This window comes from Emys orbicularis, chromosome 8, assembly GCF_028017835.1.
Source record: "Emys orbicularis isolate rEmyOrb1 chromosome 8, rEmyOrb1.hap1, whole genome shotgun sequence".
NCBI lineage: Eukaryota > Metazoa > Chordata > Testudines > Emydidae > Emys > Emys orbicularis.
The window spans coordinates 68747027-68890463 of record NC_088690.1 but is presented as its reverse complement, the minus strand read 5'-3'; the positions used below and the strand labels follow the sequence as shown (position 1 = coordinate 68890463).

General features: G+C 51.6%; 1 protein-coding gene across 1 annotated transcript; it reads right to left on the bottom strand.

Moving 5' to 3' along the window:
- Positions 1-59453: 59453 nt before the first annotated feature.
- Positions 59454-128640, bottom strand: CRIP2 (cysteine rich protein 2). The gene is made up of 8 exons (XM_065409516.1): positions 128256-128640; positions 86621-86715; positions 68727-68784; positions 67849-67986; positions 64461-64529; positions 62555-62649; positions 60627-60684; positions 59454-59743 (listed from the first exon to the last, which is right to left on the bottom strand). Exons 1-8 carry the CDS (start codon positions 128638-128640, stop codon positions 59676-59678), a joined length of 966 nt encoding a protein of 321 aa, XP_065265588.1. The 3' UTR covers positions 59454-59675.
- Positions 128641-143437: the final 14797 nt, after the last annotated feature.

The window sequence follows — 143437 nt, the reverse complement described above, 5'->3', positions numbered from 1 at the left end:
AGATGCCTGCAAGTCGCCAGGGCCTGATGAAATGCATCTTAGAATACTCAAGGAGCTAATAGAGGAGGTATCTGAGCCTCTAGCTATTATCTTTGGAAAATCATGGGAGACGGGAGAGATTCCAGAAGACTGGAAAAGGGCAAATATAGTGCCCATCTATAAAAAGGGAAATAAAAACAACCCAGGAAACTACAGACCAGTTAGTTTAACTTCTGTGCCAGGGAAGATAATGGAGCAAGTAATTAAGGAAATCATCTGCAAACACTTGGAAGGTGGTAAGGTGATAGGGAACAGCCAGCATGGATTTGTAAAGAACAAATCATGTCAAACCAATCTGATAGCTTTCTTCGATAGGATAAGGACTCTTGTGGATAAGGGAGAAGCTGTGGATGTGGTATACCTAGACTTTAGTAAGGCATTTGATACGGTCTCGCATGATATTCTTATCGATAAACTAGGCAAATACAATTTAGATGGGGCTACTATAAGGTGGGTGCATAACTGGCTGGATAACCGTACTCAGAGAGTTGTTATTAATGGTTCCCAATCCTGCTGGAAAGACATAATGAGTGGGGTTCCGCAGGGGTCTGTTTTGGGACCGGCTCTGTTCAATATCTTCATTAACGACTTAGATATTGGCATAGAAAGTACGCTTATTAAGTTTGCGGATGATACCAAACTGGGAGGGATTGCAACTGCTTTGGAGGACAGGGTCATAATTCAAAATGATCTGGACAAATTGGAGAAATGGTCTGAGTTAAACAGGATGAAGTTTAACAAATGCAAAGTGCTCCACTTAGGAAGAAAAAATCAGTTTCACACATACAGAATGTGAAGAGACTGTCTAGGAAGGAGTACGGCAGAAAGGGATCTAGGGGTTATAGTGGACCACAAGCTAAATATGAGTCAACAGTGTGATGCTGTTGCAAAAAAAGCAAACATGATTCTGGGATGTATTAACAGGTGTGTTGTGAGCAAGACACGAGAAGTCATTCTTCTGCTCTACTCTGCGCTGGTTAGGCCTCAGCTGGAGTATTGCGTCCAGTTCTGGGCACCACATTTTAAGAAAGATGTGGAGAAATTGGAAAGGGTCCAGAGAAGAGCAACAAGAATGATTAAAGGTCTTGAGAACATGACCTATGAAGGAAGGCTGAAAGAATTGGGTTTGTTTAGTTTGGAAAAGAGAAGACTGAGAGGGGACATGATAGCAGTATTCAGGTATCTAAAAGGGTGTCATAAGGAGGAGGGAGAAAACTTGTTCACCTTAGCCTCTAAGGATAGAACAAGAAGCAATGGGCTTAAACTGCAGCAAGGGAGGTCTAGGTTGGACATTAGGAAAAAGTTCCTAACTGTCAGGGTGGTTAAACACTGGAATAAATTGCCTAGGGAGGTTGTGGAATCTCCATCTCTGGAGATATTTAAGAGTAGGTTAGATAAATGTCTATCAGGGATGGTCTAGACAGTATTTGGTCCTGCCATGCGGGCAGGGGACTGGACTCGATGACCTCTCGAGGTCCCTTCCAGTCCTAGAATCTATGAATCTATGAATCTAAACTCAGGGGCTCCCCCCGTTCCTGCCACCAGCCTGCTGCTCCTTCAGGACATTTGGCCCTTGGGAGCCAAGAAGCAGCACACTTGGTGTCAGGCCCCCAGACTGGCCCAGATTCGTCGCCAGGGGCTCCAGAGCTGCGCTGGTGGAGCAGAGACGGGGGCATTGCGGCCACAGTGGGAGTTAATCACCCACTGCCCTCACCCTGTGGGGCAGCAGGTGGGGGCACCAGCTGAGATCAGGCTTAGGGCTAGTCAGGAATTGTTCAACAAAACATTTGTTGTCAGAAAACACTGAATGGTGACACCAGAACCTGCCAGGGGACCGTGTCAGTTTTGATTATTTCTGTTCTCAGCAGGGGCGGCTCCAGGCACCAGCACAGCAAGCGCATGCCCAGGGCGGCAAGCTGTGGTGGGCAGCCTGCCGGTCACCGTGAGGGCGGCAGTCAGGCTGCCTTTGGTGGCATGCCTGCGGGAGGTCTGGTGGTCCCGCAGCTTCGGTGGCAATTCAGCAGCGGGTACGCCGAAGGCGCGAGACCGGCGGACCTCCCGCAGGTATGCCGCCGAATACGCGTTACCAGTGGACCGCCCGCAGGCGTGCCACCGAAGGCTGCCTCACTGCCGTGCTTGGGGCGGCAAAATACATAGAGCCGCCCCTGGTTCTCAGAAAGGTTTGTCAGGTCCCAGATGGAATTGGGGGGAGGGATAGCTCAGTGGTTTGAGCATTGGCCCGCTAAACCCAGGGTTGTGAGTTCAATCCTTGAGGGGGCCATTTAGGGATCTGGGGCAAAAAAAATTGGTCTTGCTAGTGAAGGCAGGGGACTGGACCTGATGACCTTTCAAGGTCCCTTCCAGTTCTATGAGATAGGTATATCTCCAGCGTTAGGTGTACAGCAGCTAACGATGTCAATCTGTCAGTCAGAATTTCTGGTCAAAACCAAAGCCAGAGAGACTGGCCACCAACCCGGGGAAGGGGAACCCAGGTTCAAGTCCCTGATTCAGGACAGGGATTTGAACCTGGTCTCCTACATCCCTGGGGAGCACCATGTGCATGGGGCTATTGACTAGGCAGGTTGGTGGTTTCTCTCTCTGGAAGGTCTCTGTTTTACCCCAATGCAGAATGGGAACATTTTTGAAATCTTGACAGTTTTCTTGGGAGAACTGTTTTCTACAGAACTGTATGCATAGACCAGGGGTGAAAGCCAATCCCTGCCCTGAAGAAGTTACAATCTAAACAGAGAAATGAGAGGAGGGAGGATTACTGTCCCCAAGTTACACCTGGGGGGATGTGGGGCTCAGAGTGGATGCAATGACTTGGCTGAGGTCATGCTGTAGCCCTGGCTGACCCCTGCATTTTTGAACCATTGAATGAAAGAGCTCCTGTGTCACACCCAGTGCCTTAACCACACAGCCATCCTTCCACTCGATATACAGTCCCACTTCCTTGGGTGCTGGGGTCAGCTGGCACACCCAGAGCGCTGAGTCTGACAGGAAAGCATATTTTAAAAGGCCAAAGGAAGCACCAGGCTTGGATCTATTCAGGATCATCCTGGTCCTGGAGCAGTTTGTGCCAAGATAGGAAGCAGGCCCCACACCCCTGGGCTGTGCATTCTTAGGGGTGTGGTGGGGACCACATGTGCTTATTGGGAACATTTGATCATGTTTTTTTATTATTACTATTATTTGCTATGGGGAGTTGCTTTTCTTTTGGAATAAACCCCTCCGATGAGTCCCAGATGCATTCCTGGGGGAAATCCTTTCTGTCTGGCTAGGAAGGAACTAAGAAGAATAGCTAAAGGCCTGTTTTGCATTAAATTATCCTCCTCCTGTACAGAGCACCAAAGCCAAAAATGTCAGAAATGAAATCAGGTGCCTAGCTGCAGCCAGCGGGGGGCTGTTGTGTGCGGGTAGTGAGCACCCACAATTCCAGGTGAAATCGACAGGAGCTGCAGCTGCTCAGCACTTCCATTAAATCAGGGCCCCTCGGTGTCTCAGGTTGGTTTTCTTCCTAGGGTTTACCTCAACTAGCTAGATGAAGGTAAAGAGCATTTCCCCTGTTGCAGGTTCAGGTTAAATTCATGGTTAAATCAGGATTAGCTAATAACTCTAATCTAATCTCAGCCTTTCTTCCTCAACTAGACAGACCCCATCAGAGGCACATAAACCTGTATGTTATAGCACAGTTCTCTTGCTGTCCTCCTCAAACCAGGATAAAAGCCAAAGCTCTGTGCTGATTTATAATCACCAAACCCCAGGAAAGGGGCTGTGGGTGGCATCTGGTCCTTAGAGGATGGCAGCTTTCCTGCAGAGTCTAGATTAGGAATGACTGAATAATGTCCTCCTAGCCAGCAGCACTGCATCTCACCCCTTACAGCAGGCAGGAAGCTGGACTGCTGTCCTTGGCACTTGGGGGAAGGGATTTCATGAATGAAAGCCCTGAAGCACCAGGTCTTGGCAACAGTCACTGAACTCAGTAGGACTAATTCTCTCTTATGTAAAGCATGCACTCCCGTCCCATTGGCTGGGAGCAGGAGCCTTTGTAAAGCATATGTGCTGCAAGATTTTCACTCTAGATCAGTGGTTCCCAAACTGGGGTTCATGAACCCCTGGGGGTTCGCGAAATGTTACAGGGGGTTCTCGGGAAAAAATTCCCTAATGGCGGACAGAACTGTCCCTAGGGACCCTGGGCAGCACGGGGCCAGCAGCCCAGAGCCACTGGACTTCCAAGAACTAAGCAAATCAAAGCAAGCATAATCTATCACACTGAGGAGATTTAAACTTCAAGGACTCCTTATAAGAAATGGAAAGGGAGGTGGATATATTTTGCTGTTTTTAAAATTAAATAGGCAGCTAAGCTTTGTTGTAACGTGCATTGTTTGCCTGGACTGCTCAAGACTTGAATGCTTGTGTAGGAGAAACTCTTTGAGTTGGCTTCTTAAATATCTTCATGCTGTTTTACATCTGATACTCCTTGATGAAACATAGGAGCCTTGTCTTATAACATGCTTATTCAAAGTGATACAAGCTACGAAAGTGAGATCTTGGAAGAGTGTTGCCGTTTTCATAATGTAATAAAAATACTGTAATGATAAATAATAATTAATAATAAAGTGTGTAATAAGCATGTCATAAAAACAAATTTTATATTTCCAAGATCACTGCTTTTATAATTTATACTCAGGTAAAGGAGAAAATCCCTGGAAATATTCATTTTTAGGAGGGGGTTCGCGAGACGACATTTTAGCGAAGGGGGTTCATAGGTTGTTAAAGTTTGGGAACCACTGCTCTAGATCATGAAATAAACTTTAGGGGTGAGTCAAAATAGGATGGGGTCTGACAAAGTGGGGGGAGGGGTTGACAGGGGTGCTTGCTCCCTCCCCCCCAGACCACTGCCATGTCTCACTGACAGCCACCTTCATGAAAGAATAAGTTGATGGGCTTCTACCAAAGTCCCCATAGAGCCCTAGGTCAGACCTCAAGCTCCAGGGTGTGCTCTGAAATCCCACCCTGTCAGCCAGGGATTGCTCTCGTAGAAGGCCAGCAGCACGGCCTGGAATGGGACTGACTCCCATTGTGAGACTGCTTTTAATGCTGAGATTGGACCTAGCCGCTCCCCGAGCCCTCTCCCCTCAATACACACCATGGCCACAGCTGGGGGTGGTGCTCCAGAGTCCCAGGCCAGCACAGAGTGACAGTGCTGCACTGGCAGAGAGCATCACAGTTGGTCCCACCACATGGCCAGTGCAGTCAGTGTCTCTCTTGGGAGCTTTACAGCTCAACAGCTCAGGAAACTCCGCCAGGGAGCAGTTCTCTGTCGGACCAGTGGTGAGACTGACAAGTGGGGTGAGACTGATTCCTGGGGCTCCTTCGAGCCCAATGACCTATCGAGCCTCTGAGTCTTAGGCCTGGTCTACACTAGGAGTTTATATCGAATTTAGCGCCGTTACATCGAATTAACCCCGCACCCGTCCACACCACGAAGCTATTTAGTTCGACATAGAGCTCTCTTAAATTCGACTTCTGTACTCCTCGAAAACTTGCTCACAACACACCTGTTAATACATCCCAGAATCATGTTTGCTTTTTTTGCAACAGCATCACACTGTTGACTCATATTTAGCTTGTGGTCCACTATAACCCCTAGATCCCTTTCTGCCGTACTCCTTCCTAGACAGTCTCTTCACATTCTGTATGTGTGAAACTGATTTTTTCTTCCTAAGTGGAGCACTTTGCATTTGTCTTTGTTAAACTTCATCCTGTTTAACTCAGACCATTTCTCCAATTTGTCCAGATCATTTTGAATTATGACCCTGTCCTCCAAAGCAGTTGCAATCCCTCCCAGTTTGGTATCATCCGCAAACTTAATAAGCGTACTTTCTATGCCAATATCTAAGCTCGGCATAGCTCTCCTGGAGGTACCGCTCAAGCATGCGCATGAGGTTCCGCGGCAGGGCGATCTTGTTCGGTCCCCCGTGGTAACACACGTTCCCACGCCATGAGTCCATCAGGTAGTCCGGGATCATTGCACGGCACAGCATGGCGGCATACGGCCCTGGCCTCTGCATGGTCTCACGAAGCATCCTTCCCCTCTCGGTCTCCGAGATCCTCATCAGTGTAATATCACACATGACGCCCTGCTTTAAATTAGGGAGGGGAATGTTAGTATTGGGACTGCTTTACAGCCACGCGGTGGAGGCGGCAGAGGGGCAGCATACAGGGAGCTTTCCCGGGGACAGCCGCGAGGTGGTGGGACAGGGGCAGAGCTCATGCTTCCCTGATTGCTGCCAGCAGAGAGTGGCCTTGCATTCATTGCGAAAGGAGCCCAGTGCTACTATTACATTTTTAAGCTGCAACAAGTCTACGGCTTACCATGTTTTCCTGCAACAGAAGTAGAGGTGTCCTGCAACGCTTCTCTGATCGCAACTGCAGGACCCCAGGCAGTCAAGGCGAGGGCCGAAAATTCGACCTTGTCCTGAGTGCGCATGTGAAAGGCCCAGTGCATGGTGTTGTTCACAGAGAAAGACTATGTTCTTTGTTAGCAACTTCATTTATCTGTCTCAGGAATTTACTCCCTTTTTCCCATTCCCACAGACACATCTGCGAATGTCTCCCAACCCAGCCTGGCATCACACTCCCAGAGGCTAGCGCAGATTAGGAGAAGGAAGAGAAAGACGCGTGAAGACATGTTTTATGAACTTATGGAGTGCTCACGAGAGCAGGCAGCCCAGACGACACAGTGGAGGGAGAACTTGTCACAAATGCACAGAGCAGTCATGGAACGGGAGGAGAGGTGGTGCCAGGAGGACCAGCAGGCTACTCAAACCCTGCTTGGACTAATGAGGGAGCAAACGGAGACGCTCCGGCGCCTAGTGGATGTTCTGCAAGACCGGAGGCAGGAGGACAGAGCCCTGCTGCTGTCTATCTCTAACCACCCTCCCCCGCCACCAAGTCCCACACCCCCCTCACCAAAAGTCCAAAGAAGGAGGGGCGGCAAGGGCCGTTAAAACTTTCAGTCGGCCCCTGCACACTGCTGCAGCAATGGAAGGCTCTCGTTCCAAAGTTTGAAAAGTCCTTTCCTACCCATCTCACAATAGCCCACGTTCAAGTTTCCTCCCCCCCTTTTCATGTGCGGTTCATAATAAAACATCTGTTTCTGTTAAGTACTGTTTCCGAGAGTGTCTGTTAGAGGGGATTCTGTCTGAAGGGGGGGGAAGGGGTTTGTTACTTGGACAGGACAGTCACCTGTAGCAGGCTAGAGAGGCGGGGGCAGGTCCAGCATCAGGACACATACACAGTACAGTCACCAGTTACCCTGGTCAGTCTGGGAGGCGGTTTTCATGTTCTGGGGTGCGAGGGGGTTGATCTGTGACTTTGTGGCGGGGGAGGGCAGTTAGAGATCTTATGCCGCGGTCCTTATCCTGGATCACAGAGCCACGCAGCAGGGGATCTGTTACCCTCCGCCCCCTGCCAGAAAGTCACTTGGCCGACACATACATGCAGTCCCGCCCATGACTGCTGGCAGGCTGCGTTGAAACAACCAATCCAGCACTGCGGAGCCTGTCATTCCCAGAGTTTAGAAGCATCATTTGCATCAAAACACTAAACCCGCCCCCCGCCACAGTCTGCGTCCCCGGTTTAAAACATTCCCGCGAAAACAGTAAGAAAGAGAACCTTGTTCAGTAACAAAACAGAACAGATTTTATTTGTTGGGAAGGTGGGGAAGGGGGTATGAAACTTGGAAGGATAGTCAACAGTAACTGGGTAAAGAAACGGGGGCAGGTTCAGCATCTGTGTCCACAAAGTAAACAGTCACTGGAGACCCTGCTCAGTCAGGAACCTGGCTTTCAAAGCCTCCCTGATGCACAGCGCGTCCCGCTGGGATCTTCTAATCGCCCGGCTGTCTGGCTGGACGTAATCAGAAGCCAGGCTATTTGCCTCAAGCTCCCACCCCGCCATAAAGGTCTCCCCCTTGCTCTCACACAAATTGTGGAGCACACAGCAAGCAGCTATCACAATGGGGATATTGGTCTCGCTGAGATCACAGCGAGTGAGTAGGCTTCTCCATCTCCCCTTGAGACGGCCAAAAGCACACTCCACCACCATTCTGCACTTGCTGAGCCGGTAGTTGAATAGTTCTTTCCCTGAGTCCAGTGCGCCAGTGTAGGGCTTCATGAGCCAGGGCATTAGCGGGTATGCAGGGTCCCCGAGGATGACTGTAGGCATCTCCACATCCCCAACAGTTACTTTGTGGTCCGGGAAGTAAAGACCTTCCTGCAGCCGTCTACACAGACCAGAGTTCCTGAACACCCTAGCGTCATGAACCTTGCCAGGCCATCCAACGTAGATATTGGTAAAACGTCCCCGATGGTCCACCAGTGCTTGCAGCACCATGGAAAAGTACCCCTTTCTGTTGATGTACTGGCTGGCCTGGTGGTCCGGTGCCAGGATAGGGATGTGAGTCCCATCTATAGCCCCACCGCAGTTTGGGAATCCCATCTCGGCAAAGCCATCTCTGATGAGCTCCACGTTTCCCAGGGTCACTACCTTAGATAGCAGTAGCTTGACGATTGCCCTGGCTACTTGCATAACAGCAACCCCCACGGTAGACTTGCCCACACCAAAGTGGTTAGCGACGGACCGGTAGCTGTCTGGCGTTGCGAGCTTCCAGAGGGCTATGGCCATTCGCTTCTGGACAGTCAGGGCTGCCCGCATCCGGGTGTCCTTTCGCTTCAGGGCAGGGGACAGCAACTCACACAGTTCGAGGAAAGTCCCCTTCCGCATGCGAAAGTTGCGCAGCCACTGGGATTCATCCCAGACCTGCAGCACTATGCGGTCCCACCAGTCCGTGCTTGTTTCACGGGCCCAGAATCGCCGTTCAACAGTATCAACAAGACCCAGTGACAGCGAGATGTCCTGGGCGCTGGGTCTCATGTTCTCAGAGAGGTCGGAGCTAGTGTCCGACTTCATGCCGTCACGGTGGTGCCGTAGCCTCCTCTCATGATTGATCTGCAGCTGCCTCTGGTACAGGTGGAGGAGAAGCTGCGAGGCGTTGAGAACTGCCACAACTGCAGCGATGGTCGCAGCGGGATCCATGCTCGCACTGCTGTGGCGTCCGCGCTGTCAGTAATCAGAAAAGCGCGCGAACTGATTTCCCGCCGGCGCTTTCAGGGAGGGAGGGAGGGAGGTTGTGAGTGACGGACGGATGACGACAGGCACCCAAAAGCACCCTCGACACATTTTTTTTCCCAGAAGGCATTTGGGGCTCGACCCAGAATTCCAATGGGCAGCGGGGACTGCGGGAACTGTGGGATAGCTGCCCACAGTGCACCGCTTCCAATGTCGACGCTTGCCCCATTAGTGTGGACTCACAAAGTCTCACAAAGTCGAATTACTGTCCTTAGTGTGGACACACACGTTCGACTTAGTAATATCGATTCCACATAGTCGAATTAACTAAAATCGAAGTACTCTCGTAGTGTAGACCAGGCCTTAGAGATTAGCAGAGAGCATGCTGTTCAGTCAGCCCCACACAACTATGTCTATTCTCTTTAACTGCTCTCCCTTTTCAACCAGCTATGGTGGATTTAGTGCCAAACTGACAGCCCTGGGGCCGGGGCTGGAGTTCTCTTATTTAGCCCCAGAACAAGCATGGCACAGGCAGCTGTTTTCCTTGTACTAGCCATTGTGTACCTCACCCAGCCCTGGAGGGAGGGCTCTGCTCAAAGGCCCAGCAAGTGCCAGCTGTTACGGTGCTTTTTGTTTTGACATGGATACTTGGGGCTGGAGGGGGGCTGCACATCAGCTTATAAACATTTTGCACAGGCTGCCAAACCAGCACCCAGTGGGTGTGACTTTGGGGCCAGATTTGATCCTGGTGGAGATGTATCCATACTATAAAGTTTGTCTGGATCCAGATTAAAACTTTCCCCCAGAGTGGGCCATTCAGTTTCAGGATTTGGTTCGGGCCCCTCTCCAGTGAGGCAGGTGACTAGCTTTAATAGGTATGGGGAGGTATCAGCTTATCTGAAATCTGCACAGATGGGATCTGACCTCATGCTTCTCACTGCGGGATCAGGACCATGGTAAGGGTGAAGTTCTATTGATTCAGGGCCTCATTCACTGCTGCAACTCCATGGCTATGTTGGTGCAACTTCATTGATTTTAGTGATGTTACATTGGTTCAAAACTGGAGTAATGCCATGGTGAATCAGGCCCCCTATGCTTAGCCACAGTGTATCTCTGCTCTATTCAGACTGCTAGATTGGACGCAAAACTGGGCTGGAAATCTTACAAGAAATCTTCTGCTTCCTGGCAGGCTCCATGAATCCAGCAGTACTTTGGCACTTATTGGCCCAGCCAGAACAAGGCCTTGTCTAAACACACACGTAGCATCAGTTTAACTAAAACAGCTTAAGTCATTTTAGTGAAACTGGTGCAACCTCCTGTGTAGATGCACTTACATCAGGTTACAACTGGTTCATATTGATTTGAGCTTAAATTAATCAGCTACAGGGCATCTAATGTAGTCCAAGATTTAAGGCTGTATGAAAGTTTACTAGACTTAAAGCTTCAGTGGATTTGAAGTGGAGATATGGCACAGCTGCAAGACCGGTATAGGATCACTGTAGTCTCTGCATGGGGGATAGAGGCCAGAGATGCATGTCCCTGATTGGTAGGCATAAAGTTGATGTAGGCAGGATCAGACCAGCAGAGGGAGTATGGTATTTACACAGGATAGGTGTGAACTCAGCTTATCATGGGAGTGGGTGGAATGAATTTGGCATAAAACCATGGGCCAGATCAGTCTGATTTGACTACAGTTCCAATTGGCTTTTAGAGCAGGCTCAAGGGGACACAGACTTCTCTCAAAACTTTTCCAAAGAGAAAACTCTCATCTCTCCAAGATTGATCCAGAACTTACCTAGAAGCATGGTGCTCACGTGAAGGGCTTCAAATAAACTTGGGGCATTTATGTGGTTGGAACACGATGTGTCTCTGAGAAGCGTTAGGCACTATTCTTCACACATACTTAAAGTACTAGGGACCGACGGCTGAAGAGCAACTGTACTGGAGTTACACTGGCAGAGCAATTGGCTCAGGGAGAAGAGCAGTGAGAGATGGGCTGGGGGTTGATTGCGGGGGCTGCCTTGCAGAGGACCATTCTCCAGTCTCCCCCAGTGGCCTGGGAGGAGGGAGCAAGCTCAGCAGAACCAGTAAGTACAGGTGGTGTGACGTCAGCTGTATCCCAGAGTGAAAATCCTTCAGAAGCAGTTTATAACAGTGTCAGACACAAGCCTGGTTTAAATTTGTTTCACGGTAGCCATCTAGTCATTAGTGCTTCAGGAGCGCCCACTTTATTAACCAGGCAGGACTCTGTGCACAAGAGACATGGATTGACTCACCCCTGCATCACTCCAATTTTACACTAGCGTAACCCCCCTGATTTCAGTGCCACTACACCAACATCAAACTGGAGTAAAGCAGTGGTTTGAATCAAGCCCACCATCTCCTACAGCTGCTGTAGTTAATCCAGGTGGTCAGCAAGTCCTAGGGACAAACATCCCAACCACCATAAAACCAACCATTCCAGAGAGGCACAAGTCTTTCTTTTTACAGGCAGCAAGTTCATAAACACACTGTGTTCTGGGAGGGTTTGGATGGTTTTCATGCTCCCTTTAGTCCAACAAATGGAGGACTGTGCAACTTTTATACTACTACAGCTACATAGACTCCATAGGCAGTTCATTGGAAACCAGCCCAGCCGGCTGCCGTTCAAGAGGACTTGGCTGATTCGTTTGCTAGGATTTAGGGGTTTCCCTGGGAGCAGAAAGAACTCCACAAACATTTGAGAACGATTTCAGAGGAGCATGGCCTAGCGAGTTCCAGTGAGCCATGTCCAGTTATGCGCTTACAACGTGACAATTCTTACTTCATTGTTCTAAATTATACACAGACCCCTAGGTAGATCTCAGCCTACCAAGGGAAGGACATGGGTCTTTTAAATTGTGATCAAGACCATGAGCAAGGGAGAGAACCAAAATAATCTGAGGAAGATGCTGGGGGAAATGGCAGGTTTCATTTCTGTTACATACTGGCCATTTCTCATTAGCTGAGTTTCTTTGCTCACACTCTCTGATGTCAATAAACTGCAATAACAAAACAGTGGGATATAGCAGATCACAGACATCTTTGGGGCAGCTAGGACTTTTACACTGAACACTGCCCTTGAACGGGTCAGGATTGATTTACGTAGCCCCAAATCCTTCCCAATAGATAGCTGGTGTCTTACTCCATCTGTCTCCACTGATGAAGGTACCTGGTTCCTTTGTTGCTTTGTTCCATCATCTGACCAGTCCTTATTTGCACAGCTTTTTATATTATTTACTCTAACATTCCCTGCCACTACAGCATAGGCCCACAGGACTCTATGAATGCCAGATACTGAAGCCAGGGGCATTAGACCAGGAGTGAATTTGGGGGACAAAAGGAAAAGAAAACTATACACTGAGTACAAAGTTAGCCAGTGGAACTCACTGCCACTTGGTATTAATGACCCATTTAATGATCCAAATAAGTAAGCTTCAGAAAAGGATTAGAGTGATGTTTGTCACCCAGTGTAGTTTCTATTCCAAGAGCAGGGACCCTGCAGCTCGGGAGCAACAATCCTGCAGCTTGGCTGGTTCTGCCTGGCTCACAGAGAGCCCACCCTGAACCACCTCAGCACTGCCCTCCGCTGGCTTATTCACCAACATGTGGATCTTTGCTCCTCTGCAGGGTGCTTTGGTTTTCTTCTGCCTGCCCACACCTCGGGCCTTCTAGTGTGACGCTGGGAGTGTGGAACCCTACAAGAATGAGCAAAGCTGCGTGGGACCCTTCCCTGCCACAGGGAGAGTGACTGCCTAATTCTCTTGGCAGGTTGAGGTGGGAGCATGAAGCTGGGAAAGGAGGGGAGAGCTCTTTCCCATCTCCCCACTCCCCTCTCTGCAGTGTGCAGGCAGCCCCAAGGAGCAGGGAGCTAGTGGGGAAAGGCAGATGGGGGAAGCAGGGTTAATGGAGCGGAGACGGGGTGGAGGAATCTGCTAGATCTGCTCTTTCTGCAGGTCTGAGCAGCACATGGCTTGTGTGTTTTGCTGCCATTGGAGAATTTTTCCAGACAACTCAGGCCTGTGAGACACCTCTAAACTTCTGGTTTCCTATGGCTTTAGAGTCTCTCTCAGCTAATACGATCAGGAATAGACATCCTGACGGACAATGCTCCCAAACCAAGGTTCATGCGTCTGCCAGGGAAATAACAGCCTCAGCAACCTGCAGCCTTATCTTGTCTAGAGACCTTGGTTTAGCTAACGTAGCGATTAGCAGCATAAACTGTCTCAGCTGTCTGGGCAGCCCTTGATCCAAATCAGAGGATGGGGCTGGATATAGGAGCATCAAGTCCAAACACTCTTAGCGGTACTAGGAGCAGGTGGCTCAGTTCCATGCAGCCCTTTGAAAATACAGGCTGTGCTGTTTGTTTTTGTTTAAGGACTGTTGTTAAGGCGGTGATGCAAAAACCAGGGAGAGCGGAGGCTTCAAACACTCTCCTCTGGACTCATCCCATCCTGCAGTGGGATTGTGGAGCAAGAATAATAATATTATACTTGGCCTCTCTATAGCACCTCTTATCCAAGCATGTTGCAGCACTTCACTAATAACTCCCCCTCCTCGCTCCCCTGAGGGCTGGAGGAATTGGAAGGTCTTCTGCCCCCTCTAACCCCAAAATGTTTTCCCCACCTCTGCTCCTCTAACCTCTCGGAGTAGGGTTACAAAGGAGAGAGGTGCCTTTTCCTTGCCCCTAGGTTAGGAGCCCTCAAAGGAGGCTGCTAGGTTTTGGTAAGCTATAATGGTGAGCGGAATTGCATCTGTTTACACTAGGGCTCAGCGTTTTGAAGCAGAGCCCGAGGACAAAGGGCAGAGGCTCATTTACAGGATTCAGATTTTTCTAATCTCCCTCTTAACCAGGTTAGTATCATTGCTGCAATTTGGGGCTATCGACAGAGCCATGTGTTTTCCTGGGGTGGTGCAAAATGAGCATGGATGGAGAGCCAGGAGCAGAAGGAGATACCACAGGGTGAGAACACCATTTCCCTAGATACAAGCCCTTCTCCCAAGGTTTCCATTGAAAGAGACCCTACAGAGTGACTCTGGTCAAGAGACAGCAGAGCTCCAAGATTCTCCAAATACTCAGACAGCTGCAGATTCTGCAGAATTCCTTTCCTCTTAGCCACAGGTTCAGACAAAGTTCTATTTAAAAAAACAACAACCCCGTTTAGAGTTTGACACATGATTTTAATTTGACAAGAAAGTTACAAAACAGCCTAGAAAAAGGAGCAGAGGAAGTGTGATCTGATGGAAAGGCTGTCAATGAGACAGGCAATTCTTCTGATTACAAGACAGAACACCAGTGCCCTGGGATGTGGAACAGGGTAGTACTAAGAGCAGACACAGGTGACTATTCACGTCAATCACAGAGATTTACACTCTGCTAATCCTATTCTAATCTGTACACAGAAACCACAGAATTAAGTAAACTGTAAAACCAAATCACCCCCTGAGGAAAAACTCAGGGAAATGTCTTAATAAAGATAAATGGGCAGCTAATGTTTCGGGCAATGGGAAACAGAAAGTGATGATAAAGCTATTTTAGTAGGACTACAAACCCACCTGTTCAGGCCATAAACCATCTTCTACCTGACAGCTGAGGGGGCAGGGGGTTGGAAGGACTGTCCCAATTGGTTGGTTAGCCCATAATTGTCCACTGCAGGGTTTCTTGCACTTTCCTCTGAAGCATCTGGTGACAGCTACTGGCAATGGCAGGATACTGGCGTGGCTGAACCATTGATCTGAGGAGTATGGCCAGTCCCATGTTCCCTATGGAGTGTGATGAGTGGGATTGGGGACATAGGGCCAGGTTTCAGAAAGGACCTATCTCTGTCTGATGCCAGGGTGCTCAAAACAATGCAAGCTGGGTCAGGCAGCCAGCTTTCAAATCCTACAGCCTGAGCATGGACCACAGGCCTCTCTGTATGTGTAGGGAAAAGATCTTTATTACAACTCTGCCCTCCTGTAGCATCACTTATTGCTAATGAAACACCCCACGGGACCCTGTGCTCCAGGTGCTGGGGGCGGCAGGACCCACCCCAAGGCACTGCTGCTGCAAGGGTTGGCCACCTTTGCTGTGAACAGGAGGGAGGCTGACAAGACCGGGGTGCCCCTATCTTGGCTGCCCAGATAGGAGCAGCAGCAGTGGCACCTGGGGAGGAGAGGGATGTCTGGCCACCAGAGGTGAAGTGGTGGTAGCCGTGGCAGTGATTACCAGGCCACACACCTCCCTGCTGGCTCCAGTGGTCATGCAGGTTGATGGCTTTGTTTCCTTTTACGTAATTGTGCCTTCATTGCCTCTGCCAGGCTGGTCAGACAAGCAACTTTGTCTAGGGCAGACTAGGCTGTAAGAAGGTAACTCTAGCACAGGGGTCGGCAACCTCTGGCACGCGGCTTGCCAGGGTAAGCACCCTGGCGGGCTGGGCCAGTTTGTTTACCTGCCGCGTCCGCAGGTTCAGCTGATCGCGGCTCCCACTGGCCGCGGTTCGCCGTTCTAGGCCAATGGGGGCTGCGGGAAGCGGCGCGGGCCGAGGGATGTGCTGGCCGCGGCTTCCCGCCATCCCCATTGGACTGGAGCGGCGAACCGCGGCCAGTGGGAGCCACGATCGGCCAAACCTGTGGACGTGGCAGGTAAACAAACCAGCCCGGCCCGCCAGGGTGCTTACCCTGGTGAGTCGCGTGCCCGAGATTGCCGACCCCTGCTCTAGCACATATTGATACACATGCCATACAGTGGTTTTCAGGACCAGTATGTTAGTGTAACCCACACACCTCCTGGGTGTGGTGTTCTGTCCCATCTAATGACACTGAGACCACTTAGGGTATGTCTACACTATGAAATTAGGTCGAATTAATAGAAGCCGGTTTTATAGAAATCGGTTGTATACAGCCGATTGTGTGTGTCCCCACATAAAATGCTCTAAGTGCATGAAGTCGGCGGACCGCGTCCACAGTACCGAGGCTAGCGTCGACTTCCGGAGCATTGCACTATGGGTAGCTATCCCACAGTTCCCGCAGTCTCCGCCGCCCATTGGAATTCTGGGTTGAGATCCCAATGCCCGAATGATGCAAAACAGTGTCGCGGGGGATTCTGGGTACATGTCGTCAGGCCCCTCCCCCTCCGTCAGAGCAACGGCAGACAATAGATTCGCGCCTTTTTACCTGGGTTACCTGTGCTGACAACATACCACGGCAAGCATGGAGCCCGCTCAGCTCAGCTCACCGTCACCATATGTCATCTGGGTGCCGGCAGACGTGGGACTGCATTGCTACACAGCAGCAGCAGCTAACTGCCTTTTGGCGGTAGACGGTACAGCATGACTGGTAGCCTTCATCAGCGATCTGGGTGCTGGCAGCTGTAAGGCTGCATTGCACCAGCCTTTTGCCTTTTGGCAGTAGATGGTGTATTATGACTGGTAACCGTAGTCTTTTCCTATTACAAGTTGGATCATCGCACATTAGCAGAGTCTTCCCTGAGCAGCAGATCGTGCAATAGGCCTGAAGGCCATCGTCATCATACAGGAAAAATGTGGCTATCAGTCTTAGTACACTAAGTGCCAAGCGCCCAGTATTTGCTGCCAAGCACCCAGAAGATGCTGAGGGCTATCAGTCATGCTGCACCGTTGTCTTAAGATGTAAAAAATAGATTTGTTCTGTATTCATTTGCTTCCCCCTCCCTCCGTCAAATCAACGGCCTGCTAAACCCAGGCTTTTGAGTTCAATCTTTGGGGGGGGCCATTCTGTGTGACAGTTGTTTGTGTTTCTCCCTGATGCACAGCCACCTTTGTTGATTTTAATTCCCTGTACCTGTACGCCATGTCGTCACTCGCCCCTCCCTCCCCTGGTCCGTCAGATACTAGTTTCGTGCCTTTTTTCAGACCAGATGCCATAGCTAGCACTGGGATCATGGAGCCCACTCAGATCACCGCGGCAATTATGAGCACTATGAACAGCACGCGCATTGTCCTGGAGTATATGCAGAGCCAGAACATGCCAAAGCAAAACCAGGACCAGCCGAGGAGGCGATTGCAGCGCGGCGACGAGAGTGATGAGGAAATTGACATGGACATAGACTTCTCACAAGGCACAGGCCCCAGCAATGTGGAAATCATGGTGTTACTGGGGCAGGTTCATGCCGTGGAACGCCGATTCTGGGCCCGGGAAACAAGCACAGACTGGTGGGACCGCATCGTGCTGCAGATGTGGGACGATTCCCAGTGGCTGCGAAACTTTCGCATGCGTAAGGGCACTTTCATGGAACTTTGTGACTTGCTTTCCCCTGCCCTGAAGCGCCAGAATACCAGGATGAGAGCAGCCCTCACAGTTGAGAAGCGAGTGGCGATAGCCCTGTGGAAGCTTGCAACGCCAGACAGCTACCGGTCAGTCGGGAATCAATTTGGAGTGGGCAAATCTACTGTGGGGGCTGCTGTGATCCAAGTTGCCAGGGCAATGAAAGACCTGGTGATATCAAGGGTAGTGACTCTGGGAAACGTGCAGGCCATAGTGGATGGCTTTGCTGCAATGGGATTCCCAAACTGTGGTGGGGCGATAGACGGAACCCATATCCCTATCTTGTCACCGGAGCACCAAGCCACCGAGTACATAAACCGCAAGGGGTACTTTTCAATGCTGCTGCAAGCCCTGGTGGATCAAAAGGGACGTTTCACCAACATCAACGTGGGATGGCCGGGAAAGGTACATGATGCTCGCGTCTTCAGGCACTCTGGTCTGTTTCGAAAGCTGGAGGAAGGGACTTTCTTCCCGGACCAGAAAATAACCGTTGGGGATGTTGAAATGCCTATCGTGATCCTTGGGGACCCAGCCTACCCCTTAATGCCATGGCTCATGAAGCCGTACACAGGCAGCCTGGACAGGAGTCAGGACCTGTTCAACTACAGGCTGAGCAAGTGCCGAATGGTGGTGGAATGTGCATTTGGACGTTTAAAAGCGCGCTGGCGCAGCTTACTGACTCGCTCAGACCTTAGCGAAAAGAATATCCCCATTGTTATTGCTGCTTGCTGTGCGCTCCACAATATCTGTGAGAGTAAGGGGGAGACATTTATGGCGGGGTGGGAGGTTGAGGCAAATCGCCTGGCCGCTGATTACGCGCAGCCAGACACCAGGGCGGTTAGAGGAGCACAGCATGGCGCAGTGCGCATCAGAGAAGCTTTGAAAACGAGTTTTGTGACTGGCCAGGCTACGGTGTGAAACTTCTGTTTGTTTCTCCTTGATGAACCCTCCGCCCCCCCCCCCCACCCGGTTCACTCTACTTCCCTGTAAGCCAACCACCCCACCCTCCCCTTCCCCCTTTGAGCACCGCTTGCAGAGGCAATAAAGTCATTGTTACTTCACATTCATGCATTCTTTATTAATTCATCACACAACTAGGGGGATAATTGCAAAGGTAGCCCGGGATGGGTGGGGGAGGAGGGAAGGAAAAGGACACACTGCAGTTTAAAACTTTAACTCTTATTGAAGGCCAGCCTTCTGATGCTAGGGCAATCATCTGGGGTGGAGTGACTGGGTGGCCGGAGGCCCCCCCACCGTGTTCTTGGGCGTCTGGGTGAGGAGGCTATGGAACTTGGGGAGGAGGGCTGTTGCTTACACAGGGGCTGTAGCGGCGGTCTCTGCTCCTGCTGCCTTTCCTGCAGCTCAACCATATGCTGGAGCATATCAGTTTGATGCTCCAGCAGCCGGAGCATCGACTCTTGCCTTCTGTCTGCAAGCTGACGCCACCTATCATTTTCAGCCCGCGATTCAGCACGCCACCTCTCCTCTCGTTCATATTGTGCTTTTCTGTAATCAGTCATTGACTGCCTCCACGCATTCTGCTGTGCTCTGTCAGCGTGGGAGGACATCTGTAGCTCTGTGAACATGTCATCACGCATCCTACGTTTTCTCTTTCTAATCTTCACTAGCCTCTGTGAAGGAGAAACATTTGCAGCTGGTGGAGGAGAAGGGAGAGGTGGTTAAAAAAGACACATTTTAGAGAACAATGGGTACACTCTTTCACGTTAAATTTTGCTGTTCACATTACACAGCACATGTGCTTTCGTTACAAGGTCGCATTTTTCCTCTTATATTGAGGGCCTGCCGGTTTGGTGTGAGAGATCACTCACGCAGTGCCAGGCCACAGATTTCAGCTTGCAGGCAGCCATGGTAAGACACAGTCTTTTGGCTTTTTTAACCTTCTTAACATGTGGGAATGGTTTCAAACAGTAGTGCTCTCATTTCCCATACCAAGCACCCGTTGGGTTGGCCATTTAAAATGGGTTTGCAATGTAAAAGGAGGGGCTGCGGTTTCAGGGTTAACATGCAGCACAAACCCAACTAACTCCCCTCCCCCACACACCCAATTCTCTGGGATGATCACTTCACCCCTCCCCCCCACCGCGTGGCTAACAGCGGGGAATATTTCTGTTCAGCAGAGCAGGAACGGGCACCTCTGAATGTCCCCTTAATAAAATTGCCCCATTTCAACCAGGTGACCGTGAATGATATCACTCTCCTGAGGATAACAAAGAGCGATAAGGAATGGATGTTGTCTGCATGCCAGCAAACACCGGGACCATACGCTGCCATGCTTTGTTATGCAATGATTCCAGACTACGTGCTACTGGCCTGGCATGGTAAAGTGTCCTACCATGGCGGATGGGATAAGGCAGCCCTCCCCAGAAACCTTTTGCAAAGGCTTTGGGAGTACATCCAGGAGAGTTTTCTGGAGATGTCCCTGGAGGATTTCCGCTCCATCCCCATACACGTTAACAGACTTTTCCAGTAGCTGTACTGGCCGCGATTGCCAGGGCAAATTAATCATTAATCATTAAACACGCTTGCTTTTAAACCATGTGTAATATTTACAAAGGTACACTCACCAGAGGTCCCCTGTGTGCCCTCAGGGTCTGGGAGCACGCCTTGGGTGAGTTCGGGGGTTACTGGTTCCAGGTCCAGGGTGATAAACATATCCTGGCTGTTGGGGAAACCAGTTTCTCCGCTTCCTTGCGGCTGTGAGCTATCTACATTTTCTCCATCCTCATCTTCCTCGTACCCCGAACCCGCTTCCCTGTGTGTTTCTCCAGTGAAGGAGTCATAGCACACGGTTGGGGTAGTGGTGGCTGCACCCCCTAGAATGGCATGCAGCTCCGCGTAGAAGCGGCATGTTTGCGGCTCTGCCCCGGACCTTCCGTTTGCTTCTCTGGCTTTGTGGTAGGCTTGCCTTAGCTCCTTAATTTTCACGCAGCACTGCTGTGCGTCCCTGTTATGGCCTCTGTCCTTCATGGCCTTGGAGACCTTTTCTAATATTTTGCCATTTCGTTTACTGCTTCGGAGTTCAGCTAGCACTGATTCGTCTCCCCATATGGCGAGCAGATCCCGTACCTCCCGTTCTGTCCATGCTGGAGCTCTTTTGCGATCCTGGGACTCCATCATGGTTACCTGTGCTGATGAGCTCTGCGTGGTCACCTGTGCTCTCCACGCTGAGCAAACAGGAAATGAAATTCAAACGTTCGCGGGGCTTTTCCTGTCTACCTGGCCAATGCATCTGAGTTGAGAGTGCTGTCCAGAGCGGTCACAATGAAGCACTGTGGGATAGCTCCCGGAGGCCAATAACGTCGAATTCCGTCCACACTACCCCAATTCCGACCCCCTAAGGCCGATTTTATCGCTAATCCCCTCGTCGGAGGTGGAGTAAAGAAACCGGTTTAAAGGGCCCTTTAAGTCGAAAGAAAGGGCTTCGTCGTGTGAACGTGTCCAGGCTTAATTCGATTTAACGCGGCTAAAGTCGACCTAAACTCATAGTGTAGACCAGGCCTTAGAGAGAGATCAATGAATCTGCTCTAAAGCCTTAGCTAACAGCCATATGGCTTTTAGCTCATGCAGTACAGGCTCATGCACTAAGCTCCAGAGGTCCCAGGTTCAATCCTGCCCACCGATGACCAGGGTCTGTCAGTGTTACATTAGCAGTTCGTATATGATCTCTTACAGAACCCCTTTTAGACACAGATCATGACAACGGTGTCAGGTGCAGGGGGCACACCAGACCTGACAAGAGGAAAGAGGAACAGACGAGGACAAGAGTTGCCGACACAGAGAAGGGAACCTCTGTGTCACAGCTCCCCAAAGTGTTTTCTGGTCCTGTTAATGGAATAAGCAATACAGCTTCCCCATTGCCCATGGGGGGCAGGGGCATGACACAATCAATTGTTTTCTTTTGCTACCCTGCATGTGCTCCTAAACCAGTGGTTCCCAAACTTTAACAACCTGTGAACCCCTTTCACTAAAATGTCAAGTCTCACGAACCCCCTCCTAAAAATGAATGTTTCCAGGGATTTTCTCCTTTACCTGAGTATGAAATATAAAAGCAGTGATCTGGGAAATATAAAATTTGTTTTTATGACATGCTTATTACACACTATTTATTATTAATTATTATTGATCATTACAGTATTTTTATTACATTATGAAAACAGCAACACTTTTCCAAGATCTCACTTTCGTAGCTTGTATCACTTTGAATAAGCCTATTATAAGACAAGACTCCTATGTTTCATCAAGGAGTATCAGATGTGAAACAGAATGAAGGTATTTAAGAAGCCAACTCAAAGAGTTCCTCCTACACAAGCATTCAGGTGTTGAGCAGTCCAGGCAAACAACGCACGTTACAACAAACTTTGAACTTGTTCTTCATAATAATTTTTAAAACACCACTAGCTGCCTATTTAATTTTAAAAACAGCAATATTTTTCCATTTCTTATAAGGAGTCTTAAAGTTTAAATCTCCTCAGTGTGATAGATATGCTTGCTTTGATCTGCTTAGCTCTTGGAAGTCCGGGGCTCCGGGCTGCTGGCCCCCTGCTGTCTGGGGTCCCTAGGGACAGCTCTGTCCGCCATTAGGGATTTTTTCCCCCCGAGAACCCCCTATAACATTTTGCGAACCCCCAGGGGTTCACGAACCCCAGTTTGGGAACCACTGTCCTAAACCAACCCTGTAAGAGGGCACTGCCCTCAAACATGCCCCCTTGGGGCACAACATGGTCCTGCAAATTGCACTGATTTACTCCCAGCCCAAAGGGCTGAGACAAGGACTCCCTCTTTGTGGGTTTGGTTTATTAACTCTGGTAGCACTGCAGTACAAATGCAGTAGCTCCTCAACTCCACCTTTCTTCTGGGAGCTGATCATGGGTGTCCTACATTCCAGAGTCCCACAGCCTCCCCCTGGGCCTGGGTAATAATTCAGGTAGGCTTACGCTCCTTGTATTCCATAGTAGCACAGATCTCCTCCTGGGGCTGGCTAGTGAACAGCCAGGCTCTTCCTTGGACCAGGAGTCCCCAGCTCTCCTCCTGGAGCGGGTCTGTAACTCAGGCCAGCTGCAGGCTTCATCTAGCTTCTCCCCAGTGGGCCCCTTTTCCCTAGGCAATCCTCTGACCCTGATTTAGCTGCTCACCAGTCACCTAATTACTCACTTACACAAGGCTGAGATGGGCTCCTTCTCCTTACAGGAGTCTGTTTTGGGTAAACAGGACCCTGACTCCTCTTAAAGGGCCCCCTGACAAACCCATTCCCTCTTTGATATTTACACCCCTTATCTTAGCTTCTCTTTGGGCCTGAGCCAAAGCCCAACAAAGTCAATGTCAGTCTTTCCACTGATTTCAGTGGATTTTGGATCTGGTTCTTAAGCCATCCCTGAGCCAAGCTATACCTATTTTGCTTTTTGAATAGTTTATCCTAAATCAAATCCTCCAGCTCTTGGCTCCTATTGACTGACTTTCCAGCACTGGGTCTGTATCTTTCTTGTACAGGTGCCCAGAACTGGAGGCAGCATTTCAACAGAGGTAGCACCAGAGCTGTACTGCAGGAATAACAGCCACACTGTTTTGTGCTTTGTCTAACAGGGCCAATATCAGCTTGGCAGTCTGCCATCACCCCTCTCCCATGCTCTGCACTTCTGCTTCCAGCGAATGCCTTCCCATTGGGGATTAGATTATCTTTCCCCCACACAAATTAGCTCATATTTGTCCAGTAGGAATCTCCTTTTGGAGTTTCCTGCCCACATGTCTAATCACTACAAGTCCACGCAATGTTTTCTGTCCTCTGCACAGGTGCTCCCCAGTCCAGTAGCATCTGTGAATGTCATTAATATGCTGTTTGCTCTCTGCTCCCGGTCATTAATGAAGATGTTAAGTGAAACCAGACCAAATCCCACTGCATATGCTGTCTATCTGAATTTCTCCCACCCTCCACTTCAGTTCCACCCGCTTGAGGTTGGCCAGATCAGTCGGCTGTACCCATGGCTCCATCAATCAATAGCCATGCCCCAGTCCTTTGAAGGGGGCTGCTATCCCCCAGGTGTGTTGATTAACGGCCTGAGGCGAAGCAGAGGGTGGGAAATGTGCCATGGCACTGGTTATTTACATGGGCTGGGATGGCTCTGGCCACAGTTTGCAGCAATGTTGCTCATGCATCATCCTCTGCCATCCCAGCACAAACACTGGCTGAGGCAGCACTGTCCATAGAACGATACAAAACCAGGCTTATGTTTCTCTTGGCATCTGCGTGTGTTGGTGGAGAGAGCCTTGGGGTTTGTGTGCACATACACCCTATTCCCTCATCAGCTGGAGCTGAGAGTCCAGCAACGAAAAAAGGCAGAAACCAAGCGAGTCTGTGATTGAAGGGGCCTGAGGAGCTGAATGCTCCGGGGAGGTAGAATACAAATCACCTCCACGAAACCCTAGGAGCTTAATACTCTGGAAGCTGGCACATTTGGAGCAGGGGGTAGTTAGGAGACCCGGTGAAGAGGGCCAGCACAGGCAGGAAGAGAAGAGGTATGCTGCATCTACAACGATTAGCTGGGTGGCCCAGTGTGTGTGTGTGTGTGTGTGTGTGTGTGTGTGTGTGTGTGTGTGTGTGTGTGTGTGTGTGTGTGTGTGTGTGTGTGTGTGTGTGTGTGTGTAGACAGGCCCTAGGGCAAGTGACTCAAGCCCTCAGGACATGCCTAGATCCCTAGGATTTAAAGGTCTGCTGTCAGGTCATGTTAGCTGGCTCTGTCTGACACTTTCTAACAGTACAGTCTGGACAAGACAAGTTGTACTTTAGCATCTGCTAAACAGGCTGAGTTACACCTAGAGGGAGCTCACACTTCACTTGGCCAGTTTAGCAGAGGTCAAGGTGTAATCTGCTGTGTCTACACAGAGTCCTATGCGTAGTCCAGGCAAAGCAAATGAGCAGGGGTCAGGACAAGCTCAGCTACCAGCAACCTGCTAACCCTGCTCTCTTTCCTAGTCCAGACAAATCCTTAGAAGGTGTTAGTTCAGCTGAACCCTTAAATCCTAGTCAAGTCAAGTCCCTTCCTGCCTGGCTCCAAGTCTCTGCGAGCCTGCCTGAAAGGAAAAGGAGGTCTGGGGCCTTGCCTCTAGCTGCAGCCACACCACTGCCCAGGGCCACCCTTGCTCTAAAACCATGATCCTTGTGATGGGGCATACTACCCTCCAAGCAGAGGGCGAGGAGGGTGGTCATGCCTCCTGCCAAGGGCCCTGCAGGGAGCAGGCCACGTTGTCTGTAGCTATGCATTGTGGAGACTGCATGTGTGTGTTGCTGTCTTGTGTTCTCACATGGATTCTAGCGGGAGAGGGGACTGGAGTCTGGGTTGGAGGGTGCCCTAGGGCTGCGCACACGGCTCACACAGGAGATGTGGCTAGTCGTGCTCTCTCAGCTCCTGTACAAGGTCAGGCAGCTTGTGGGGGGGAGGGGACAAACCTGAACTGGGACTTATTAAGTGTTACGGTTATTTAGATAGCTGGAGGCTGTTGTTTTGGCAGAGGCTAGGGCAGATTAGGATGACATGTAACAGAACTGCCACTTTGGCAAAAATACTGACATTGCAGCTGGGGTCCCGAGTGTGAGAGACGGCTGCTACTGGATAATAATGACAATTATTTGGGGGCTGTTTGTTTTAGATCACCGGTCACGGTGCATTTCCCTAGGCAATGTTAAATTCAAAACCTCTGCAGCTGGCACAGCGCATGAAGTGGTGCCTCACTTGTGAAACAAGCACTGAATGGGAGGGATTTCTGCCCTTCTCACTGCACCATTGGATGGCACTGGGACTCACCCCACTGAAAACCTTATACCCTTGGAAGTATTTAGGCACCTAACTCCCATTGACTTCATTGGACGCTCAGAGCCTAAATACCTCTGAGGATCTGGGTCTTAGTGTCCTTCCCTCCTACCCTGGTCCCTGTAGGTGAGCTCCCCGTCCCTCTGCAGCCCCCCGACCCACATGGCGACACTCGGGTTTTCCTAACCTAACAGGTTGCTAAAGCTTCTCTTTGGACGTTGGCACTGACCTGGAGGGTAACTGGCATTAGAGAGCCCTCGGGCAATGCAGTGTTCATGGGAAGCCCAATACAGCCCAGCCACCATTCATCCCAGTCTCACGGCTTCACGCTGATCCACTGACCTCTGGGTATCACTCGCTTTGCCTTTGTGGCCCATGTCACTCAATAAAGAGGCCATGACCCTCCTCAGATTGAACCCACCTTAAAAGGTACCCATATCTCAGAGCCAGGGCAATACAAATCAATGATGTTTTGGAAGATAAATAAATTAATAAATCAGTGGGTTTTTTAGAAAATTATCATGTTTTTCTTTTTAAAAATAGCCCTGTTCAAATGAAAGCTGAATTTAATACAAAATATGTTAAGGCCTAATCTTATTATAATCTTGCAACATTTAAATAAAAAATAAATACACTCAATCCATAAGCCTCATCAAAAACTTTAGTTAAAGGCTGCTTTTTATATAAAGGAAATCAGGGGGGAAACATATAACTTTGAAGATCAAGCATTATAAATATGGCACGACAGGTCATGCAGTGTATTAAGGACTTGATCCTGTGGGGACCCAGGAGCTGTGCTACTGGATGCAAGAGACTGGCAAAGTTGTCATGGGTATTGGGACCCAGCCTCTGACTCCAAGAGATACCAAGAGATACTTTAAAAAAGGGAAGAAGGAGGATCCGGGGAACTACAGACCAGTCAGCCTCACCTCAGTCCCTGGAAAAATCATGGAGCAGGTCCTCAAGGAATCAATTATGAAACACTTAGAGGAGAGGAAAGTGATCAGGAACAGTCAGCATGGATTCACCAAGGGGAAGTCGTGCCTGACTAACCTAATTGCCTTCTATGAGGAGATAACTGGCTCTATGGATGAGGGGAAAGCAGTGGATGTGTTATTCCTTGACTTTAGCAAAGCTTTTGATACGGTCTCCCACAGTATTCTTGCCGCCAAGTTAAAGAAGTATGGGCTGGATGAATGGACTGTAAGGTGGATAGAAAGCTGGCTAGATCGTCGGGCTCAACGGGTAGTGATCAATGGCTCCATGTCTAGTTGGCAGCCGGTTTCAAGCGGAGTGCCCCAAGGGTCGGTCCTCGGGCCGGTTTTGTTCAATATCTTTATTAATGATCTGGAGGATGGTGTGGACTGCACTCTCAGCAAGTTTGCAGATGACACTAAACTGGGAGGAGTGGTAGATACGCTGGAGGGTAGGGATCAGATACAGAGGGACCTAGACAAATTGGAGGATTGGGCCAAAAGAAACCTGATGAGGTTCAACAAGGACAAGTGCAGAGTCCTGCACTTAGGACGGAAGAATCCTATGCACTGCTACAGACTAGGGACTGAATGGCTAGGTAGCAGTTCTGCAGAAAAGGACCTAGGGGTCACAGTGGACGAGAAGCTGGATATGAGTCAACAGTGTGCTCTTGTTGCCAAGAAGGCTAATGGCATTTTGGGCTGTATAAGTAGGGGCATTGCCAGCAGATCGAGGGAAGTGATCGTTCCTCTTTATGCGACATTAGTGAGGCATCATCTGGAGTACTGTGTCCAGTTTTGGGCCCCACACTACAAGAAGGATGTGGAAATATTGGAAAGAGTCCAGCGGAGGGCAACAAAAATGATTAGGGGTCTGGAGCACATGACTTATGAGGAGAGGCTGAGGGAACTGGGATTGTTTAGTCTCCAGAAGAGAAGAATGAGGGGGGATTTGATAGCTGCTTTCAACTACCTGAAGGGGGGTTCCAAAGAGGATGGAGCTCGGCTGTTCTCAGTGGTGGCAGATGACAGAACAAGGAGCAATGGTCTCAAGTTGCAGTGGGGGCGGTCTAGGTTGGATATTAGGAAACACTATTTCACTAGGAGGGTGGTGAAGCACTGGAATGCTTTACCTAGGGAGGTGGTGGAATCTCCTTCCTTGGAGGTTTTTAAGGCCCGGCTTGACAAAGCCCTGGCTGGGATGATTTAGTTGGGAATTGGTCCTGCTTTGAGCAGGGGGTTGGACTAGATGACCTCCTGAGGTTCCTTCCAACCCTGATATTCTATGATCATCCACTGAGTGGTCTCATACTCCTATTTTATAGCTTCTCCCTACCAGAACTCTGATTGGCTCAGTTCTCAAATTATGAATATCTATAAATCCACCCATCAGTCACCATTTTCTAACATACTAAAAATATACAATTAAAAGAAATCTGAAAATACTAATCTATATAATTGCTTAAATATCATTATGCCATACCCTCCTAGGTAGCAAAAAGATGTACCAAATTGAGTGTCCAGGCTCCATTTAGTTCTAAATCAACATGGCTTCATGTTGATATCTACCACTGAGAATGCACCGTTCTTTAGAAATTAAAAGTCGATTAAAATCCATGATTTAAATCGAGTCTTTCTACTTGGCATTTTAAATTATGATGTAAATCACTGCTTTAAATTGCTTTGATTTAACTCAATCTGCCCTGCTCAGAACAAGCCTGGCTACTGGAAAAAAAACCTCTCCAGCCCCCATTGGCTGCAGTGCTTAGTGAGCATTGCACAGCCTCACCCCAGACGTGGCTGTGGATGTGCACACACAGTCTAGCATCTTCCACCCTCAACGGTGCTCCTGGGAGATGGCTGCCCCCATCTTGCTAACGCTGGGCCCCTTCAGTCTTCAGGCAGGCACTGCTGCCCGGCTCCGGTTGAAGATTCCCACTTTGAGCACATGGCGGTTTTCCAGGCCAGGGCTGAAGGTGACTGTAGCATGGAGGGGAACGCAGCTCACTACTGAGAGACAGAGGCAGCTCCCATCCTGGCCATGTCTCTGTTACAGAAACAAGATGGCAGCTGATTCCTGGCACCGTCTGAGCACAGCACTGATTTGATCTATTTTTGTTTTACAGTTTCCCCCTAATAAAACTGTCAAGGGAAAAAGTAAAAAACCCCAGTATCTGAAAGTCTCCATCTGGGAGTAATCAGCCAGCCTGAGCCGGGGGAGGCTCCTTTTTCCACTTTCTTAAGTGCTGTTTAACTTTAACCAGAGCGGACGTGCAGCTGTGCCAACTAGCAGACGGGGCCACCGCCCAGCATGGCAGATAAACATTGACAGGAGCAGGGTTTAGTGTGTTTGCACTTTCCGGTCACCATGGCAACATAACACAAGAGTGTGGGCAAGGCGTGGCACTGCAGATGGCAGGAACAGAGCCTGCACTTCCAGGGCAGGCCAAGCCCTGTGCAAGAGGCCCAGCATGGGACCAACAGGGGCCTACAGAAATTGGCTGAAGAGAGCACAAGACGCTTTCTATGGGGCTTTGATCCTTACTACAGAATGGCTCAAAACCCCAATGGGCAGGAGACCATGCTCTGGTAGAAGCCTATAGGGCAGCCCTGCCAAGACTCCTGCCTCAGGATGGGCTGATCTAGGATTTGGGACTTTTCCTCTGCTCCCTGTAGCCACCTTAATCTCCTGCCACCCAGTGAACTCCCCCGGCCCCAGCACTTGCTCAAGCTCACTCCACAGCCACAGCAAAGAATCAGGCCCCGATGCAGGGTGCGTGCCTCGCTCCGTGGAACAGCTGGGTGCCTGGCTCCCAGCTCCGAGAAGTCACGGCTGGGCTGCCTCAGGGAAGGGCTCTGTAGCTCTCCCCACACTACCCTCAGGCCTGGAGAGATGAGGGAGGCTGGGAAGAGATAGGAGAGAAGAAATGAAGAGGGGGTGAGAGCCTTAGAGATCAGAGAGGGCCGAGAAGTAAAGGAGCCAAGCAGGGCCGTAGCAACAAAGAACGTGGCCCCCTCCGAACATATGTCCGGGCGGGGCCCCTTACATTTTTTTTGCCACTTTTAGGGGGCCCCTTCCTTGCGGGGCCCCCTCCGGTCGGAGGGTACGGAGGGCGCTCGCTAAGCCTCTGGAGCCAAGACCCCATAGCAATCCCCCTCAGGCCTCTGACTGACAGCTTTGTATTTCATCTGGACTCCATCCTCCTGCTGCAGTGCCACTGGCCACTGTCCCTCTACACTGGGCCCCCTCCTCTTGCTGACTCTGAACGGCCCTGCAGTCTGCCCCTGACAGTGGACAACGGCGGGGATATCAGAGGAAGGTGAACATCCCCCCCCACACACACACAATACACCTAACTGCACACTATTTGCCATGCAGAGGCAAGTACTCTTGACCCCACCTGTGATCAGCTGAAGTCCTGAACCCTGGAGCTGGGAGCCCTTGTGATTTCACCCTGGCCTTGCACGCCTCACCACTTGTGCAATGCCAGAGAGCTGTTACCAGCACCATCTATTGGTGGAAAGGAAAGTTGCCCGCAGTTCTCTAGCAGCTGGTGGAACCGCTGTGTACATTTCTGGGATTTCCATCTGATTTATTTGGGAGCTCAGTTTTGCACACATGGACGCCCCCAGAGCAGCAGATGGGGGAAGGTCCACTCCTCATACCTCATTCCCCACACCAAGTATAGTAAGTCCTTCCCCACTGAGTGCATGGCTGCACCCTGGTCTCCTCCCGCTGCCACTGGCCACATGCCCCATACTCTCTCCCTAGCTCCTGTCATGATGCACCTTTCTTCTGTTCTTGCCAGTATGGGGGCTCAGGCTGAGAACCAGTAGCTATGAAGAAAGGCAAGTCACGTCTCCCCTGCCCCACCCTTCCCTATCGCCCCCCCAAACCCACTCTCCTCCCTGAGGAATACTGGTGGATGAGCATTTTCCCCCACCCACAGCGCTGTTACAGTCCCTTGAAATGGCTGGCAGGTCTTTCTTTTCAGGGGCTCCCAAATCCCCTCTAACTCCATTGACAAAGCCCTTTGCCCACACCCAGGTTGTCTCTTGCCCTGGCTGCAGTATTCTCCTTAGCTCTCCCCACCAACTCTGTCCAGAACACCCCCGAGAGAGTATCTGTTTCCCACCCCTAGGACTACTCCACCCCACTGCGTCAAATCCAGCCATCATATCCCCACTCACAAGGCCCTCCATAGCCTTGCCCTCACCTGCATCTCTCCTTACCCCCCTCCAGTCCTTCTGCTCTTCCTATTCCTTTCACTTCCCTCCTCTTAGCTCCATGGCTCCTCTACCATGCTGCCCCCTGGGCCTGGAACCCGCTCCTTCTTCTCCTTCACCAACCTCCTTTCCCTCCTCTTTCAAATCATGCCTCAAAACTGTTACTGTCCTGGTGCACACACAGAGAAGCTGGGGTATTTTATGGCTTTATCCTTTGGGAAGGTTGCAATGTAACACAATTGTAATGCTTAGACTCCAGAACCCTAACACACAAGACCCAAAACCAGAGCGAGACACAAAGCTGGCTGCTCCCTATGGCAGAGAGGCACACCTCACCCCCACCCTGCACTAGGCTGGCTCTTTGCAGACTGACTGCTGAAGAATCATAGAATCATAGACCCAGATTGCACACTCCCCCACAGAGCCCCCAGCCTGCAAGCAGGACCAGGAAAACCCCTAAGAATTTACAATGGTGGCATAGCATTTTAACACAGTTTACAATAAACCCCAAAGCCTGTCTTGCCAAGCAGGCCCTTCTCCCTCCTTCTCATCAGCTATACCCTGTCTGATGTACCACCCTGTGTCTCATGTTTGATTTGTAAGTTCTTATGGGCAGGGAACATGCCTGATTTGGGTTCTGTAAAGCAGTGGCTCACAACCTTTCCAGACTACTGTACCCCTTTCAGGAGTCTGATTTGTCTTGTGTACCCCAAGTTTCACCTCACTTAAAAGCTACTTGCTTACAAAATCAGACACAAAAATAGAAAAGTGGCACAGCACACTGTTACTGAACAATTGCTTCCATTCTCATTTTACCATATAATTATAAAATAAGTCAATTGAAATATAACTATTTTACTTACATTTCAGTGTATAGTATATAGAGCAGCATAAACACATCATTGTCTGCATGAAATTTTTAGTTTGATTTTTCTAGGGCTTTTTATGTCGCCTGTTGTAAAATTGGGCAAATATCTAGATGAGTTGATGTACCCCCTGGAAGAGCTCTGCGTACCCCCAGGGGTACACACACCCCTTGTTGAGAACCACTACTGTAAAGCATAGTGTGACTTTACAGTGCTATGCCAATATTAACAACCATTATACTTAATGACTAATTAGTATGGGATGCAGGCCACTTAACACTAGCCAATTGGCCAGTGCCCTGGCCCCCCTCACCTGGGAATTAGGCCTAGCCTCATATGTGTCTGTCAGGGCTGGTCTATGAACACTTCATTCACTGCAAGCTGGGGTGTAAATCTTACCCACCCTAGCGTGCCGGGGACCCTGCTGCTGCACACTTAAAGCTCCATAGTGCACTTTGATCAATCCCTCTTTGAAAGGGGAGCAGATTAAAGTGCACTAGAGAGATTATAGTGTACAGTAGATGTATACCCCAGCATGCCAAGAACTACGTGTTCAGACAGACAAGCCCTCAGTCATTAACTTTTAGCTCAAGCATCAGTACAAGCAGGGTGCTGGGACACAGCTGAGAATCTGAATGCAAGGAGAGATCCACTAAGGGGGACTATCCTGCGGACAGGCGCCTAATCCCCTTCCCTGACCCTGAGCAGTAGTCGGGACCTTGGCGCCTATAGGCTGCACAGGACAGCCACACACTGCACACCTGTGTGACTTCACTCCACTCCAAGCATGTGTAAAATACCTTGGTAAGAGCATGTGCTTGGGCCAGGCCCACATTGTATTGTGCTGTGGCAGAGAACACGCTGCTTTTCTGATGCAGCTCTCCAGTGCTGTTCACACATATCATAAGTGCCACTCATAATAGTTACCCCTGCTCCCTCCTGTCATCAGAGCCGATCAGGGCCAATCTAGTTCTTTGCCTTTCTCCTCTCAAGTCATCCCTCCAGCCCCTTCATAATTTGTGTTGCTTTTCCCTGGCCCATCTTTGTGCTATTGGGCTGCCCAGGGCTGAGCACCATGGTCTCCCCAGAGTCATACAGAGAGAGGCTGTGACCACACATGCATGCACCCAGAAATGTGCGGTATACAGGAGCTCAGACAAGCTGATCTAATGGTTTCTTCTGGCCTTAAACTCTGCGGAATCACATGGGCTTTTTTCCTGTCTTACGGGCCATACTGGGTCAGATAACGCACTGAGCATCTGACTAAGCCTTGGATGAGAGATGGTTGAGGCTCACCCTGCATAAGATGGAAGGGATGGAGGAAAGCAAACAGAAGTCATGGCAGAGAGTAGATTAGCCTCTTTGCTGATGCAGTGCCCGTGCCTCACTATTTAGCACCAAGGAGCATAGTTTAGAGAGTGCCATAGGGTTTTGGTCACACAGGTCACAGCTGTAGCCAAGACTGATGCTTTCCCTTCCCCTTGGCATGAGAAGGGAGCAATCTTTTCTGCTGGGTGCTGACCTCACCCCAATTAGCCACACCTCTGTCACCTCGAGACTTCGCAGCTGGGTGTGCTCCAGGTATTTCCCTACACACACCCCTGAATTTCCCCAACCCCCCCCCCCCAAAGTGGTTAACCAGTTGCATGCAGTGTTGCCAATTTAGTCATTGGTTGGAAATTAAAAATTGAAACATTAATACACATGTTAAAAGCATATACAATATATGAGAAAATAGTTGTACCTGAGAAAGCATAATGGGTTTGAAACATATGAACAAAGACTAGCTTCCTCACACAGCTGTTATTTATGACAATGTCGACACATTTGTTTCGACTATATTGACCATCCTAATAATTTCAAATTATGATTTGAAGACAAGGTCTGAATGAGCTCTCCCTTGACTGCTAGTGATGAGCCATGGATGGGTGGAAAGGCTTCAGGACCAGACTGTATTTACATGAACACACCTACTCTGCCAGCAGACAGAACTGTGCTGCCCAAGTGATCAATTTTGGCTGGTGTTGGGTTACAAATCACTTTAGTACTCAACCTGGGGGCCATGGAATGTTGTTATCCTTATTATATGACTAAAGGGCGGCAGAACTGTGCTTAGCCTGTCTGAATGAGGGGGTCTCCCTCAGTGCTTAATTTGTGCTAGGGCTTGCCAGGGCTGAGCCCCAGCACCTCTAGTAGGCCAAGATTTTTTTAATGCATTATTTGCCTAGGTTGTTATCTCACATCATTGCTATCTCAAGGCGTTTCTGTACTAAACTTTTTTATTATTATAATTAATTTTTATGTAAGAACAGCCATATTGGGTCAGACCAATGGTCCATCTACCCCAGTATCCTGTCTTCCGACAGAGGCCAATGCCAGGTGCTTCAAAGGGAATGAACAGAACAGGGAATCAGCGAGTGATACGTCCCCGTCGTCCACTCCCGGCTTCTGGCAAACAGAGGCTAGGGACACTCAGAGTATGGTGTTGCATCCCTGTCCATCCTGGCTAATAGCCATTGATGCACCTAACCTCTATGAACTTATCTAGCTCTTTTTTGAACCCTGTTATAATTTTGGCCTTCACAACATCCCTGGCAAAAAGTTCCATACATAGGGTGACCATCAGTCCCGTTTTTAACAGGACAGTACCGTATTTACGCCCTCTTGCAGGTGTCCCACCTTTTTTTTAAAAACGGGCAAATTGTCCCGTATTTTCCACTCCCCTGTTGGTCGGTCAGTGCAGCCCCAGCTGCATCTTCTTTGTGGTTGGCGGGTGAATGAGGGCAGGTGGTGGCCAATCAGTGAGAGCACGTGGTGGTCTCAGGCCGGGTGGAGAGATGGGAAGAGGCGATGTCAGGTAGGAGGAAAGGCAGCCCGGGGCAAGGGGGGAGGTGGCAGGGGGGGGGGTGTCACTCTTCCCCATGTGAAACCTAAAGCAGGAGTTCTCAAGGGGGGTCCATAAGCCCTTTCAGGGGGGCGACTGGGCACCAATGCTGAAAGCCAGAGCTTCAGCCCCAGTGTCCCCCATGGGGCTGAAAACCCGATCCCCGGCTCCCTCTGCGGGGCTGAAGCTGGGAGCCCCGGGCTGAAGCCCCGATCCCTGACGCCGCCCTCCTCCCCTGGCTGAAGTCGGGAGCTGTGGGGCGGAATGCCCAAGCCCTGGCGACCCCCGCGGGGCTGAAGGTAGGAGCTGCAGGGCTGAAGCCCCAATCCCCGGTGCGCCCGTCCCTCCTCACCAGGGCTGAAACTGGACCCTTGGGGCTGAAGGCCTGATCACCAGCGCCCCTCCACTGGGCTCAAGCCCCGATCCCTGGCGCCGCCCCCCCGCCCTGGGTCTGAAGCCCTGATCCCTGGTGTCCCCCTTCCCCACTCCCCCCGCTGAAGCCGGGAGCGGCAGGGCTGAATCCCGGATCCCCAGTGCTCCCCGTGGGGCAGAAGCCCCCTGAGCCCATGGGCAGAGTTGGGGAGCATCAAAGATGCCCCTCTAAACTGCAGTGGAAGTGCAGGGCAGTCCAGGGGCAGCTCCACATACCCCACACCTCCTTCTCTCCCCGCCCCCTGGCCAGTTCGGAGGCAGGAATCTGGAGCCAGACAGTGCGGAGCTGGTGCCATGGAGGAGGCAGCTGTGGTGTTCTCTCCTCTCCTGCTGGGCCAGGGGGTTGAAGCTACTTCTCAGCTCCCAGCCCCATTTTTTCACACAGCCGGTAAGAGCCGCAGGGTGGGGGAATGGCTCCATGGCTAGCAGAGCCCTCAGGGAACAGGGACCATAGGGGAGCCCTCCTGGAACACAGCCTCTAGCTACCCCTTCTGTGTCCCCTGAACTACCTCCCTGCCCGCACTCCCTCCCTGGCCCTGCCATATGCAGCTGGCTTGAGCCCCGCTGGCCCCTGCCCCCCAAATAGAAGTCATACTATGCCTATGCCCGAAGCCCTCCTTGCCCCACTGGTTTTTATAGCATGTTTGGGGTGGGGTGGGGTGGGGGGCTACTGCATAGTTCTGATTGATTGCCATCGAACTCACTTGAATTTGAGGAATTTTACCAGGTGTCCCGTATTCAGCATAGGGAAATATGGTCACCCTATCCATAGGTGACTGTGCATTGTGTGAAAAGTACTTCCTTTTGTTTGTTTTAAACTTGCTGCCTATTAATTTCATTGGGTGACCCCTGGTCCTTGTGTTAAGTGAAGGGGTAAACAACACTTCCTTATTCATTTTCTCCATACCAGTCAAGCTTTTATAGGCCTCTATCATATACCATCTCAGTCATCTCTTTTCCAAGCTGAAAAATCCCAGTCTTTTTAATATCTCCTCATATGGAATCTGTTCCATACCCCCAATCATTTTTGTTGCCTTTCTCTGAACCTTTAACAATTCCAATCTATCTTTTTTTGAGATGGGGTGACTAGAACTGCAAGCAGTATTCAAGCTGTGGGCATATCATGGATGTATATAGTAAAAGTGGAAGAGCTTGGTTTGCCAGACTGATCACATGGCTAATGAATGCACCAATGCAAATAGGCATCAAGTATTAAGTCACTGTATACGTTATCGTGATGTCCATGGTAGGCCAGTAGATGCATTCCAGATGTTCAGGTTATAGCAGACACATCAGCTGCATGTGTGACATAAGGGGGGGATAGCTCAGTGCTTTGAGCATTGGCCTGCTAAACCCAGGGTTGTGAGTTCAATACTTGAGAGGGCCATTTAGGGAACTGGGGTAAAAATCTGTCTGGGGATTGGTCCTGCTTTGAGCAGGGGGTTGGACTAGATGATCTCCTGAGGTTCCTTCCAACCCTGATATTCTATGATTCTATCTTAGAAGAGTTAAATGCTTATAAAGTGAACCCTAAACAGATGGCTGTTTGTGCATTTGATGGAGCTATAAACTTCTTTGGAAGACATAGTGGAGTACAAGCTTTGTTCAGAGAAAAGTCTAACCCTAATTTCTCCTATACACACTGCAAAGGCCATCTACTTCAGCTAGTGCTAGTACAAGCTGCAGAATCTTCAAAAGACAGTTAAAAGCCATAAATTTAATGGCTTTCTTATATTCTTTTTTCAGCAAGAGTCCAAAAGAACTGAATGTCTTGGAAACAAGTAGAAGATACACTGGGACTGAATAGAATTTTGCATTCTGAAAGAAGTCATCTTCTGCCTGATCATGAGCATATCATGAAGGACTGGAAGTAACAGACACACAAGAAGGCACCAAAGAGATATGCAAAATTACAACAAGAAACCAAGGATGTAGATGTCGTGCTTCATAGTAGGCTTGAGTAACCAATTTTAATTTCTGTGATGATTTTAAAGCATGAGTTAAATCTAATAAAATGATCATGAAACATTTTTCAGTTTTTACTATGGTGCCATACAGCCCTTCTTCCCCCTCACAGTCTCAACCCTAGTCAGCCCTCACCACCACCACCCATATATTCAAACACCCCCCTAATTTCAATTCCTGGGGAAAACACTGTGCTCTGAGCTGGTTACACCTGAAAAATCACAAGGAAACTTTAGTTAGTGCAGAACTTGCCTGCCCATAGATTATTTCACAGATCCAAGATCAGAAGGGAATATTGTGATCATACAGTCTGACCTCCTGTATGACTATCAAGGCTGATTCCCCACTCTGGCACTTTCCTTTCTGCCTCAGTTAGAACTCGGCCTGAGCTAAGGACATCCCTCCATCCTGGAACCGGGATCTCAGTTGGGGGAGGGCTGACCCTTGCCTCCTGGGAAATCCCCGTTCCCCCATCCGCTCCCTTCATTTCCATCATGGAGCTGGATGTCTGGGCTTGCTCTGGGTCAGTCTTCTCCGTGGCGTGCCACTTTGGGAAGACTTGTTTTTCTAAGGTTTCAGTGCCTGACCTCAACCTCATGCACAGGCTGCCCTACTCTAGCCTAACTATTTTGTTGCCACGAAGCTAGGAAAAAAAGGAAAACTGCTTGTTGGACTCCCTGGCTTTGCAGGCTCAACCCTTTGCGTGCCTGTTCTCCCTCAGGCAGCAAAGAAAAGAAAAGAAAAGAAAAGAAAAGAAAAGAAAAGAAAAAAGAAAACCTCCCTGGCTTGCAGGCTGCCAAAAGGAACAATGTGTCCTTTTAAAATCCTGAGGTTTGTGCTTCTGGTTCAAAATGATCCCACCACTCTGCCATCATGTCAAGGCTGATTCCCCACTCTGGCACTTCGAGTGCAGAAGGTGGGGGCCCACAAGGATTCTAAAAATTAATACTGGCCACTCCAGGCTGGTATTAAACTCCCAAGGTCATAGTTTCTCTCTGACCTTGGATTGATAGATGCTACCACCACCCAAGTACAAAAAAAAAAAAAAAAAAAATCTTTGGACCCAGGAAGGCGCACTTGGGAATTCCTTCAAGCCTCTTCATCCCCCCTCTGGGAAAGAGCTGAGAAAGGAACAAAGGAAATCAGCTGTTGCCACCAGCTAATTAAACAACATGTGCACAAACCTCTTAGGGACACAAAAATCCAATCCTGTTCTTTAAAAAGGTAAATTTTATTAAACCCAAAAAGAAAGGAAATACATTTGGAACTTAAAAAGAACAATTATTAAAAATTAAGCATCAAGATAGCTCTCTTGAGGTTTAGCTTAATGGTTATAAGCAAAACAAAAGCATCTGGGGTTAGCACAGAGGAGTCCACAAACCAATAAAAAATAAAAGAAATAATCCTAATCGCGTCTTCCTAGACATTCCCTAATTTACTTATATTTCTGGGGTTTCAGATAAGCAATCTTTAGGTATGAGCTGATGGTTTTTTCATACCTGGCTTAAAGCGTCTCACAGCATAACTGCTCCCTGTTCCCCTCTTTCCCAGAGAACAACACACAGACAAAGGGAAGTTTTTTTCCCCAATTGGCTTTTTTGGTCAGGTGCCCACTTGTTTCCTTTTACCTGTGGGCTTGTTAACCCTTTACAGGTAAAGCAAGTAGAGAACAACCACCAAGAGGGATTCCATAGCCAACTGGCTGGCTGGGTGTCCACAGAAGGGAGCTATCCCCCCTCTCATTTATCACAATGACAGGTCAGAGAACTGCCCAAAATAATTCCTAGAGCAGAGCTTTTAGGAAAACATCCAGTCTTGATGTAAAAATTGCCAGTGATGGAGAATCCACCACGACCCTTGGTAAATTGTTCCAATGATTAGTTAATCTCATTGTTAAAAATTTCCATCTTATTTCCAGTCTGAATTTGTTTAGCTTCAACTTCCAGCCATTGGATCATGTTAGACCTAGATTGAAAAGCCCATTATTAAATATTTATTCATTCTGCACATAGTTATTAATGTTAAGCATTGTTCCATGTCAGGAGCCTGGCACAGTCTGCTCTGGCTTTCTTAGTTTTGAGCTGGAATTTAAGCTGTTGGTTTTGACCTACAAAGGCCTCAACAGTTTGGCATTTGGCTACCCATGGACCAGCTCTCTCCTGGGATACAGCTGCAGTTGTGGTCAGTGGAGCCAAGCGAACAGCCCCTTAGTTTAAAAGGGAGGGGGCTGATGGCAGAGCATCACCACTCTGGAACTAGATCCCCCCACTTGGCCCACACAGCCTACATTTCTAGACCTTCAGCGCATGCTGTGAGAGTGGTTTTCTCCTGCAGGAGGGGGGTGAGGGTTATGGGGTAGCATGGCTGCAGGCTGGTATTATTTTAGGATGAGTCAACCACATGGGTGGTCTGAATTTCAGAGGTGGGTGGGTTGGGGGGAGGATTGGTTCAGTCTCTGTGGATATTGATCCTTGTGTTGGAGCCTAATCCAAACACCATGGAAACACAAGCCCCTAGTGGCTAGAAAAATCTCCACCCCTTCCTTACAAGGATTGGGACTCCAGCTGGGTTGGGTGTCAATATTCATTAGCCTTGTGTGAGGAGCAAGAGTAGCCGCTCAGCTGAGATGGTTCAGTAACACTAAAACAGGCCATATACCATCCATCAGCCTGGGCAAGTAGGTCTCATTTCATGGTCTGGAGCCGCTCACAGGCTGAGCCTTATGAATCTAGAGGAGACGGGGCTCATTAGTGCCTGGAATGCTGCCTTGGATGACAAACTCAATCAGTGACCTTCCTTGAGTGACAGTCACTCTGAACTGAAACACTTGCACTCTCGGAACAATGAGTTTATACAGACAGTACAACCTAATCCATCCTAGTGCAGGCGAATCATTTCAGAAACCCAGCACTGGCTAATGACCACATCAGTGCAAGTAAAGGCCACGCTGGTGTGACATCTGCACAGAGCTTGAGTCTGGAATGTATTTACTCAATAGGGCAGACTTTGCTTTCTGCATTATTGGGACTCCTGCATGATATAATGAAGCCAGCTCTCATTCTCTATAGCACATGGTGGGCCTGTGAGCCACCAGCAAAGCGCCACTTACTTTGGGAAAGAAACTGGACTCGCCTGCTGCTGATGCCCAACAGATCCATCTTGGAGACTGGAAACTGTGTCACTTACCCCTGCATTCCCTCTGCCTCACTGCTAAGCCGGGGGTATTTTCTTGCTTCCAAGTACATACAGTGGGGAAAATTTATATATATCTAACTCCACAAAGGCACGTAGGAAGGGATGGTTCAGTGGTTAGGGCAATAGCCTAGGATTTGGGAGATCATGGGTCAAATCCCTGCTCTACCACAGACTTCCTATATGACCCTGGGCAAGTCACTTAGTGTCTCTATGCCTCAGTTTCCCATCTGTACAATAAGGATAATAGCACGACCCTGCCTGGCAGGGGGGTTGCGAGGATAAATACTTTACAGACTCTGAGGTGTTCAGAGATGGTGATAGGAGCTAGATAAATACCTAAGACAGACAGTGGATCAGACTCAAGGTCCATCTGATCTGGCATCCCATCCCTGACAGGGGTCAGTAACAGCTGCTTCAGAGAAGAGTATAAAACTCTCCAGAGCAAACAGGTATGGGGCTAAGTTCCTGCTAAGCTGCGTGGCCACACAGGTGGGGAGAGGTACCTTTCCCCTGGCCCTGGAGCTGCCCTGGCGGGGAGAGGTGCTCTCCCCTGGCCCTGAGCTGCTGTGGCAAGAGAGGGCACTGGGGGGAGTCCTCTCTTCCCTCTGCAGCCTTGGGGCAGCCTGTACCCCTGAGCCCCCTTGGCCCCACCCCACCACACATCACTTCCATATTGGTGCACATAACAAAATTCATTCCGCACATGGACATAAAAAATTAGAGGGAACATTGGCTATGGTGTAACCTGCCACGGGCCGAATCCATCCTGCCAGCCATTTTAATCTGGCCCTTGAGCTCCCACTAGGGAGCAGGGTCTGGGGCTTGCCCCGCTCCGGCGCTCCAGCCGGGGAGTAGGGTTGGGGGCTGCTCCGCGCATCTCCCGGAAGCAGCAGCACGGTCCCCCTCTGGCTCTTATGCATAGGGACAGCCAAGGGGCTCCGCTTTGCATACTACCCCCATCTCAAGTGCCACCCTTGCAGCTCCCATTGGCTGGGAACCACAGCCAATGGGAGCTGCAGGGGCGGTGCCTGCGGATGGGGCAGCATGCAGCAATGCCGCCTGGCAGCGCATCCACATAGGAGCTGGAGAAAGGGCATGCCTCTGCTTCCGGGAGCCGCTTGAGGTAAGCACCACCCGGAGCCTGCACCCCTGACCCTCCCCCCATGCCCCAACCCCCTGCTCCAGCCCTGATCCCCCTCCCTCCAAACCCCTTGATCCCAGCCTGGAGCACTCTCCTGCACCCCAAACCTCTCATCCCCAGCCCCACTCCAGAGCCTGCACGCCCAGCTGGAGCCCTCACCCCCACCCTGGTGCCCCAACCCCCTGCCCCAGCACTGATACCCCTCCTGCCCTCCAAACCCCTCAGTCCCAGCCCAGAGGACCTTCCTGCACCCCAAACCTCTCATCCCCAGCCCCACTCCAGAGTCTGCACCCCCAGCCGGAGCCCTCACCCCCCCCCAACCCTCCTGCCACAGCCCAGAGCCCCCTCCCACACCCTGAACTCCTCATTTCTGGCCCCACCCCGGAGCCGGCATCCCCAGCCAGAGGCCTCACCCCCTCCCATGCCCCAACCCCAATTTCGTGAGCGTTCATGGCCCACCATTCAATTTCTATACCCAGATATGGCCCTCGGGCCAAAAAGTTTGCTCACGCCTGGCTTAGCCAGTCTGGCTTCAGGCCCTGACACTGACTCAGTTTCCCTTCCTCCCAGATGGTTCTTCTGCCCGCTTCCAGCATGGGTAGGTCACTGAGGTGACAGCCTGCAGCTGAGCCATGAAAGCCCCCCCCTTCCAGTGCTAATCAAGGTCAACACAAAGCCTCCCACCCTACGCTCTCACCCAGACTCTGCCCTTCGGTTCAGGGGCTGGCCTCAGGCCCTGGGGCAGCGTGGGCTCTTTTGTTCCATGCCGGGGGTACACACCAGCTCAGTCTCCAGAGGGCTGTCATACGTTGGCCTAATTCTGTTGTTTGGCTTGGCATGTGGGTGGCCTGTGATACCCAGGTGGTCAAACTAGATGATCTGGTGATGCCTTCTGCCCTTAATCTCTCTGACCCCCTGCACACAACAGTCTGCATCCCTTCTGCCGGGCTGCGCTCAAGTCTTTTCATTCCCCCTTTGTTGGCTATCAAACCTCACAAGGTGGCACTATAGGGGGAAACCTCCAGCCCTGAGACTCTAAGCAATTGGGCTAGCCACCCCATAACCTTACCTAGCCTATCTTTCCTTCCCAGGGCCTCCTTCCGTATGCTCAGCCCAAGCTCCTCACTGGCCTTGTCCTGGATGCTCACCTGCCTTTCAATGCAGCATCCCCTTCCTATATTTCCTGAATGAAAGCAGGCTGCGCTTTTATTTCCCAGCAGGCCTGGTTTTGTCACATGCTCCTCCTTAGCACATGACCCCTGTACTCTCATTCCCTTCACCTGGGGATGTGGGCTAAACATGGCAAAGGTGAGACCAAGTCCCTCCTCACCCCAAAGGGTCAGCTCACCCTGTGATATAATCCTACTAAGCTCTTTTCTTTCAAGCATATCTTGTGGCAGTGAGTTCCACAGGTCAATTGTGTGTTGAGTAGAAAAATATTTCCTTTGATCATTTTTAAATTTCTTGTCTTTTATATTTACTGGAGACCCTGGAAAAGGGAAATGAGTCTGGTTAGATGCCCAGATGCGGATGGTTTATTTGGAGAGACTGCAAAAGCTAGGATTGTTTAATCCTGGAAAGAATAGAGAGGGCTCAGTGGAATTAATCAAAATTATGAAGGGTATAGTGACAATTGAGCAGTCCCTTCAATTACTCCACCCCATAATCTGAGACCAAGGTAAAATACTGTGAAGTTGATGGGTGGTATATTTGGGACCAATAAAAGGAAACAGCATACAGTCAGCCTGTGAAATTCACTGCCGTCCTGGGTCCTCAAAGACTCCGGTTGGAATATGAGCAGGGTTTGCTAAGTTAACTGTTGTAAATACAGTTTGTAGTAAGGGTAGTCACAGCTCACATCTCAGGACATCGGCTAATCAGTACAGGCAAGGTCGAGAAGAAATTCAGCCCCCTCTCCTCCTCTCCATGCACAGCACTGCACAACGGGCCAGCTGCACTAATGTGAATTCTCGAATGCCCCAACTTTTTGTAGAATCAGGGCTTTGCAACTAGAACTGCCGCTAAATGGAGCATTGATTTGACCCAGTTCATCCTCCTCTCCGTATCCCTCTGCCCCCTCAGAGCGCAGTTTCGGATGATTCTCTAAAGTACATTCTCCATGTCTGCATCCACGCAGTGTGGATGACACACACTGGGCTGTCCCCACTTCCCTGGAAGCCCGTGACGTGTGTAGCATAGCTCTTGCTGTGGGGATATTTGCCTTGGTTTCATTTCATCCCCTTGGTCCTACAGTCATTACTGGTGCTACACCCTGGGGGTTTGCACCCTTCGGCTACTCGCAGCCCTTGCTCACGTCCCTTCCTAGCCATCACGCACCCTAGCTGTGCACATTCTGCGCCTTCAATCATACTGCCACCACCTGCTCATTCTACCTGCTTGTCCTCCACGGGCCCAGTCCCGTTCCCATTGCTGTCAATGGCAAATCTCCCACTGCTTTCCATTACAGCAGGATTTCCAATGGACTGATTCCCTCCTCGGTATGATCATTGCAGTGAGCATCTGAAGCCTGGCCCCAGGCTGCTGTTTTCGCGCGTCAGTCACAGAGGGGGATTCCATTGCACGTGGCAAGGGGAAGCCGCTCAAGGCTGCTACAGACTAAGATACACTAATACCATGCTGAGCTGCTTGGGAGATGATCATGATCATGCTATCAGAGCCAGAAGTAAGTTAATGGTCTTGAGCTGCTGGCTCCCGGCACCATAAGGGCTCAAACCAGCGCACCATAGGGGCACCCCTGCCATTTTCTGCAGCCTGCCCCTGCAGTGAACCTCCTATGGCACAGGGGTCCTTGGGGACCTCTTTGTACTGGGGCAAGGGGTGATCATCCCAGTGCCAGTTCTGCTGGGTTTATGGCCAGGATCCACCAGTAGCGTGGCACAGCACAAACCAGGAATGGTGAGAGGGGCTGGCTCATCATTTCCTGGCACCACTGGGTGATCTATGCAGCAGCTGGGCTGTTCTGACCCACTTTCAAAATACCTGCAATCTGGCTGAGCCCAGGCAGCTTTGCACGTACAGCCACATGCACACAGCTTTAGGGCATTCAGCTGCACATAGAAATGTTTGCATCTCCATGCACAGAGCCATTTGTGCATGTGTGTGAGCAAATGGCATTTACACACATCCATCCAATACATGTGTGCACAAGTGACAGTAACCACAACATTGCATCATCACAAAGACTGGGCATGTGCCAGGAGAGCCCAGCTGCTGCAAATTCAGCCCAGGGTGAGCCAGCTGGTAGAGGAGGATAATTTAATAGGGAGGATGACCCTGGAGCACCAGTCCTGAGCTCTGAAGCATCGCGAACAGAGAGTGGCTGTGACATACAGCTGGAAGGGGCGCACAGAGAAAGCTTGTATGCCTGCTGCTGGGGGTAGCTGGCGGGCATCCATCTCCAACACATCACCTTTCACTAGCAAGTCAGGGTAGGTCTACAAAGCAATTGGCCACCCACTGCTCGCCCATGCCAGCCGACTTGGGCACACAGGGCTGGGGCTGCAGGGCTGTTTCTTTGCCGCAAAGGCTTCCAGGCTCGGACCCGAGTCCAGGTTCTGGGACCTTGTGGGGTGGGAGGGTCCCAGAGCTCAGGCTGCAGCCCGAGCCTCAACCACAAGTAAACAACCCCACAGCCCAAGGTCTGCGAGCCCAAGTTGGCGGTGGGTGTCTACTTGCTGTGCAGACATACCCCAACTGGGAAGCACAGGATGGAACACAGAACTTGTTTGATTTCCCCTCTCATTCTCATAGTACGTACGAGAAGGGAACGTGTCTGAGCTGCGTTTGTGCAGTGATGGGATTTTGTCTCAGCATCATGGTAATGCTTTCCTCTTTGGTCCATCACAGCATCTGCCCAGGTGTGGCTTTGATTAGCTTTAGAAGAAAGACCAGCACTCCCCATTCCATGCTCCAGCTACCATTCACTCTGCCCAGCTCCCCATTGCCCTGGGAAGAATGAAAGTGCCCGGCCCAGGCTGGAGGTGGCCAGTGTGCCCTGGTCAGTTACCACATTATGGTCAGGAGACAAGTAGCAGGGTTGGGGTGTGCCAGGTCAGGATACCAGCAAGGCAGAGTCAGACAGGCAGGAGGCAAGTAGCAGAGTCGGGGACAAACCAGGGTCAGAAGCCAGACTCGAGGGTCCCCAGCAAGGCAAGGTCTGACGCAGCAGCAGGCAGGCTATATCAGTGTTCAGACAGCTCCCTAGAATGGCTTCCTGGTTTATATACTGGCATGAGCCAATCACTAGGCTGCAGAGAGCCGCCACTGAGGACCTGCTGGGCTGTACTTTTTGCAGCATCTAGCTTCACAGGGTCCTCCAGCCTAAGCTTCCAGGGGTGATGCAGAAGCATCAGCAGCCCCAAACTGCCCATTGTCCAAGTTCTAGTCCTGCAGACTCTTACAGAAACAGAGGCAGGGTGTGGGAAGGGAAGCCGCAGCATGACAGCCAGTGTGTCTAAATCCCAGAGGATTAGATTGGAGTCCAGGGTCAATGACTCGCTAGGCTGGGCATGAGATCTCCTGACTGACAGCATCCCATTGTCTGACTCTTTGCTGGGGAAAACAATTATCTCACTCAGCTCTGTGCTCAGTGAGAGCCTTTGCCGGGACGCTGTCTGGCCAGCACTGATGCGGTCTGACAAGCTTTGTGGGAAAACACTAGTATCCCAGCATGCAGTTGCTCAGCTCCTTTGCAGACTCCCATGAGGGGAGAGCTCAGAAGAATCATAGAATATCAGGGTTGGAAGGGACCTCAGGAGGTCATCTAGTCCAACCCCCTGCTCAAAGCAGGACCAATCCCCAGACATATTTTTGCCCCAAATCCCTAAATGGCCCCCTCAAGGATTGAACTCACAATCCTGGGTTTAGCAGGCCAATGCTCAAACCACTGAGCTATCCCTCCCAGCATGAGAGAGACAATCTCATAGAGAATGCTGCTGGGATTTTCAAAAGTTACTGGTGATGTTAGGTGCCCAACTTGACACACCTTCGCAGGCCTGGATTGCCAGCACAGGGTTGCCTGGTGCTGTCTGGCAAACCGTAAGTTGAGCACCTAAAAACAGAGGTGCCCGAGTCACTAGTCACTTCTGAAACTCCTAGCCGTGGGCCTTTAAAGGGTGTCATTTGATAATGAGGTGTGCGGGGCGGTCCATGCATTGGAGCAACATCAGCTGTTTTGTTAAATTAACATGATCACCCATAATACACTGCCCTTTTTAGCACTAGTATCCCAGAATCCATCTCTCTGAGTGCTGGATGCTGCCGGCCATGTCCCTGACAATTCTCGCTCAAGCAAGCTGCACTAGAAAGGCAGCTGCTCTCTTTTCTGGGTTTTCCATGGCTGTGGCACCCACAGGCCTGCTGTGCCAATGGGGGTCATTGTGCCATGGGGGTCATTGTGCCGTGCTAAGCATTGTGCCAATGGGGGTCATTGTGCCATGCTAAGCATGACAGGGCCACAGCTTTGCAGGACCTCATGAGGAAACTTGCACAGCTCCTGGCTCTTGGGAACCCATCAGCCTCACCTAAGCGATGCTTTTAGATGCAATTCCAGTAACCTGCTGAATCAGCATGACAGGGATTAATGCAAAGCAGCTCATTGTTCTGCTGATGCCTGGAGCTGCTAGTTCTGGCAGGCTATTCATTCAGAGAACCCTCAGATGACTCATAACCTCAAGGATGTCTACACGGCTTCACTGGCTCTGGCCGTGGGGCTCAGACCACCCACAGGAAATGTCTGTAGAGTCCCCTGTATGGCTTTGCAACTGACTCGGACTTGTTATGTGAGACGTTAGGGGAAATTTTCCTAAGAGTAAAGCAAAATTGATGCTGCTGTGAGAGTCCAACAAAAAGCAGGATTCAAGTGGAGATTAGAGCCAGCCTTCAGAAGACCACTAGTCACCCAAAGTCTTTACTAACCATCAGCTCAGATTTCGCACGTGCTTTCACCACGTTGTGCCAAGTTATCACTACACGCGCTGAACCCAGTCACGGGCTGGAGCCACAGCCCTGTCATTTGTGCTCACCCTTCTTTCTAAAGGGCATTCCAGGGGCTAGATTGAAGCCTAGTGAGGAGCAAGCCTGTCAAAAGTGGTGCATATTGCATGCATGGTCATAAATTAACAACAGGATATTACAACTACGGAGCCAGCTTCTCCGTAAAGCCACTGAAGTCACTCTGTATTAACAGTTGTGGTGGCACTGAGTGCAGACTTTGGGGTGGAGAAATGAAGAAAGATGTAACAACTGTGTCTCCAAACTGCAGTGCCAGGCAGATAGTGCAGTGGGCATTACTACTCGGGGGGATGTTGTTAATACACAGCAGTGGCTTTATTGAAAGCAAACACAATGTGCCCTGGGGAGCTGTGTCTGACAGCATGGCATTTTGGTTTCTCCCTGTCTATTGTAGCCTGCAGTCTGCCACAGTTTATGTTCCCTGCAGGTGGTTTTGTAAGGTCACACCTCATCCTCGTGGGATGGAGACTGCCATGTTGGCGCCTCCAACATCAATCTCTGCTGAGACAGCCCCATCCCTAGGCTGAAGAGTAAAGAAGACTGGAGACTGCGCTTGCTGAAGGAGCTGTGCATGCGCACACATACAAACACCCCCATCACTGGGTGCTAGTCTCCATGGAGACCCCTTTGAAACATAAACACACCCATCAGATTTCCCCTGGCAAAAGAAATGGCTTTTTGATGAGATTTCATAGTGTCTGGGAAGTTGGCCCTGATTCAGGAAATCTGTTTATTTCAATCCCTCCAACTAGCTGCTGGGAAAAAACAGCTTTTGTGCCTGTTGTTTTGTCACTGAATTCCTCCTAGTTCCCTTTATGTCCATTACATATCGCTTAAGCCCTGCAGATTTAGATTTCGCGGCTGTGGACTTTGCTGCAAATGCAACAGCTTGAGCTCTGCACTCCAGCATGTTCTTTTCATTAAGAAATTATTCTGAATGTCCTCCTTGAGAAAAAAAGCCTTAGAAAGGAGAGGCGAGTGGAAGCAGTGCAAAGTTGGTCAAGAAAGGAAACGCCACTTTCACAACAAGTTTCAAAATTGTTTCCAGTGTGCAGGTTGGAAAATGGATAATTGGAGCAGATTGCAAAATGGCGCTTCCCCCCTGTGGAAAATGTTGAGGTGGCAGCAAAAAAATAAATAAAATCAAAAAAGTATTTTGACCAACAGCAGAAAATATTTTGATCTGGAAACTCTGCTGCAGTGCATCATGATCCCATTTTCTTCTATGGGAGAAACTTGCTGGTCAGCCTACATCTCCCATGATGCATCATGATCAGCCTTTTTGCAGGGTGTATTGTGGCAGTCACTGTGTTGCGGTGTATCATGGGAGGTGTAGTCTAGGAAGCACAAACCATACAGTGCTCCCCCTCTCCAGTCCAAATGCAACAAGGAAACTCGGAGGTGGCGAGCATCAGCTAAAGCCTGGGAAGAGCTGAGGAAGGGAATTGGGCCACAGAGGAAGGCAGACCAAATGGAAAGGGTGCTAGGCTGGGACTTGAGACAGCCAGCTTCAAGTCCCTGCTCTGCACAGGCTCCCTCTGTGACCCCAGGCAAGTCACTTGGGCTCTGTGTGCCTCAGTTCTCATCTGTACAATGGGATTAGCAGCACTGCTGTGCCCTACAAGGGGTTGAGAGGATAAATACGTACATTAAAAGATGACAGGCTCCGAAACTATAGTAATGGTGGATCTAAGTACCTTACGGAGATGGCAATATCTAAAGACATCAAGACATCTAGATAGACGTATGTGTAGTGCTGGGGAGGAGATAGTGGTCACAAAACTGGGTCATTGGGCAACAAAGTGGCAGATGAAATTCAATGTTGATAAATGCAAACTAATGCACATTGGAAAACAGAATCCCACCTATATGTATAAAATGATGGGGTCTAAATTAGTTGTTACCACTCAAGAAAGAGATCTTGGAGTCATTGCAGATAGTTCTCTGAAAATATCCACTCAATGTTCAGCGGCAGTCAAAAAAGTGAACAGAATGTTGGGAATCATTAAGGAAGGGATAGATAATAAGACAGAAAATACCATATTGCCTCTATATAAATCCATGGTACGCCCACATCTTGAATACTGCGTGCAAATGTGGTCGGCCCATCTCAAAAAAGATATATTGGAATTCGAAAAGATTCAGAAAAGGGCAACAAAAATTATTAGGGCTATGGAACAGCTTCCATATGAGGAGCAATTAATAAGACTGGGACTTTTCATCTTGGAAAAGAGATGACTAAGGGGGGATAGGATAGATGTCTATAAAATCATGACTGGTGTGGAGAAAGTAAATAAGGAAGTGTTGTTTACTCCTTCTCATAACACCACAAGAACTAGGGGTCACCAAATGAAATTAATAGGCAACAGATTTAAAACAAACAAAAGGAAGTATTTCTTCACACCACACACAGTCAACCTGTGGAACTCCTTGCCAGAGGATGTTGTGAAGGCCAAGACTATAACAGGGTTCAAAAAAGAACTAGATAAATTCATGGAGGAAAGGTCCATCAATGACTATTAGCAGGATGGGCAGGGATGGTGCCCCTAGCCTCTGTTTGCCAGAAGCTGGGAATGGACGACAGGGGATGGATCACTTGATGATTACCTATTCTATTTATTCCCTCTGGGACACCTGGCATTGGCCACTGTCGGAAGACAGGATACTGGGCTAGATGGACCTTTGGTCTGACCCAGTATGGCTGCTTTTATGTTCTTATGAGGCTGGGGAAGAGGGACCTTATGCTGCTGGGAGGCCCAGAGGGGTGGAGCCTTTGTCCCTCCCCCCCAATTGACAATGGCTACTGAGCAATAGCCATGTTCCTGGGGTCTCACCGATCCTGTTGTTGCTGGGGAGAGGTGTGCGTGTACGTGTGTGTCTACAGAGACTTCCAAGTCAGGCCTTGGTGGGTCAGGATTAAAGTCATCCCAAAGCCCTGACCGGTGTGTGGGTATCACCCTGCACGGGTTGGGTAGAATCATAGAATATCAGGGTTGGAAGGGACCTCAGGAGGTCATCTAGTCCAATCCCCTGCTCAAAGCAGGACCAATCCCCAACTAAATCATCCCAGCCAGGGCTTTGTCAAGCCTGACCTTAAAAACCTCTAAGGAAGGAGATTCCACCACCTCCCTAGGTAACTCATTCCAGTGCTTCACCACCCTCCTAGTGAAAAAGTTTTTCCTAATATCCAACCTAAACCTCCCCCACTGCAACTTGAGACCATTGCTCCTTGTTCTGTCATCTGCTACCACTGAGAACAGCCTAGCTCCATCCTCTTTGGAATCCCCCTTCAGGTAGTTGAAGGCTGCTATCAAATCCACCCCCACTCTTCTTTTCTGCAGACTAAATAATCCCAATTCCCTCAGCCGCTCCTCATAAGTCATGTGCTCCAGACCCCTAATCATTTTTGTTGCCCTCCGCTGGACTCTTTCCAATTTTTCCACATCCTTCTTGTAGTGTGGAGCCCAAAACTGGACACAGTACTCCAGATGAGGCCTCACCAATGTCGAATAGAGGGGAATGATCATATCCCTTGATCTGCTGGCAATGCCCCTACTTATACAGCCCAAAATGCCATTAGCCTTCTTGGCAACAAGGGCACACTGTTGACTCATAGCCAGCTTCTCATCCACTGTAACCCCTAGGTCCTTTTCTGCAGAACTCCTGCCTAGCCATTCGGTCCCTAGTCTGTAGCAGTGCATGAGATTCTTCTGTCCTAAGTGCAGGACTCTGCACTTGTCCTTGTTGAACCTCATCAGATTTATTTTGACCCAATCCTCTGATTTGTCTAGGTCCCTCTGTATCCTATCCCTACCCTCCAGCGTATCTACCACTCCTCCCAGTTTAGTGTCATCTGCAAACTTGCTGAGAGTGCAGTCCACGCCATCCTCCAGATAATTAATAAAGATATTGAACAAAACCGGCCCGAGGACCGACCCTTGGGGCACTCCGCTTGAAACCGGCTGCCAACTAGACATGGAGCCATTGATCACTACCCGTTGAGCCCGATGATCTAGCCAGCTTTCTATCCACCTTACAGTCCATTCATCCAGCCCATACTTCTTTAACTTGCTGGCAAGAATACTGTGGGAGACCGTATCAAAAGCTTTGCTAAAATCAAGGAGTAACAAGTCCACTGCTTTCCCCTCATCCACAGAGCCAGTTATCTTATCATAGAAGGCTATTAGGTTAGTCAGGCATGACTTGCCCTTGGTGAATCCATGCTCGTTGTTCCTGATCACTTTCCTCTCCTCTACGTGCTTCAAAATTGATTCCTTGAGGACCTGCTCCATGATTTTTCCAGGGACTGAGGTGAGGCTGACTGGCTTGTAGTTCCCTGGATCCTCCTCCTCCCCTTTTTTCCCTTTTGGGTAGGCCCAACAGAGATAAGATGAGACAACTCACCTGCTCCTTGATGCCCACAGAGGGCAGAGGTGGCCTTCGGCGCTGGTAAATGCTAAGCAAACGCCTGCCGTACAGAGGATGTAACATGCACTGGTGCTTTAGCTGGTCCAGAGGTTCTCCCTGGCCAAGCTGAGCTCCCTCCAGTCTAAGCCACACCATGCCCAACTCTCTCCTGCCGTGCTGCTTGGGTGACCATTTGCCCCTGGGCAAAGTGCTGTGGCATCCTGCCACACCACAATGGCAGAGTTTCACACCCACTCAGCACTGGGGCAGGCAACAAACATACTGCAGGGCAGAGACGCAGGGGGCCCAGGCCTGAAAGCGATGCTATGGGGCCCTAGCGTGGGCTGAAGATGAAGTGGCAGCAGCTGTGCAGAGGTGCAGTCCCACATGCTGCAAGCTGTCTGGCCAAGTCTTCTCATCACACCGTTTGATGCTGCTGTAAAGCCACTGATCACAGTGAATGCTGATGGCCCCGGGTGCACAGGCATGGCAAATATCAGGTGCTAGGTGTGCAGTACAGCCCCAGGGTCCTCTGCTGCATGCCCAGTCCACTACATATCTTTGGATCTCTCCATAGCGTGGATAGATAAGGTACGATTGGTGGTACCGACACACGCTCACTTCGCTGAACCCACTGGGCCAATCCAAGCATGAGCACAGTCTCTTCCAAGGAGCAGCAGGCATGACTGACCCTAGCACAAGTTCCCATAGTTACTGCTCGGCTTGGCAGCATTAAGAGTTTGCTAATTAGCAGCACCGCATAGTTCCCAGAGTCCAAGCTCCTCCGGGGAATAGTGTTGATGTCTGAAGCTGGGTGTTGGCAGTAGCTGTTGTATCTCAGCAGTAAAAATGCAGCTGCCAGGGGTGAGCGGCTGGCCAGTGAGCTCTGCTCCTCCTGCAATTCACTCTAGCGCTGCTGTGTCCAGTCTCCATTTCATGCCAGACTCTAGAACAGCATTTTCAGTTTGCTCTGGCTGTACAACAGTCCTCTAAGGAGGACTTGGTTTTGTGTTGCTGCTAATAGAACAGAATAAAGTGGGAATACATGAATTTGCTGTACATGCAGGTAGGGCCTCACCATTCCAGCGGCCCATTGCCAGAGAGCGGGCTGCTGTTGGAGCGCCTGAGCCATCACGTTACCACATTCACTAAGCAGTGGCGCTTGCTAATGTTATGCCACCCACCATGCACAGAAGGTCAGTGTCCCACAGGGAACAACCACACCGCAGTGCTCCAAACCTTGCTCAGGAGGCTGATGTAGTCATGGGGAATCTGTGCCTTTAAGGGCTGAGCTGCCCCGCCAGAGCAGCTGGATGAGGCAGTGTTAAAGCTCTTGTTGAGCACAACCAGTTAGACCCAAACACAGAGTAAAACAAAGCTCTGGCAAGCGCGGTAAGCAAGGAGTGAGCTCTGAACACCACAGCCCAGACCGTGCTGGTGAAGGGAGTGGCACTGAGCTGGCACTGGCCTGGGAACTTCACAGAGCAGAGTGGCTGAGCCAAGAACCCTCATTGCCTGCCTGGCCCCAGTCACACTAAAGAGACGGCACCAGGGAGAGGCGCAATGGGGCGAAAACTCAGACCTGAGAGGGTCCGACGGGGAGGTGCAGCCACCAGGAGCTTGTCCCAGCAGCAACAGAGACTTTTAGCTGAAACAAAGCAATGGCCCCGGCAGCCCCTTCCCACTGAAAGGCCCCAGGGATGATGGGGAGCATGGATTCCTACCACAGCAGTGGCCACCAGCCACTCTCCCTTTATTGTATTTGTTTAAGTTGCACCCAGCTCACAATTCCCTCTCAGCTAAGACCCCGCCCCCCCTCCCACACCTCCCCAACTGGAGGCAAAGAAAGTGGAGCTCAGTGAATACTCTCTGTGCTCCACTAAAGCCCTTCAGCTAAGAATTCAGCCTGGAATGGCCCTGGCGCGCCCTTGGCCATTCCTGACCCTCCCGAGGAGGCCTAGGCTGCTGTAACGTTGGGCTCATCCTTGCAACAGCTCCAAGGGAAGGCAGGACCCCAGAGCCAGCCGTGCCCTCTTAGCTTTGCCCCAGCTCATGTCCCAGTTCCTGGGCATCCAGCAGAGGTGCCCACACAGCCAGCTCTGCAGCTTCAAGGTGGGCTACACCAAAGCCAGGCTATCTTCATCCACACCCATGCGGGCTGGGGGAAACAGCAGCAATGAAAGGCAGGTGCAGGGCATCCAGAGAGACTGGAGCCGCCCCTGAGCCAGACGCTGAGGCCTGTCCCATTGCAGGAACCCACCCATCACACACCGTTTGGCTGCAGTAAGTTGGTTCCCAGCGCCAGGCACAGCCAGAAGCAGCGACCGGGACTCAATAGCTCTGCACATGGCAAGAACATGATTGCCAAGAGTTACAGGCGCAGTGTATTCCAGAGCATGCCCAAGCAGGCACGTAACCATCGCCATAACCAGGGCCGGCTCCAGGCACCAGCCGAGCAAGCTGGTGCTTGGGGCGGCAGCTTGTAGGAGGCGGCATTCCGCCCAATCCTAGGGCTGCACAGCCGCTTTTTTTTGTTTTGTTTTTGTTTTTGTTGTTGTTCCGCTCCAGCCGCCCTGTAGGGGGCAGTGGCATGGAGGACGGGAGCGCCCTGCAGCAAGCCCGGCAGGGCAGCCCGCGTCCTTCCCTCCCAGCAGACCGGAGTGGTGCGGAGCCCTCCCGGCAGGGGGCACGTCCGGAGGGGCCGCATGGCAGTGCCCCGCTGAAGCCCTGGCCGCCCCCCTTCTCTCTCTCCCCCCGCTCCCTCCCCCTCCCCCCGCTAGCCAGGGCACATCTGCAGGGCAGGGAGTCCCCCTGCACCCTGGCTCCGGCCACGCCACAGGTTTTTTGTTTTGCTTTGCTGTTTTGCTTGGGGCGGCCAGAAAGCCAGAGCCGGCCCTGGCCATAACACAGACACAGCCAGTGCCGGAGGGCTCTCCCCGGACATCCATCAGGCAGCAGCACTGCCCTCGGCACTCACCGCCCACCACCCTGGAGAGTGCCCTTCCGTTCCAGCTTCTTCAATACAGCAATGCAATACCATCCAGCTGTGTAGTGCCCTGATCCCCTGGCTGGCTGCCTGGCCAATAGCATGGAGAGAGCTACAGGACAGAGAAGGGCTATGAGGATGACTGGAGGAATGGAGAACCTACCTTACGAGAGGGGAATCAGAGCTTGGCTAATCAAATGAAGGCTGAGGGGAGATAGGATTGTTCTCTATAACTACAGCAGAGGGATAAGTAACTCCTCTCCCTCTCTGATGTTTAAATTAAGGGCCAGTGTTGGCACAAGAACAGATGGCTATAACCTGGCCCTCGAGAAGTGTTGGCTTGAAATTAGATGACAGTTTCTAACCATCAGAGGAGTGAAGTTCTGGAACAGTCTCCCAGGGGGAGTAGTGGGGGCAAAACTAACTTGTTTTAAGACTCAGCTTGATAAGTTTATGGAGAGGATGGTGTGATGAGATTGCCAACAATGGCATGTGGCCTAGCCATGTCTGCTAAAGGCAACTATCTCCAGTGGCTGGGGAGGGACACTAGATGGGGGAGGGCTTTGAGCTACTAGACAGAATTCTAGTGTTTGGCTGGTGGGTGTTGCCCACATGCTCCGGGTCTAACTGATCGCCATATTTGGGGTGAGGAAGGAATTTTCGCAAGGTCAGACTGGCAGAGACCTTGGGGGGTTTTCACCTTCCTCTGCAGCATGGGGCACAGGTCACTTGCTGATTTGAACTCAAGTAAATGGTTGAGTGTCTGTAACTTGAAGTCTTTAAATCAAAATTTGAGGCCATCACTAACTCAGCCAGAGGCTAGGGGTCTATTACAGGAGGGGGTGGATGAGGTTCTGTGGCCTGCAATGTGCAGGTCAGACTAGATGATCATGATGGTCCCTTCTGGCCTATGAGCCACGGGTCCTGGGTGACTGCTGGTTCATGTTCAAGGAGCTGTCTTCAGGCCTGCACACCAACAGTAAAATCCCTGCTCGCTCCGCCGGTGCTACTTAGCGCCCATTTCCACACACATTCTGTTGTTGGGCACTCCATTCGGGGGCAGGAGGGGGCAGTTTTGGCTCAGCCCACATGGCCCTTTCAGCAATGAGCTGACTGAGTGGCCTGTGATGACAAGGCTGAGAAACAGGGAAAGCTCTAGGTTAGCTAGCTAGAGTCTGGCCCACTCAGCACTTTTCCATTAACCCCTGCTCCTTCCAGGTCCCTCCAAGGGCTTGACTGCCCAGAGCAGTGCAGGGACAGAGAGGCGAGCAAGAAGCTCTCTCACCCCAGCTGCACAGGAGTCACTAGCCAAGTCCCTACCTGTACCTGCCTCTCCCCAGGAATCCTGGCTCCACAGAGAGTGAGACAACGGCTGGGCCACGAGCAAAGCATGTCCCATCCTCCGTACCATGCACAAGGAGCAATGCTGGGAACTGCTAGGCTGAGCTGCTCCACATCACCCCCACCTGCAGGGCTGAGGCTTAGCCACCATACTCCAGCCCCAAGCCCCAGCCAGGCTATTCGGGCCGGGGGGTTAACGTTGGGGTGCGGCTGGGTTCTGGGTCCAGTTTCCTTTACAAAGCTACGTCAGGCCAGTAACATTAGGTGAGTGGCTCCTGAAGCAGGGGGCCTGTCCCTTAGGTAGCTCTGCTCATACTCCCTGGAGCCAACTCTCAGCACTTGGGGTTTCCTTTTTCCACTCACGCTGGGCTCTATGCACCTTACACCGAGCAGCTTACAGCAGGCTGGGGAAGTTCTTCTCAGCAAGAGACTGCTTCCATTGCAGAGCCGCCGCCCCCATCCCCACAAAGCCCCCCATTGCTGCCCTCTTTGTGTACTGCTGGGGCCCGACTCCCTAATACATTCTGGCTGCTCCAGGAGCGCAGCGGTGGCTCTTTGCCAGAGCACAATGCCGTAGAGAGAGCACCTTACGGGGCTGCTCCTCTGCATCCATGGCAAACAAGGGAAGGAGGACGGAGCTGGCACAGTGAAACCCGCAGGGGTTTGCCACTGGCTCGGGAACGGGCAAGGCCCCCGCAGGCCCTAGGGAGAAGAGCAGGTCTATGCCCCGGCCTGCCAGATCCACCCAGGGGAATGAATTTCAAAGGGCCTCCGTAGAGGTTTTGGGATGCCCCTTTGGAGAGCTCAGGAAATAAGTGAAGGCGACTTAGCAGAGTGTGGGCAGGGTGTTTGTTCCAGGGATCCACTCCCTGACCAGGATCCAGAAGGGGGAAATGCCCATAGCCAGGCACTAGGCACTCAGGCAGGGGGGTTTCAGACCTCACTGCTTGGCTGGTACAGCACCTGGCACTGCTCTGCTCCAGGTGTCAGTCACACTCCATCCCTTCCCTAGCATCTCCCAGGATGCTTCTTTGATCTGAAGCCCCATGTACCCTACTGGGGCAGCATCTGACTAGACAGTAAGGCCCCACAGCGACAGAAACGTGGGGGCTGGAGGTAGACAACAGGCCAGCGTGACAGTGATTTTAAGACTGTTTCCCATGTACTGAGCTGAAATGATGCAGAGAATGAGAAGCAGCTAAGGGACGATTCTTGCATATTCCACCTCCAAATGGACACTTCTAGCAGAAACCCCGCTGTACAACACGAGCCCTTCATGTATCACCCCCATCCAGACAGCAATGTGCTGAGACAGTTGGCTCCATTGAGCTTCTACTGACGGTGCTCAGGGCCAGATACCAGGGAGAGCAGGATCTGTGAAGGGGATAGAACCCCAGGACTCCTGGTTTAAAAAAAAAAAAAATCACACCCCCTGACCTGTGTGATGCCAGAAACTCTCCAGAACCCACGTAACTTGTCAGGCCTCTTTGCATTATGCTAGCATCATGGGTCCAACTGAAATCAACAACCCATTGTGCTAGGCGTTGCACAGACACCATGCGACAGTCCCTGTCCTCAAGAGCATTTCTAAACAGACATGAGAAAGGGTGGGAAGGGGAAACTGAGGCACGAGGTCTTGCACAAGGTCACCCAGCTGGGAAACGGCAGAGCCAGGAATAAACCCACAGTCCGAGATGCTGCCTCTCCATCACAAAGCAGCTGAGACAGGTACAGTGCCACTACTTGTCTGCTTTTCCAGGTCACCCCAGGGGAGCAAAGGGTCCTAACTCATCAGAGCTGGATATGTGATAAACCTGGGTGACAGACAGCAAGGACCACATCCCCCACATAGTCAGACCATGCCACTTGTTGTTCAAAACTTTTATTGTCAGCAATAATAACAGGAAATCAGTTTTGCTGGCTTGTTTCAGGTGCGTTCTGGTTGGCCTGTACCTGGTGGGAGCACGGCAGCTGGCCCTGCAGGTTACATTAGCCTAGGGCGACAGGCCAGGCTGGAGGCAGAGCGCAAGCTCCGTAGGTTTGCTCCCAATTCCCTCTTAGGGGGTCAGTGTGGTGACCTGGGGGGTGACCTGGGGAGTGCACACCATTCACCGAAGCACAAAGCACATTTCTATCCGCTTATAAATAGACTAAAAACACATACACAATAAACAGTCTCCTCCAAGCGGGTGAAGGCGGGAGCCTTGCACACTTCACACCACTCAGCCGACTTCCAGCCATTGTCCCAACACCCCTGACTCTCCCACCAGACCCTCCCAGCCCATTCCCTCACCAGGGCCATAGTGTGCTGTATGGCACAGACAACGGACCTGCGCTCCCTCCTCCCACACAGGCTAGGGCCATGGACTCAGACCCTAGCATTTATCTGCAGGGCCCATGTCACAGGGACCCTCCCATGGTCCTGGATGCAGCGCACTGTGAAGTTCAGTGTTACTGGGGGTGCAGGCTGGGGTACATGTGCACCCACAGCAGCACCCTCAGCTCCCAGGCCAAACTCAGCACCCCGGCGAACACATTTGGGATCACACGGATTGACCTCTCCTTGCAGCACAGTGCGGAGAAGCAGCTGTTTAGGCAGCCCCGAGAGTGCACTAAGTTGCTCCCAGCTGTTGGGAATGGGCATGCAGTCTACATACCAGGGGCTGGCATCACACATGTACATCCCAGCTGTTCCCAGAGTCCAAGCTCCCAATTCTGCCACCTGCTGCAGAGAACAAGGCGGGCGGGTGGGATTCAGGGCCAAGGAAGCGCTAGCCCTGAGCAACACAGCAGAGCGCATGGATGCCAGAAATGGGACGCCCATGCTCATCATCAGCAGGCCGGCGTGGTCACCTACAGCAGGACTGAAAGGAATATAGGCCATATGGCCTCGTAACCCACCAATAGCTAGGAAGCTGCGCCCGGGCTCTGCCCATTGCTCCAGGCAAGGACACGAGCAGGAGAGCAACGACATGGTGTGTGCACAGAGCTCGCAGACTGAGGGCACAATGGAGCCCAAAGCGTTCTCCCTGGGCTTGAAGAGAACACCTGCTTAAGCAATGACTCCCACACTTAACACAACCGTTTCTGAGGTGCAAGACTGCCGTCCTACACAGCCAGTGGGCCATCTGTTCCTGATTGGCCTCCCCAGAATGCCAGCAGCCACTGGGCAGACCCAGCTGGAGGGCTGGCAGGCCATGGGACCATTTCCTCAAGGCTGGGCGACTCATGGGAGGGACACAAAGGGGGGCACCAGCTAAAGGGGGCATGTGATCTCCCCACGTGACATCCCCCCACGTGACTCCTCCCCACACCCAGCCTGGGGGACCCACGCTCTCCCCGCCCCCACCCCATCCCATGTTACCGGGGGGTTGGGGGGGCGAGCTCTGTCTTCCTGCTTGCGACTGGAACCACAGCGGTGAAAGGAGCTGCTGTTAGATATGGATGATCTGGGACTGAGCTTGTCCCAGCCTGCAGCGCAGCAGGAGCCTGCACTGGCTGCACATCATCCAGGGCTTGCCGACGGGCTCGCTTGGACAGGGCTACCATGAACTGCGATGCCAAGTGCATACCAGTCATGCCCAGGAAGCCTCCATCCCATGGCTGGCAGGGGGCTGAGGGATAAGGAACCCCATGGGAGAGCTCAGGAGAGTCAGGCACATTGGGAGCAACCAGAGACACTTTCTACTTCTGTTTTTAACATCAAAGCTTATATTATATTATAAAATCCAGAGGGCGGGACTGCCCCGCCCAGAATACAAACAGCAGGGAGCACAGCTCTGCGGCCAGCCAGGCTCAGGGTTGCTCCAGCGCACGGCTTAGCCGTCCTGGAGCTAAGCTACTTCTACAGAGGGGAGCTGAGGAAAGAGGGAGCAGTGAGAGTGGCCTGTGTCGGGCGGGCGGGCAGGAGGGAGGCAGCGAGCTCCTTAGGGCTGGTCCTTTGCTTCGGGGTCTTTATCGTAGATGTAACTTCCAACAGCTCCAGTGTTCACTCCTGCAACAGAGAAAGAGCCACACGTAAGGGCAGGGCCAGGACAGCCAGGCAGGGTGCTGAGCGCAGATACCTCCCCTTAGCCTGGGGGCTGCGCAGAGCCCCAGCCAATACGGCCGTGGAGGCCGGGGACAAATGGATGGGGAAGGTCAGAAAAGGGAAGGAGGGTGAGTGGAAGGCCAAGAGCCTGGCCATCCCTGCCTGGGATCCAGTAGTGCAAGCAGCCTGCCCTCCTACATTAGGGAACCACGCCCCATCGCCGCTCCACAGGCTGGGAGCATAGGGAACCCAAGGGGGGAGCAGATAGTCAGGAAGGGCCAATGGAGAAGTGGGGGCTGAGCAGTAGGTGAAACTTTTGCATAAGGGCCCTCGCCAAGGAGCCAGAGGATCCTTGCCCAGCTGAGCCCCGTGCACCCCCTGGCCCTGGCCCCTAGAGGGAGCTAGGGGACTGTGCTCAATCTGTGTTCTGCTGGCTGGGTTCCAAAACGCAGCAAGCCTTGGGTTTCATCTGCGGGCCCCAGAACACTTCCCCGTCCTGGGCAAAGGCTGTAGCGCAGTTAGCAAAGGGCTGCCCTCCCTCCTGGAGCCTCTGGATGTACTGGATGTGCCGGGGCACCCTGACGTACCCCCCTGGGCTATCTGCTGCGGGGCCCTACAAACCGATACATGGCACGGCCAGCCGGGGGGATGGGAGAATATCCTGCAGAGGCAGCGTGCCCAGTCACTGCTGACAGGTGCCCCATGGCCCCCTCCCTCTCCCTACACTCCCACCTACCCCTCTCCTTAGGGATTGATTGAGGAAAACCCATTCCCCCACCCTCCATTCTGGCCTCTGGACACTTCCTGCCCTTCCTCCAGCAGCTCCGGTTCTGTGCAGCACACTCACCCTTTGGCCCAAAGAGGATCCCGTAGCAGGGCTTGTGGCAGTACGGCTGCTCGTCGTGCTGTGAGGGGGCAAAGCAAGACACACATCAGTGCCACCCAACCCAAGAGATGCAGAAGAACACGATGCAGATGGCCACTCACCCATGCCCTTCCCCGGGGCACAGCCCTGCCACGGCAGCGCATTGGGGGGGGGCTCCCCAGCATCCCACCCCAACTGCACGGGGCTCCTGGAGAGACATCATTCAATTTGCATTGCCCTGAAGCTCCCCATGGGGCTGGTTTGCTACTACAACCCTGACCCTCCCGACAGCTCCGCCAATGCCCCCAGGCCTGGGCTGCTGTCTCCCTGCTAGTGCAGCACTTGCTCTGCCCGCCTGCCTCTGGAACCCGCCCTCCATGGCACAGACAGTCCCTCACGCCTGGAGCACAGAGCACACACTCCATCTCACTGATGTCCTGCGTCGCTTGGATCCACAGAGCCTTTGTGCTGCAAGCGGTCCAGCAGCGCTGAGCAATGGGAACCTCCCCCACGTGTCCGCATTCGCCTTCCAGCAGCCAGGGCTGGCCCCAGCCGCCAGGGCTGCCCCCAGCCAACAGCCCCAGCTTTCCATTTAAATCCAGTCTGTCCTCTGGTGGGCACGCCTGGGATCGCTGGAGCACGCGATGGCAGGAGAGGTGCTCAGCTCACAAATGTGGGGAGTGCTCCCCAGCCCCGGGATGAGATTACGGGGTGCAGCTATTCCCGTGAGACCATCCCTTGGGGGGGGGGGGGATCAGAACATCATGGGGCTCTGCCCTGCCCCTGCTGCAGCCGCTGCCACATGGCCATGCAGGCCGTGAGCATTGTCTACCCACTGCACACAGGTGTCTGTCCAACACAGGCCATGCCCTTTGTGCAGCCCTCCCCTCCAATGCTGCAGGGCCAGAAATGCTGCCTGACTGCGGCATCCTCCCAGGAGAGAGGCCAAGGCCTTGGACCTGTCAAAGCAGGAGCAGTCAGGGGTGGAAGGGCCTGCAGCGGTGGTTGGAGTCTGGATGCAGACAGTGATTGGAGTCTGAAGATCCCCATCTTCTCCAGCAACAATGGGGAGGCAGAGGTAAAAGCCTTCCGGCCACCAGAGGCCCAGGACTGCTCCCAGTAGCCCTGCACTCCACTCTCACCACACCTAGTGCATGGGAGACGCCGCGACAGATCAGCTCTGGGGGAACGGACCCGCTACAGTACAGCTTTTATCCCTTTACACCGCACGAGCCCAGGCCTGGCTGTTGGCATACACGATTCTGGCTACTGGCCTGGGTCTGCCACCTCGCCCCCTGGAGTCCCCAAACCACCAGACAATTAGCCAGCCAGAGTGCGCTCAGATGACTGACTCTGTCTTGGGGGTCCGTGGCCACTGCGATCCCTGGTGATCCCCAGGCGCGGACAGTGAGCACCAAGAACCGGGGAGAGGTCACAGGCGGAAAAGCCATTGGCCAAGCTGGGTGAGAAGCAGGAGGCTGTGCCCAGCTGAGCAGCAGGTGTGTGAAATAAGGTGGGAGGGTCAGATGGGATGCTAGCCAGGGGTGCAAGGACTCTGCTCCAGAGCTGAGGCCAGCTCCCGCAACATATCCCTTTCTCTTGTCTGGGTGATCAGCTTTATCATGTGGGTCACACCAGGTCTCCCAGGATCACAGCTGGGTGCGGCCTAACTCCAGACACTGCCCCCCGGGGTACAGGCCATTACTGCTGCAAAGATAGCAATCGGGAGAGGGGCAGGGGAATGAAATATCCAGTCCTGAGGTCTAACCCCATCCCTCGCTAGCTTGAACATGCACATGCACCAGTGTGAGTCTCCTGCGGAGGTGTGAGGGGAGGGAGGTGGTTGCGGCGAAAGCCTGTACCAGAGCACACATGGGGCAAACAGATCACAGCATGTGCTCAGTCCTTACCTCCGCGTGGCCGCCAGGGGTCAGAGTCTTGCCGCAGCGCTCGCAGCGCAGGCAGGGGCGGTGCCAGTCCTTCCCCAGTGAAGTCACCTTCTCAGCTGGAGCAGAGACAAGAAGGGACATATTCCAGTGGGAGCTCTTCATTCCCTGCCTTGGCGTGAATATGTCTGAGCCGGGGCTTCCACAGCATGAGCTCGCCCCCTGGCAGCAACCCGCACAGCTACAGGCAGGCTGAGACCACCCCGATGGGGCACCCAAGGGATTGTGGGAAATCTTGCAGATGTCCCAGTTGGCCACACTAGGGGAGCATTCACCTGAGAACTGCCCCTTCTTAGCCATGGGGCAAGAGAGCCTCAGTGCTCACACACAGCTCCCACAGCTACCAGGCTCCTACCCCCTAGCCCTGCTGCCCAAAGAGCCCGTGTCTAGGTCAAGCCAAGAGCACAGGTGCCAACTTTTTTTGGTGCCAGTCGGTGCTCATACCCCCCTGGCCCCACCCCCGCCCCAACTCCACCCCTGCCCCAAAGTCCCCGCCCCAACTCCGCCCCTCCCTGCCCCTATTGAACCCCTCCCCAAATCCCTGCCCTGGCCCCGCCTCCCCGTTCCCCCTCCTCCCCCCCAGGCTTGCTGTGCGAAACAGCTGTTTCGTGGCACAAGTGCTGGGAGGAAGGGGGGAGAAGCAGGACCCGGCGGCGTGCTCAGGGGAGGAGGCAGAGGCGAGTTGGGGCGGGGAGCTGCCGGTGGGTGCAGAGCACCCACCAATTTTTCCCCGTGGGTGCTCCAGCCCCAGAGTACCCATGGAGTCGGCGCCTATGGCCAGGAGGGAAACCTGCTGGCAGTAGTGTGACGGCTGGGCCAGACTGCTCTTGAACCAGGCCTCCAGTGGAGAGGGTCCGCACAACACCTTCTCCATGGGCAGGCTTTGCTCTTGGAGAGCTGACGTGTTGCCAGCATCCTATGAAACCTTTGCAAAGAACAGCTTAGGCCTTTACTGAAGGGTCTTTTCCTTCTTCCTTGAGGGAGTCAGCTGCACCCATACCCTGACATGCTGCTGAGCGTGTTACTGAGACTTAATGAAAGCTGTCTCCTACCCAACCACAGCAGCAGCAAAGGGGTAAAATCAGCCTCCCCCGGTACTCTATTCAGCCCTCGGAGGTGACAGCTCCAGCGCCTCCCGGGGACCATGTAAATACTAACCTAGGCAACAAAAGAGCCAAATTCCCTGTTGGCAGAATGTCACTGACTTCAGAGAATGTGGCCCAAACCTTTGTAACATTAGTGGAAGTCATGAGATGGCACTGTTACAAACAGCCTGACATATTCTGCGTGGGTGACTGTATGAGCACGCGTGTTGGAGACATGCCTATTGTTAGTTGTGGTGCAATTCCATTTAGAAGGTAAACATGTTACTACCTGTACAGTCTGTTCCTCTACCTAGAGCGTTGCATCGATTTAGCTAAAAATGTGATTTTAAACCAATTTAGACTCACCCACACTTAGCCTCCCAGATACCTCCTCCCCAAAGGCCCCACAACCCCCTCCACTGAAGCAGTCACATCCTCCAGGCCCCCCATATCAGCAGCTGAAACCCTCCCGCAGAGGAAGGACTGCCTTATGGTTAAGGCTCCCAAGTCTCAGTCCAGTGACCTGGGTTCCACTGCTGGAATGCGACCTTGGGCAGGTCACATAACCTCTCTGGGCCTCAGCTTCCCAGCAGTAAAACAGGGCTAGTAATTCTTTGTCGGCCATTTCCACCGAGTCTAAGTGCTGTGGGGCAAGGCCTCTCTCTTCCTATGTGTATGTGCAGCACCTAGCCCTGATCTCTGTTAGGAACGTCTCACAGTACAAACAAGTGACCCTGGGGCATAAGCAGGGAACACTAAGGGAGCCGGCCTGCCCCGGTCCTTACCGAAGTAGACTTTTTTGCCGCAGCGCGGGCACATGTTGGGCTCCCCGGTGAAGGTGGTGACACTGGAGGCTGAAAGACAGGAGAAGAGTTTCTTTAGCATCCTAAAGAAATCAGCTACGTGGACCCCCCCACACACCCCAGTGCTACTGCACCACCCGTGGGCCCTCTCTCCAGCTACATCCAGAGCTCACCATCTCCAGCTGGCAATCAACAATGAACCGTGCCTTTAAAAGGGGGCTTTCATTCGCTGCAGAATCAACAGGCTAAAGCTACCATTAAAGATCAGAGCCAGGCCAGATCTACGCTATAAATGTACACTGGTGTAACTACGTCGCTCAGGGTTGTGAAAAATCCACACCCCAGGAGCGCTGCAATTATACCAAGCTAACACGTGGTGTAGACAGTGCTAGGTCGACTGCAGAGCTTCTCCCGTTGACAGAGCTATCGCCTCTCACGGAGGTGGATTAACTACGCTGATGGGAGACGTGCTCCCACTGGTGTAGTAGCATCTTCGCTGCAGCGTTTTAACTGTAGATCTGTCCCCAGTCTCTTTAATGAGTGTAGGGCCTGCATTAAACAGTGCCCTTCCTTCTGCCCTGCATCCTCCACCAGACGAGATCACAGCCCATTGGCACATGTCATTATTTGCTTTTGAAGGTGGGGTGGGGGAGGTAGCTCATCGGTGACTGAGTGACGGCTCTGTTGCAAATAGCATACGGTCATGGTCATTTCTGTTAAGCAGATTAGGTTGGGTGGAACATGAACATGGAGATAACACCCTCAGGGCTAACAAGGGGGGACTGCAGCATGGGAGATACACAGCTAGGGATGCTGGGGAGAGAGACAGCCAGGGCAGCGTGCGAGGGGAGAAAGACCTAGGGCTGGTGAAAGATGTGGAGGGGCACATGCACAACAAGGGCAGAGGGTGAGAAAAGTCAGGCAGGAGCTCCTCACAATGCTCTTTACTCCCCGAGGGTATGTCTTCAGTGCAGTTAGACCGAGCGAGAGAAGCCATCCTGGGAAACAACATTCAAGCGATACACAGCATCAGGTTAGCAGCTGATGAGCTGCACTAATGCAAGCAGCTGTCCGAACCCCCAAGGGGCTAGCCACTTGAGTTCAAGCCCCACTACACTCAGGTTAAGGGTTTGTGCACGTGGATGAAGCTTGAGTTACGGTGCAGTGAAGACATAGGCCTTCAAGGGCACCTGGGAGAATTCTGCGGGAGCAAACCCAGTGACGCACTTTAGCTTTCAGAGCTGGCAGGCAGGCCAAGGGTGGGTGAATCCACACTGGGGATATTCACTGGCAACAGCCAGGCTACCCCCATGTGATGACTTTGTCACATTTGCTTTATAAGCATCTCAGCAGCAGCCAGAGCAGACGAGCTCTCAGCAGGTCTATGAGCCAGCTCACTCTAAGGGGTTTCACTCTGAACTGGTTTGATGCCAGTCTGGACCTGGACAAGCTGATATAGTTCTGACAGTCCTGCTGTTACTATCCCTTAGTGCCTTCTGAGCTACCCCAGAACACACTGCTTCTGGGAGCTTTGCCAGGAACTGTGGGGTAGGTACCCAAAGGGCACCGCATCGGAAACAGCTTCCAACAGGGCTAGCACGGACACAGGGCAATCCTTCAAGGGCTCTTTCAGCAGCTCAGCAAGGCCAGCGAGGACACACATGCTCCATGGGCTCAAACCTGCTCAACCCCCTACTATAGCACTGACCCAGCTAGGGTGACCAGACGTCCCGATATTTGCTTGTTTGTCCCGCGTCCCGACCAATGTTAGGTCGGGACACTGGACAAACAAGCAAAGGCTCCAGAGCCCAGAAGGGCTCGCGCCCCCCCCCCCCCCCCCCCGCCCCGACTCCGCTCCCTCCTTCCCCCATTGGCTCCCTCCCCAAATCCCCGCCTCTTCCCCAAGCACGCCATTCCTCTTCCCTCCACAAGCGCTGGAGACGCAGGGGGAGCGCAGGGCCGGGGTGAGTGAGAGTCCGGCCTGGCGCCGAGTGCAGGCAGGACTCAGTCAGGCGGTACCTGGAGGGAGAGTAAGGGGGCGGCCCACGGGGCCAGGCGGCAGCGGCTGTTCTCCCCCCCTGGGCAGCGGGACTCGGAAGCAGCCGCTGCTGCAGCTCCTACTGCCGCGGCTGGAGGAAGCGGCCATGGCGCTCGGCGGCTGCGGCTCTGGCACCCGGGCCCGAACCCCCTGAGCCCGGGCCTGTTGCGGGGACCCAGCAGTGCGCACGCTGTGCCCAGCCCCTGGCCAGTCGCGTCTGGGCTGCTGCCCAGCTGGTGCAATCCCGCGGCGGCCCCGGGGCAGAGGCATCGGCAGCCCAGCCCCGTTCGTTTCCCTGCGGGACCCGAGCAGGACAGGGGGGCTGGGGCCTGCTGCCCCCACTCCGGGGCCACCGCAGGATAGCACCAGCTGGGCAGCAGCCCAGACGCGACGGGCCAGGGGCTGGGCGCAGCGTGCGCGCTGCTGGGTCCCCGCAGCAGGCCTGGGCTCGGGGGGTTCGGGCCCGGGCGCCAGAGCCTCAGCCGCCGAGCTTGGCCAGCGGCCGCTTCCTCCCCCCGCGGCAGTAGGAGCTGCAGCAGCGGCTGCTCCCAAGTCCCGCTGCCCAGGTGGGGAGAACAGCCGTCGCCTGGCCCCGCGGGCCGCCCCCCTACTCCCCCTCCAGGTACCGCCCGACTGAATCCTGCCAGTGCTCGGGGCCAGGCCGGACTCTCACTCACCCCGGCCCCGTGCTCCCCTGCGTCTCCGGGGCCTCCCTTCAGCGCTTGCGGAGGGAGGAGGAAGGGGGGGGGGTTGTTTTTTTGCTCTGCTGCCTTTTTTTTTTTTTTCTCCGCCCCCCGCGTCCCGATATTTGACCTGGGTGATCTGGTCACCCTAGACCCAGCCCTTGGGGGTCGGGTCAGCGGGGACATATGGGCTAGTCTCTGGAAAGACCATCACCAGAGCACAATCAGGCCCACCATACCATCATCCAGGCCATGGTGTGGACCCACATCTACCTGAACGCAGGCTGTAGCAGCTCCTATCTGGAGTGTCCCACAGTGACACATGCACTGTGTGCTATGGATGCCCCCTAGTGGTCATTCCAATAAGTACATGCAAAGCAGAGGGAGCACCCAGAATCGCATCAGTGCCCTCATTCCACTCACAGCCGAGCTTCGCTGCCATTGCACTAAGTCCCTGGCCACGCAGCAGCTAGTGGCACCAAGTGCAGGTCTGAACAAGGGCCATGAAGTCTTAGCTACTGCCCCCACCCGGCCCTCCCTTGCCTCATCTGCCCCCCTTGCCGGAGTTCCCCGGTCAGCTGGCAGGGTTCTCACAGCAGAGCGCAGAGCCATGCTGGCTTTCCAGCCTCTTGCCCCCTTTGGCACTCACCTCTGCTGGGCCCCTTCGGTGGGCCACTGACTTTCTTCTCTTCTACCTTCGAAACATGCTCAATGGGCCTCAGAGCCGGCTGCTCTTCCATCTGAGGCTTCTCATAGATATAGGAGCCAGCTCCACCAATATTCACACCTGCAACGGGAGCATCAGTGTTTGAGGCTGTTGGATCCAAGACGCCCTGTGGGCTTTCCTCCTCTCCCAGGGCACAGGGCCGTTACGAAAGGCAAGCCTTGGCCAGCCTGCATTCCCAGCTCCAGCTGGAGCCGCCGGTCTCTCCAGGACTCCTGTTCTGCTGGCCCAGAGACACGTCGTCTCACTGCACCTTCCCCAAGATGTACAGCTGGGAAAGGGCCATGTCTGCAGCACACTACAAATGGCCTCCTGGCCCCTCTCCCGTCCACGAGCTGGAGTTAGTCACCACCACAGCTCTGCCCCATGTGGCTCTCTCCTGGGACTATTTTACCTCCTGGGAGGTGATGCTGTCTGAGTGACCAGCCCTTCCTGTGGTTTGCAGGGGAGCTGTCGTGACTTCTCCCCTGAAACATCTAACCTCCAGCTCTGTGAAGAGCAAGTTCCTCTGAACTCACTGCTGATCTGGAGCCGCTCAGTGTGGGGTTTGGGGCTGTGAAGCGCTGAGATGGTGGCTCTTTGGATTCCCCTGGAAGAATCCCTCACACAGCTTTGGCCTGTGCTGCTCTGAGTCTGGGGCAGTTGTCAGGGCCCTAAACTCTCCTGTTAAAACCTAGGATAGGACAAGTACTCTGAATAGCTGCGTGAATCACTGCAGCCCTGAAAATGGGCAGCATTCATCTTTCTGCCTCTGGGCGTCCATTTCTCATACGAAGGGGAGGCTGGTCAGGAGGCATACGTACCTTTTGGTCCGAACAATGTTGCATAGCATGGCTTGTGGCAGAAGGGCTTCCCGTCATGCTGAGGGAGAGAGAGAAGGGGCATTAGGAATGGAGGTTAGCAGGGGCTTTCCCCCTGGCATCTCTAGTGCCAGACACCAAACCCCGGGACATACTAGCTGCCATACCAGGCATTACTGAGAGACGGGAGCTTACGTTCCTTAAGTGTCTGTAAAATATACACAAAGAGACAAAAAGGGACCAACATTGAGGGAGTCCTGTTACACATAATAGTCAAACAGTTTACAAGAGCCGGCAAACAGGGCTGCTAACAGGGGAGTTTGAGTGGGAGTCTCATTGGAGGAGAAGATATCTGTATTTGCATCTGTCTTTGTAGTGCTTGTATGTGCGAGCAGCGGCACAGGAGCCGGCAAACAGGGCTGCTAACAGGGGAGTTTGAGTGGGAGTCTCATTGGAGGAGAAGGTATCTGTATTTGCGTCTGTCTTTGTAGTGCTTGTATATGTAGAGGCCTGTAGGGGCAGTGTGCTGGGAGGGCAGCTGAGCCCTGAGCCCTGATTAGGGGGCCTATAAAAGCGGCCACCCAGCGGCACAGAAGCTGGCAAACAGGGCTGCTAACAGGGGAGTTTGAGTGGGAGTCTCATTGGAGGAAAAGGTATCTGTATTTGCGTCTGTCTTTGTAGTTGTCATAACTAAAAAGGGAAGGGTAACAGCTCTCCTGTGTACAGTACTATAAAATCCCTCCTGGCCAGAGACTCCAAAATCCTTTTACCTGTAAAGGGTTAAGAAGCTCGGGTAACCTGGCTGACACCTGACCCAAAGGACCAATAAGGGGACAAGATACTTTCAAATCTTGGGGGGGGGGGGGGGGGGGGGAGGCTTTTGTTTGTGCTCTTTGTTTTGGGGGTTGTTCGCTCTTGGGACTGAGAGGGACCAGACATCAATCCCGGTTCTCCACATCTTTCTGAACAAGTCTCTCATATTTCAAACTTGTAAGTAAACAGCCAGGCAAGGCGTGTTAGTTTATCTTTGTTTTCTCAACTTGTAAATGTACCTTTTACTAGAGTGTTTATCTCTGTTTGCTGTACTTTGAACCTAAGGCTAGAGGGGGGTCCTCTGAGCTCTTTAAGTTTGATTACCCTGTAAAGTTATTTTCCATCCTGATTTTACAGAGATGATTTTTACCTTTTTCTTTAATTAAAAGCCTTCTTTTTAAGAACCTGATTGATTTTTCCTTGTTTTTAGATCCAAGGGGGTTGGATCTTGATCCACCAGGAGTTGGTGGGAGGAAGGAGGGGGGATGGTTAATTTCTCCTTGTTTTAAGATCCAAGGGGTTTGGATCTGTATTCACCAGGGAATTGGTGAAAAGTTTCTCAAGGCTTCCCAGGGAAAGGAATTAGCTTTGGGAATGGTGGCAGCGGACCAGATCTAAGCTGGTAGTTAAGCTTAGAAGTTTTCATGCAGGCCCCCACATTTGTACCCTAACGTTCAGAGTGGGGAAGCAGCCTTGACAGTAGTGCTTGTATGTGTAGAGGCCTGTAGGGGCAGTGTGCTGGGAGGGCAGCTGAGCCCTGATTAGGGGGCGGAGCTTGGCTGATTAGGGGGCCTATAAAAGCGGCCACCCAGCCAGGCAGCGGCACAGCTGCCGGCAAACAGGGCCGCTAACAGGGGAGTTTGAGTGGGAGTCTCATTGGAGGAGACGGTATCTGTATTTCCGTCTGTCTTTGTAGTGCTTGTATGTGCGAGCAGTGGCACAGGAGCCGGCAAACAGGGCTGCTAACAGGGGAGTTTGAGTGGGAGTTTACAGGGGGAGGTGGAAGGGGAGGCAGGAGGGCGAGGTGTCCCGTGTGCTCTGTTCCCCCAGGTGCGGGGGGCACAGGTGAGCAGGCGGGCCCAGACAACAGCAGCCATGAGCCAAGCAGCGGGGGACACAATGCAGATGATTGCATGTGGCAGCTGTGGTATGTACATGGTCCTAGCGGGGGTGCCTGACCAGAGGTATGTCTGCATGAAGTGCCGCCTAATAGAGCTGCTGGAAGAAAAGATCCGAGGTTTGGAGATGCAGGTAGATACCCTGGTAGAGTTTAGAAGGGGGTTCGAGCAGCTAATGGAGCAAAGGCAAGGAGTGGCTGAAGGGGAATGCTCAGGGGTACAGGTGGAAGCAGGGGCTAAGGTCTGTGAGGGGGGAATGTCGGGGGGAGAACAAGGGCAGTGGAAGCATGTGACCATGAGAAGCAGGCCAAGGAAAAGGAGGGCCAGTGAAGGAGAAATAGAGCTCAGGAACAGGTTTGGGTGTTTGGATAACGAGGAAGGGGCGCAGCAGGTGGTAACTGAAGGTGGGAGGGTGAGGAAGAAGAGAAGAGCAGCTAGTCCCATAGAAAGAGAGGAGGAGTTGATGGAGACAGCACCAAATCTGGGCCCCGGGAGGATACAGGATGGCATAAGGGGGATTATAAGGGAAAATAGGAACGGACAGGGGTTGCGACTAGAGGGAACAGGGGATAGATTAGTAGATCGCACTGTCACCAGGCAAAAGCAGGTTTATGTGATTGGGGACTCCTTACTGAGGAGGTTAGACAGGCCTGTGACCAGGGCGGACCCAGAGAACAGAAGGGTGTGCTGTCTACCGGGCGCTAAGATAAGGGATGTGGACCTGCGGTTGAAAAGGATCCTAAAAGGAGCAGGTAAGAACCCCTTGATCATCCTTCACGTAGGAACGAATGACACTGCTAGGTTCTCGCTAGAGAGAATCAAGGGAGATTATGCCAGGCTGGGGAAGACGCTTAAGGAAATCGAGAGTCAGATCATCTTCAGTGGGATTCTGCCTGTTCCTAGAAAAGGGCAGCAAAGGGCTGACAGGATTGTGATGATAAATAGTTGGCTAAGGGAGTGGTGCTATAAGGAGGGCTTTGGAATGTATGGCCACTGGGAGGCTTTCGGGGACAGACAACTGTTCTCACGGGATGGACTTCACCTAAGTAGGGAAGGAAATAGACTTCTGGGAGGGAGGCTGGCTCATCTCATCAAAAGAGCTTTAAACTGGGAATTTGGGGGAGACGGCTGGGAGATGTCCAGTTAATCTCCACGCCAGATTACAACATTGAGAAGGAGGGTGACGAGATAAGAACGGATATAGCCAGGGGGAAGAGATTGGACATAAGGAGGAGGGGGGGGATGGATACTAGACTAATAGGTCATACTGGCAGTACGGTGTCTGTACCAAATTGGATAACTAATGTGAGAGAGGCTAAACGGCATAAATTGAGATGTTTATACACCAATGCGAGAAGCCTAGGTAACAAAATGGAGGAATTGGAGCTCCTGGTCCGAGAAATGAAACCGGATATCGTAGGAATAACCGAAACGTGGTGGAACGGTAGTCATGACTGGAGTACAGGTATGGAAGGGTATGTGCTGTTTAGGAACGACCGGAACAAAGGTAAAGGTGGGGGAGTAGCATTGTATGTCAATAATGAGGTAAACTGTAAAGAAATAATAAGTGATGGAAAGGATAAGACGGAGTCTGTCTGGGCAATAATCACATTGGGTAAAAAAACTACTAGAGCCTCCCCTGGGATAGTGCTTGGGGTGTGCTATAGACCGCCGGGATCTAGCCTGGATATGGACAGAGAACTCTTTAATGTTTTTAGGGAAGTAAATACTAATAGGAACTGTGTAATCATGTGAGACTTTAACTTCCCGGATATAGATTGGGGAACAAATGCTAGTAACAATAATAGGGCTCAGATTTTCCTACACTTGCTAGCAGATGAATTCCTTCATCAAGTAGTTGCTGAACCGACGAGGGGGGATGCCATTTTAGATTTGGTTTTGGTGAGTAGTGAGGACCTCGTTGAGGAAATGGTTGTAGGGGACAACCTTGGCTCGAGTGATCATGAGCTAATTCGGTTTAAACTAAATGGAAGGATTAACAGAATTAAATCAGAGACTAGGGTTTACAATTTCAAAAGGGCTAACTTTAATAAATTAAGGCGACTAGTTAGGGAAGTGGATTGGACTAACATATTTATGGATCTAAAGGCGGAAGGCGCCTGGGATTATTTCAAGTTGAAGTTGCAGGAGCTGTCGGAGGCCTGTATCCCGAGAAAGGGAAAACGGTTCGTAGGCAGGAGATTTAGACCGAGCTGGATGAGCGAGCGTCTCAGAGGGGTGATTAAGAAAAAACAGAAAGCGTACAAAGAGTGGAAGAGGGGAGGGATCAGCAAAGAAACCTACCTTATTGAGGTCAGAGCATGTAGAGATGGAGTGAGAAAGGCCAAAAGCCGTGTAGAGTTGGACCTTGCGAGGGGAATTAAAACCAATAGTAAGAGGTTTTATAGCCATATAAATAGGAAGAAAACAAAGAAAGAAGAAGTGGGACCATTGAAGACTGTAGATGGAGTGGAGATTAAGGATAATCTAGGCATGGCACAATATCTAAACGAATATTTTGCATCGGTCTTTAATGAGGCTAATGAAGGGTTTAGGAATAGAGGCGGCGTGACAGAGGGGAATAAAGGAGGGGGGGTTGACATTACCGTATCCGAGGATGAAGCCAAACTCGAACACCTTAACGGGACTAAATCGGGCAGACCAGATGATCTTCATCCGAGAATATTAAAGGAACTGGCGCAAGAAATTGCAAGCCCGTTAGCGATAATTTTTAATGAATCTGTAAACTCGGGGGTGGTACCATTGGACTGGAGAATAGCTAATGTGGTTCCTATTTTCAAGAAGGGGAAAAAAAGTGACCCGGGTAACTACAGGCCTGTTAGTTTAACATCTGTAATATGCAAGGTCTTGGAAAAAATTTTGAAGGAGAAAGTAGTTAAGGACCTTGAGGTCAATGGCAATTGGGACAAATTACAACATGGTTTTACGAAAGGCAGATCATGCCAAACCAACCTGATCTCCTTCTTTGAGAAAGTAACAGATTTTTTAGATAAAGGAAATGCGGTGGATCTAATATACCTCGATTTCAGTAAAGCATTTGATACGGTACCACATGAGGAATTATTGGTTAAATTGGAAAAGATGGGGATCGATATGAAAATCCAGAGGTGGATAAAGAACTGGTTAAAGGGGAGACTGCAGCAGGTCGTACTGAAAGGTGAACTGTCAGGTTGGAGGGAGGTTACCAGTGGAGTTCCTCAAGGTTCGGTTTTGGGTCCGATTTTATTTAATCTATTTATTACTGACCTCGGAACCAAATGTAGAAGTGGGCTGATAAAGTTTGTGGATGACACAAAGTTGGGAGGTATTGCCAATTCGGAGAAGGATCGGGATATCCTGCAGGGAGACTTGGATGACCTTGTAAACTGGAGTAATAGTAATAGGATGAAATTTAATAGTGAGAAGTGTAAGGTGATGCATTTAGGGATGACTAACAAGAATTTTAGTTATAAGCTGGGGACGCATCGGTTGGAAGTAACGGAGGAGGAGAAGGACCTCGGAGTCCTGGTTGATCGCAGGATGACTATGTGTCGGCAATGTGACGTGGCCGTGAAAAAAGCTAATGCGGTCTTGGGATGCATTAGGCGAGGTATTTCTAGTAGGGATAAGGAAGTGCTGGTTCCGTTATACAAGGCACTGGTGAGACCTCATTTGGAGTAGTGTGTGCAGTTCTGGTCTCCCATGTTTAAAAAGGATGAACTCAAATTGGAACGGGTACAGAGAAGGGCCACTAGGATGATCAGAGGAATGGAAAACCTGTCGTATGAAAGGAGACTCGAGGAGCTCAGTTTGCTTACCCTAACCAAAAGGAGGCTGAGGGGGGATATGATTGCTCTCTTTAAATATATCAGAGGGATAAATACCAGGGAGGGAGAGGAATTATTTCAGCTCAGTACTAATGTGGACACGAGAACAAATGGATATAAACTGGCCGTCGGGAAGTTTAGGCTTGAAATTAGACGACGGTTTCTAACCGTCAGAGGGGTGAAGTTCTGGAACAGCCTTCCGAGGGAAACAGTGGGGGCGAAAGACCTCTCTGGCTTTAAGATTAAGCTTGATAAGTTTATGGAGGGGATGGTTTGATGGGATAACGTGATTTTAGTCAATAGGTCAATAACGTGCCATCGCTGGTAATTAGTATCAATGGTCAATGTGGGTCTGGCTGGAGAATCTTGCCCGCATGCTCGGCGTTCTGCTGATCGCCATATTTGGGGTCGGGAAGGAATTTTCCTCCAGGGTAGATTGGCAGAGGCCCTGGAGGTTTTTCGCCTTCCTCCGCAGCATGGGGCAGGGGTCGCTTGCTGGAGGATTCTCTGCGACTTGAAGTCTTTAAATCATGATTTGGGGACTTCAACAGCTGAGTCAAGGGAGAGAATTATTCCAGGAGTGGGTGGGTCAGCTTTTGTGGCCTGCATCATGCGGGAGGTCAGACTGATCATAATGGTCCCTTCTGACCTTAAAGTCTATGAGTCTATGAGTTTATATAGAGAGGAAGAGCATTCTGGGAAAGGGGAGGGAACTTCACAGCAAGAGGTAGTGCACTCTCTCTCTTATGTACAATGTTCCTCACAAAAGACCTCCAGCCCTGCCCAAGAACACCTCCCATTGCCCACCATTAGCTTCAGCTAGAGCAGGGGTGGGCAAACAGCGGCCCGCGGGCCACATCCAGCCTGCCAGTTGATTTAATCCGGCCCTCGAGCTCCTGCTGGGGAGCAGGGTCTGGGGCTTGTCCCACTCCTGTGCTCCAGCCGAGGAGCGGGGTTGGCAGCTGCTCCACCCGTGCCTGCCTCAGCTCTGCACAGCTCCGGGAAGCAGTGGCATGTCCCCTCTCCGGCTCCTATGTTTAGAGGCAGCCAGGGGGCTCCACGCGCTGCCCCCACCCAAAGTGCCGCCCCCCGCAACCCATTGGCCAGGAACTGTGGCCAATAGGCGCTGCAGGGGCGGCACCTGTGAGTGGGGCAGTGCGCTGAGCCGCCTGGCCGCGCCTCCGTGTAGGACCCGGAGGGGGGACATGCCACTGCTTCCGGGAGCTGCTTGAGGTAAGCGCCACCCGGAGCCTGCACCCCTGAGCGCCCCCCCCCCCCATGTCCCAATCCACTGCCCCAGCCCTGATCCCCCTCCCACCCTCCGAACCCCTTGATCCCAGACCGGAGCATCCTTCTGCACCCCAAACCGCTCAACCCCAGCCGGAGCCCTCACCCTCCTGCACTCCAGGACCTTGCCTCAGCCAGAGCCCCCTCCCACACCCTGAACTCCTCATTTCTGGCCCCACCCCAGAGTCCGCACCACCAACCAGAGCCCTCACTCCCTCCTGCGCCCCAACCCCAATTTCGTGAGCATTCATGGCCCGCCATACAGTAACTCCTCACTTAACATTGTAGTTATGTTCCTGAAAAATGCGACTTTAAGCGAAACGATGTTAAGCGAATCCAATTTCCCCATAAGGATTAATGTAAATGAGGGTGTTCGGTTCCAGGGAAATTTTTTTCACCAGACAAAAGTGCTGTACATACATACATACATACATACACACACACACACACACACACACACACACACTATAAGTTTTAAACAATTTAATACTGGTACACAGTGATGATGACTGTGAAGCTTGGTTGAGGTGGAGGAGTCAGAGGGTGGGATATTTCCTTTATTGCTAAACGATGAACTAGCAATTGGCTGAGCCCTCAAGGGTTAACTCTCTCACTCTGCAAGGCAGCAGGAATGGAGGGAGGGGAGACATCACAGACAGACACACACACCGACAGATATGCACATTTCCCCTTTAAGTACACTGCCTTGTTAATTAGATCAGCTTGCTGAGACCGCAGCTGCTGCAAGCTCCCTCCGTCCTGAGCCCTGGTGTGTCCCCCCTGCTCTATGGAAGCTGGGGTAAGTGGGGTGCAGGAGCAGGGTGGAGGGGGACCCCTGACATTAGCCCCCCTCTTCCTTCCCTCCCCCCTGCACAGCAAGCAGGAGTCTCGGGGAGCAGCTCCAAGGCAGAGGGCAGGAGCAGCACATTGCAGTGGGAGGAGGGACAGCTGCAATTGCTAGCCTGCTGGGCAGCTGCCTCATAGGGAACTTAGGGGAGCGGCGAGCTGATAGGGGGAGCTGATGGGGGGGCTGCCGGTCCACCCTGGTTCCAAGCCCCCACCAGCTAGCTGCAATGGGCTGCTCTTCCTGCAAGCAATAGACAAAGCAGGCGGCTGCCAAACGACGTTAGACGGGAGCATTGTACAACTTTAAACGAGCATGTTCCCTAATTGATCAGCAACGAAACAACGTTAACCGGGACGACTAAGTGAGGAGTTACTGTACAATTTCCATACCCAGATGTGGCCCTCAGGCCAAAAAGTTTGCCCACCCCTGATCTAGAGTAACACCAATAGCCCGCCAGCTTTCGTTTCCGATAGCCCAGCAGTTACAGCACTATCCTGGGACTTGAGACACCCAGGTTCAATTCCTGCCCTGCCCCAGACTCCCTGCATGACCTTGGGCTAGTCACTTTGTGCCTTAGTTTCCCACCTGTACAATGGGATAACAGCACTGCCCTGCCCCACCGGGCGGTTGTGAGGACAAACGCATTGAAGACTGAGGTGCTCAGATACTGTGGTGACGGAGGGGACCTTGTACGGCCCTAGATAGATTTATCAGGTTTACATCCCCCTGTCTGTGGTGAGCATGTGATAGTCATTACACCGGGGGACCGAACCACAGAAATCCAGAGCTGGAAGCATGAACGGCTACAGCTTGAGCTCAAGAACCAAGCCCCTGTCGCTGAGGGCTGTTACAGACTAATATACTGTGTGGATCAACACTGAGAAGGACCCATAACACAAACTCACCACTGGTAACCCATACAGACCCATAGATGGCTCGGCCCACCCCGCCCAGGCCCCTGTGCTGGAATTGTGGAGTCCCCCTCCAGTGAATCAGAGACCTGCCACAAAGCACTAACTGAACCAAATGTAACTGGGCTGTCACTGGCACCTTGTGCCCTCCTTCAGGTACCCCGGGGCTATACGCAGCTGAATCCAGAGCCGAGCAGAGCATCCATTTCAATAACTAACACTCTAAATAAACAGCCCCGGGCGTTCACTTCAGTGAATATTCTGGGGGTTTCATGTTTACGTATCTCCCAAAAGAATTCAATTACACCATAAAATAACCACATGAAAGAGAGGGCACACCAGAACCCACAGGCAGTTCAGCTCAACAGGCTCTCAGAGCTGAAACTCTGCAACATGACACAAGGATCCGGTAACATACGATTTTGCTTTTTAACGTATTCTGCGGGTTGGACTTCTCTTGTTTATATGCTTATTTTGGGGGATTATTTAAGGTCTTGGGAGCCAAACCGCGTCATCCTGGCAAGACTGGACCATTTATTTTAAGTGATTTCCATCTACTGTGGAGTTCAGATTGTATTATTACTATAATACTTTTAGACTTGGAGATGGGGAGTTTGTATATATAAACAGAGGTCAGATTTTCAAGCTTTGGTGCTTAAAGCGAGACCCCTAAATCCGTATATAGACCCCTCACTCATTGGCCTGATTGCCAGCAGGCCGAATGTCCATAGCTCCAGCTCTGTTTGGAATTTGGTCACCCTTTGCTGTGCAGCCTGTGGAGCTGCAACATAGCTTCATTTTTTGGTGCTCATCTGTCTTAATTGATGTGGGGTATTTTAATTCCCGATGCCGATTGGTCAGTTTAGTCACACAGTGGGATATTTTCCAAATGCATTTCTTTTGAAACAAACACAAAGAAAACCAATAAAAGATTCAGCTGAAAATTTCAAAGGTTAAAAAAAAAAAAAAAAGTCCTGTTTGAAAATGTATGGAATGAAAACCCCTCCCCAAATCTCTGCAATTCCCAGTGATCTTGAAGGCAGAGTGGGGCCAGTCCATTTAAAACAAACAAAAAAATCTCCTCAAAGTTTCTAAATAACTTTTCTGCAACATAGCGGCATGTGCAGGGGTAAGGACTGGGATAAGGTATTATCAGCCTGCATTTGAGACCATGCATAACTCACTCATGCACAATACATCCATCCCCGAATCATATCAATAAAGCCCTTTATACATGCCACTCTCCCCCTGCTGCCCTCATTCCCCCCACCTCTATGCTGCACCCCAGTCTCACTAGCAAGGCAAAGAGAGAACATCCCCAGGAGGCCATGATACCATTCCCCCCTTGGGTCCCTCTCCAGGCACGGTTGCTATGGTGCTTGCCTCATCAGAGCAGTTATCTGCTCACATTATCAAACAGGGGCTGATTGCTTAGAGGAAAAGCAGTTTTCTCTCTGGACAGAGTGATAAGGAGCGAGAGTTTTCCCCCCTTATGTCATGCCCTTATCACGAGGACTGGGCCATGTGTACTGCCATTGATTGGGGGGGTTGGAAGGGGAGGGGACAGGGGCTGGGACAGCCAGCAGGCAGGAGATAATGTTATTCCAGCTCCCGGCAGCAGTTTCCCACCAGTCAGTGGGAAGCGAGTCAAAGAAAAGAGAAAGTATCTGTGGGCTCTGGCAGCTGGGTTCTGCAAGGGCTGGGATGCTGAGCACAAACCGCTCCACACAGAACCAAAAAGGAAGTCAACTGGCCATGTGTCTGTCTCCTTGGTAAATGTGGAATGCATCCCCGGGGGCTGAATTCGCTGGAAGGCCTGGGCCCATCCAGATGGGACACTGGAGAACCAAAGCACATGCCTCTGGGGTGAGTCACCAACAGAAGCATTCTGCTCCTCCCAGGCACTGGACATTCAGCCTTCCTGGCAGGGGCAGAGGTGCAAGACACTGTGCGTGCCATGTTGCTTTGCTGGTTTAAATGAACTGAGATTTTGCACACATTTCACACCCCAAAAATTGTTCTATTTGCTGCAGCATGTCCTGAAACAGAGTAATGAACAAGTCTGACTAGAACCCCAGCTCTGCCAGCACTGCTCCGCACTCCCAACACACCTGTCTTTGACCTGCAGCACCCCCTGCTGGTCCATTCTGCTCTTTACCATCCCTCCTGTACTTCACTATCCCATTTCTAAGCCCCTCTTCCCTCCCCTTCCCCCTCCTCCCCCCCCCCCCCCCCCCGCAGCTTCTCACCAACACATCTCATGCTGAACTGCATCACCCCCTGCCATTGCAGACTTGGGCCCCACTAACAGCTCTGCCAGTCATCCTCAAGCCTCAGCTACCACACCCTCTCCTGCAGTGGTGCAAGGAGCTGTGATCGACCACACCCAGCCCCAGGTGGCAGTGCAGGCATGGCAGCGCCAGAAATGGGCAGGGTTTGCACTAGGGAGGGGGATGAAGAACATGTCTGTACTGGAGCATTCTTCCCCCAATCCCAGGACCAGAGACTGAGACACAGATCAAGGACTCCGCAGCCCCAAGCTTTGGTCACGGTGTATATAAAAGCAAAGATTAAAGTAATATAAAAAGACAGCCACAAACATCCCCTGGGCTCTCTGTACCCCAAGCGCTCCCCACCACCAACCAAATGTCATTGCTGACAGGACCTGCTCCCCCATCCTCCCATTTCAGTGTTCAGATCAAACTCCAAACAGCCAGGAACTTCCCCCAGAAACTAAGATTCCTAGGTCAGCCCGAGAGCAGGAGCGGCTGCTCTTGGGTCCCTCACTGCCTGGGGACTGTTATTCATTGGGCTCAGGCTGTCCTGCTTGAGGTCTGGCAGGGTCCTGGGTTTCTAAACAGAGGAGCAGTCAGCAAAAGAGCAAGCAAGAGCGAAAGAGTGGGCAGGAAGGACTTGTGCCAGCATGCCACGCTTTGGGACAATGCAAGCCATGCACAGGTGCCAGCACCGCACCCCTGACAATGCAAAAGGGAAAAGCCTGAGCTAGCCCAGGATCCTCCCTGATGTTGAGCGCATCCAATGATTACACCTCAGGTCACAACAGCAAAGCCCTGTCCGTCCTCCCCACGGGAGCCCCGGCCAATGACGGCCCTGTCCGTCCTCCCCACGGGAGCCCCGGCCAATGACGGCCCTGTCCGTCCTCCCCACGGGAGCCCCAGCCCACGACAGCCCTGTCCGTCCTCCCCACGGGAGCCCCAGCCCACGACAGCCCTGTCCGTCCTCCCCACGGGAGCCCCAGCCCACGACAGCCCTGTCCATCTTCCCCGCGGGAGCCCCGGCCCATGACAGCCCTGTCCGTCCTCCCCGCGGGAGCCCCGGGCCACAGCTGGGATCAAGAACTCTCCTCTATGGGGCCTGCCCGGACAGCCCCACCTGTTGCTCCTCATTTCTATTCCACAGTGTTGTCAGAGCCGGGATCCCCTCGCCCCCGAGCGTAGGCAGGTGTGCCTGGGAGCCGCCTTCTCCAGCGCTGCACTGGGCACTCCAGGCTTGGAGCTGAGTGAAAGACACTCCAGTGTCACCCATAATCACTCGCTTCCAGCTTCACTCTCCTGGCTGGGCAGGACGGGCCAGTTCCCAGAGAGCATCTTTCAGTTCAGAGCCCTTGAGGCCAGTGGCCTGTTCTGTCTGCACCTGCGGCACCTGCATTGGGGGGGGGGGGGGAGGAGAGAGACAGAGCTTCACACCTCCTCCCCACCCTGCAGGAGCCACAGCCACCCCAGCGTTTGTCTTGACAAAAGGGGCAGAGCGTTTCCATGGTGCTCAGACCTGAAGACCCAGCAGGCTGCATGGCAGCTGTCACATGCCAGGTTTCAGGCTCCCATTCCCCAGTGCCTGCTGCCCTGCACCATCAGGAAGAGACAGTGTTTCCCCATGGACGCTCCTCCCATCTAGGGTGACCATACGTCCCAGTTTGGCCAGGACAATCCCGTTTTAAGCCCTGTCCTGGCCATCCCGACGTTTTTGGCAAACGTGGGCATTTGTCCCATTTGCTCTTGCCAACTTGATCAAAAAGTTTTTTGTCAAAAAGTGGGGTGCGGAGGAACATGTGGGGTTGCAAGCAGCGCTCACGCACAGTCCAGGGAGGCAGGGCTCGGGCGGGCAGGTAGGGCTCGAGCAAGCAGCGACGCCAGCCCAGCATGGGGAGGGGGGCTCGGATGAGCAGCACGGGCCAGCCTTGTGCGGAGGGGGGGGCGGCTTGGGTTAGCCCCATGCAGTGTTCCGTTTTCCTTTTGGGAAATATGGTCAAATATTGTCACCCTACCCCCATCTGCAGCCTGAGGACGCAATGCCACACAGCAACGGCCTTTGCGCACATGGGACTATGCTAGCTCACTGCTGCCCGGGGGGGCCTGGAAGGCACCTGGCCGCACCCCCGTAGTCCAAGGAATATTAACTATGGAGTTATTGCACCTTCCTCTGTGGCATCTAGTGCTGGCCTCTGCCAGAGACAGGAGCCCTGGGTTGGATTGACCTTGAGTCTGACCCAGTCTGTTCCTATAGCCTGCCCCACCCCAGGGCTCGCACATGGCAGTGGGAGAGGAGAAGTGGGCCTGTGAGGCCTCAGGATGGGCCAACGCAGCTTGCCAGCTTACCATAACTGGCACTATCTTGGCTGGCCAGCAAGCCATTTTGGTGGCCCATCAGCTGCAGCGTACATAGCCCAGGACAGGACACCGTTTGCAGTAACACCAAGAGGGACAGCCCTGAGAGCAGAGACCAGACCAGCTTCCAGGGACACAGATCCCCAATTTATACAAAACAGAGACAGCTGAGTGGCAGCAGTGGTGATTGTGGGACAGTTAGCTTCCTCTGAGCAGGTGTTTGGCTTGGGCTGAGTCTATTCCCATGCAGACCGCAGCTGGATTCTCAGCACTCTGGTAAAGTCCTGGCAAATTAGTCCCTGGATCAAGGACACCTGCAGCTCAGACCCCATGTGCTTTGGCCAGACTTCACTGACTGCGTAAGCCCAAGCACAAAGCTATACCTGGCCTTGGAGACAGAAAGACCTCCCCCACTTTGAGCAAGATGGCACAAACTCTCCCCTTTCCTCCCCTCCGGGTGAAGACTGGAGGACACTGGGAAAAGGAAGCCTTCCTGTTCCAGGCATGCCATCTCTGCCATTGCCTTGGGCTGAGGCAGCAGTTTGCCATTCATGGAAGCAGCTAAAGCTCCCTCCTTCCATTTTTATTGTGACACTGTCTTCAGCTGGATTTAGCAGAGACATTTGAGAAGGCTGCTTTCTGCTAAGCTCTGCCAGGTCCCCATCAGGGACTCCCCAGGCTTCCGTGTGCACCTCTGGACACGGACACGGCACACTCTGTTCCCAGCAGCTCCCCCCACACCAGCTTTCCAGGATGGGAATACAGGCCAAGAGGAACCACTTTCCGACACAGGCTCTGCTACTCGAGCCTGTGAGCATGGAAATCAGACAGATCTTATAACGGCTACAAACAGGTAAAGTGTCATGTGAATTCAGTCTTAATACAAAAGAGAATGCCATAAATCTGTCTCCAAGACACAGAACAACTTGACATAGACCCACGCGCCACTGTTCTCACATCTGCCTGCAGTAGTTGCCACTGCAGCATAAGGACTGTAACGACAGCAGATGCTGAAGCACAGAGGCGGAAGCAATAATCACAGTACAGCTCTGTTGGCCTGGGTTCTGTTAGAAACACAAGGAAGAAGCCAATGAGCCAAACCCACTGAGACAGAAATGGGATTGTCAGCTGTCGGGGAGGGGCTCGCAGGTTGCGAGAAGGGGAAACTCAGCAGAAAGACACAAGCTTTGCAACAAACCACTGGTCCTTTACCCTAGTACAAGCTCATGGCAAGACAGAGAGGAAAACCAGCACCATCCCGAACTCAGAGACTTCTCTTAGATAGTTCTTCATTGTGGAGCATCTCTGTGCTGCTCGGTTAACGAACAAACGGGACCAGCTGGGAAAGCATGCGAGCAGAGCAGTGGGAGCAAGGGTGATCCTGACAACGAACAGCTCCCAGTGGCAGAGCTCAGCCTAGTCTGTTACCCAGAGGTCCAGCTCCTCAAGGGCAGAAGGCTATGCTAGAGCTACAAAGATCCAGTGTCTAGCACCAGTTATGTGCACTGCATGGTGGATTTTCAAACATGCCTCAGTGACTTGCAATAGGGCTCGTGCTGCTAAGTCACTTCTGAAGATCCTTCCATGCACCAGCATCTCCCATGACAAGCAGGGGCAAGATCAAGCAAACCTCGCCTAAAAATGAGGAGGAGGCTTTGGGTCCATGAGCAGGACATAATGCAGCAGAAAAGGCCTGGCAGAACCACTGAGCCTCACATGGGTTCCTTACCCTAACCAGCTGCTGCCTCCAACAGAAATCACACAGCACACGCTAAAAGGGCACTAGGACTACAGGAGCTTAAGGGAACACCAGGCTCATGTTCAGGGGGCTGGCTGAGAGCAGACCGCTGCAAAGGCTTGTGTGTGATAAACTTCAGTGTGCTTTGTATTAGTAAATCAGAGAGCAGAGTAAGCATTCAGCTATCTCCCTGGGTCACCTTTATTGCCCTGAACAGAGGAACAGACTTCTGAGAAGCTAACAGAGGCTCAATCCTACTCCCACTGCAATCACTGGGAGTTTGGCTGTTTACTCTGTGGAAGCAGCACCAAAGGACATACCAAGGGTCCACAGCTACAGGCTAAGGCTGTCCTACACAGATGCATTGTACAGATGGGCAGTTTTCTATTCCAGTTGTCTTGTTAAATGTGTAACTTATTACTATTTAAATTCTTAAATGCATACCAGAGATACACAGGAAGTGAAGTGGCCCAGCCAATATTACCATGACAACCTTTATTCTTTTAATTGCCTGCTTTTTGGCAATTTCAAAAAAAAAAAAAAAAAAGGAAAACTGGTTTTAATTTCCCTTTTGTTTTTGCTTTTTAAAAAAGACCCAAACAGAAATTGCCTCTGCTTAGTAGCTTCAGTTCAGATGGGATTGTCTATGCTCTTAGAACTTGTTTAATTTTAAGTCCCCCCTCAATCTTAGGAAAGATGCCAAGCCTCAGGACAATGTGTGACGAGCTTCAACTCTTCACTGTTTAAGTTATCTGCAGGAGAAATACCTAGTGGTCAGGCTAAAGGAGACCAGATTTCAGGGATTTCAATTTGTATAGGGAGGTGCTGAGAGCCATTGAACCAAACTGTAAACCACTTTAAGCCAAGGAGTGCAGCAGCATCCCCAGAACCCCTAGTTCCAGCACCTATGCCAGATTTATCACACTGTTATAGCAACTGCAATGGCGGACTGAACTATGCTCCCGTTTCCCAACGGAGTTCTCCTTTCGGCTGAGATCAAGCATGGGAAGGAGGGGAAAACGGAGGTTACAACAGAAATGGTTCTGTTCTGCAACTTTAACTGGAGTGTTCGCTACCGTATCAGCAGCATCAGGGTCCAGAAGCCTCACAACAGAGCCCACTTTTACCAGACATCCAGCCCAGTTTCCAGAACCAAGAGATTCAGACAAGCAGTACAAAACCACCAAGCCTTCTGGGGAGTGCCAGCTCTGCAGCTACCCAGTACAAGTTTACATGGAGGCTGTATGTCCTTAGAGGGGAGAATCTGCAGCGTGGCATATAGAAACACGTCTGCTCCTCTAGGGCCTCCAGTCGACCCCTCCCCATTATGTCATGCCTTTGGGTAACCACCCACTCACAGCCCCATTTAGACCTTCATCCCCCAACAGCCCTCAGAACCCTATTCCATAAATTCCCCTGCTCACTGAGGTTCCTAAAGGGCTTCTGAAGGGAGTGGAGTCCAAGTGAGAGTTAAACAAGACCATCCTAGCACTGCGCAAGGTTGTTTCCCAAAGTTCAGTAGGGCCTCGGTTCTTATGTTTCTCCAAATATTTACATTTGAAAATGAATTCAGATTTTTTTATCCATTAATAGCTGTATGGAGAACGCAAGTTGGAAAGCTCTGCATCTCCAACTCCTGCCTCGCCTGCACCCATCTCCGAGAGTTTGGGTAACCCACTCCTTTTCATTTTAACTGGGTGGGGACTGTGCAGACAGGGGTTTCTTTCTATTGCTTTATCATGGCTGGGTGGAGTGCTTTGGAAAGGCTGCGTTTGAACCTGCCTAGCTCAGAGCCAGCACTGCTCGTCTTGGATTTGCCCAGGGCATCTTCCCAAATGCTGATTTGAGTTTGGTGATTGTGCTATCTTCCATTCCCTCCCCAGCACCTCTCTCACCTTGCACACAGGGCAGAACTGGCAACATTTAGCCTAGTGAAAACACCTGGGGTAATGACTCAGATAGCACTAGGAGCACCCTGTGTGATGGAAAAGGAAAGGGCTACAAGAGCTTCCCGCTTTCCCAAACGTCCCAAGATCCAGGACCCTCTGAATTAGCAGAGCACAGCGAGGCCTTTACACTCAACTCAATGGCATTTCTCTATCTGTCTGCAACATGATAACTTTTGAAAATCTCATCCGGGCTGTTCCAAAATTTCAGGGAATGTTTGAGGTATCAATGGGCAGAATCCTACTCATTTTGGTGAAAATCATAAAACCGGAAGAACCTGTTTTCCACCAACCTAACTTATGATTCTACAGGTTGAGATACGGGGCGAGGCAGTGATCTCCAAGTCAGGGCACCAGAGAGCCATCTCCGCCCGCAGCACCACACGGGCACTTTGTGGGCCTGGTTTGAGTGAAGATCAGGCTGCTACAAGCCCCTCACTCCCTACCCCCCCACTACAAACCAGGTGTCCAAGCTGGGCAGTGCACCCACGGGGGACAGGGAGGGGGAGGAGGTGGCTGAGTGTCCAGCTCTGCCTACATAATCAATGAAGCATGCAACCCTCTAGTATATTATTACAGCCCGTTCTTGGCTCCTGGGATGAGACCCAGTTATTGGGGTAATAGCCCCACCATGGCGGGCTTCCTAGCCATCCCAGCAGAAGCAACAGCATCTTGTGACTCTCCATCATCTCAACCTTGAGACATGCTCACATGATGCTGGGACGTTTTCCCCCCTGACCCAGGGTGGGACAAATGCATAACTGATGCTCTAATGTTGCTCTTACCTCAGCATGGCCCCCGGGGGTCAGGGTCTTGTTGCAGCGCTCGCACTTCAAACAGAACTTGTGCCAGTCCTTGCCTAAAGAGGTCACTTTCTCGGCTGCATGAAAGACAAGAGAAAAAGCAGGGTGAGCCAGCTTGGCTGGAGAGAGAAGGCAAAAAGCGAACATCTGCAGAACAGGGCCCGGCAGCCTCACTCCGAGCTAGAGGGCCAGGATTCAGGTATGGTGGAGTCTGCATCTAATGGCAATTACTGCTCTTAGCAAACATTACTAAACATACTAACTTTGTCTGCAGCACGAATTAATCACCTTGCTTCTCTTCTCTCCTGTAATATGACCTATTAGGGAAGCCTCACCTATCAGGGAAAGTTAAAGGACAAGACTGTGGAGGAAAAATTCATTGTCTGACTTTCACTCCAAAAGACCCCACAGCTCTCTACCAACTAGACAGAGGCACAGGAATCACTTGGCTCACTAACGAAATGCAGCCACCTCCAAGGTGGAAGACAGCAGTGGTTAAACTGCTCAGAGTGACACTTCCCCATACCATAAGGTCAGGAAGTGCAGAAGAATCCCGTTTGACGGAAAACTGCAGGGGCAAATTTAGGTCAGCAGAACTGTTATTCTGCAAGTATAAATGGTGCTTTACAAAAAACACACAAAAACAAAAGCCCTGCCGGATGAAGTCTACACTAAGCAGACTACAGTTCCCTGGAGCTAGATTTTAGCCAAGACTCTGGAGTCAATGGCTGATCAGGGCCAGCTCCAGGCACCAGCGAAGGAAGCAGGTGCCTGGGGCGGCCAATAGACAGGGACGGCACTCCGTCCGTTATTGGGGCGGCACGTCCGGGTCTTCGGCGGCAATTCGGCGGCAGGTCCTTCACTCCCTCTCTTCCTCTTCGGTGGCACTTCGGCGGCAGCTCAATCAGATTTTTCTTTCTTTTTTTTTCTTCGCCACTTGTGGCGGCAAAAAAGCTGGAGCCGGCCCTGCGGCTGACTCTTGTGAAAATAACCACAAATGGTCAAGACTTTGATTTTAAGCCTCATCTGTCAGCCTACCCTTCCTGCATCACAGCCCCCCAGCACCATGGTACGTCCTGGTGAAAGGAGCATCTCCTTACTGAATTGCTGACTCCTGATGCATTTCAGTGTGGCTCAGGGCTCCACCACAACACTGAGCAGACCTGACCATGACCTAAGGTGAGAATTTGCCCCTTTTCCTCCCATCAGCCCAATTCCCAGAGGGACATTCTCTCTGGTGAGAGCGTGACATGCATAACTGACAGAGACCGGTGGACGGAGACCACGACCAAAGCCCTTTTGAGACAGCTGGAGTGGGGAGGGTCCGAGGGCATTGCCAGAGGGCACTGCCAGCCGCCCCTCCTGCCTCACCAGTGCCCCCCACCCCCAAAGGTCTGGCCCATCTTTAGTTGCTTAAACGGAGCTGGGCTCTTTGGAAAAAACTGGCCCCATCTGTGGGAGGGGGTCCCTTGGGAATCTGGGCCTTGGCGACTATTCCAACCATTTCATAATCTCACTGGCAGGAAAATACAGGCTGAACATCAGGGATGTTCCCTTTTATTTGTCGCTTCTCTTTATACCTCTTTGTACCACCCTAAAGAACATGCTGCTAGTCAAACATTTGTAGACTGTTAGCACTTCTGCTCCAACTCAGCCCCTTTAGTCATCTCTTAGGCCAGGGATCCCCAACACGGTGCCCGCGGGCGCCATGACGCCCACCTGGGCATCTAAGTGCGCCCACGTACTGGCCGGCGGACGAGCATCCGCTGAAATGCCACCGACAAGCAGCGTCATCCAGAGGCGTCGCCGCCGCCGAAATGCCGCCGATTTTCGGCGGCGACACCTCTGGATGACACTGCTCGGCGGCAGCATTTCGGCGGTGACGCCTATTGACATTGCTGCTTGTCGGCAGATGCTGGTCTGCCGCCATGGTCCTCCGTGGCTCGTCGTCTGGGGCCTGCCAGACAAAAAAGGTTGGGGACCACTGTCTTAGGCTTTGTCTACACTATACAGCTTTTAGCGACACTGCCATGTCACTAATAAGGGTATGTCTACACTGCGAAGTCGTTGACAACATTTTTGTCTTTTATGGGTACTTTAAACATCCCAGCCCCCACGCGAAAGACAAAAGTTTTGCTGCTTTGTTGGCAGGAGCCCTCTTTTGTTTTGTCATTCAATTGGCAGTGTAGACAAAGCCTTAGCCAAGCTACACACTTTTAGTCTCTCCCCTATCAATCCATCCCTAAAGGCCCTGGGTTGTCAGCATTCTTGGAGAAGGAGCTCAGAAAGGAACACAGTCACCTAGGTGTGGTCACATCAGAGCCATATATAGTAAGGGACTATTAACCCCACACTTTGGAAAGCATCTGTGTATTCAGCCTAAAAAAAAAAAGGTCACATTTGCTTGTGCAGTGCAGTCACATTACAAGTTCATTTCTCTGACCTTATGTCGGTCTCTCTATCGCTGCTCCCCATACTTCTCCCACCTACTGAATAGGAATGGTTTTGATTGTTTATCCCAGATGCATTAGCTTAACCGGGCCAAGTGAAATCTCATTTTGTGTTTCCTGCCCATATATCTAGTATCTCTCCTCTCCCATTCAGCACATTAAACAAAGATGTTATGTGAGACCAGATCCAGCAGCAACACCGATCCTATCTAGGCTTTGCAAGGTCACCCTTTGCTGTGCCTTCCACAAAGATTAAACATTACAAACTCTCTCCCCCCAGCCCTGCTGGCGAGAATGAGCAGAGCTTGCTAGAATTTTTCATTATCTGAAGCGAGGATGCTTCTGTGCCTCGGGAATCATGAGGGGAAAGCCACGCAGAAGAGATGGGTTCTGCATTTAGTTTGCATGTGGCAAGGGTGCTGGTCTCTTATGTTGAAAGGCAGCAAGTTCAAGAGCCTGAGTCCAGGTTCTGGGAAAGTTCTGTGTCTTGTGGAAACGGGGCTCCTCTTGCTTGTTGACTACTTTTTCCCCCAAGGGAGCAAGCTGTTGTGCGAGGTCATCACCGCATGGAAGAGAAGGAATTCATAGATCCCAAGGCCAGAAGGGACTGTTGTGATCACCTAGTCTGACCTCCTGTACAACCCAGGCCAGAGACCTGCCCCCAAATAATTCCTAGAGCAGATCTTTTAGCAAAACATCCCATCTTGATTTTAAAATGGCCAGGATGGAGAAAATTATCCCAATGGCTCATAACCCTCACTATTCAAATTTACAGCCTATTTCCCATCTGAATTTGTCTAGCTTCAACTTCCAGCCACTGGATCGTGCTAGACCTTTTCTCTGCAAGATTGAAGAGCCCATTATTAAATATCTATTCCCCATGTCAGTCCCCCCTTAACCTTCTCTTTGTTAAACTAAATAAACCAGGCTCCTTGAGTCTCTTGCTACAAGGCATGGTTTCTATCCCTTAACTCATTCCCGTTGTTCTTCTCTGAACCCTCTCCAATTAATCAACATCCTTCTGAGGCCACTACTATGCCAGGCTTCGAAAGCCAGAGCAGCAACCTTGAACTGGACTCTGGTTTCAATGGGAAGCCCACACAGCGACTGTTGATCACACCAACCCATGTTAGTGAGCAGCCACGCTGCTGTGTTCTGGGCCACAGGTAGCTTCCCCAGAGCCCAAGGCTCCATTCCCAGGTGTAACAGACGGCAGGAGCTGAGCCTTGAGGCTACAGTGTGCATCAGGTCAATGTCTAAAAGGACCAGGGTCATCCCCTGGCCAGGCGCAGAAGGAAGGGGGAGTTCCTCACCACCGTGGCTGTGTGTTCAGGCACAGGACACAGCCAAGGAGCCCCCATGGATGCAGACAGATCCAACAGGTGCTGTCTGTGGCAAGGTCCCTCCTCTTCCACCATCACCTCAGATGCATCAGGGCTCAGTCCGAACAGCTGCAATCCCTCCTTTGGACTGTGCTGTGAACATGTGCTGTCCAGGTACTCCTGGCACTGCGGCCCTGGTTCTCTGCTGGCTCTCCCTACAGCTCCAAGCATATTGGACAGGAGGGAAAAGAGGACTGAACCTTGGGACAACAGCCAGTGAGGGCCCAGGGGGCTGAAGAATAATTGCCCATAATGACTCTTGCTGTACCCTGCTCCACACCTGCCTCCTGCCATCCCTATGCTGTATGTCGCTATTTAGCATTACCCCCAGCACCCTTGGGCAGCTAGCAGGCCATGTCACTGCACTCACACCCACTCTGAGAAAGATGTGCTAAGACCCCAGGCCCCAAATGCCTTCCCTAGAAGACCATCTTCCGCCCTCCCATCGGCCATTGGGTTTCTAAATTCACCGTGTTTGCCTGGGAGGATTAGCGATCCAATTCCCCCTTGCCTTACACCAGGTTAACACAACTGGAACCAGTGCATTATACCAGCACTCAACTGGAGCAATGCAGCAGGCAGGCTGGTTGGCTCTGTGTTCCAGGCCCACTTCTCACTCAGGAGTTTAGCACTCTCTTGCCGCTTAGATCTCTCCCCTGATGTTTGTCCACTTCCTTCAGCAGGGATTCAAGCTAGGTTTACCAGACAGAAACGGGTTGGGCCATGCTGCCTTTCTTTAGGACTGGTGTCTCATCGGCTTCCTTCAAACTCTTTGCTATCTCTTGGTTCTCTCCTTAGTGTGTGATGGATCATTTTCAGTGGCTCTGTAAACCCGTAAGTCAGTTCCCACAGCACTATAATCTTGGGCACACGTCAACCCACACCTGCAGACACGTATACAACATTCCCCCCCACCCTCCACAAGGGTTACTTCTTAGGGGTTTTATCAACAGCTACCAGCATATTGACAAAACCTTCCTTATTCCTTTGCCCAGGCATCTGTGCTTTATATGGTTATTAAAAAGGAATCTAAATAAGCACCATATCTTGCCGTTTCTGAATCAGTTCCATCCCACTCCACCCTCTGTCTCTCTTTTCCGTCCAAGATATTTATATGAAAGTCCTTTTTGTTCTACCCCAAACCCCTTCTGGCAGCATTAATTCATTTTGCTACCCTTATCTTTTCTTTGCATGCCTAACCAAGTATATTCGTTACACTGCCTCCCACCTCTTTCCCATTTCCTCTTCAGTGCTGGGATCTGTCTTTGTTCTTCACACCCACTAATTCCCCGTTTTTGGTTTCTCTCTCTCTCTCTCTGTGCACACACTCTGGGCACTACACAAACAGCTGGAATATGGTAAAATTCAATTAAAGTTGCCATAAAACGAAGTCATAAAAAGCCAAATGAAATATTTAACAGGCAAATAAAGCAGCAGGATTCAAGTGCACTTCTACTCTAAATGCGACTGAAATGGCATTATGGGTTTTTTTGTTTATTTATTCTCATTGGCTTCAATGTGGGGGGGGGTGTCAAATTTGTTTTGTGTACATGTTGTTATGCTGGAACTTGGAAAAAACCTCACTGGAGGTGGTGGGTGTAACAGCTGCCTTCCATTAAATGAGGGAACAATTAAATGACCCCTTTGTTTAGAGACAGCCAAAAAACAGGAGCCACCACCCAAAATAACAGGTGGCTTAGGGGTCTGAACTATGTGGGCGGAGGAGTTTCTCTGTGGGATGAATGTAAATATCAGGATAGGGAACTGATTTTGATTCCAGGTGTGCATATGGGAGAGAAGGGGCTGGAACACCACAGCACATAGAGGAGCCCCAGACACAGTGAGACTAGCTTTTGCATGACCCTGAGAAAAAGCTAAGAAAAAGTTTTTGGGCAAAGTGCTGGCTGGAAAGAAGCTTGGAACTGCAAGCAAAGAAACTACCTCCTGCTGTTTAATTCCTACTGTGTTCAGGACTTTATGTAACTTCTTTGTAAACAAACAGAACTGCCTCCAAGAAATACCCGAATCCATCACCAATGTCTCCTCCTAACGGAAACAAACTGGTAGACCCTGAACTTTGGCGAACCCCTTGGGTCAAAAGGGGACAAGACAAAAGAGGTTTTTTGTACCTGTCACACCTGCACTATCTGGGATCTGAAAGCTGAGCTGGGTCCTTTCTTGTTCACTCAAAGTCCCCAGTAACAAGGACTTTGCAAGCCACATTCTGCTCTCCATTATACTTTCACATCTTCATTGACTCCAGTGGAGCTGCACAGTGAAACATAAGAATTTGGCCCAGCAGCTAGAACAGTGGTCCCCAAACTTTTCAGGATTGCACCCCCCTTACTCCTGTCCGCGCCTCCTCCCGGAGCCAGGCCACGGCTCTGGAGGGTGGAGGGGGACACAGACTGGGTAAGGGGCCCAAGGCTAGGGCCAGGAACAGAGCCACAGCCATGGGCCGAGGGCGGGGCCAGGGCGTGGTTGGGGGCCAAGGCTGTGGGGCGGGGGCAGGAGCCAGGGCCGCGGTTGGGGCCGGGAGCAGAGCTAGGAGCAGAGCGGGGCAGGGTACAGTGGCGTAGCTGTACTGCCCCCAGCCCCGCCCGCTTCACTAGCACAACCAGGGACAGCTGCCAGTGAGCTTGGTGCCTGTCCCAGTGGACTGGGCTGGGGGCAGTACATCCACGCCAGAGGAGCTGCCGACACAGGGTGCTGGCTCCTGGGAGCTGTGGCCCGACAGGCTGCTGCTTTTGCCGCTGAGGTTCCCGGTAGAGCCCTGCAGCTCCACGGATATCAATTTATATCCGCGGATATCAATTTTGTATCCACGCAGGGCTCTATCCGGCCGAGGGTGGATTAGGGCTCCAGCCCACGGCTCCCACTTCCCAACAGAGCAGCTATTGTGATAGTGATGTGGGGAGCAGGAGGCAGCCAATACTAGGCAGGGAACCTCTAAGAGAACAATGGCTCTCACCCCTCAGTAAGGGGAATCCAGAGGAACCCACACACACACCAAGTCCCAGCAACTTTGGACTTTGACTCCCCCCACTGGCCATGTTCAGCATCTTCCTCTTTGTGCTTCAACTAAGAACTTGTACTCACCCATCTATTTGCACCAATCTGTTGTCTCTTGTCTATTTAGATTGTAAACTTTTGGGGCAAGCACTATTTTTTTTGTTCTGTGTCTGCCCAGTGCCCAGTACAATGGGGTCCTGGCCATGACCAGGGCAACTGCAATACAAATAACAAAAGGATAAGAGCTTGACATTCTGGATAACTGCCTTCGTTCCACCTCTTCAGAGCAGGCCCAATACAGGGACTTGGGGTCAGGCTATACTGCTAGCTCTGGATCAGGCTCCCTATCTGCGAGCATTTGTCTCCTGCCCAGAATTCTCTGGCAAACCAGTTGGCTCCCTGGCACAGGTGAGGAGCAGGGGAGGGCATGCTGTGCTTAGATCCAGCAGTCCTCAGCTCACACAGGAATAGGGTGACCAGACAGCAAATGTTAAAAATCGGGACCGGGGTGGGGGGTAATAGGAGCCTATATAAGAAAAAGACCCAAAAATCGGGACTGTCCCTATAAAATCGGGACATCTGGTCATCCTACACAGGAAAAGCCTGGCAGCAGGACCACGCACTAAGGGGATGGAGTGTGCTGAAGTGTCTACACCATGGAGAGAAAGTCAGTGATTCCTACCTCCCTGGTGCTCTGCTCCACAGCTCAGCCCTGCCCTGCAATGCAGTTGGAAAGAGTTGAGCAGCTCACGCCCACACACCTGCCTTGGACCTGCTCCACAGGGCACTAAAAAGCAGACATTCGCTTCTCCACGGCATCCCAGGAATCCTTCCCACTGCCAAGGAGAGGCCTATGGAAAGCTGCCTGCCTCTCAGCTCATCGCAAGCCACAGGAGGGCAGAGCGTGGCAGCCTCCCAACTGTGGGAGGCGACACTACTGCTACCATGCCCAGCAACTCAGACCAGGCCAGGCATCCCAACAGGCCCTGGCCACTGGCCCCCACAGAGATAGCCAGCCACACACACCCACGTGGTGCAGTTTCTACAAGGCAGTGAGGCTCCCCAGGTCAGGCTTGCTCTGAGACTCTGGACTGGGGAGAGTCACCAACCCGATATGGATTGCACATGCACCCAGGGACTCCCTGGCTCTGCTGAGTGGGGACTGCCCAGCTGCATCAGGCATTCCCCCTCGCCTCTCTGTTAGGAACCGGGCCATGGGTGGTCTCGCCTCGTGGTCAAGGCGGGAGGCTGGCACAGAGGTGACCAGGCCTAGCAGCCAGACCCTGAATCAAGAGCCAAGTTACCAAGACAAAGGAGTGAGCCAGAGCCAAGAGCCAGGAATAAGGAGTTGAGGGTTGGAGGGCACGTCTACACTACAATAAAAACCCACAGTACCAAGTCTCAGAGCCCAGGTCAATTGACTCAGGTTCACAGGGCTAAAAATTGCAGTGTAGACATTCAGGTTCAGGTTTGGGCTGGAGCCCGGGTTCTAAGCAGACATGGCAAACCCATGAAAAAAAAAACCAAAAAAAACCCAAACAAACAGAAATTAGGCTTGTTTTTGGCTTAATTGGCTTGTGAGTTGCTTGTTGGCTAGGTTTCAGAGGGGTAGCTGTGTTAGTCTGTATCAGTAAAAACAACGAGGAGTCCTTGTGGCACCTTAGAGACTAACAAATTTATTTGGGCATAAGCTTTTGTGGGCTAAAACCCAATTCATCAGATGCATGGAGTGAAAAATACAGTAAGCAGGTATAAATATACAGCACATGAAAAGATGGGAGTTGCCTTACCAAGGGGGGGGGGGGGGTGTCAATGATAACGAGGCCAATTCAATTAGGGTTAGGGTGACCAGCTGTCCCATTTTTAAAGGGACAGTCCCATTTTTGGGGACTTTTTCTTATATAGGCGCCTATTACCCCCCACCCCGTCCCATTTTTTCACAGTTGCTATCTGGTCACCCTAATTAGGGTGGATGTGGCCCATTCCCAACAGTTGACAAGAAGGTGTGAGTATCAACAGAGGGGAAATTATTTTTTGTAGTGACCCAGCCACTCCCAGTAGGAGAACACTTCAATCTCCCTGGACACTCAATAACAGACTTAAAAGTGGCAATTCTTCAACAAAAATCTTCAAAAAGAGACTTCAAAGAGAAACTGCAGAACTGGAATTAATTTGCAAACTTGACACCATCAAATTAGGCCTGAATAAAGACTGGGAGTAGCTGGGTCACTACACCTTTCTGTCAACTGTTGGGAATGGGCCACATCCACCCTAATTGAATTGGACTCGTTAGCCCTGACCCCCCACTTGGTAAGGCAACTCCCATCTTTTCATGTGCTGTATATTTATACCTGCCTACTGTATTTTCCACTCCATGCATCTGATGAAGTGGGTTATAGCCCACAAAAGCTTATGCCCAAATAAATTTGTTAGTCTCTAAGGTGCCACAAGGACTCGTTGTTGGTTTTGCTTGTTGTCTAGATTTTGGCTTGTAGCTTGTGGGGCTTGTTGCTTCTTTTTTTTGGATCGGCTCCCGGCAAGCAGGGGCAAGAGGGGACAAGGGGGAGAGAGAGTCAGGGGTGCTCAGCAGCCCCACAACAGTCCCAGACTGCACGCCGGGGGGAATCTAGTCACACGGAGTGTTGGGGATCTTAGGGACTGGCTTGTTTTGAAATGGGATTAGCTTGATTTTTGGCTTATTGTGAAAGTCGGGGTGCTTATTTACCGCGTGAAAGTTGGCAACTGTGGTTGTGAGGCCCCATGTTCAGGGAGGGTTTCAGAGCCCAGGCTCCACCCTGAACCCAAATGTCTACAAAGTATTTAACCCCACAGCCCAAGGTCTGTGAGCCTGAGTCAGCTGACTTGGGACAGCCATAGCTGTGCTGCGGGGCTTTTAATGCAGTGTGGATGTACCCAGTGCTGTGGTTAGACATCAAATACCAAGTCCAGGCAGAGAGATGAAGCTGAGGGTCAGAGCCAAAGTATCAGCCGGAGCAGGGGTAACAACCGGGGGAGGAAACCAGGAGCCAGGAACAGGAACAGAACACAGCTGTGGGCATGGACCGCTATTGAGCGACCAGGGACGCAGGGCGGCTGCAGGGTTTAAGAATGGCTGAAGACACGAGCAGGCACAAAAAGAAGGCCAGGTTCATTAGCTAAATCATCTGAGGGCAATGAGCTGGGTCTGGGTTCAGATGTGGGTCCCTAACGCTTCCCCTCACCACAAACAGCCCACTGCCCCCCACCCATATAATCCAGGGCAGGGGCCAGGCCCCACCCCAACACAATGTCAGCAAACCCAGGGAAAAGACATGGAGCCATTCCCTGCTCCTGAGGAGCAGGCTACAAGGGTGCAGCACTGCAGTGACACCCCGCATCACAGCCCTGCGGGCATTTGCTCCACAGCCCAGTGTGCAACAAGGACCTGTGCTGAGCAGGGCTCAGAGTGTGCCCTCCCCCACAGCTCACAGATGCCCCGGCAGATGGAGCCTGCAGTGCCTGTAGACAACCGAAGCTACATCGCAAATAAACCATTCTTAGCCATACACAGATTCATGGCTCTCCAAGCACTTTCCAAAGGCAAGCATGGCTCCTAAGCACCTGCTCCCCCCTGCCCTGGGTCACAGCTGGAGGCACTTTGCCACCCCACAGGCAGGCACACAGAGCCTGCCTGGCATTACCGGGCCCCCCACAGACCTCCTGGGAGGGGAAATGGAGCGTGAAAGCTGTAAGCGGAGCCTGGTGTCGGAGCACAAACGGCGTGAGCAGCATTGTCATGGCAGAGAGAAGGTCAGGCTAACCCCTGGCTTGAATTTCAGCAGCGTCAACCAGGAACTCTCCTCTCTCCACTGCTCTGAACGTCAACAATAGCCATCGCCCTCTTACAGCAATGAACCGCAGCAGGAAAGGGCCAGAGACCACAACAAAGAGGCTGTCTCCATTACTGCCCTGCCACGGGCCAAGTGTGCTCCACCCCCACGCCCAAGCCTCGCTGTGAGCCTGGCACCATTGGACGGCTGCTTTTTAATATTTCAGGCTGGTTGTTCACAAGGCGGAGCAGGTACGGCTCAGCTACCAGCCATTACCACACCTTAACCAGATCCTTAGGGAAGGAATCTGGACTGTGAAGGGTCTCCAAGCCCATGCTCATAAAGATGGCGGGCTAACACCACAGAGGTGGGATGCTTGGCACCCTCTGACACAGGAAGGCCTGGGACCCGGGGGGGGTGAATGCTTTGTCTCACTCTGCAGTGACCCCTGAGGGTCTAGCGGGAGCCACATCCAGAGCACCTCAGCAACAGGCAATTCTCCATGAAGCCAGGCCTGGCGATGGGAGGTGAAGTGAAAAACCTGGGGGGTGGAGGGAGAGGAGATCTTTAGAGCTCAGAACCCATCCCCCACCCACCCACCGACACCACACAAATAGCAGAGCCCAGAAGGAAATCTCCTGAGATCATAACCTACCATAAACTCAGGCTGCTTAAGGGCTAAGAACTCCTCCTTGGCACCAGGGAGTGGAAGAGACTCCAACAGGACCTTGCAACCCCTGTTAAGGGATCACTGGGGAGTGGAAGACCAGCTAAGACATCATCCCCCACATGATGGGGGTAGGGCATTCCGCCCAGCCCAGATCCCTCCATTGGAGACCAAAGCTTTCATCCAGACATCCTGCTGGGCCACAGGGCAGGCGGCTGAGCTCTCTGATTCCATGTGGCAGATGTTTGCAGACAGTTATCCTGCTCTGCACAATGGCCCCACGCTCCCCAGGGAGCGCAAACAAGCCACCTCTTAGCCAGGCTGTCAGCCAGTGGATTAGCAAGAGTTTTCCAGGCTGCATTGTTTATTCCCAGCAGAGGAAACAGCTTGGAGACACCCAACCCACTTCCAGGGCACTGACATCCCATTTGAGTTCAGAGTCCTATAAATCACCACACACAGAGAGAAAACAAGAGTTCCGATTTCCTGCTGCTTCGCCTTATCTGCTCCATAAATACACAATTGCCATCCCCTTCCAGGGTACAGCCTCAGGCACAGCACAGAGTCGAGACTGCAGCCCACTCACCATGACCCTCCTGGGACCAAGCAACATGCTGAGATTTCAGCCAGCTCAATATTTGCTGTGAGTCTCTTCAAGGATGGTCTTGGGCAAATCAGATCCCAAATCCAGCCAGTCCTCTGTGGGGACAGCACCAGTGCAGGCTTCACACAAGTTAATCAAGGATTGGATGTGCAGTGAGATACCCATCCACCCAACACAACGTACACTCATCCACATCCACTGCTGCTTCCGCCAGGGGCTCCACTACAGCTGTATGCCTGAAACAGTGGGGCTAGTCTACCATGCTGTCCACTTTGGTCCCTTTGCTATTGCACCATGGCAAATGTGCTCCGTTCTGCCTCCCTTCCCCAGATTACAGGCCGAGGAGGTCAGCCTGCAGCAAGGCCCCTGGTTCCCCTGCAGTGTGACATACATGGAAAACAGCACCAGAGAGACTTATGGCCATTAAAAGTGAGGGAATCAGTAAGGCATCAGGTATGTTACTACAGCAGAGAAATAGCCAGGTATTAGGTTTGAGAAATAGCAGGCCATTTGTCATTTAAACTCTGCATCATAATGTGACCTTCCCATGGGGCAGAGTTAAGGTTACACGGGAACATGAATTTTGGTATTTCTTGACTCAAGCACTTCACTCTGCATCCTCACAGTCCCCCCAACATAGTTCTTCGTATGGGACCTTCCATTGCAGGGAAGATACGCATGGATCCTCAGTCAACCTAGCTCTCCTTTAGCCTCTCTGTGCATCTATTCCCTGTGCAATGAGTCCCCTTGGACAGCTGCCTGCCTAGAGCACCTGCTTTCCCACCTGGGAGGGCAGGCATCCTGCCCAGCACCCTCTCCACTTGTGTGCTTGTTCCTTGTTACTTACGGTGGGATTGTCATCCCAGAGTCAGCTCAGCAAGCACCGGGGTCCTGGCTCCTATGACATGCACTTGGCTACGGATCATCTTGCCCAGGCCACAAAGCGAGGATGGAACTGGATCAACAGCAAAGCTCCCATCACAGGGGATGGGGGGAAATGATCCCAAAGCTCTTTATAGCCATGGCTGCATAGGTTCCATGCCAGCCCAATGCTGCAACAGACACATGGCATTGGAGATGATGCAGGAGAGAGATCAAGGGCCTGCAGCGCAGAAGAGTTAGCAAGAAGCAGCTCCCTCAGAGACCCTCTATATGCCAATTGGGGTCAGTACTAGCCAGAGCACATACTGAAGTCTCCAGTACGCTGTTCATTACACTGACATGCTGCTCTTTTTTTTTTTTTTTTAAATTAATGGAGATATCCTATCTCCTAGAACTGGAAGGGACCTTGAAAGGTCATTGAGTCCAGCCCCCTGCCTTCACTAGCAGGACCAAGTACTGATTTTGCCCCAGATCCCTAAGTGGCCCCCGCAAGGATTGAACTCACAACCCTGGGTTTAGCAGGCCAATGCTCAAACCACTGAGCTATCCCTCCCCCCTGGAAGAGTTACTTTGCAATCAGGACAGAGAAAGGAGGGGCTGCCTTATACAGACACAACATTGCAATCCAGCTGTACCCTGGGCCACTGGATTCCTCTGCGTTCCACCTGCATTTACTGAAGATCCAACAGGACCTCACTCGCTCCCGTCCACACACAGCAGCCATCTCCTCCCCTCTATCGGCAAAGAGAAGAGATGCGCTGGAGCGAGTGCTCGCATTACCAAGACTTCAGCACTGCTCCCAGTCACACTCAAGAGTGCTCACTGGCAGGCTAAGGATGGTCATAAATAATTAAACCCAACTGCGGTGGGTAAGACGAACAACTGCAGGGCTCTCCGAGACAGCAGCCCTGCTCCAGGATTGTGTTTGTTCTCGGAATCCAATTTTGTTACTAATTTGCATGGGTCTCCCATCATTAGGACCAATTAGCAGGGCTCTTCTCAGTGTGCCAGCCCAGAGCTCCCTGACACCCAGCCCCAGCCTTTTGCTTCTTTCCAACACCTGGCCCTCCCACTGTTGGATCCCAGCGGGAAGCAATGTGATGTCACGGCACGTTGCCATGGAAGTGTGAGAGACGTGGCCGCAGCATAGCACAGCAAGTTCGCGGATGACACTAAACTGGGGGGAGAGGTAGATATGCTGGAGAGTAGGGATAGGGTCGAAAGTGACTGTCAAGGTTCCTTCCCCACTCTGAACGTTAGAGTACAGATATGGGGACCTGCATGTAAACTTCTAAGCTTAACTACCAGCTTAGATCTGGTTTTGCTGCCACCACTCCCAAGTGCTAACTCCCTTCCTTGGGTAGCCTTGAGAGACTCCTCCACCAATTCCCTGGTGAACACCGATCCAAAACCCCTTGGATCTTAAAACAAGGAAAAATCAATCAGGTTCTTAAAAAGAAGGCTTTTAATTAAAGAAAGAAAGGTAAAAATCATCTCTGTAAAATCAGGATGGAAAATAACTTTACAGGTAATCAGGTTCAAAGAGCCCAGAGGAACCCCCTCTAGCCTTAAGTTCAAAGCTACAGCAAACAGAGATAAACACTCTAGCAAAAGGAACATTTACAAGTTGAGAAAACAAAGATAAACCTAACAGCCTTGCCTTGCTGTTACTTACAAGTTTGAAATATGAGAGACTTGTTCAGAAGATTTGGAGAGCATGGATTGATGTCCCTCTTAGTCCCAAGAGCGAACAACCCCCAAAACAAAGAGCACAAACAAAAGCCTTCCCCCCACCAAGATTTGAAAGTATCTTGTCCCCTTATTGGTCCTTTGGGTCAGGTGTCAGCCAGGTTACCTGAGCTTCTTAACCCTTTACAGGTAAAAGGATTTTGGAGTCTCTGGCCAGGAGGGATTTTATAGTATTGTACACAAGAGGGCTGTTACTCTTCCCTTTATAGTTATGACAGTGACCTAGACAAATTGAAGGATTGAGCCAAAAGAAATCTGATGAGCTTCAACAAGGACAAGTGCAGAGTCCTGCACTTAGGACGGAAGAATCCCGTGCACTGCTAAGGCTGGGGACCGACTGGCTAAGCAGCAGTTCTGCAGAAAAGAACCTGAGGATTACAGTGGATGAGAAGCTGGATATGGGTCAGCAGTGTGCCCTTGTTGCCAAGAAGGCTAATGGCATACTGGGCTGCATTAGTAGGAGCATTGCCAGCAGATCGAGGGAAGTGATTATTCCCCTCTATTTAGCACTGGTGAGACCACATCTAGAGTACTGCGTCCAGTTTTGGGGCCCCCCACTACAGAAAGGATGTGGACAAATTGGAGAGAGTCCAGCGGAGAGCAACGATTATGATCAGGGGGCTGGGGCACATGACTTATGAGGAGAGACTGAGGGAACTGGGGTTATTTAGTCTGCAGAAGAGAAGAGTGAGGGGGGATTTGATAGCAACCTTCAACTACCTGAAGGGGGGTTCCAAACAGGATGGAGCTCGGCTGTTCTCAGTGGTGGCAGATGACAGAACAAGGAACAGTGGTCTCAAGTTGCAGTGGGGGAGGTCTAGGTTGGATATTAGGAAACACTATTTCACTAGGAGGGTGGTGAAGCACTGGAATGGGTTACCTGGGGAGGTGGTGGAATCTCCATCCTTAGAGGTTTTTAAGGCCCGTTTGACAAAGCCCTGGCTGGGATGATTTAGTTGGGGTTGGTCCTGCTTTGAGCAGGGGGTTGGACTAGATGACCTCCTGACGTCTCTTCCAACTCTAATCTTCTATGACTCTATGACTGGGATGAAAGCTAAAAATGTCCCTTACCTTCAGGGGAGACATTTTCTTCTTTCCTTTCCAGCCCCATTTGCTTTCTCCACACTGGCTGAGAAATACCTGGAATCATATGCCCAAGTGCTCCAACAGCCCTAGAACAATCACGGATCAACCCAGGAGTACAGCTCCAGCCCTGGCCAGCTTCACGCACCCACCCAGCGCCTGCTCTACTCGCAGCTGGACCGTTGCAGATGGCGGTTTCTGAACATCCCTTCCAAAAGGGACAACTCAGGACTGGCAGTAGGCCGATGCTCTGATGGCATTCCTAGGAATACCACCAGCACAAGAGTCAACATCCTGGAGTTGACAGTCATGCTGCTGATTCAGAAGGAATGGATCTGAGCACACACCCACGCGCATCTCAGAAGCGCCTGCCAGACTCATGGCTCTTGGAAAACTCAAGTCCTCAGAGGCACCTGCCGCAGTAAAGAGACTCAGCACCCAAGAGCGCTGAGGCTTAGGGGCTCCCATGCTAGGCCATATTGGTTTGTCCCATTGCAAATCATAACTGATTTAATAGCCAGGCTGCAAAGACCAAGGGATAAAATAGCTTGGGGAGTTGCACAGCAACGACTTGCATGGCACAGCAGAGATAGATTTACTAACCTGCTGCAGGTTGAGCATAACTTCTGCAGCTCTGTCCTCTTTGCTGGCCCCCTATTTTTTGGGTGATGGGGGTTTGACATCTGAAATCAGCCAAGCACCCACTTAACTCTTGTCCTGCTTCCCATCTTTAACAGATCTGCACATTGCAATTCTATTGCTTGAAATGCATTAAATTCCTAAAGCCAGATCCTGGCCCCAGGGGCTGCTCTCAGCTATAACAGCCCCAGAGGGGATCACCAGAGTGCAGCATAGCCAGGCCACAGTCTTTTCCCTCCATGGCACATCCCTTTTGCTGGGACTGGTGAGGAGCCAGAACCAGGTACAGAATCAGGGAGGGCAGTTTAAGCCAGCTTCTGTCCCCTTTGCACCACTGATGGAGCAAAATGTAAAACTTAGCCCTTGAATCTTAATTCTTCCTTTATGCCAAAGATTTTCCATGGCTGATTCAGACATGGCCCCTGCTACAGCTATAGCTGCTTTCAGAGTCTGGTAAAGAGACAGCCTTTGTACTGTACAGACATTGCTGTAGCTACGGGTTAGCAGGGAATTCCACCCATTCTGAATGCTACCGGCAGGGAACAGGGCTGTATACAGCATCGAGTGGCCTCTGGCATCCAGGAGGTCAGACTGATAATCAAGTGCTCCCTTCTGGCCTTAAGCTCCATGGCTCAGGGCTAGGGAAAGACAGGGGAGTGAGTTTTCCAGTTATATCACTCACTCACTCAGAGGAGGAGAAACAGCCTTCTCAGCTCGCAGCTGCCCAGCAGGAGCTGTCTGTACTCCAGGGCCCACCCCAACCAGCAGACATAAGACCTTTGCTGCTCTAGCCGCCTCTCGTCAGCCTGCGAAAAGTGACCAATGAAAGAACAGAAAGTGGGCTTTGTGCCCTTTGTTGTGATTTCTTCCCACTGATGCAAAGACTCTGGCAAATAAGTAGGTGCCCATTTGGAAGTGGTCTATATGGTAACAGATCTGCAGACACCTTAAGCAGGGCTGAAGTGGTGCGGAGGCCTTGGGCTGACCCTTGCGCCAGGTGCCTGTCACCCCACCTGAAACACACTCCAGGCCACCCATGCAGGTGGGAATCGGATCCGCTGCCCCTTCCCCCTCAGGTTCAGGGAGGTGAGTCAGCAAGGGGTCCCCAGGTCTCCAGCAGGGAGGTCAGACAGACTCCAGCAGTATTAAGGATCAGGTTTTGTTGTGTCTGGGGCTCTGTAACTTGCACAAGAACCGCCCTCCAGCATCCAAACGCCTGGAGAAGAGGAAGAATTTTAAAAAACCAAACTCCAAACCAGAAAACAGATTTCTGTATTTAGCAGCCAGATTTCCAGCACAGGATGCGGCAATGATGTAATGTTCCACTTCCAGAATCCAGTGACACTCTGCCAGCTGCCTGCACAGAAGCTCAGTGTTCCCTCCAAAAGGGGAAATGAAGACACTCAGAAAACACTACAATGTGTTTTTTATTGCACAGAGTGCAGCAGTAAAGAACTCCACGTTCCCTCCCCTTAGCCAGACTCAGAACCACCAGCACAGACAAGATATGTAAGAGACAGCTGCTGGAGTTGGCCACAGCAATACCTGCCCAAGGTGCAGTGAACCTCGCAAAAGGTAAACCTCACGATCCATGTAAATCCTGTTATTGGCAATGATGGGCAAAGTGGAGGAAGCGCCTTACTCCCTGCAGTCTGCATGTGCAACACCACTGGATGTCACGCGCTGCAATCAATCAATGGGTAAAGGCTGTGGCTCATGGATGGACGTGCTCAACTTCCAAACTAACCTTCTGCAACACCTGATTGCTCATCTTTCAAACAACACCACAGTCTTCAGAGGAAGGTGGGCAATTGCCTTTGACCACAGATCCCCTGGCTGTGAAATTAATCCTGGGGCCTCAGCTCAATCACACATACAGGTGCTTGATGAGCAGAGCTGGTGTGACCAGCTCCCTATCAGGCAGGATACTGCCCCTGACTCAGCAGAGAGGGCAGCCTTGGGCACGACACCTCTCCTGATGCAGCAAAACCTTCCTGGGATAGAACCATGGCAGCCACTAACAACATCTCTGCTCAGCACAGCCCCTGCAGGTCAGCAGGGAGCCCATTTTAGGGGGTGATGCATAGGAAATGGAAGAGCTGGACATCACAGCAGCCAAACCTTGACCTAAGAGGCTGCACTTCAGGCCTGGTGGAGAGAGGGTTTCCTTCGGGAATCTCCTGAACTGATACTTGAACCCCCTTCATCTACAACATTTCTCACTGAGCCCCACCAGCAGGGGGAGGCTGCCCGGCTTCCTGGGTCCAATTCCCCAGCCAACTCTTGTGGCAGCCGCAGCTGCTCTGTTCAGAGCTGGGGAATCCCTAGAGCCACACAACACCTAGCCTGGAGATGGAAAAGGGAAAGTCATCCAAACCCCAGCCCCCCTACCAATGATCTGTTACAACATGATCAGAAAGGGAGGGACCCCGGGTATCCGTCCCCAAGCCAGAGGTAGTGACAGCAAGGGCAGATCAACAACATACATAGTACCAGCTCCTCTGTAAGGGAGGCATTATCCCTATTTTACCTATGGGGAAATTGAGGCACAGAGCAAGGGAACAACTTGCCCACTGTCAGACAGCTGGGGCAGAAAGTCTAGATCTCTCAACTCCTAGCTCCTTCCTATAAACCCCAGCATGCTCCCTGCCAGAAGTAATGGCTCCAAGTCCCCTGCTCCAATCGCTGACATGCTCCCAGCTGGCACAGGCTGTAGTAGCCCGCCCCTTCCCCAGCTCCACTGCCAAGCCCTGCTCCATTCCGGACAGAGACGTGTTCCCCAAGGCCTCTCTGCCCTGCCAACACCTTGGAGGAGCGGTCACAGAATGACAGACAGCTTCACCCGGCTGAATGAATCAGGCCTTTGTCTGGAGTCTTGGCTCCCTGGAAGCTCAGCTCCCTGAGTCACTGCTCCCTCTCCTCCCACAGCGGGCGGATCCCTACCAGGAGAGCTATGGCCGCCCTGCTGAAGGAGAGGGTGGGGGACACAGGGCAGTGCTAGCATTTCTGCACTACCAAGGGAGAGCCAGGAACACCCTCTGGGGCTGCCCCAGAACTGAGACCAAGTCCGAAACTCGGCACAGGCTGGACTGACGAGCAGGCAAAGCACTGCCTCTGCTGGGCTCAGAGACCAGTGAGTATGCTCTGGATGGCAGCCTGGCACCCCCACATGCCAGCCTTTGACACTTTAGCTTAGAGAGCACAGGACAGCAGGGGGGTGCTTTCACCTGCCTCCCAGCCCAGCCTGGACCAGTCCACACTCGCCATTTTCCACCCACTGAAGACAGTAGCCCCATCCCCTCCTGGGCCTCACATTAGGGTGACCATATTTTCCCAAACAGAAAACAGGGTACCCCATGGGTTGGCCAGAAGCCCGCCTCGCCCCTCACCTGTGCACGGGGCTAGCCCGAGCCATCCTTGCCTCCCGCCTGGGGCTGGTCTGAGGTCCCCCTACCCCCGCCAGTGTGGGGCCAGCCCGAGGCCCCCCGCTGCCCACCTGCACGCAGGGCCCCCCCCCTCTCCCTAGCTCTCCCTGCATGGGGCCAGCCCAAGGTCCCCATCCTTCCCAGCACATGGGGCCAGCCCAAGGCCCGCTACTGCCTGCCCACGGTCCCTCTCCCCCTGGCAGCCTCCCTCCCCCCACCCATTCGGGCCTGATCCTAGACCCCTGCCACCTGCCCATGTACAGGGCCAGCTGTCCCAAGCCACTCTCCCTAGCCTCTCCTCCAGCGCAGGGCTGGCGTTGCTGCTCGCCCCCATCTCGCATGTTCCTCCGTGCCTCACCAGAGGTCACACCCCACTTTTTTGGCAAAATTGGGCATTTGTCCTGTTTGCTCTCACCAACTGATCATCAGTTGGCAAGAGCAAAATGCCCAGTTTTGTCAAAAAAGTTGGGATGGCCGGGACAGGGCCAAAATGGGACGTATAGTTACCCTACCTCAGTTGCCAGCAGGCTGGGCAGGTGGGCAAGCAAACCCCAGAGGCAGCCACCAGCCCGTTGAGTGGACATGGAGAGAGTTCAGCTCGCACAACGGCCACGAGCTGACGCTCCCTGGGACAAAGACCCTGCCGGTGGCAGTCCACTCATGCCAACAGGTACACGCCAGGCTCAAGAGCTTTAGAACCCTTTTAATCTTATTAAAGATGGGGCTTACAGGCAGCTGAGAGAACACTGCAACCCAGCACCCAAGCTCTCTCCCCAGTGGGGTTGGCGTTTCCCGGAGCTATAGGGCCTCTGCCTGTTTCTGGTCCAAAAGGGAATTATCTGGAAACGGTGCCCACCCTGCCTCCCCCAGCCTCAGAGACCCACACTGCTACTGCTCTACAAATCAGCCAGCAGGGCTAGTGCCTCCCAGCCTCTCCGAGCCTCAAACTAAGGGTACGTCTATACCCAGCCGCTAGTTCAGCGGCTGGCAATCAAACTTCTGGGTTCGACTTATCGTGTCTTGTCTGGACGCGATAAGTCGAACCCGGAAGTGCTCGCCGTCGACTGCAGTACTCCTGCTCGGCGAGAGGAGTACCGCGGAGTCGACGGGGGAGCCTGCCTGCCGCGTGTGGACCGAGGTAAGATCGAACTAAGGTACTTTGAACTTCAGCTACGTTATTCACGTAGCTGAAGTTGCGTACCTTAGTTCGATTTGGGGGGTTAGTGTAGACCAAGCCTAAGAGTTGTGGGTATACACCACCCAGAGGGCCTCTCTGCAGGGGCACAAGCAGCTGCATGCCTCCCAGCAAGCTAGCAAGTCGGAGTCTTAGCACAAGCACGTTGGTCTCTCGGCTCACCCAGTCCGTGCTACACCTAATTGTCCACCATGCAGAGAGGGCACTGTCAAGTCTCTGCCTGCGCGAGCATCAGGCTCTCTGGGAGTGTGCCTATGGCCAGGACAGGGGAGTCTCTGCACAAGAGCTGCTCAGCGCCTCAGCTCTCAAGAGCTCCCTAGAACTCCTGGAGTGGGGCTCTCACGTGTGCTACCCAGCAGGGATCAAGGGAGCAGCCTGGCCCAGTGAGCACACGCAGGAGATCAGACTGCATTTCCCTCTCTGCCCCAGGCACAGCACCTCCCAGTGGTGTCCATGACAGCAGAGGCAATCCATGCACTGCTCAGTCCTAACCATAGAACAACCATAGAATATCAGGGTTGGAAGGGACCTCAGGAGGTCATCTAGTCCAACCCCCTGCTCAAAGCAGGACCAATTCCCAACTAAATCATCCAGTCCTGCACTTTGCCTGAATGTGCTGCTTGTGGTGGCTGCATTGAGAGCACCTCACCTGCTGCAAGCTTCACTCCCACCTCTTCCAGGTGTCTCTCCACTCCAACAACCCGGCTTCAAGCACTGCCTGTGGACTAGAGTCAGGGCAAAAACATGGGAGCGGCTGCTAAAACCTTCTGCAAACCAGCTCAGAAAAAACACGTAAAAGCCGACAGCCCCTCTGGGCCACGCTGCAATGCTCAGGGTAGCAGGGTAAAGTCCCTCTCCCAGCTTCTTCACTGGGAGGCTCCTTCTGCCCAAGTGGGAATGCTGCATATGCAGAGCGTGTTTCCTATGTCCCCCTCTGTCCTGGACACTGGCAAAGAGAGCACAGCTGTGTGGCCAAGAGCTACTTGCTCATCTGAGCATCACGCAAGGAGGATCTGCTTGGATTGGCTCTTGCTCTAATGAGCAGGCCTAGGTCAGCCAGTGAGGGACAAGAAACACAACAAAAACCAGGCCATCTCCTGGCAACACTACCTGCCCCTATCTTCTTGCTGCTGAGAAACAGTAGCACATCTGTGCCTGGCTGCAGCTGTGGGAAGCTGCTGGTATGGGTCAGACACGCTCCCCCTGAGCTCGGGCATGAGGCTCCAGGCCCATCATGGGAACTATTTCATAGAGCAACCCACACAGTTTGCAGCCATTCTGAGTGCATCCCTCTGCAGCACTGGGCTGGGAAGAGACCATCTCCCATAGCTAACAATGTCATTACGAGGCCACAGGTCTGTGAGCAGTGATTGACAGAGTAGCTGTCCAGCCAGCAGAACACAGAGCAGGGAAAACAGCAGAAAAGCTACACAGAATGGGTCTGAAGCTACACTAAGAGGAGCGGGTGGCAGGTGCTTACTCACAGCACCATGCAAGTGCGGTCTGGTCCATCCCTACCAGTCCTCCCCTCGCTGAAGGATGGGGGCATGCATCTGGGGCAGGGCCTGGGGCGCACAGCATGGCGCGGGCACACAGCACAAGCAGTCCCCAGCCACACACAGCATGCAGCATGGCGGGGCTGCAGTAGAGCATCCCAAGAAACACACAAGGAACAAGGACTGTGGAGGAACGAGGATCGAACCCGCCAGCACAGCGCAGTTCTCTGCCATTCGGAAGCAGAGTGGCTGGCGATGCAGCATCCCAGGGACACTCAACTAAGAGGCAGTGTCTAGTTTCCTGCGAGGCTCCAGGTGCTAATCCGATTTTCCAGCTGGTTTCACAGAGGCGCTAAGAGGTAGCAGGCCTTGCCTGGGAGGGGAGGGCTAACCTCAGCCACTGCCCTGCACTATGCCAGTCTGTCACTGCAGTCCCACAGATTGCAAGCATGGGAGCTGGGTTTCCTTGTGATCAGCTGGCAGGGCACATGGAGGCACTGTCTGACTGGACACACACACACACGGATGCTCATGCGACTCCCCTGCCTTTGCTCACCAGGGCTCTCATAGTCTCACAGATGGGGAGCCCATCCAATCTGCCCCCTCACGGACATACCAGGGGACGTATCGTCCTGGGGCTCCTGAGAAAGCCTTTCGTTTCAGCATGCACACACCCCATCCCAGCCAACGGCTGCATCCAACGCCCTCTGGCATATGCTAGCCCAGCTAGGAGTAAGCCCCACACATCTGTGCTGCACAAGTGCTCAGACAGCTCCACTCCACAGCCCTCCACGGTGAGGAGAAGCAGGAGTTGCCTGGCAGAACATCGCAGACCTCTTCCAGACACTCAGAAACTCATGCTACAAATGGGCCTGTCTTGGCTCCAGCCAGAACCCAGTCTGATCCCATCGGTTAGCCTAGCAGAAGGCTTGAGAGCCCCTTCTTTTCTCCAGTTTTGTCTCCCATAGCTTGGTTCAGACACACCACTTCTCTCATGTCCACACTACAGACGATTCCACCTTCAGCATGTGGCCAGGTCCCCTCTCCACCACCTCACCATCCTCGCAAGTGCTAGGGTCCCGCCCAGATCTCCACTCGACTGGGCCTCTTGGCCAGTCCTTTCCTGGCCCTCCCCCCACAGCCTTTTGTGCCCCACCCCTTGGAATGCTATTGTGGCCCACAGCTCAGCTGCCATCTGGCACAAGGACCAGCTACAGAAAGTAACGACGCACTCAGGCCACAGCCAGGAATCCAGAAATGGGGAAATTCTGAAGAACTGGGCAAAGGCAACCAGTTTTAAATTGGGAGGGGGAGAAGGGGGGGGAAAACGGAGGTCCGGCCCCAGGGAATTCTGCCATGCCACAGAAGGTTTCAAAGGCTCTTTCCGCCTCCATCACCGCCTCACACAAGCTCTCTCCCTCTCCAGGCAGGCTCCCCCACACAGCGTCAAACCCCACCCTCTTTACTCCCATGACCAAGGCAGTCAACAAGTCAGTTACCTTATGGGGCCAGGTTCCTAGCTGCTATTCAAAAGCAAGTCATGCAAAGGCACAGCAAGTAGTTGGCTTGAATTCGAGTCCAAGCTGGGGAGTGACGGGTGTGACTAAGTGTTACCCATCATGGACCGCACTTCAGGAAGCAGTGTGCCATGCAGGGATATTGATGGCTGAGGACTGCTAAGAGGAAAAACGCAGACTACAGGATTAGCAGATGAAATTCATATTAGTGAAGGAAACCTGTCTGCCGAGTGATTGTTCCAAGAGCCCCACCCCAAGAGATGAAGAGACTCGTTTCTTCATTATCCTGTCAACCCTCAGGCCAGGCAGCCACCCTTCTCATAAGGCAAAAGAGCAGGAGACTACAGCGGATGGGCCAGAAAAGGAGGGTAGTGTCAGGGCATGCAGCTCCTCAGGATGGGAAGTGGAAGGGATTAGTTAGTCCTCCCAGCTTCACCTGGGTCCGTGGAAGCTTGATTTCCTCTGTGCATTTCCACCACTGGACTCTACTCTGTGCTAAATAACGCTCTTGGTGAAATACTGAAGGGGACTGTCACCTTGAGAGGGTTTCCATTGGAGGCTGGAGTTGGGCCCCACTAAGGAAAAGAGACTTAAGTGTATGCACCCGTCTTCTTACAATCATAGAACCAGAGGGTTAGAAGGGACCGCAAGGGTCAGCTAGTCTAACCCCCTACCAAGATGCAGGATTTGTTGTGTCTAAATCATCCAAGACAGGTGAGCTGGGTGAAGGAGCTTCCACAACCTCTCTGGGATTCAATGGATTCATTTTGTCTAGCCAGTCTGAAGACTAAAAAAGAATATCCTCCAACCCATGCCTGTCACCTTGCCATGGCTCAAATGTGGGAAGCAACAGGTGAGACCCAAAACAAGGGCCACACAAAAATTAACCATTGCCAGAACTGGACAGAGCTGTGGGATTCCTTCCTTTAGTGTAAAGGACTCTGTCTGTAACCTTGGCCCCACACCTCTCTATTCCTGACGTAAACAGCAGTGTTCAACAGGAGAAAGGGAAAGCGATGTCAGATCTGCACGGCACATAAGGACGAAGATGAGCAACAACCCTGAAAGAGAGGGAAGCCTTTGAAATGTGTCTGGTGATAATTCAAAGAGTTCTAGGCCCAGAGGAGATGAAGATAATAGTGGAAAAAGGGACCCAGTAACAGGCTGCATTGAAAACAAAGCCAACAGAAACACCAGGCAGCTGAGAACCTTATCTGCTACTTCCATTCACAGCAGAACATCCAACAAAGGGTACGTCTATACTTACCTCCGGGTCCGGCGGTAAGCAATCGATCTTCTGGGATCGATCCCGGAAGTGCTCGCCGTCGACGCCGGTACTCCTGCTCCGCGAGAGGAGTACACGGAGTCGACGGGGGAGCCTGCCTGCCGCGTCTGGACCCGCGGTAAGTTCGAACTAAGGTACTTCGACTTCAGCTACGTTATTCACGTAGCTGAAGTTGCGTATCTTAGTTCGAAGTGGGGGGTTAGTGTGGACCAGGCCAAAGCCACTGTACATGCAAGATTACAAGCCCCTAGTTTTCATCCACTGCCAATACCTGTGTCCCATTGGTCAGAGCCTCCAGCATGATCTATGGACCCATGCCTTCTTCAATACTTTGTTGGGAAATTCAAGGCTTCCCCATATTTGTAGGTCTCCCTGACCCACCCTCTGGTGTCTCAGGATGGCTGGGCTTTCCTCCCCCATCTCCTTTCGGAAACCATAGAAATGGGAGATGGAAGAAACTTATTACGTCAAGTTGTCCCTCCCCTGTGGACAGGGGGTGCTGTCCTACAGAATATCCTCCAGGGCTCCAGTATTAGGTGAACTACGCTATAGGCCTCCATCCCGTGCTTTCAGATTGCTCAGTGGCCTAACAGACCCTCAATTAGGAAATCTTGCCTGACATTTAGCTGCATTACACTCTCACTCCTACCTCCTCGGACTTTTCTAAACAATTCTTCTCCCTCCTTCTCATCTCCAGCCTTCACATATTTGTTGGCTGTTATGTCTCCCACTTCTTTGTGCAGCCAAGACATACATAGTTAGTTCTTTACCAGTAATTCAATCCCTCCAGCCCTAGAGTCACTGTTGTTGCTCTCTCACTGAAGTCCCTCCAAGACCTGCACAAAGCATTCTCGCAGTGCAGTCTCACCCACGGAGAGGAGAACGGTCACCTCCGTGGGGATCAATCAGGAATGGTTCCAAGTCAGTTCTCCCAGCCTACCAGAACACCACTGTGAGTGGGATCAGGATCTAGCTATGCAGCCTAAAATTGCTCTGGCCTTTTTTGGCAGCCACGCTGCTTGTCTGATTTACGCTCCATTATTACCCCAATGTCTCTATATCATTGCTTTCCAGATTTCCCACTCCTATTGAATAGCTGTCTTCCAGATTATTTTGCCCCAGATGCTTTAGCTCGATTTCATTTTATTTCCTGTCCAATAACACTAGCACTCTGCATTAATGCATTCTTCTTTTTGGCTACCCTTGTCAATTCTCTTCAATCCTTAATTAACATTGTGCACTCTTCTTCCAGCTCATCTGGGAATTCTTCACCCATTTTCCTCCTGTCCCAGGGAGTCTGTTGCAGTTGCCCACTGCAATTTCTCTATTATTTGTCATTTGGCTGCCATACCCTCTTTATTAAATTGTATCACACTGGTTCTGAAACTTAGACACTTCTTGTTCTAATGTGTTGTGTAGCGCTGCTGTGAGCTGTTAAGCATTTGACTCACTCCATCCAGAAGTAGGTGCATTTTCAGTAATGGATTCGCTTGATAGGTATGGCTACTGTGCTGTAAATTCTGTGATGTGTTGTGAGATTCTTTGGGATGAAAGGTGTTGCACGATACAAAAATATACTCCATTTAATGTTGAAGGCTAGTGATATACAGCACCAGCCTTCTCCCACTGCACCCACATACGCTAGCATTCCCGTTCAAATAACTAGCCCAGCAGGTTTCAGCTAGGTACACTAGGACAAACTCCATCAGCTACCAACACTTCCAGATACTACAGGGGCAAATTGCTGCTAGCTCCTCTGGTGTAGAGCATCTTCCATCTGCAGCGTGATTTGCAGGCGGGAGGCCCGTGCCAGGCTCTGAGTCTCGGAGAGGAAGCTCCAGCTTTACACCCTTCCAATCAACCTCACACACTGTCAAGGGTATGTCTACACTACAGGATTAATCCAAATTTATATAATTCGAATTTAGGAAACCGATTTTATAAATTCGAATGTATTCGGCCACACTAGGCACCATTAATTCGGTGGTGTGCGTCCAAGCTACCGTAGTAGCATCGATTTCCAGAGCGTTGCATTGTGGGTAGCCAATAACATCTAATTGCCAATAACATCGAATTGCGGCCACACTAACCTTAATTCGGATTAACAATACCGATTTTGACGCTACTCCTCTCGTCGAGGAGGAGTACAGAAATCGAATTAAAGGGCTCTTTAATTCGAATTAAATGGCTTCGTTGTGTGGACGGGTCAAGCGTTAATTCGAATTAAAGCAGCTAAATCCGAATTAAAGTCGTAGTGTAGACCAGGCCCAAGTCTAAGCCCAAGAGGTCCGCTGCCTTCTTGCTTTCGGGCAGACCATGTGATGCAATGAACTGCCCTCCATCATGACATACTGATGTCTGTGCTGCCTCCCTATCAAGCTCTCCAGAGCCAAATCCAGCCCCCAGGACCCAGCCAACATCCCCAGAACACTGGGTACAGCCCAGACAAGGAGCAGTCACTGTAACTGTATGAAAAATAAAGTCCTTTCCCAGTGAGGCCATTTCCTTTTGCCCTCCAGCTGTGAAGAGAAAGGGGCATTCAAACAGCTGGGAGCCTCTCAGCAGCACACCAGGAATGCGCCTGATAAAAACCTGATGGGAGACTCCCCCGACTGCTGCACCAGGCAGCAGAGACACAGAGCCTGGTGCTTTAGTTTGCTACTGCGGACTGTGTTCACAAACACCAACTTGGAGGGGAACCCCCCCAGACACCCAGTTCCTGAGCGTCCACAAACACACTCCCATGCAGGGTCCCCCAAGGACTCCTGAGGACTGAGGGGGGCAGAATCTTTTGTAGATTTCTAGTCTTCTTTGCAGTGGCTTTGGGTGGGGCAGTTGCGCTGATCGGATCATAGAAGCAGACTGCATGTCACCCACAGGTCTGTCTGAGGCAATCATAGGACTCTGCAATACAAAGCCAGCACCACTTTTCAGGATCGGGGCCTAACACGACACAGGGGAAACAGCAGAACTGAGTGTGCAGAGTGCTGTCAATCACACAAAGGAGCAAACAATAAAGGAAAATGTTTTCCCCACCTACTCCCTTGCAGCGACAGTGATCTCAGGGTCCCCAACACAATACAGGCAAGAAACATTCACGCTGAGATGTGATTCTTTTAAACTGCCGCAGTACCCTGTATCTAAGCGTCTACACACAAGGGGGAGGGCTACATTCTGGGCGTTTCCTGATGCTCGGGGCCTTGGCAGTGCAGCATTAGCATTCGGTCCACGGCACTTTCTGTGTTTCCCACCACTCGGGGAATGGTGAAGGGTTCCCCATTCTGCCCACAAGGTCAGGACCCATTCCAGCTTATTTAATAATCTGTGCGAGTGTCCAAACAAGAACATCCCGACCCCAGGCACAGCTACTCTCCCCCTCTTGCTGCTGACAGGACCCAGATCAGCCAAGCTAAAAATACACAAAACTAGTTCAGAGGAAACAATGACAGACAAAGGCGGAGAGCTCAGAGTCAGGCTGTGACCCGGCCTTTCTAGCAGCGTGTCTGGACTAGGATGAGAGGGGTGGGATTTTAGATCATGTTGCTAGTACCTTCTAACACAACTTCATGTCTAACCCAGGCTCATCCCACAGGTCAGCTCGACCAGCTAGTACGTGTGGGGGTACAGCTTGCCTTGTCTACCTTCATGTGTTAGAACAGGCCTGCACAACATGCGGCCCGCGTGGGCTCACCGTGCGGCCCGCGGGGGTTGAGTAGATGGGCTCACTGTGCGGCTCGCGGGGGGGCAAGTAGGCAAGCAGCGGGTGCGGGACGGGGGCTGAGTAGGCGAGCGGGCAGGCAGTGGCAGGGAATGAGTAGGCGAGCCGGGCGGGTGGAGGGCTGAGGAGGCGAGTGGGCGGGCAGTGGCAGGGGGGGCAGGTGATGCGGTGACGGGGGAAGGGGGGGCTGAGGAGGCGAGTGGGCGGGAAGTGGCGGGGGGGCAGGTGGGGTGGAGGGCTGAGGAGGCGAGCGAGCAGGCAGTGGTGGGGGGTGAGTAGGCAAGCCGGGGGAGGGGGGCTGAGGAGGCAAGCGGTGAGTCGGTGGCTGACCTATTCTACTGATCTGATCTGGCTCCCATCCCCTCTCCCAGGGCCGGCTCCAGGCACCAGCAAAACAAGCAGGTGCTTGGGGCGGCACATTTCTAGGGGCGGCATTCTGGCGCCGGCCATCATAGGTACCGACTCCGGGGCATGGGGAAAAAGTGCCCTCGCCGCCCCAGCTCACCTCCGCTCCGCCTCCACCTGCTCCCGAGCACGCTGCCGTCGCTCCGCTTCTCCACCCTCCCTCCCAGGCTTGCCGCGCGTGAAACAGCTGTTTCGCGCAGCAAGACTGGGAGGGAGGAGAAGCCAAGCGGCGGGGCGCTCGGGGGAGGCGGCGGAGGTGAGCTGGAGCGGGGAGTGGTTCCTCTACCCCCCCCATTACTTCCTGCGCCCCCCCACCCTAGCTCACCTCCGCTCCGCCTGCTCCCCTGAACGTGCCGCCACTCCGCTTCTCCCCCCTCCCTCCCAGGCTTGCCACGTGCAAAACCGCTATTTCGTGCAGCAAGGCTGGGAGGGAGGAGAAGCCGAGCGGCAGGCGCTTGGGGGAGGCGGTGGTGGTGGAGCGGAGGTGAGCTGGAGCGGGGAGCGGTTCCTCTACCCGCCCATTACTTCCTGCGCCCCCCCACCCTAGCTCACCTCTGCTCCGCCTGCTCCCCTGAACGCGCCGCTGCTCCGCTTCTCCGCCCTCCCTCACCTGAGAGGGAGGGGGGAGAAGCGGAGCGGCGGCACGCCCGGGGGAGCAGGCGGAGCGGAGGTGAGCTAGGGCGGGAGGTCACAGGGGGCCCGCAGGAAGCAATGGGGGGGAGAAATGCGGCACGCCGGGGGAGGAGGCGGGGCTGGTGATTTGGGGAAGGGGTTCGGAAGGGGTGGAGTTGGGGTGGGGCCGGGGGCAGAGGGGCACGAAAAAGAAAGGGGAGGCGCCCAAAATTTTTTTTGCTTGGGGCGGCAAAAATCCTAGAGCCGGCCCTGCCCTCTCCAAGGGTTGCAGCTGTCTGGAGGTGCCTGCCTTCCATGCCTTCCTCATTCACACCTCATTCATTCAACAGGGCAATTGATTACGAAGTGGGGGGAAGATCTTATTCTACTTCTAGCAAAAAGACATTTTTCTTTTACCTTAATTATACAACCTTAGGGGCCCGCTATAACATATTACCGAGGTTCAATACTGCTGTTTTGGTGGGGCGGCGCTGGGGAAGGAGGGTTTGTTTCCGTGGGGCAGGTGGCGCGGGGCGGGGGGTGTTTCGGCGGCGCTGGGGGGGGTTGTTTCCGTGGGGCGGGTGGCCCGGGGGGGGTTGGCGGCGCTCGGCGAGTTTCGGCCCTCAGCTGTTTTCTTTGGAGTAATATGGCCCTCGCCACTTTACGAGTTGTGCAGGCCTGTGTTAGAATGTGGTCACTAACATGCTCTAGAAATCTATCTTTCCCCTTCACCAGGACAAACCCTAAATCTCTCACTTGAATACTCAGGGGCTTCCTTCCTGCAGGCAACAGCCCACCCTTCAAAGAGAAGCCAGCCATGTTCCTCCTGCCTCAGCAGCGGATGCCAAAATTATCAACCTGCACTTCCGTTTAACCACCTGAATCTTCAGTTGTCCATGCTTCAGTGGGGGCCCGATCCCACATCCGGGAAGTCCATGGAAAACTTCCCACAGATGTCCGTGAGAGCTGAATCAAGCCCTCCAGGAGACAGTGGCTTCTTCAGGCAGCTGGGGCCCAATTTTCCATTGCCCTGGCACCATTTTGCACTGGGATGAATGTCAAATGTAAATAGTTACCACTCCAACTGAGTAGCATTTTGCACCCACTGCGTACCTGCCTTCAGCTCAGTGTCTGAATGTCTGGCAACATCCGTTACTTTTAAACTAATCAGTTTCTTTTAAATATAACAGGTCATGCCGGTAGCCTGAAAAATGGCAGAGAAGGACAGCTGAGCGATGAACCCTCTGCTAGCCAGGAGATTTCCTCTAATACGTGACAGTGGAAAAACAGAGCAGCTCCCTGTAACAGCAGCAAGACTTGCAGGGAAAACACACAGCCCTGAAAGGTAATGGAAGAAGGAAATCATTCTGACTAGCTGGGTTACACGCATTTGTAACTCACCCACTCAGAATCATTTAGACTGTCCCCACCCTGATGTATATCCATCCACTGCCAGTCACATTTTTAATCTTTTCTCCAATTCGGAGCCCAGGCAGTGCCCATAGGATCACTACCATTGTCAAGCCCTCTCCACCACAAGCCTGCCGAAGCTGCAAACTAAAGTCAATCACTTAGTCTTCTGGCTGATGTTCTCTGTGCACCAGACACACTGCGGGGCCACAGGGATGGGATCATAGCTGCTGCCGACGGCTTGTTGCCAAGGTTTGTTTTATTAAAAAAAGAAAGCACTGAAGCATCTGCCTGCCAACACGAGTCCATAGAACGTTACATAAATTTTGTGACCAAACATAGTAAAAGAAACAAGGCCGGTCCAGTCAGTGACCCTCTGCAATCCAGCATGTATGTCTTTAATTGGCTAATTCGGCCTGTGCTCTCCTCAGGCCTGGGATAAACTGCACTGATCTTCATAGCATCCCGTTCCATGGCAGGGAACACAAGGCTCTAGACTGATAATGCTTGTGGCTAGGGGCAAGCTCTCTCTGAAACCCACCCCAATTTGCTCATGACCGGGGCCTGCTTTCTGGAGCCCGTTGGTTCGGTGAGGCAGAGAGGTGCTTCATCTCCTCATCACCTTCCAACTCCCAGAAGGAAGTTCAACACTCTTAATTCTTGCCCTTTCCCATGGAGAGGCACCAGGTTTCCAGTATGCCCCATAGCTGCCAGAGACAAGGACCAACACCCATTTTATAAGGGAAGAAGCAGGAGCAGAGAGGGGTCTGAAGGCACAATCTGACTAGCTGGCCTGTGCCGAGGAGAGCCCAGCACCACACGGGACACAGGAAATTCACTGGCCAAAGTGTTAATATAAACATGGAGTCCACACGGCGTCACACACTGCGTGTACTCCTCATCTGCTGGAGGCCCTCCACAGCCTTGGACCTTTTGCTTCACGATGTACCCGAGCCTTGAAAACCGCACATCCTGGCTGCCCCTCCACTCATGTATTCCTACAAACCTGTACTGCAGGGTCCCGGAGAGCTTCAAGCTACCCACAGATAACTCCACACATTCACTCAGGGAACACCAGATCTGCCAATTACCCTTCACCACCCTATGGATGGGTGGAAGTAACTGTACCCCGGGTCCTGCTGGTGCAAAGTCACCTGCCAACACAGCATCCACTGCAGCACAGCCAGGCTTCCTGCTGAGAGCCCAGGCAGACAAGAGGTCTCCTTCCTTCCAGGGCTAGGAAGGGACCCATGCCACAATGCATTGCAGGCACTCTCCTTTTTGTGCAGGATGTCACCTGCTCTTCAAAATTATCCATGCTAAAGTTAATCAAAAGGAAGCCCACTGAACTAAAGAGTCAGTTGTCAAATGCCACGTGGGCTCGATTGCTAGGAAGGGAAGTCAGAGACATTTTCCCCTCCCCTCCTGCACCACTCATTCAATAGCTTCCCAGCCCAGAAAGGCATCTTCCCCTCTCAGGCCTGCATAGAAAGGTGAGGGTGAACAGGGTGGATGACACAACAGCCTGAAAACCCTCCATCCACAATTCCATAAGGACAAATTTAACCAAACCCACTTGGCCTGTCAGCGGCATTTGGACCCAGGCCATTCAGTGCTATAAGCCTTTACTGCTGGAGGACGAAGTCCATTAGTAGACTCAAACTTTGTATAAGAACCAGCCATTAAAGGGGGACAAAGAACCCCCTCTCCTTACGTGGGTTAGACAAGCACAGAAGAGATCAGCATGGAGTGATGTCTGGGAGTGCCCAGGGACATCTGTAGGTTGTCCAATGTAATTTCCTGCATTTTACAAGATTTAAGACATTTCAGACCAAAGTTTTTTGTTATTTTTTTAAATCTACCTGCCTCCCTGGAGTTCAGCATTAGACCAATGCCCCATCCTGGTAGAAAGCCAACAAAACTCCATTCTGACCCAGCTGCCTTTGGGTCTTGGCTGGTATGACCCATCAGGCATACACAAAACCAGGAAGAAAGCCATGCAGAAAGCCAACATTAATATTAGAGGGGAAAGCAAAACCAGAGCAGGTTCTCTACTGACCCGCACTGGGCATCTGGGACCCACCTCCCATTCTCAGCAAGGTCTCCCAACCCTTGTCCTCAGTACTGCTTATATAGCACCTTCAGCATGCATGGTGCGGTACAGTAAAAGCAGGATGGCTTTTAGTCTAAAGGCAGCAGAGGTAATATATATTGGGTACTGGGCACAGATCTGACCCTGCATACGTAAAGGCAGACCTATGTGTGATGTAACGGAGGCTATTCATTCTTTGTGTTTTATTGTAACTTTTCTTAATAATTGTATGGAAAATTTGTTTTGTTTTATTTTTGTTTCTCTGTCTCCCCCCTTTATCTGCCTCTTTCCAGTTGTGCCTCTAACTTTTCCTCCCCCTCCATTCAATTTCCTTTCCCTCTCTCTATTTCCCCTTTTCCATTTTCTCTCCCCTTCCCTATGCTCTTTCCAGGACAGTGATCAATAAACGAAGCTCCCTTCTAACTGTTCACTTGCAACCTAAAAACTAAGTTCCTGTTCCTGAAAACACTTGCACAGCACATGGGAGCGTTCCCCGGATCAGGATCTAGGGCTCTCGCCACACCTGCTGTCAAACAGCAGTTCAGTGAGAAATGGAAGCACCACTCACTCCCTGCTGACCTGTCACTGTTTTGACAATGAGCGGCATGGAAAAACTTAGGTAGGCCAGATACTAGCTGGCTTGCAGGGGAGTCTCTTGCCAGTCCCAGGCACACCCAATCTGCCTCTCAGCTGTTTTGCAAGGAGAAGCCATGAGCTGGCTCCCAATGAACAGCAGAGGAGGAGGGGAGCCACTGAGAACTGCAAGTATGAAACACAGCAGCATATTAGGTGCTCTCACCTCCTGCGGGGGTTTCTGCAGGGCGGTGTCTATGCTAATTGTGGGATGGAACACAGGTAGGAACAAGTGGTTAATTAACCGGGCATGTTAATTAACCTGTCCAGATCTGCTCTAGGAATCATTTCAGGGAAGTTCTCTGGCCTGGGTTACACAGGTCAGACTAGATGATTACAGTGGTCCATTCGGGCCTTGGAATCTTTGAAACAGAGTTAGCAACTGGCATCTTGTCTTTCAGACCACAAGCTTTGGGAGCAGAGCTTGCATTGACATCCCCATTGCACTGAACGCAGTGGGGCACACCCTGGTATGGCCCTTAGCCATTACTGCTATAGAAATGTTTGCTAATAAGCAGCAGACATACCCCCAGTGAAGAGGCAGGAAGGAAGGTTATGAGCTGCTACTGCAGGAAGGCCTATGCGATTTTCTGTCATTTGCAGTATTTGTCCAAGTACACTACAACTGTGCTAGTTACCCCACTCCGCAGCTTTGGGCCATTTCCTGCTCTCTAGGACTTTCACAGCTAAATCCCCGTCAGCTGCTTGTATTCTGATACCGGAGCCAGGCAGCAACTTGCTAGAAACCCTGGCTCCTGAGATGGACACGCCCAGAGAGCAGCCTCTCAGACATCAAAACAGGAGATTATATAAGAGCCAGCTTCCAGGCCATCAGCATTATCCCTGGCAATAAAGCAGCTGTGCTTAAGTCACCCATATGGTCACTGCCATGCAGACTGTGCTGAAGAGAAGGCTGGAGTTTTCTCAATATTTTAAGAAAATCTATAATACACATACAGACAAAATCCTCACATTCAGCCATGCAGAGCCGGCCTGGGCAGGAGATTTTCAGGCCACGGGCACTGGAAAACAGCAAGCATCTATTTCCAAGGACAGTGGTTACTTATTAATTGCAGAGCTGCTTCTGCTGTTCTAGCTTGAATTTCTCCAGAGCAAACAAGCCTGCGCAGAGCTCTGCAAAGCACAGAGAGAAGCACTACTGGTCAGGATATTGTATTCCTAAATACAGTGGCAGGAGGAAGCTGATACACAGGTGACTGGTATAGCAACCATGGGCACTGGGCACTTCGACACCAGCCAACAGGCCCCTTTACAGAGCCCAGACCCAGCTGCAGCTGGATCAGATTCCCCTTCACTGCACTCAGGGGGTCTGCTCACCTCTTGCCAACACTTGTTCCCCTTTCCAGTGATGCTGGACTGTTGTTTGCCAAGGGTTCCCTGTGGGGAGCTTGGGCTGCTCCCCCAGGGTATGAGTGAGAGGCAGCTTGCCTCCATTCCTCTCCTATGGTGATGGTTACTGCTGGCCTGAGCTACAGAGGCTGATGCTGGTCTGTCCAGATAACAGCTGGATGAGCCTTACAACCCCCACACCCCAACTCGGCAGCACTCTCCAACCTCAGACACTGGCCAATACTGGCAATCAAATGATCCCAAGCTAAAAGCCTCTCTCACTGCTGCCCCCAGACAGCAAGCTCCTCATTCCACACATACAATATTTCCCCCCCAATACCTCAGCACTCGCTGCTGCTGCCAGTTGCACAAAAATGCTAAATTCTGGGGCTATTTGGCCACTTCCTCCTCATGCCTGTGGGTACATGCCAGCCCATGCCATTCTCTGCACAGAGAAAGCCACCCGCTTGCAGCAAAGCTCCCTGACTCTGTAATTGCATGTGCGCTCACACACACTCCGCCAGATGAGGTCCTTTAGAACAATGCAATCAAGAACAAAAAGAGCCTGTTTGTTATCTGCGTGCCTGGGTTCCAGCAGATGGACAATAAATCGCATGTATCTATTACATATTTTGTCTTTTTAACTTTGTATTCAGCTCAGAATTCTGTGATAAACATTGCATAGAGGAAGCAGCAAGATGCTAGCTGCTGCAGTCCTCTCTCTGCAGTTCACCAGTCTGAAAACAAAGGCGGGTAGAGAGGGGCAATTCAGAATTTTCCCCCAGGCATAGGTCACAAAAGCAGTAACCCTGCAAAACTCACTTGGAGACCTCTCTTTTGTATTGGTAGCTTAAGAAATACTCAGTTGTTTTGCTTCAAGCTGGCTGTGACCACCAACTCTTCCTGGTGAAAGAGACTAAAACATGGGCTACTTGCAGTTAGGGCTCTAGGAGTCAGCTACAGAGAATTAGCATCAAGCAGTTACTTTTTCACTTAAATAGTCCCAACAAGTATTCACTGGATCTTTCAAATTGCATAATAAAAAAAGGTAGACTAACCAAATGGCCCAGCTGCTACTGGGAAAAATGTCCCATGCCACAATGTGCTTTTTCAAAAAAATCTATTTTTATGTTTTCCTGCACTTTAACTTCATTCTGTAATTCAGGAAACACCCACATCCCACTCATTACAGAGGAAGGGGCTGCCAGATTTTTCCATGGAGTAAAAGGCAACAGGAAGACTGAAAGTTAATTTTCCATAAATAAAATTACCGTTATTTCTGGACAGCTGCCCATTTCAGTACATGAGCATCTCAACAAAGTCAGGGCTAGGGCAGAGGGAAGAGAAAAATAATTTGATTACATTTTCATGAGATTCAGAATCACAACTCCTGTCATCTAAAAAAATTACAATCAAGGGTCATTCATCACAAGGAAGTAACACTTCCAAACAAGCAGGACTTTATTAATCAGTCTCCGCTAATTTAAGGGGCAATAAAAGAATTTATGCATACACACCACCTGTGGAAGATAATTCCACTATTGCTTTCCCACTAGGTTATGTGATTTATTAGTCAATTGCAGTTCAAAATAAAAACTGGCTTTGGAAACAAGAAGCAGGAAAATACCTCTTCTTCTGCCCCTTTCCTGATATGTTTGGACTAGATCTGGTCAGGCAGTGATTTCTCCAACTTGCAGAAAAAGTGTTCAATTTTTTTTCATACCAAGAGAAATGAACATGTTTTGATATTTGGGTTGGGGGTGGGGTTATATGCATGATATTTCAACAAAAGCATACCGTTTTTGCAACATTTTCCATCAAAAAAGTGTTTCAACAGAAAATTTTGGACCAGCTCTGACTCGGATTGCTCTCGCCACTCCCTTGAATACAGACCACCTTGGCTGGCATAGAACCAGCACTGGCTCTGTGGCACAGTCTCCCCTACATCCCCTTCCTTGGACCCCACAGAGCCCCCCAATAAAGCCAGGTCTCCATGGGATGTCAGGCAGCAGAGGCTGAGCTGGGGCTGGGAGGAGCCAGGGAGCAGCCACAGCCCATGGCATGCAAAGATGGCTTCTATCCAAGCAGATTTCTGCATGCTGTTGCTGCAAAGTAGGGAGTGTGGGGTGTCTCTCTTCTCTCTCTAGGTTATCACCTGCTCCGTGCATCTAGGCAGCTCATTTACATAGCTGTGGGTGGATGGTCACTCAGAGGCAGCATGGCACCTGCATAAACCCATCTTCCCTGAGACCGTGGGGCAAGAGGGCGGGGGAAGTAAAAGAGCCCAGAGCTTCTACAGGACTGATGTTTCCACTCATCACAAATCCTGGGAATGCTGACCTGATCCCTCCCTAGACGGGGAAGACTGGAAGTGAACTCTGTGAGGTCATGGTTCCTCTGGCTCACTCCCATGAGTACTTCTGCTTGGGCACAATATCTCCCTGACTTCACCTGGGGCGGTCAGGAGAGGACAATCTTCTCCACTACCAACAGCAACCAGTGATTCCACGAGAACAGAGTCACCCAGAGAGCAGGGAGAAAGAAACTAACGTCAGACTGGGGCCTCCAGGAAAACAGACACGATATTTTCAGCTTAAAAGGGAAAGATTCACACAAGGGAAGAAATCCAGCAGGCTGAGTTATTCCCGCCCCCACAAAAAGATTTACTTAGAAGGGGAGAAAAAGCAAATTCCTATTTCTCAGTGTTTACTTGGAGATGGCTGGAGCGGAATGAAAGTGCACAACCCTTCCCAAAGCTTTGAACGCTCAGATGCTATCATAACCCCATGGTATTTCTCTACCAAAATAAACAACCAGGAGCAGCAAGGACTGGGGAAGATGGATACTTGAGCTGTCACACACTTCTCTACATGGCAGTAGATCATAGGAGGGAGATGGGAACTATCCTCCAGGGTGGGAATAACCTGCAAGCAGCACTAGCCAAAACTAAGCCGGAATGCAAAGCTAATTAATTCAATCAGAAAGTGATCTGGGTAATGGAGATTAATTCCCCGTGCCTTTAAAATGATCCTAATCTTCAGCAGTAATTCCCAGGACTCTAAGACCATGACAGGTTGGAGAAGGGAGCAAGTCAAAGCTATGTTCTAGTAGGTGCCAAGCCACATTCTGGACCGTGTACTTTTCACGTAATAAAAGCGGTATTGGAAGAGGTATGTTTTCAAATGGCAGCAAGGCACAGCAAGGAGTCAGGAGACCTGGGCTCTAGTTCCAGCTTGGCCACGACCAGCCCTGTAAACTGGGGAAAGTCACTAAAACCAGGATGCTCCACTGGAGATGCCCTGGGTCTGATGGGGGAAAGGAGCCAGCTCTTCAACTGCAGTCAACAGGAACTGTGGGTACTCGGTGCTTCTGAGAATGGGGTCCAAGGTGCCTCAAGCTGGGCACCCCAAGAACGGACATCCCCAAATTCACAAGCCACTTTTTAAAATATAATTAAGTCTCTTTGTGCCGGAGTTTCCCCATATGTAAAATGAAACATACTGCTTTACCTACCTTTGTAAGGTGCTGTGAGCTCCATTAGTGAAAAGTGCACCATAAGTAGAGTATTTTACATATATTTACAGTAAAAGAGAACAAAGCAGTTCAGAGACTTTGGAAATGGCTTGGATGAGACATGCTCTGTACTTCAACATGCAGAATTGGGGGGAGGGGACACATGTAGTTAACCTTTGCATTCTAGCTCTTTGCTGTCGTTAGATGCTGCTGGAACTCATTTCTGACTTTTACCTCCCATTCTTCCCCTACTGCCAAGTTCTCCTGTCTTTCTAAAAACAACTTTGCCCATCCTCTGAAAAGTCAATGTGTCCCAACTCAGGCGGGTCTCCTGGCACCACCATCCTGGCAATATTGGTCAGATCAAAGCCACTCAGCACCCACAATCAGGGTGAGATTTGCAGATGATTATAGACCACTCAGCCTAACTTCATTATCTGGAAAGATATCGAAACAAGTTATTAAACAATAAATTTGTAAGCACCTAGTGGATAACAGGGTTATAAGGAATAGCCAGTATGGATTTGTCACAAACAAATCATGCCAAACCAAACTAATTTCCTTCTTTGACAGGGTTACGGGCCTAATGGATAGGGAAGAAGCAGTAGATGTGATACACCTTGATTTTAGTAAGGCTTTTGACACAGTGCCACATGACATTTTCATAAGCAAACTAGAGAAATGTGGTCTAGATGAAATTACTGTAAGGTTGGTGCAAAACTGGTTGAAAGACTAATCAAAGAGTAGTTATCAATGGGTTGCTGTCAAACTAGGAGAGTAAATCCAGTGTGGTCCCACAAGGGTCAGTCCTAGGCCTGGTACTAGTCAATATTTGCATTAATGATTTGGATAATGGAGTGGAGAGTACGCTTATATGATTTGTGGGGGACACCAAGCTGGGAGGGGTTGCAAGCACTTTGAGGGACAGGATTAGAATTCAAAACAGCTTTGACAAATTGGAGAATTGGTCTCAATTCATCAAGATGAAATTTAATAAAGACAAGCACAAAGTACATCACTTAGGAAGGAAAAAACTAAATGTACAACAAAATGGGGAATAACTGGCTAGGTAGTGGTACTGCTGAAAAGGATCTGGGGTTTATAGTGGATCACAAATTGAATCAGAATCAACAATGTGATGCAAAAAAGGCTAATATTCTGGGGTGTATTAACAGAAGTGTTGTATGTAAAGACATAGGAGGTAATTGTCCTGCTCTACTTGGCACTGCCGAGGCCCCAGTTGGAGTATTGTTTCCAGTTCTGGGCACCACACTTTAAGAAAGATGTGGATAAACTGGAGGGAGTCCAGAGAAGAGCAACAAAAATGATGAAAAGGTTTAGAAAATATGACCTGTGAGGAAAGGGTAAAAAACCTGGGCATGTTGTCTGTAGAAAAGACGACAGAGGGGGGGACCTGATAACAGTCTTCAAATATGCTAACAGTTGTTATAAAGAGGATAGGGATAATTTGTTCTCCCTGGCCTCTGAAGACAGGACAAGAAGTAATGGGATAAATCTGCAGCAAGGGAGATTTAAGTTACACATTAGGAAAAAGTTTCCAGCCATAAGGGTAGTTAAGCTCTGGAATAGGCTTCAAAGGGAGGTTGTAGAATCTCTGTCACTGCAGTTTTTTAAGAACAGGTTGGACAGACACCTGCCAGGGATGGTCTAGGTCTGGGCCCTGTACAGCCCAGGGGACTGGACTTGATGGCTTCTCAAGGTCCCTTCCAGCCCTACCTTTCTATGAGTCTATGATCTTAGCACACTGGGTGCACGACGGACACTGAGCTGTTTTGAAAAATCTGGTCCCAGCTGCAGAACGGAGCATTTGAGAGATTGGCCCCCCTCCTCTTCGCCTGGGTCAGACATACACACCCATCTGGGCAGGGGATCAGACAGCTCAGCAGAGATCCCAGTCACCCTGTCCCAGCAAGCGCACACAGGGACTCTCCCAGGGAGCCAATACCAGAGGACGAGATCAGGTGGAGCCCTCACAACTTTACAAATACAAACAATGCAGGTGTTTCCCCCTAACCAACCAAAGCAGCAGAGGTTTAGCTGTAACCCTTTCCCTGTAGCCTCTACTCATCATGTTAAATCCAAGCAGAGAGCCATAGACCAAGGGCCCGGTATGTATAAAAAACAGTTATAACACGCTCAGCTGCCCTCTACTCCCAGAGAGGGGGAGCCTGCAAACTGGAAAGCGGGTGCACCCAGGTCGGGGATGGGCTCAGCCCCCTTATTCTCAGGTAGGGATGCACACAGGGTGGGGAGGGGAGACAACAGCTGCCCTCCCCGCCCCGCCCCCGGGAAGAACGCACAGACTGGGGATGGGCTCAGCTCTCGGGAAGGGAGGAGAGGGGTTGCAAGGCAAGGGAGCACCCAAGGTGGCCAGCACGGGGGGGTTGCAAGCCCTACTGCCGGGTTGGGGCTGCACCCGGGATGGAGGGAGAGTAGCAGTCCCTTTTCTCAGGCTGCGGGGAGTGTGTGAAAGGGAGGCACTAGTCCCTCCTGGGAGTGGGGAGGAGAGCTGCGGCTAGGCTGAGGAGCGCAAGGGGGTAGCCCCTATTCCCGGGCGGGAGTGCCCCAGACCGGGGAGCGAGGGGGACACCGGTCCGTGCCCGGGGGGATGCCCCAGACCGGGGAGCGAGGGGGACACCGGTCCCTGCGGAGGGCTCCAGACACTCACCGAAGTAGACGGCCTTGGCGCACCGGGGGCACTTGGCTGCCATGCCGCGGGTCGCGCAGCCGGCGAGACGCGCTGCTGTGTGCGGGTCTCTCAGCTCCGCCCGGCCCAAGCTCCGCGCCGCGCCGCCCACAGCCCGGCCCGCCAGCCCATTGGCCGCGCTGCCGAGCTGGGGGCGACTCCTCCCCGCGCGGCGCCGCTGAGACCCACGCGCGGGCCGGGCCCGCCAGCAGGTGCAGGGAGCAGCCCCCCGCCGCCCAGGGCCCCCGCCCAGCTGCACGAGGCGCCCGCCCATCACATGGGGCTGCGCTGTCTGCACCCCCCGAGCTGGGGCCGGCTGGAGACACCGGCCCAGCACGAGCAGGGAGTTGACCCTGCTGCTGCGCATCTCTAGTCCCTGCCGAGCGCAGAGCCAGGGCTGGAGGCTGGGAGCCGCAGGGTTCCTCGGACCCTGGCCCAGAGCGAACTGCACCCCGCCCAGGGCTGTCCGGTCCCAAACACCTGGGCAGAGCAGAGCAGGAGGGGGGCCCCCAGGTGTCCACTCCGCACCTTCCCCCCAGCCCAGCCACGCTGGCCCCACCTGAACAGGGAAGGCCAGTGCCCCTGGATGTGTAGACACGCCAGCCCCAAAGGCTGCAGGGAGTTACAAACACAAAACTGATGGCAAAGTAAGAGGCCCAAGTCCAGGAGAAAGGCATGTGTGATGGGAAGGCATTGACAGCGAGTCAGGGGGCATAGCGCTCCTGGCCAGCTGCGGAGGTGATGGTTCCCACCCCTGGGTGGCAGGTGGCAGTGAAAGGGCAAAGAAGAGGATGGGGATAGGGGAGATGAGCAGGATTAGGTCCATACCTCTTTTCGAAATCAAAGGAAACAGGATTGTTCTCAAAACTACCTACAACAGATCTCATTGATCAGTTTGCTTAATTGCAACCTCTTTCCTCCCAGCAGAGCCTGGGCATGAGAGCTGAAGGAGATCTAACTACATGGAACATTCCAAGGGGAATTAACCATCCATTTTCAAACCAGGAGGAGGATACAAGACACAGGGTGGGATTTTCCTGCTCCCATTCACATAAACGGGAGTTGAATACCCATGGAGAGCAGGATCAGGCTCCGTGTGTGTGCACATATTGCTTGTAAGGGTTCTGCAATAGCCAATGCCTAAAACAGATCTGTTCTACATCCATTCTTATGCCATACTCAGCACTATAGTAGCTGAGTGCCTTCCTGTAGTGCACCTGACTAGCATCTGTCATGAGTTTGTTCTCTCATCCTTGCCCCACAGGGAGAAAGGTGTGCAGGGGAGTGTTTTGATTTGGAAAAAAAAAATTAATACACACACACGTGGCTCTGTGTCCATTAGTGACGGCATGTCAAAGAAACATACCTTGCCCTTGGAGCTGACGGTGGTGAGGTTTGGGATGATCCTTAGTTTCTGGGGGAATTCATTCCACAGTCTGGGACCAGCCCCCACAAAAGGTTTGGCGCCTGCACAGACAAGCCTTCCCCTTGGGCTAGAGAGTTCCACTGTGCCAGAGGAGGTCCATGGCTGAAGTTCTCAGCCCTGGCTTTAGGCCCTTTCACATACCTTGAGTCCAGGCCATGGAGCTCCTTGAAGGACCAAGACCTTGAACCTGACTTGATAAATATGGGAACCCAGTGCAGGGAGTGGAGAGCAGGGTTGATGTGCTGGTGGTTACTGAGCCTGCGTTGCTGAGGAGACACACTGCAGCATTCTGTACTAGTTGGAATGTCTCAAGGGCTGAAGGCTTGGTGACCAGCTGTATCACACTGCTGTCATCCAGACAAGAAGTGACAAAGGCAAGAAGAACTGAGGCCAGGTCTCCATCCGCCAGAATGGGACGAAGGCTCTGAGCCAGAGATGGTAGAAAGCGTTACTCACAGACACATTCCTACACTAGGGAAGTTTTTCTGAACATATTGATTTGTCTGAGTAAGGATGCCTGCTAAATTAAAAGCTTATAAATAAATGGTGCCATTCAGTAGTGTTTACAAAGGGTCTACCACACCATGTGAGACAGGTAGGTTTGAACACTGCCTCAGGCCAGAGGCAGTTTTCAACAGCAGGAATAGCAAAGGGTTTTGGAAACGGTCCTTCTTTGAAAACTAGACCAGGTTCTCTGACAATGAAACTGAGAGACACAAAAAGTGGCATTGATGGATAATGTCTTTGTCGTCAGCCTGCTCCTTTTCAAAGGTCAAGGCAAACCCCATAACTGCTGGAGTCGGTCCTTCCCATCAGTTCCCCCTTGGCCTAGGATGAAAAGGTCCAGATCCTCAAAGGTTGTTAGGCTCCTAACTCCAACGGAAATCAAAGGGAGTTTGGTGCCTAAATACCTTTGAGGATCTGGGTGAAAATGCCCAGCTCTGTTTTCCAGAGGGGGTAACAGAAGGCCTGATTGTCCCCGACGTTGATCCTGATGCAGTTATTTCTACCCGAGCACAGTCGTACCCAGTCCAAATGATAGCATTTTACTCAGATGTAGGTGACAAGGCGGCAGTCATACAGACTGCCTAGAGCAGGGGTCAGCAACCTTTCAGAAGTGGTGTGCCGAGTCTTCATTTATTCACACTAATTTAAGGTTTCGCGTGCCACTCATACATTTTAACATTTTTAGAAGGTCTCTTTCTATAAGACTATAATATATAATTAAACTATTGTTGTATGTAAAGTAAATAAGGTTTTTTAAATGTTTAAGAAGCTTTATTTAAAATTAAATTAAAATGCAGAGCCCCCCGGACCGGTGGCCAGGTCCTGGGCAGTGTGAGTGCCACTGAAAATCAGCTCGCGTGCCGCCTTCAGCACGCGTGCCATAGGTTGCCTACCCCTGGCCTAGAGGATTTAAGCAATTTGCAAAGGTTACATAGGAAGCCTATGGCAGAATTGGGGAAAGAACACTGAACTGGGAAGTGATGGACTCACATCTGAGCCATCAGGTCACAGTGCCTCTGATGCAAACAGCTTAACGCCTCTGTACTTAGGCTACCTGTAAAAATAGGGCTCCTTCCACCCACCTTTTTGACCTCTACAAGGGAGTAAAAGCACTGTGTATATGCAATGTATTATTATTAGCCACATTTTCCAGATATAGGATAATTTAAAATACCCCAAAGATTAAGTAGCCTGGACACCAGGCCTGGTATCGCAGTGGGTAAGGCATTGGCTGTGGAAACTTGAGCACATTGATGGGTGTGCTGCAGGGCCGGCTCCAGGCACCAGGCAACCAAGCTGGTGCTTGGGGCGGCACCTGGAGGGGGGCGGCGCGGCGCTCGGGCTGCCGGGGAGAGCGGGGCCACAGCCGGGCTCGCCGCCCTCCCCCCGGCGCTCTGGCCGCCCTCCCCCCCGCGCCCTCCCCCCAGCTGCCGGGGGAGAGCGGCGAGCCCCTCCCGGGGCTCGCCGCCCTGCGCTCTGGCCGCCGGGGGGAGAGCCGAGCCCCAGCCGGGGCTCGCCACCCTCTCGCCGCCCTGCCCCCGGCGCTCTGGCCGCTGGGGGGAGAGCCGAGCCCCCACCGGGGCTCGCCGCCCCGCCCCCACCGGGGCTCGCCGCCCTGCCCCCGGCGCTCTGGCCGCGGGGGGGGGGGGGAAAGAGCCGAGCCCCCGCCGGGGCTCGCCGCCCTCCTCCCAGGGCTCCGGCCGCCCTCCCCTCCGGCGCCCTCCCCCCGGCCGCCGGGGGGAGAGCGGAGCCCCCACCGGGGCTCGCCGCCCTCCCCCCCCCGGCGCCCTGCCCCCGCGGCGGGAGAGCGGAGCCCCCGCCGGGGCTCGCCGCCCTCCTCCCAGGGCTCCGGCCGCCCTCCCCTCCGGCGCCCTCCCCCCCGGCGCCCTGCCCCCGGCCGCCTGGGGGAGAGCGGAGCCCCCACCGGGGCTCGCCGCCCTCCCCCCCCCCCCCGGCGCCCTGCCCCCAGCCGCCGGGGGGAGAGCGGAGCCCCCGCCGGGGCTCGCCACCCTCGCCCCGGGGCTCCGGCCGCCCCACCCCCGGCTCCGCCCCCCCCCCCCCCCCGCGGGGGGTGGGGCGGCCGGAGGCTTTTTTGCCTAGGGCGGCAAAAAAGCCAGAGCCGGCCCTGGTGTGCTGTCACACTGACTAGCCGATTTGTTAGGAGTTTGGAGGAATATTGAAGGTGCTGCTCATCCTGCAAGGCTAGATTAGCTCTGTAATGGTGTCAGGTGTAAAATGAAGGATATAGTGCACCACAGGAGCCATTTTCTCCTTGTCCAGTGACTGCCACTCCTTAACCTAGGATTCTGGTGACGCTTCCAGCTGATTTATTTAACATTTAGTTAAGGTGGTTGTGATGATCAGGGCGGCTCCAGGCACCAGCTCAGCAAGCAGGTACTTGGGGCGGCCAACGGAGAGGGGCGGCACGTCCGGCTCTTCGGCGGCGGGTCCCTCACTCCCTCTCAGAGTGAAGGACCTGCCGCCAAATTGCCGCTGAAGAATGAAGCAGCGGCGGTAGAGCTGCTGCCGAAGTGCCGCAGATCGCGATGGTGGCTTTTTTTTGTTTTTTTCCCTGCTTGGGGCGGCAAAAACCTTGGAGCCGGCCCTGGTGATGATATGGGTTTTTTAACTGCCCGCAGTATGAGTGTGTGTTTCTCACAGGGCAGATTGATGATGTCTTTATTGAGACGTTTCCTGACTTTGAAGCAGGTGGGTTTAGTATGCGCAGGAAGAGCTCAGAGCACTGTTGTCACTGATTTTTTTGATGGAATTCTGTGAAGCTCAGAAGTGTTGGTTGTCATAGGGTTAGCTTGCCCCAAAGTAACCAGGCCACCTCCTCACTGTGACCAAACCAGCGGCTCTCTCCAGCAATCAGCACAGCCCCATCCTCTGGGATGTATGATGCAACAGGGCCTGGTCTCAAATGAGCTTCACCTGCCATGGCCTTTCAGGCCCTTTCCTGCCTGCTCCTGACTCCTGCCAACAAACCCAGGAAAGGGAGGAATTCCTGCATCTCTTGAACCCCAGATGGGTAGCAAACTCTATCACACTCATTGCTGAACTGTGGGTACTCAGTCACATCCCATGTGGGGGCTGTTAGGAGATGTACGAGCCCACAGACGCTCCAGGCCTCCATGTCTCGTGGAGATCTGGGGAACACAGCTGCTTCACCATCCTTTGTTTCCAAGGGTGAAAGGTCTGCCTCCTATGCCCCTCCTCACTCCTGTGTGTCCAGACTCTGCACAGAGCTGGGAGATACAGAGATGTGCCCTCTTCCCCTTCCGGGCCCACAGAAGGCTGAGCAGCCTCAAGGCCTTGCAAAAATAAATTAAAAGGATTATTCCTCATTTATTGCCAGATCATCAAACAGCTAGCAGTGCCCAGGGACTTGCAGCACAGTTTTGCTTGGTTACCATGGCAACCACAGCATCAAAATTCCTTCCGCTGTTTATTAAACAAAGAGAAGACTCAAGATGAAATCCTGGAGATCTGACAGAAACGTGCTTTGTTCGGAAGGGTCTGGCTAGGGTTTTTAGCAAAGGTATCGGGCAGATGGCTCCTTGCTGATATTAAAAGGGACAGCAGGGGAGAGACAGGTTAGGCTGGATGCTGGATTTCAGTCCAACAGTTCAGCTGGCTGATTTATTTTAGCAAATAGTAAATTTTCAGATAAATGCATTTTTCAGGGCACCAAACTATTTGTGAATTTGAGTCTAATTCAGTGAACATTTTCAGTCAAAAAAACCCTGAAAACAAAAATTCCATCCATGTCGAAATAGATTCCAAGGCCAGAAGGGACCATTGTGGACATCTAGTCTGACCTCCTGCATAGCACAGGCCAGAGACCTGCCCCCAAATAATTCCTAGAGCAGGTCTTTCAGAAAAACATCCAATCTCGATGTAAAAATTGTCAGTGATGGAAAATCCACCACAACCCTTGGTAAGTTGTTCCAATGGTTAATTACGCTCACTGTTAAAAATGTACACCTTATTTCTAGTCTGAATTTGTCTAGCTTCAACTTCCAGCCATTGGCCCATGCTATACCTTTCTCTGCTAGATTGAAGAGCCCATTATTAAATGTGTTCCCCATGTAGGTTCTTGCAGACTGGGATCAAGCCACCCATTAACCTTCACTTTGTTAAACTAAATAGATTGAGCTCTTTGAGGCTATCACTGTAAGGCCTTTTTTTCTAATCCTTTAACCATTCTTGTGGCTCTTCTCTGAACCCGCTCCATTTTATCACCATCCTTCTTGAATTGTGGGCACCAGAACTGGACACAATATTCCAGCAATGGTTGCACCAGTGCCAAATACAGAGGTAAAATAACCTCTCTGCTCCTACACAAGATTCCCATTTATGCGTCCCAGGATCGCATTAGCTCTTTTTTGCCACAATGCCACCCTGGGAGCTCATGTTCAGCTGATTATCCACCAAGACACCCAAATCTTTTTTAGAGTCACTGCTTCCAAGGCTAGAGTCCCCCATCCTGTAAGTATGGCCTACATTCGTTGTTCCTAGATGTATACGTTTATATTTAGCAGTATTAAAACACCTATTGTTTGCTTGGACCTATTTTACCAAGTGATCTAGATCACTCTGAATCAGTGACCTGTCTTCTTCATTATTTACCACTCCACCAATTTGTGTGTCATCTGCAAACTTTTTTCTTCCAGGTCATTGATAAAACTTAAATAGTGGAGGGCCAAGAATTGATCCCTGCAGGACCCTCGGTAAATGCACCCACTCAAGGACAATTCCCTGTTTAGTTACATTTTGAGACCTATCAGTTAGCCAGTTTTTAATCCATTTAATGTGTACCCATCATGAATCTGTGGTAGGGCACCATCTTTAGGCTACATGGGGAGTGCATGCACATGAGTCCAATTACTTCATCCCCACCCCAGCGGGTGATGTAGGGCATCTTTCTAGCTGGCTGGCACTCACCTTCCGGCCAGGGCCTCTCGACTGTCTCCTCCCCACTCTGTATCCCTGGCAATGCCACCAAAGAGCCTGTATTCAGCAAAAGGGGTTACACCAACAGAACAGAAAAGAAAAACCTGTAGGCAGCTTCCTCCGGGCTATGGGCCCCTCTGACTTCAGAGGCAATGTCACTATTCACGTCAGAGGTCACTGGGCTCCAATACAAGTCTCAGCTCTTTTCTTCTTCAGCTCAGGGGATCTGCACCTCCTTCTTCCAGGGCAGGGGCTCTGCAGGCTGTCAGCCCTCTCTCCAGGGCCAGAGAAGCTCAGCCTGTTCCCTTCCTAGGGCAGCCTCCATCTGCATGGACTTTCCTCTTTTTAACACCTCCGCCAGTCCTGGAGTGATTTGCAGGTGCGGAAGGGCTGGACCACAAAGCAGCTCCTTAACCCCTTCCATGCCACTGTGGGGTTTATGTACCCCATCGCAATGCCATGTTAATTTTATTTCATTCCAGTTTTTTAATCAAAATCTTGTGCGGTACCAAGCCAAACACCTTACAGAAGTCTCAGTATATTATGGCAACACTATTACCTTTATCAACAAACTTGTAATCCCATCAAAAAAAGCAATCAAGTTAGTCTGACAATCAATTTTTCCATAAGCCTATGCTGATTGGCATTAATTACATTACCCTGCTTTACAAAACAAAATGTCTCCTTTGGAAAATGTCACCACAAAGCATTTCGACAGTTCGTTTCAAATCGATGTTTTCAACATGTTTCCTTAGATCCAAACAAAATGTTTTCAGCTTTTCGCTTTGGTGAGAATAAACGGTAAAAAAAATCCATTTGGGTTCAAAACAAACCAATTTTTTTTTTTTTTGGTTTAGCCACTGAACAGAAAAGATTAACTATTCACTCAGCTCTACTCAACAGTTGTCAGCAATTACTCCTGCTCTTAAGACAGAGATCACATATGCAGGAAGAAGATGGGGGGCTGTGGCTGTCAGTCCGAGGAGGTCCCAAGAAGCTATATATGCAAAACATCCCCAAACAGATGTAGCTCTAGGCCCATCTCCCCAGTCTGGGCTGACATCTGGCTGGTCTCTGGCCTATCCCTTTGCACACTTGGACAGGGCTGGTAGGGCGGCTCATCCTGCCATGCTGGGCTCTGTGGTTCAGAGTTAACTGGACAAGCTGAGGAGGATAAAGGGAGCATGCACAGGAGAGGATGACAGCAGGAATCAAACCTTTCATCCCACAGGCAGTTCAGCAAGGGAGGGCGCAATGTCTTCAGCGAGAGCCAAGACCCTTCATGCCTCTTTGCTCCAGGTATGAAAGCAGCCAGGCAGGAGTGCTGCAGGAGCAGCAGCTGGGGGTGAGAAGAGCACAAGGTGGGTCTTGCACACACAGTTTTATAGTAAGCATTAGTCCTGGCTAAATTATTATTTGTATTACAATAGCATGGTGAGGGCCCAGAACCCCATTGTGCCAGGCACTGTGCAGACTTGTCAACAGAGAAACTCCCTGGCCCCAAAAGCTTGCAATCTAGATAGACAAAACAGACCCAGGGCGGTACCTATGGCAGGGAGGATATTAACCTGAAAGCTGCTGCAGGCCTGGTTAGTTGCCTGCTCTGGCCAGAACGCTCCTGGTTTAGCTGCTCTGCATTATGCTTAGAGTCCTCCAAGAGTCTAATTACACAGAGTGCCAGCTGGAGGATTCTGACCAGAGAGCCGTAAGCCTAGCGCCTCCCAATCCACCCATGGCCATAGGCTTGGAACGACAGCTAGGGTGAGCTGTAGCCAAAGATTCCTCACCTTCTCACCCCAGCCAGGGAGCAAATGGACACCCAGCTAGGAGCCAGCAACCCAGCCACAGCATCCCTCAGCTGATCCCTGGAGCTGCCAGATCACCCTTCCAGGCCAGGGCAATCACTCAGCAACAGCCCTCCCCATCCCAAAAGCTGCCAGAGTTACTTGGGCACAATGCACAGTGTTCCACCCAGCAGCTTGGTAACCAGGACATTGGTCATTTATGTTTGTTAATAAGGTAATTGCATATTCAGCTGTCACCCATATTAGTCCATTTTTATATAAGCTCTGAATTTCTGAACCAGCAGCTATGGTGAAGCAACTGGCCTCAGGTAATACAGCAGGTGAGTGGTGGAGCTGGGAAGAACAGCCAGGTCAGCTGGGCCCAGGCCAGTTTCATGTCCATTGGAACAAACTACTACCCGATACTGTGACTGAAACGTATGGTATGGAGTTAGTATTTTAGGAACACTTGATATTTTCTTCTGAGGCCTGGTCAAAAGATCTGGCATAAACATGGTCACGTGGGTGACTGTGAGACTTCTGTGTGGATGGAGACTGTTGCAGTGGACATGGCTGCTGGTTGAACCTAGCTAAGGAGGGCTGGTGTGTTGCAGAGCAGCTGGATGCAGGGGGTTAACAGCCAGACCCAGCTAGACTAGCCAGCTCAACAGTGAGAATGAGTGAGTCCATGTGCTCAGGGAGAGTCCGTTAAACTTACTTCTGCCTTGTTGCCTACAGAGCAGCCCAGTGGCACTGGCTAGGCAGGTGATGCACCAAGACCCCCTACTCATTGTATTACACCTTGTTCGCTTTACTGTTACCTTCTTCCCCACCACACACTCTGCTTGTCCAGCTCCCCCAGCTGTTGCTTCTTGTCACAACATAGATAATCTGACCCCCAAAGAGATTGCAAGCTTTCTATTGCATGCCCCTGCCCCCCAGCATCCTGCATGTTGGCGCTCCAATCCCTGACTGGTGCCTCTAGCCACAAATGCCACTGCTGCTGCAACAGTATGTGGCTTTGTGGCCCGGAAACCTCCATCCAGCCCAGTTTTAGCAGCAGGAATACTGGAAGCAGCACAGAGTCAGAGGGGGAAGCTGCTGGTAAGAGGTGCTGAAACTGTGTGCATTAGCTGGCTTTCTCGAGTGGAACTGTCTTGCAATCATTTTTGCCATCTTTGTTCCAGGTGACCAGGATTTAGGTCCACATCGTAATTAAGAGAGAAGTGTCTCAAATCTGTGTCAGTGATTTCTCTCCCAACAAGGAACTGCTCACTCTAAAATGACCTAGCAGCAATACTTAGTACTTCTGTGGTGCATTAGGCTAGCCCTGTATAAACATCACGCTCATAATGACCCTTCAAGGCACAATAAAAGCTCCCCTGCACAGGACCTATCATTCTGAATTACCTGCGAAGCACTAAGCACTCCATAAATTATAATTACCCTGATTCTACAAATGAGGCAGCTTAGATAGGGAAGTTAAGAGATGTGCCAAAGGCCACACAGTAGGTTCCATAGCAAATGATACTAGAACCCCTGAGTTTCTTGCTGACAGTCCATGCACAGTCCATTCAACCATGCTGCCTGCCAACAGTAGCCTGCTCTTACATAATATATGAAAGGATTTTGGGGTAGGCTCCAGGGATTCATTGAGCTACTGGATTTGAAATTTACCACCTCCATTAACTTCAGCTCCAAGACTCCAGGCATCACTCACCCGGGACCTTGAGGTCCCCTTGCAGTTTCCAGAATGCCTGCAATGCATTTGCAATAAAAACCTTTAAGTGGCAATAGATAGAAACCACACTGCAAGTGCAGAAACCTCAGCAGCTCCTGGAACAACAGTGCCCACTTCAACACTACAGTACAGCAATTATGTTTGGTACCATGACATTCCTGCTGCATTTGTGTTTTGATTTAATTTGGTTATTCTAGTATGCCTGGGAGTGCATGGTGTAGTCAAGTTTCTCTCTGGCTGTTGATCTTTGGTATTTCTATTGTTGCAAAACAGCTTTGTTTCTCATTATGGCCTGCCATAAGAAGGGAATACATTCAGAGGGGAATTTAAAGATGAATTGTGATGTCATCAAACAGTCTCTTTGGTTTGTGTAATTTCTCAGGGCTAATATCAGTCTCCCTGATCTTGCTAGGACACATTAACATTAGAATTCTTCCTTCCCTAACCTACTCACAGTTTCTTGGAGTTATATAGGCTGGCTCTTTAAAGGGGGCCTGAGGGAGCTGGGCACTGATGACTTTCAATGTGAGCTAGGTAGCTAAATCCATTAGGTTGTGTTGCAAATCCCAGCAATAATCAGAAGAGTGAAAGAAAAACTGTTTTTTCTGAAATCTAACAAGAATGAGACTGGATGAGTTTTCAGTGCAGTTTCCAGTTTCCAGGTGTGAATATGGATGGAGCCGGGGATCAAACCCTGCTGGCAACCTATGCTGGAGCTCATGGCTTATACAGGGTGGATTTTCTTCTTCCCTGTTAAAAAAAAAAAAAAAGATTTAAATATACAGAGTGAGAAAGAGTACCTGTGAGAAAGAGGTTTCATAGTTAAGCAGTTACATTATGGCCATCCTCCAAACTTCAAAAACTCCGAACTCAGGCTCCCCCCACCAAAATCACGAGGGTTTTTTAAATATTATTTTGTCCATCTTTAGTCTGTCTTTTGATTTGATTCCCTATCCCACCTCACTGTGTGTGTGTGAGTGCACGCCTGCCTCACTGTGCGCATCCATCTCAGTGTGTGCATGCATGTGTCTGAGACAAACAATTGGTGTCACCCCAGGTATTGAGTGAGGTGATTCTGGCTCTGCTGCAGCAGCTCACGCTGCTTTCAGCTTCTCCCCAATGCCAGCATTCTCCTGGGTGTTCCCCCCACATCTGCCTAGCCCCCAGATCCCACATGAGTGCCTCCTGCAGCCCTAGGGGCTCTTCACTCCCCCCGCCCCTAGGCTTTGGAGGCAGCTGCAGCAGGGTCCTGTGAGAGATTTCAGGCTTCAAACCTGAGCCCGAGTGGCCCCAGGCAGGTGACAGCCACCACCCAGCAGCTCACCTCAATCACTGGATGGGGCCGCAAAGCTCTAGTTCACAAAGGGCCCTGCCCATGAAGCTCCTGATTGGGGAAGACATCCAGCCTCACCGATTGGTTAGGAAGCTGTACTTAAGGCAGGAAGAGGCACAGGAAGTTGTCCAACCAACTAGAGGACTCTCTGGCTGGCTGCTACAGTGGGCCCTATCCCTATCAAGGGAGGGATAGCTTAGCGGTTTGAGCATTGGCCTCCTAAACCCAGGGTTCTGAGTTCAATCTTTGATTGGGCCCCTTAGGGATCTGGGGCAAAAATCAATACTTGGTCCTGCTAGTGAAGGCAGTGGGTTAGACTCAATGACCTTTCAAGGTCCCTTCCAGTTCTATGAGATAGGTATATCTCCATATATTTTTATTTATGTACCTGCCTGAGCCCTGCCTCCCTACCTGTTCCTGGTTCATGCCCTCCTTCTCCCCGACCCCCATCTAGTCCCAGTTCCTGCTCTCCTGCCTCACTCCAGGTCCCTGGTCTTATGTCCTACCCCTGATACTGACTCCGGATTCAACCGCTGGCTTGACTCCTGACTCCATCTCTGGCTCTGAGTCTAACCTTTGGCTTGGTACCCGACTCTGACCCTGGCTTTGTTCCAAGCTCCTGACTCTAACCATTTGGCCTGAACGCCCATGCCCCGGTCCCTACAGCTTGCTCAGACCACTGTCAACTTCTTTGAGCGGGCCCAGCCAAGGACGGACCCAGAGAAGTTCCCCGTACCAGAAGGGACATCTGCACTGCATGAGCAGGTGATCTGCCTCCAGGAAGGCAATCGAGCATTGCGGGAGCAGAACGCGCAGCTGGCCACTGAAAATCAAGCATTGCAGGAGCAAATCCATCAACTCCGCACAGAAAATGCTGTGCTCTGGGCCCATCCAGCTGTGCTGTCACCTCAGCTGGGACTTGCTATCCCTCTGTCTGAGTGTTTCGATGGGAGCCCCTCCAAATTCCAAGGCTTCATGAATCAGTGCCAACTCTTGTTCTGCCTTCAACCGCAGCTACATGCTTCCAACCATATGAAACTGGGCCTGGCAGTCAGCCTGATGACAGGGGAGGCATTGGACTGGGCCTCTCCTGCACTGGAAGCCAACAGTCCAGTTCTGTTCAAATGGGCTGCCTTCCAGCGAGCGCTATTGACCATCTTTGACAACCCCAAACACATCCGCTCCACTGAGGCTGCCCTGCGGCAACTCCAACAAGGGTCAGGCATGGCCACTTCCTATAGGTGATTTCCACAGTCTTGTATCAGACACAGAATGGAACGAGGCGGCCCAGTTAGGCCAGTTGTGATGGGGCTTGCGGGACAAGTTTAAGGACAAACTGGCACAAGTCAAGACCCCAGTAGGTCTAGACACTGTCATAGATCTTGTATCTGTACTGAAAACTGCCTGTGAGAGTGACTGGAAGAAAGAAGAGGAGCGTCACAACTGTACCCCCCACTATCGGATTCTGCCTCACCAACTGAACTGATGCAGATAGACCTGACCCGCCAACAACTCCCCTCTGAAGAGAAAGCACCGGCGACGCCTTAACCTGTGTTATCACTGTGATGAGGTGGGCCATGTAGTAGTAGGATTTTATGTTTGTATTTTGTATAATTTAGAATGAAGGATAAAGAATAATAATGTAGCATGTATGAACTGTATTGATGTATTATTTGATCATATCCTGCCAGCCAACCTTTTTGAATAGCAGAAAGGAGTGGCCTAATGAGCCATTTGGTAAAGATGCATCAACCGGAATCTGTGTCTGGGCTGATCTCAGGCAGTAACAGACATTTTAAGGTCACTCTTTTGTTGTAGGTTTAGCATTTTAAAATAAGTAAAAGAATGCCATGATTGTTTTCTTGTGCATTGCAATTTGATGTTCCTGTTCAAAATGTTCTGTGTAAATTAATTCTGTTGTACAGGCGAGTCTCATTTTACGCTGGGGTTACGTTCCGCTGTCAGCTCATAAAGCGAAAATCGTGTATAGTTAAAATTACATTGAGTGTAATGGCCCAAATTTAAAATAATTTAAAAAATTGTTTGATTTAATTGAAAAATTCTTAATAAAGTTTCACACACCCTCCCCCCCAAACCTTAGCTGTTTCGGCGGGGCGGTGCTGGGGAAGGAGGGTTTGTTTCCGCGGGGCTGGGCGGTGCTGGCGGGGGGGGGGTGTTTCCGCGGGGCCGGGAGGTTTCGGCCCTCAGCTGTTTTCTTTGGAGTAATATGGCCCTCGCCGCTTTACGAGTTGTGCAGGCCTGTTTTACAGGCTGGTCCCCGACCTCTAAGGGCATATTGTCTATTATGTTTCACCTATTACTAGTTGTGTTAATATTGTCCTGTGTTTTCTTGCTAGGAATGTGTTGTATGTGCTGTTGGACAAAAAGAATGTTTGTTAAATTACAACCACGATCTCAATTTGTCTCTCAGTATATTGCTATGAAATAATTGTATAAAATATGACCCACTCAAGAATTGTTCTTGAGGGGCCAAAAGAGGGACATGCAGTAGTAGGATTTTATGTTTGTATTTTGTATAATTTAGGATGAAGGATAAAGAATAATAATGTAGCATGTATGAAATGTATTGATGTATGATTTGATCATATCCTGCCAGCCAACCTTTTTGAATAGCAGAAAGGAATAGCCTAATGGGCCATTTCGTAAAGATGCATCAGCCAGAATCTGTGTCTGGGCTGATTTAAGGCAGTAACAGATGTTTTAAGGTCACTGTTTTGTTGTAGGTTTAGCATTTTAAAATAAGTAAAAGAATGCCATGATTGTTTTCTTGTGCATTGCGATTTGATGTTCCTGTTCAAAATGTTCTGTGTAAATTAATTCTGTTGTGTGTGTGAATGAGGAATGTATGTGTAAAGAGATAAGTGTGAAGGCCATCGCTGAGCCAGATGTATGAGGGAGGAACCACCAGAAACAGACGCAAAGGTGCCAGGAGGCTGCAACACGCCCCTATTGAAATGTGAGAGGAGGGCAGATTGACGACTCTAAAGATGAGACAGGCACCTAGCAATGGGGACAAGATAGCTGTGATAAAGAACGAGAAGGACAATTTAAGAAAACAAGCACTCTTCAAACAACAATTGATTACAGCATGACTGTGCAAATGTAAGCGGGGGAATGGTCCCGCTATTGTGGGGAACTTTCCTGGCTTCTGCACTACCCCGGTGAAGTGGGCTAGCGAAAGGATCTGAGTCCTCGCTCCCACTCCCTTTACCCAGAGGCCTCCCTGCCCTTGAGGGCTCCCCTTCCACTCTCCTGTCTGGCAGAGTCCTCGTAACCCCAACAAGGCTGGGCCCAGGATTCCTGGGGGGCTCAACCCCCAACCCTGCTGTGGTCACCTAGGACAGGGGCTAGGGTGTCCCCACTCCGGGGTACCCTCTCTGCACTGGGCACCTCCCT

What these genes read in the sequence shown, in the direction of transcription:
- CRIP2 (XM_065409516.1), bottom strand. Translation starts at nt 128,640, where the DNA reads ATGCGCAGCAGCAGGGTCAACTCCCTGCTCGTGCTGGGCCGGTGTCTC. An exon ending in CGGCAAAAAAGTCTACTTCG is followed by an intron (nt 62,650 to 64,460) that starts GTAAGGACCGGG and finishes TCTCTGCTCCAG; the next exon opens with CTGAGAAGGTGACTTCACTG. An exon ending in GATCCTCTTTGGGCCAAAGG is followed by an intron (nt 59,744 to 60,626) that starts GTGAGTGTGCTG and finishes TCTCTGTTGCAG; the next exon opens with GAGTGAACACTGGAGCTGTT.